General features: G+C 40.6%; 1 protein-coding gene across 3 annotated transcripts; it reads right to left on the bottom strand.

Annotated features, from left to right (window-relative positions):
- Positions 1 to 7,242: 7,242 nt before the first annotated feature.
- Positions 7,243 to 63,954, bottom strand: EMCN (endomucin). Of its 3 annotated transcripts, none has more exons than XM_069855585.1 (12): positions 63,716 to 63,942; positions 45,818 to 45,877; positions 43,233 to 43,334; positions 42,723 to 42,836; positions 35,591 to 35,713; positions 29,252 to 29,284; positions 26,249 to 26,326; positions 24,907 to 25,002; positions 23,150 to 23,174; positions 22,089 to 22,150; positions 10,207 to 10,269; positions 7,243 to 8,958 (listed from the first exon to the last, which is right to left on the bottom strand). In XM_069855585.1, the coding sequence occupies exons 1-11, from the start codon at positions 63,774 to 63,776 to the stop codon at positions 10,211 to 10,213; spliced, it is 813 nt and encodes a 270-aa protein (XP_069711686.1). In that variant the 5' UTR covers positions 63,777 to 63,942; the 3' UTR covers positions 7,243 to 8,958; positions 10,207 to 10,210. The 3 variants fall into 3 exon arrangements, with proteins under 3 accessions (XP_069711686.1, XP_069711684.1, XP_069711687.1); XM_069855583.1 differs by lacking the exons at positions 7,243 to 8,958; positions 10,207 to 10,269 and adding exons at positions 16,044 to 16,190; positions 16,396 to 16,443 and having other exon boundaries at positions 63,716 to 63,954; XM_069855586.1 differs by lacking the exons at positions 7,243 to 8,958; positions 10,207 to 10,269 and adding exons at positions 16,172 to 16,190; positions 16,404 to 16,443 and having other exon boundaries at positions 63,716 to 63,953.
- Positions 63,955 to 110,330: the final 46,376 nt, after the last annotated feature.

Raw genomic sequence — 110,330 nt, 5'->3', positions numbered from 1 at the left:
CTTAATTTCAGTTTTACCTGAAGGACTTCAGGCCTTAAATGTGCTTTCTTGGGCATTGTGCCTGCAGAGCAAAGCAGGAGTAGGGCCTGTGTGAGCCTTGATGAGCTGCTGTCCTAGTCCCTGCTGCAGGTGCACGTGAGGCTTTGCAAAGTGATGCACTTTCACTCTCATTTTTCCCTATTGGTAACATAGGAATAATGTTACTCATTTCCAATTAGAAAACACAGACTCTAAGTATTAATGAGCTCCTTTTGAAAAGGATCTCTGAAAGCCTAGGAATGATTTAATTCATAATAGTTATGGTTTCTTCTTCCCTGAACACCATCCTCAAATACCTGGAACACTTGCTCCAGTAATTACGTTTATAAACTTTTCCTCGTTTTGCTTTGTCAGATACGCTGTTTATACTCTACACTAACTCCTGCTTCTTCCAACACACATGGCCAAAATAACTACATGTCAGACCCAGCTGGAAAATAAAAAAACACATATGTGCCTAATGACTGAGGCTCTGCTAAAGTTAGTGCATTGCCTTTGCATTGCAATGGAAGCCTAATGATTGTGTTCCTAAAACTGGCACAGTAAAACCAGCTGGTTAGGTGCCCTCATTTAATAACAATAATAATAATAGCAGCCTCCAAAAGCTGCAGTTTTTCAGACAAGGTTTTTACAAGTGCTAGAAAACAAAGATCCTTCTCTCCCCTTTCCAAATCACACCTGTGTCCTTGCAACAGTATCTGTCCTTCGGTCCCTCCCTCAGAGGGGCAGAATTTTATTCTGCCAGAGGATGCATGGGTACATAAATACACACCTGCTTGCCCCAAGGATACTGCAACCCCACTGACTTCTTTGGTATCAGGATTTCTCCTCCTTATATTTTGGGTTTAATTTACAACCTCTGCAGGGATGGAAAACTGAGTGTTTGGACAAAACTTCACTCTGCCTGACTCAGTCCTGCTGTGTTAAGATGGCCAGCAGTGAGAAAAGGTGTCCAGAGGAAGGCAGGGCTGTGTTTCCAAGCCTACACATGGCACGGGGTGACTTCTGTGAAAATTCCTGCATGCTCCAAGCTCTGTATGGCATGCCAAGGGCAAAACCCGCAGGCAGCCTCTGCCATCATTGATATTTAGGCATGAGAAAATTGTTTCTTTGAACCTTTGAAAGCCCAGAGCAAAGAGACAGCATATTTGCACTATTTGTCCATTAAAAGCCATCCCTTACCTTTGCTCCCAAGACATTGCTTGAAGCAGCAGACTGAAACCTTCCCTGTGGGGCTTACTCTGGCCTCTGCTGCTCCTTCCATGTCTCTCCACCTGAGGGATAGAATCCCACCACCTTCACTGTGTCGTGCTCCTGCACATGCTGCTTCTTCAGGCCAGTAAAGTTGCAAAGAACTGCTAAAATGGTTTTAAAAAGAAGTTTAAAAAATGATGAGATTTGAGAAAGTATTTAAAAGAGGCAAGTATCTTTCCAGATTGTGTTTCATGGGTTGTGAAGCTAGGCGCAGCAAGCAGAAATTTGGGCTCTAAATTTTAACCTTGAGTTCAAAACGGAGCCCTTAACTGTATCGTTTTAGGTACAGAGTTCAATGGTCACTGTGTGAAGAGGGTTAGGCAGTGGCTATCACAAATAGGTCTTCTCCATGTGCAGATGATGGCATGGTTGTATGAAGGCAACTGATACATCCTGGAGAGATGTGGGTGCACTTCTCCCTTGTAACACCAGGATTTTTTGGGAGAGAGCAAAAGCAGACCACCCAAGAGAGGAACAAAAAGCAGCATCTCTCAAGAGAAAAAACGTGGCTACAGGAAAAAAAACAGCTTTACCTGCTGTAGTTACTTGGTGAGACACACCATTACTCTGTGCCAGCAACCAGGGACTGAGATACCCTTGAATACTGCCCAAACCCTCAGCAGACTCCTGCTTCCAGTGCTCAGCCTTCTTGCTCCTAAGCCAGCAGCCAAGCCTGGGCAACTGCTGGGGGCAGAAGAACTCTGTGCATTCAGGTGTTTAGAGGGGTGGAAGATGTCCCAAAGTCACCATTTTCTGCAAACAGCAGCACTTGCTGTTGTAGAGGAGAGTGTAAAGTAGCCCCAGCAATAAGAAACCTACCCAGGAGGGAGGGTGGGCAGTGCACGGGGCCAGGTTCCCCTGGTGATCACACAGGAACAGCACCTGGAGGCAGTAGTTAGTAGATAATTAGTAGTTAGTAGGTAATAGGGACACATGTGCCTCAGGGCCAGTACCCCGTGAGGTGTCTCTCCTGGCCCCTTGGCTAAGCACAGTATGGCACAAGGGCATAAAAGCTTGCCATGGCTTATAAACCACCCAGCTTAATCAGCACAAAAGCATAGTCTGGTCCACACAGAAGTCCCATTTTATCTCTTTCTCCCTGAGGTCCAAGTAAGGATCTCGTGCAGAACATTAGTCAGGGGTTAAATCACTGTAGTTCAATAGGATTAAGTCAATACTGTCCATGTCTGCAATGAACGCTCATGAATTTGGGGATGCAAGGGAGGGACCTGGGAAGGGCATGGGAAACAAGCCTGGCGGGTCTGGGGCAGATACGCTGCCCTGTTCAGCCATGCAGGGTTTGTAGCTGGGAGGTACTTTTCCTCCTGATGCCACCTCTGTGCCTCTCTGCCCCGAGCAGGGCCTTTGGCAAAGCAGAAGTGAGTATTTAGGGGTTTCTGTCACTCACCTTTGCAATTTGACCTACAAGTCCAAGCAGCCCTGATGCTCAGAACTCTGTGCAGAGCAGCTGCAGGCACCTGCAGTCACGTCCTCTCTGCCCTTTTCTTTAGGTGCCTGCTGCACTGTGGTAAGCCATTAGATTGCAGGTGAAAAGTCTCCCTCCAATCCCATTTTGGATAGCAGCAGCTCTTTTCTGACCTCCCGCTACTGTATTCTTTGGAAAATTATCCATGGTGTTCATGAAAACAAGATTAAAAGTAACTGAGTGTGATCAAACTGGCTGGTGTAGGGCACCTGTGGACGTATCCTGACCCACAGCAAATGGCACTTATTGTAACCTGCGGGCTGATGGTCAGACATGTTTTTGTGTCTTCTGTGGGTTTTTCTTGGGGTGGATGTGAGCAGCAGAGTTCAGCTGTGCAGGTTTTGTTTGACATGCTCTTCCTCACCCTTCCTCCTTCTCTTTGCCAGCTAAATACAGACAAGGTGCTCATACACATAAAAGCTGTCAAAAGAATAACTTACAAGTACAGGAGCTAGAAAAGATTTGAAGTGTAAAGCTGGCAGCCCCAAAAGAGCTCCAGAGACTATCCAATCCATCTGGTGCTCCTGGGTACAGAGTAAACAGGCTTTTGACTAGTTCATAACCGTGGCACACACGAAAAGCTCAATTATTGCTTCTTAGAAAAAACAAATTATCTCCTGGAGTTGGAGACTGACAGCCACACAGTCTCTGCAGCGTTATGCATGGCTGAATTTTTGCCAGCTTATTCTCTGCTGTTCTGTAGTGCCTGTAATTGCATTGCATTTTAATTGTTTAGCATCGTCAGAACCTCAGCCCCGGGGGCAGCGGAGGTGGTGAGAGCTCAACACATCAAATTACTGCCCAAAGAGCAAGCAGACAAAAAGCAGAGCGGGAAGGGAGGGAGGGAGACAAATGAGCCGTGTTCATTAGACGTACAGCAACCCTGGCTAGGGAAGTGTCCTACTGATGTAAGAAGAAAGCTGAAGGTTGTTAATAATAATAAAGAGCACAATAACACAGTTGCTTTTCTATCAGAAAGCACCATATCTGGATAAAATTAATGCACTGTGGAAGGCAGAGATTAAAATGATGAAAACGTCCCTTGTTTGAATAGCTCTGCCTTCCCTCCCAGTTTTATGTAGTGGGCTTCTTTGTGGGGGTGAGCTCTGTAGTTGCACTGTTTAGTGCTGTTCGCTTGAGTGCTATGATGTGGCCCCAAAAGCAACAGAAACTCTGCTACAGAAATGCTGCCATGTGAAGCAGTGAGGTGCACTTTCCCACAAGCAGACTTGTCTTTTGCCCTTGGCCAGCCAGAGGACCCGACTGGCGCTCCTTTCTGTTCCCCAAAAGGTGCTGCAGGTTCAAATCCCCAAGGCAGGTTTTAAAGGAAGGGGCTGTTTGCATTTTGTCCCGTGGCAATGGGAACAACAGCAGTGTTGGGGCAAAGGCACAAACCAAGGGAGTGGGATATATGCAACACAGTTCCCCATGCTTGCACAACTTGGGTAGAAAGTGCATCTATTTTTTTTTAATCCTCTGGAAATTCTGTCCATGGGGACCAAAAGGGGCTGGATCACTTGCTGTTGGGGCAAGAAATTAATTTTTCCGCCTGTGACTGTCCTAACATGCATCAGAGCCCATGCTGGGGCTGTCCTGTTGAGGCATTGCAGTAGCTTTAACCTCAAATAATGGACTAAACTCTTTGCAGCACCTGGAGCTGCTTAGTACTCTTAAGTTACAGGAGATTCTTACAGGGAATTGGTACAGCACAACGTGGCAGCCACAACATGACAGCCACAGGATGAAGGCTTACTTGTAGCTGCTTGAAGAACAGCCCTGGAGCTGCCCACCCTAGCAGGACCTGATGGGTATTGCTTGCAGGCCACTAGCAGCCTGCTCCTGGGTCTTTCTCCTAGCTACCTGCAAAGTCATGGGCTGAGAAGATCATAGAATGATAGAATGATATGGGTTGGAAGGGACCTTTAAAGGTCTAACCCTCAAAATGAAGGCAAATAGATAGACACATCAACAGGCATAGCAAGAACTTCCAGCAATGAAGATGCTGGTGGTAGCAGAGAAGTTTCTGACTTTGGCTCAGGTGCAGCCCAGAGGGGAAGCCTCTGCTGTGGATCCTCATGGAGGTGCATGTGCAGGGTGGACATGAGGGAGCTGAGAAGACAGTTCAGCTGTCTATGCTGGATATTTGGAGGATATTGGCATTTAATGTCAGGTGCATTCACTGGGGTTAATTAAAGCCTGCATTACAGCGACTGCCCTTGGCCATAAACTGAAAAGCTGCTTCAATTGGGAATCAATAGAATAATCTTTAAGCTCATTTATTTTATTAGATACAGAGTGCTAATTTGAAGAAACTAAGGAGTCATCATTACTGGCACCAGAGAAGTCCAGAGATGTATGTTTAAAGCTTCCTGAGGAGAATGCTTTACCCTTAGGCACAGTGTGCTAGAAGTGCTTGGCACGCTGGAGTGCAGCAGTGGGGCTGGTGAATGCTCTGGTGGGCAAGCGTGGGGCAGCGCTCCAGCACTGCAGAAATCCAACAGCAACTCCATAGCCAGCTCACTGTGCTGCTTGCTTGCCCAAAATCTGAAGAGCAGGCTGCGAACAGCAGCGCTACCACCACGAGGCACAGCAGAAAAGCCAGATCCTGGGGTCAGCAGAGGGCTGCTAGCAACCAAGGTGTCCCCTCTTGCCTGGGGTGTTGGGGGCCTGAATGATTCCTGCGATCCAATAAGCAAAGTAATGAACGAAAGACTAACTGATTCATGAGCAGCTAACATGAGGCCCCTAGCCAAATATGCTAAAATAAGTATTTAAGTATTTAGAAGGCTAATAAGCTGCTTGCAGGACTTTTAAAAGCACCTAATGCCTACCTGTTCATCCCTCCTTTTTAGAAATAACTATTTTCATTTTCTATGCTGTTTTTGCATTTCTGTACCTTTTCTCTGTAAATAATGATCAAAGTACTTTTATTTTTGGTATTTTTTCTCTTAAGTGAGTCAAATAAGTTGCTTGATACAGCATCTTGGTGTAGAAAGCCAACAGTTAATACACTGTACCACACCTTTTGTTTGTTTTCTTTAGTGTCCACCTCTCCTGTTTGGGACTTGATCGAAAATCCCAATGTGCTGCAATCGATCACTCCCAAAATATTGCAAGTCTTTTAACTGAACAGAGTTAGGAATTTGGAAGGGGCTCAGGGAAACTTTTCAATCCTTGAAGACAGTGATTCGCCTTCCCAAATTGAGCCTGGGTTGAACAGCACTGAAAACACCTTTCTCCTGGCAAACCTGAGCCCTGAGGCTTTACTGACAGTGACTAACAATGACCCAAACAAAGCTGCTGCCAGCTAGTTTTGTTCTTTAGTCTTGGATTGTAACATGTAGATCAGAATCATACACTTGACCTAAAAAATTGTTTAACTAGTAGCTTGTAAGCTGAACTAATTTGAAAGTGGATCCAGTTCAATCACATTCACATGACGTGCTTATGCCTTACTGAAGTGGATGTCATTCACTTCTGTAAAAAATTATGACACAGAAACTGAAGAACAGTCAGTTTAGGTGGGATTGTCCACAAAAGAGTTAGTCAAACTTTAGTGGAAAGTGATTTAAAGATGGAGATCCACCTTCCTAGGCATCCTCATAGAGACAAACCTCACACGTGTTTTTTTCCCCTCTCCATGGTAGTGACTAGAAAAACTCGAGTGGATCGTTTAGACACCTATTAAACTAGAGCTGTTGAGCCAGACAACTGGAATTGATTTTTCACCTGTTTTTCATCTTCCTGAGCCACTGTGCGTAACTTCTCTTCTTTAATAACTGAGTTCCCTCTGCAGTCAGTTCATCACCTCCAATTAAAGCCAATTCCAGCATCTCCTGCTTTGCAGAAAAAGCCTCAAATATTCTTCCAAACCCTTTCTATGCTTCGCAGATATCCTTCAAGCAAATCTGTCTTCTGTCCTTCATATAAATATCAGTTCCCTCCTTATCCTTCAGAAGGATGAAAATTCAAACTTTCCCTTCACCACAAGCTCTCGTTGCCTCAGGGGTTGAGCATTACAGGTTCTTAATTTCTGCTCTCCATTAAACCCTCCTCTTTTTCTTCACACACACTCACACAAGCCAGTTACTTCAAAATATGCTTTCCAGCCTTCTGATAAGAACTTGGTTGTCTGCCATGCCCCTTGTCACGAAAAGTCCAAATATCTTTCCATGTTTTGGTGGTTTTCACTTTTCCACTACTGAGATTTGCAACGAGCCCTGCTTTCTCCTCATCGACTTTTGCAATGAGGAGGACTTTTTTGTACTCCACTTGCCACCCCTAGCATGCCTCCTGCAAGGTCTCATGCTCCCTCTGTCACCGCCATGCCCAGAATATCTAATGTCTACTCTGGAGGCTCACTCTAAGAGTTCAACTCACTCTGTGCTACACAAATGCGAAGTAATGAATAATAGTTGTTGGGTAATGAATTGCATTTCTGCAAAGAGAAAAGTACAAGATGCTTAATAAGAAGAATAACTTTTAATAGGCAGTTAAATTTTTCTCTTGACACACTATAGTAGTTTCTGAAAAAAAATTGTGCAAACATGTATATATATTTCACAATCTTTCTGCTTTTTTTCTACTGTCCTTTCAGTATGATGCAACATGCTACAAAACACTTCTTTTTTTTTTAAATCAACATGAAAACCACAATGATTGCTTTTTTCATTGGAAACTTCTGCAAACAGGAAACTGAATAGTTGCAGATGTCAACTAGCACATGTTGGACGGCCTGACCAAAGTAGGCATCCAGGACTCCTCTACTCCTGAGCAACCCAAGTGATCCAGGAATACCTGAAAGAACTAGATAAGTTCAGCTATATCATAGAGAACACTTGTTGGTTCCCCATCTTTTACAGTGCTTCATCAAAAGTTTCTCTTGGCGCTGCTAAGACAGAGGATTATTATATGCATGAAAGTGGAAATCAGAGCAATGGTCAAGCACAGGGAAATGAACACTTTCAGCTTTGTGTATAAACATGAATAAAAAATCTGATCAATCTCTTACCATACTGCTAGGTAAGTTTTATTCTTTCATAGGTGGAAATTAAAGAGAGAAGTTCCTCAAAAGCATTGTATCAATAGGCATCAAAACTTAGATCATCATCCTGGCTCTTGGTCCTGCACTTATACCACCAGTTGTCTTCTTTCCATTCACCAATAAAACAACGGAGGTTCTTGGCATGCTACCACAGCCAATGCATTGAGACTGAGCAGATGCTCACAGGAATATAATTTTCAAACCTTTATAGTTGTAGTAAAGTAGGATACATGCAGGTAGAAGCACTACTTGATATTTTTGAATTGCCAGCTCGGTACAAATTAAGAGAGTCTGTAATTAGCACTTGAAACACTCTTTAAACTTCCAGAGTTATTCAATGACCCACCGGAATCCCATGCATTACTCAGAAAAGAGGGAAGAAGGTTCATCTGTAAAACTGCTTATCTCGCTGGTCCCAACTGTGCACCCCAGGCTGTATAGGAGATGCCTTTCTAGCACATGTAATGCAATTAGCAAGGAACAGGTGAAAATAAACTATGTTGCCTGCTACATTACAAGGACTAAATCCAGTAATTTACAGAACTTCAAAGAGCCTCAGTGCAAGGTATACTCCCCCTTTCACAGGAAAAAAACACAATTCAGCATTTCACCCAGGCACCCCATCCTGTAAACATTTATGATAAGAAAAGTTTGTGCTACAGTGAAGAGTCTCATGGAAATCACTGAATTGATTCTCATAGTGGCAATTTGCCCAGTACTGTTTCAAGGGTCAGACCCTGTTTGTATTTTGCTACATAGAATTAAAAGAACTCTATCTACCATAAGTTCAACTAAGTATGCTAACATATTCCTCCTGTATGTGCAGAGAACATTTTTAGTAAGTACTACGCAAACATCACCTGATTTTACATTATCTTCCACCGTCTTGAAAGTTTTCCTGCTTTTACTATATGTGAACATAATAAATACATATGATATAAGAGTTATTAAGCCATCACAAAATTATGTGTCATTCCAGAAGGGACAGGATATACTTGAGATTTAGAAGTCAAGAGCTGGTCATTAATGCAAGTGTCCTGCCTGGTAAAAGGCTTCAGCTGCTCCACATTTCCTTTGAAATTGCAACTTTGGTGGGATATTCCCATGTATTGTGATAAAACAGGATGCTTCACATCTGAAACGACAACAGTATCTCAAGATTATTATTCCAGGTAAGGTTGTTCAGAAATATAAGAGTTAGATTAAATGGATGACACATGGGACAGACAACAAGGAGTGAGTCCATTGTAGAGGACATTGTCCTGCATCTACACAAATGGAACCACATCTGGGTTTTCAGCAACGTAGGCAAAATTGCATTCTGCTGCTCTAATTCACGAAACAGTGAAGGTTATTTTGTCCTTACTGTTGGCATCAGGAAAGCTCAGTTTGTACATCCTGGGGGAAATAAAAATAAGCCAAAACCATCAAAGATGTTTTGTAAAAGGGTCTTTCCACAGTTCTGATCCACCAGATCCCTCCCAGTGGGAGGGGGTGGGAACCATTCTAGAGGGGCATCATCCTGCAGTAGTGATGGAAGGCTGGGCTTCCTCTGGGTGCATCATAGCTGCTTGTGTCTGGTCCCTCCCACATATGCTGTTCCTTAGGCCGTCCTTCTCCTCTACTTTCCTGCACTACCATGGTCACACCTTCCTGTAGCCTACCCCTTTCCCACAGCTGCTTCCTTCTCCCATCATCAGCAAAGGATCCTATTTCCCCATAAACAATGGAAGCAACTCCATGGGAAGTGGAGGTTGTGATGCCTGAGAAAGCTTCGTAAATGAAGGAATATGCAGCACCCATGTCACAAACAGTGGGTTTCAAAGGTGCTCTGACAGTCTCTGCCCTTGCACACATAAAAATACTGTCCAACATTTGCCAGTTTTGCATGTTAGCCACTAAGGATTTCAAGCCATTATAAAAGACCTCGATGTAAGTTCTTGCCTTTGTGTGACATAGAATGGTTTTTCATGGATACCAAATTCCATTTTTATCAGTAGCCTTTTGGATATCAAATTCCATTTTATCAGTAATTGCCTTTAAAAATCTCTTACTTTTCACAGAAACAAAAAGAAAATTCACCTAGGGATTTACAGTCAGGAAATGCTGAACAGTTAAAACCAAATACTACACCTGCAAAGTTCTGCCTCTGTGAGGTGGCAGCTTCTTCAGTTCCTCAGTTTGCCTGGGATGGTGTGCTGCAGCTGAGCTTTGTTTAAGCCATTACTCCTTGAGGCTGCTGCCAACCAAAATCATTGCTTTTTTTGTTTTGCGTTTTTAACCTTTTTGTTTAGTTAAATGTCACAATACTGAAAATAACAAGTATTACCCAAACTAAAAACCAATAATGTTATAGGGCATAAGACAAAAGCAATAAACTTACATATTTATTGCTGAGGTGTGAAGAGCTGCCGAGTTTTATTCTTTCCCTGAGATGAGTGCTCTCCTAAGAAACAGAAAATATATTTGCATCGGTTAAACATGCAAAGACAAAAGGACAAATGAGTCTAGCGGGAACACATCACTGACTACCATACAAGCTAGCCAGTCTCCTTGTCAGACTTAACCAGTAAAAACTGTCCACACAATGGATTTTTACTACCCTCTCAGTGTTTCATTGCTTATTTCCCCTATGGTTTGCTCTCATATGGTGGGTTACTACCACAAAGTATTTCTAAGGGAGTTCTCAAGGGGCTAGAAAAGGCTTAAGACTTTAATTAATTTTAAACTATGATTAGAACATTATTAAAAAAAAGATACAACTATAAAATTAATTTTTGCTGATACCACTGACAGGAACTCAGTTCCTCCAAAGTAAGAAAACGAGCATTTAACCACTTCAGTTAGGGATTATAGACAGTTCTCACTCATCCTTCCCTGGAAAAGCAGAGCTGCTGCCAGCTGTTATAGGCAGACAAATAAGCCTCCAGATCAGAACCATAGAATGGTTTGGCTGGGAAAGACCTGATAACTGAGTCCAGCTGTACCTGTCCACTAGTAAATGATATCCCTGAGAAACTCATCTACCCATCTTTTAAATACCTGCCAGGGATGATACCTCAACCAACTCCCTGGGCAGCCTGTCCCAGTGCCTGACAACCCTTTTGGTGAAGATTTTTTTCCTGATATCTTATCTGAACTGCCCCTGGTGCAACTTGAGCATATGGAACTGTTGGAATGGGTCCAGAGGAGGGCTACAAAGATGATCAGAGGCCTGGAGCACCTCTCATATAAGGACAGGCTGAGACAGTTGGGGTTGTTCAGCCTGGAGAAGAGAAGGCTCTGAGGGACCTATAAGGTCCTTCCAGTACCTGAAGGGGGCCTACAAGAAAGATGGGATAGGACTGTTTACAAAGGCTTGTAATGATAGGATGAAGGGGGACGGCATTAAATTGGAGAGGGGCAGATTTAGACTAGACACAAGGAGGAATTTCTTCACAATAAGAGTGGTGAGGAACTGGAATAGGTTGCTCAGGGAAGTTGTGGCTGCCCCATCCCTGGAGGCGTCCAAGACCAGGTTGGATGGGACCTTGGGCAGCTGATCTAGTGGGAGGTGTCCCTTCCCATGGCAGGGGGGTTGGAAGTGAGTGATCTTTAAGGTCCTTTCCAACCAGAACTATTCTATGATTCCATGATTCTATAATCTACAGGCTGGCATTGAAAATTGTGATACAAATTAGGATTATAACAAATTCACTGATTAGGCATATAAATAATTAGCAGTCAAAATAAGTAGTTGCACTCTTGAAGAAAACAGAAAAGACTCATCAATCGTTTTCAGACAGCTTTTCTTGGCAGAAAAAAGGGATCTTAAATTTAGTGCAGCCTTTTGGAGATAAGTAGAAAACTTGGGATGTAATGGGGTTCAATGACAAACACTAGAAATTGCTCAACAATAATGTTCTGGAATGCTGTTAGCTCTCTAAGTATTCAATTTTGCATAAAATGTTTTAAAACATTATAAAGTGTTGATAAATTAGAGCTTCAGAAGTTCTAATGATGTTAAATTTCATCTAAAAAGGCCTCCAGCAATTATTTCAATAATTCATAATATAATTTTTTAGAGAAATGGAAAGCACACAATTCTGGTAAAAAAAAAAGAAACATTTCAATGATATTTATACATTTTTAGTAGATGAAAAGTTTTTGTTAGATAAAAATCTTTTGAAAACCTAAACTAAATTGAACCAGTTCAAATATCATATAGTTTTGTTCTAACAAAGCAATGAGATTTTTCAAGAACTCTCATTTCTTTTTATATTTCTTTTAATGTATTTATTCCTTTATTATTCCTTCCTTGCTCAATACACAGAAACAGAAGATTTAATAGGGTGTGAAAGGGAGAAATTGGCAAGATTGTTTGAAAAAAGGTGTAGGAGAAATTAATAGCAACATATATTACCACAGAGAAGATAATATTCAGTAGTTGTAATAAGTATCAATACTTTGTTATCAGTTCCATTCTCAGCTTGCTGCTCTGCCTACACTAGAAATTAGTGAGACTTACATGGAAGACTAATAATTTGCGCCACAGGAAAATAACACATCTAATGACAAGCTCCAGAGCCACCGTAGCTCCTTGGATAACATCTCATTGATGGCAGCAGGTTTTAGATCAGAATATGAAATCGGGGAGGCAGTGCTGGCTGCAGGTAGCAGGCTGCTTGAGCGGAACCTGCCAGCAGCAGCGGTCAGCACCGAAGTGGTGAATTTGCCTTATTGCAGACTCTGAGAACACAGCACACAGACACTCACATGCCCTTGCGGACTTCCTGGTGCTATGCACATAATCCCTGGAAATAGTTAACTTCTATAAACTATTGCTGGGGTCAATGTCCCTCTATATGATCAGTGATTGTCTGATGAGAGTTCGATGCAGGCAGGGATGTTCTGCATTGCTTTGCCACTGTGCTCCCAGGAGGGCAGGAACATGCAAGAATTCTGAAACAAAACTGAGATGTCTCTACTCTATGACTGCAAAAAAATCCAAAGATATTTGCATTACAGGGACTATAATTGTTAGCGCCAACTAATAGTTCAGTGATGAAAAGAGAGTGTTTATGTACTGGAGAAGAAGTGGTCACCCAGATGCTCTCTGTTCAAGAGCAACAAGGATAACGCATAGTTTTAGATACATGGCTGCAGTATGCCTTAAGACTGCACAGAGAGGTGTCTAGAATGATTTTGGAATCTAATGGCTTAAGAGCTTGATGTTGTTCTAAATATCCAGCTGCAACACAAAAAGCAGGTTAACTGCAAGTGGGAAAACATTTTTATTGATCTCAAAGTAGCCTTAACTGTCAGAAACAAATTCCAAGACTGCAAAAAACCAAACTTGTCTCCAAATCATCACCCACTAAAACCAATGGACTAGACCTTGCTTACCACAAGGGAAATGAAAAACAAAGACTTGTGTTTAGTATTTTGTTAGAACAGGTGATTATAATCATCTGAAGAAATTATTTCACACCGAGCTGTTTAGACAATGAAGAAAATATGCAGTGTGCAATGCTAAACTAGTCTAGATAGATGGATGATCTGCACGCTTTGAAGGCTGTCCTCGAGAGAGAAAGGGTGTAGTTACGCAAAATATACCAACAAGAGTAAAATTGCAGGACAACATTATCAGTGAAAAACTGGCTTTTGTTGATTCTAGATTATGCATTTAGTGGAGCGTGACACACTTAACCCCTACTGCTGCACACTAGGAGATGGAAGATATCAAGAGAGACTCGAGCCATCATCTCCTAACAATATAGTTAAACAGCACTTTGCACAAAGGCATCGGTTAATCCAATTTTATAGGTGCTACGGCAATAATCCTCTGAGAATGGGTTGAAAATTCATTGCATGTTTGTCTACTTTGGTAAGCAAATGAATAAACTGCAAAAAGTGGGAGATGAAGGGAACTGGAAGAAAGTATTTGGTGCAGTTAAAAAGGCTCTGTCAACTGCAGAGCTGCAGCTGCGTGACCCCCTTTACCTGTAGTCCTCCCTTGTGACACCTCTCCTGCTGGAGGAGGAGCTGTGGGCTCATATAGATTGGCAGAGGGCAGTGAGAAGCCAATTTCATATATATCACGCACTTCTACAGAAACTGAAAGAAATGATGCACAATTTTGAGAAAGAAGCCTTAGGCAGAATATTTGGAAAATGAAATCAGATTGATACTGACACGGAAGTTTTAGCTGACAAGCAAACCCGTCCATTAAACCTTTTATTCTTCCTCTCATCCTCTAATGTTGTGCCTGTTTGTTGAGTTTTGTCTGAAACTGGATTGTAAACACAAAGACATAGGCACCATGAAGTCTCTAAGTATTACTGTCATATAATACAGACAGATTGGTAGTTAAACTGTCTAACTTATTACCACAGGAGACTGCGGATGCCACAGCAGATCCATGGAAGTAAAAGCCACCGCTGCAGCAAAGATATAACCTCTGGTTCAGGATATCTCCAAGCCACAGACTGCAGGAATTTTATAGTGGAGGGTGGATTAATATACTCTTTCCCTATTTGTTATCCTTGTCTTCACACCTCATGCCAGCCACGATCAGTAACAAGATTTGGGGCTACATAGATCCAGGTGCAGCTGGCTCAGATCACAATTTCTTAGTTTCAGTATTAATATAAGGTACTCTAGCAACTACTGTAATACAGGACTCGTCTTCCATACGCACAGCCTCCCATGTGGCACCCCTCAAACACTTCCGCTGAAGTTGCAATTGCCAATTCATCCAAGTAAATTAGCAGGTTAGGAATACACATTGCATACATCCTCCTCTAACACGTGGCCATGAATAAAAATGATGAGGACAAGGAAGAAGTAATAGGAAAAAGTTTGTATTCATTCTTTTCTCTCAACATATTTGTTTTAAGTGCACGGGAAGCAGACTGAGTAGACAAATACTGAGGACTCTCCAAAGTTAAATGTTTAAGCAGGAAAGAAATAGTAGTTCAATGAAAACACAGGGTTTTCTTCCTAATGAAAATTTCACTTCTGCAGTATCTGATTTGATTTTTCACTCTCACAAATGTACTCGTTTCTATTAGTGTAGCATTCTGATGCCAGTATATGTGAATAAGAAATGAGCACATAATCAACTGAAATTACAGATTGTATGAAATCAGTTTTGGAACTCTGAAACTAAAATTTCTTTGTCTCACCTTTGTGGAAGGTTATTACATTAATCTCACTGTAATTTCTTTCTCCTCTCCATTTGATTCAGAATTGGAATATATTATTCAGAATACATATACACTGCAGAACACGATGATATAAAAGAGAGTTAGCAGGTCATATCAGTATGTGTACAGGAAGTTTTTGACCTGAGCAAAGTGCTCTTTGACATTATTGGGAAAGCTGGAAGAAAAAGGATATAAGTCTTTGACATTAAAAAAGGGTTGTACTGCATCTCAAAATACATTGTACATAAGAAAAAACCAGTTGCACTGTTATTGCAGTATCTGCTGCTGAGAAATTACTTATAAATGGCAAACTGGTTTGGAGCAAAGAATTAAAGCAAGTTTTTCACAAAATATGATTAAATAAATCTATTTTTTAAAAAGTACAAAACTACCTCTGCAGACATAGGAATCTAAGTGCCTAGTTTACTGTGCTGAACTGAAAGAAGGAGGCATGCATTACAGGTGTTGGAGAACAGCACTGAGTGGGACCCAGTGCTTGGACGGACTGGCTGGGTTTGGTGTGGGACAACGTGTCCAGCAGCGCTCCCCTGCCACCCACTTCACCCACGCCCCTGCAAACCACTCCTCGCCACCGTCAGCAGGACAGAAGGGTCTGTACAATTCACCATGGCAGAGAGTGCGTATGGAAGCCTTCAGGTGAAGGGTAGGAAGGCAATCCCTTCTGAATGGCCAGCAAAAGGGTGGGAGGTGGGTCCCCCAACAGAGGAACATCTCAGAAAGCTACAGGTTGTAAAGTTAACAAATGCTTCAAAGGTGAAAATGTCATCTGACTCTCAGCAGTCTCGGACTGTAAGAGAGCTTTAAAAACTCTTGCAAATACGCACAGCTTACAAACTGAATTAGAAATACAAAGGGAAGCATTCACTCTTTAAGGCGTTTGACTACACATTTGCCCAAAAGTCTCAGCCACAAATGCGTGCATTCAGATCCTTGTGGTGTGAGTAAACACAAGCAGAATTCAGCCATGAGGTGCAAAAAGCTGAAAAAGTTTATTCTTCAATTTCTATGAAGAAAGAAAACACAACTTCAGGCCATTATACAATACAAGGTTAGAAATAATAGAGTATCAGAAAAAGAGAAGGAAAGGGAAGCAGGTACTTGTTTCATCTCTTTGTTGTGAGTTGGCTCTTTTCTATGAAGCACCTTCTAGGTTTTCTACCTGCAGGGAAAAAATAAGACAGTAAAAGTACAGCTCATGATAACAAAAAATAAACAATCAATATCATATCCTCACATTAGTAGGAATACCCATTCTTACTGCTCCTAAACATGCAGCATGCCAGCAGACTGCTCTCTGCTGACCTGCATTGCTCGTCTTTCATGTGAGAGGAGGAGGGAATGGACTTTTCAGTGATGTGCCTCACCTACAGACCTGGCATCTTCATCTGCTCCTAGAGGCATCCACCTGGCTCCTAGGCAAAATGAAAAAGAGATGAAACTACCAACATGTGTTGAAAAACCCATGTCCTGCTATGGAACCATGCCCTCTGGCAAGGGTAACTTTCCCTAGATTGGGCCCCTAGTGAAGTGAAATAAAAGATTTCTTACCTCCTTACGTGCCATGCTCCATGCTCAGATGTGTTCAGTGTAATAGAAGCTGAGGAGGAAAGGTTGTCTACTCCAGTAGGTTTGTCCTATTCTATCACAGGCATGATAATTAAACAGTTTCGACATTTGGAGATTCTTGGAAAGCAGTGATGAGGACATCATTGTTCAACCACACCATTTCAGAAGACCACAGGATTTTCCAAGTCCAAATCCTAGCACTACAGTGGACTGTCTCGTCAGGTGCTGAACTTGGTGTTTATTCCAATGACCAAGGCAAGATTTGTTGCTGAATAAGAACAAGAGTTTGGTGTTCTTTTTGTTCTGTTTCTTTTGGTGCTTGGTCTCTATGAATAGTCATCAGCCTCTGACATCAAAGGCTAGGAATCCTCAAAGCCTTTATGGAGAAGGCTTTGGAAATTTAGGAAGTCCAGAGAAACGCTGCAGGTACAAACAGCAGGTCATCTCAGAAGTGACTGAAGTTATGGGATACAATTAATCTATGCCATGAAATCCCACATATCTTCAAGGTAGGCAGCTCATCCTGTGCAAGGGGTGCACCCAAGAAATGTTATGATAATCTACAGGCAGGAAGTACATCCCATTGAAGAGGGTAAAAGCTCTAAGGTTGTGATTACTATTAATCAACAACAGCTTTCGGAAGAGATGCGAAGCACATGGGGAATGCTGATTTTTCTACATCCTCTAGTTCATACTATTTTGTACTGTACTGCCATCTGAGAGGACCACTACGTATTGACTTATCCCTTTCTCCAATGTGATTACAAAAAGTTAAGAGGGTTTCACATGTGACAGCTCAGGTGTCTCCTCAAATATCCATGTTTGCCTGGTATGTTTCCCCAGCTTTGTTTAGGAACAACACTTGAATTTTACTTCCTGTCCACAGTTGGTGTCTTGGAAAGCCCTATACGGACACGTACCATGGACCTTTCCCCAGCCATCTTCCATTCCAGGTACCTTACCAAAATCTTAGCCACATCAAGGTTTGGCATATTTAACATTCTTCCAGCAAATACAACACAGGACTGACAATACCTGTAGAAGCGAAGTAAGTAATATCCTACCCTATTATCTCAAAAGGGCATGCACTGGTTAGAAAACACACCTTCATGAATCAGCTTATCCTTATATGCCAGAATTATATCTAAGAACTCTGAAATATGATGTCACCTGCCACATTCTTATGAGACTTGATATTGAATACTGAAGAGGTGCCCTGCTACTAAAAAGGCCCTTCATACATTTTACCTCCTCTAGAATGGGTACTCCAGACACAGGCCATAAAAGAAAATTGTCAAGTCATTACTCATGTATCAACACTTCAGTCATGCATCATTCATCTGCATGAAGTCAGTCACTCCAATATCTGTTCTTCAACCTTTCTTTTACTGATGAATTTGCATCCCACAAAATTCAGTGAATTATGCAAGAATCCTTACTACAAAAGGTATGCAGGTTTTCAAGATGGGCAATCATCAACATCATCAACATGGATGGTAGTGATCTCTTAGTCACCAAGTAAAAACCCCCATCTTATATTCTTAGGAGACGTATCTACACTAACAAGACAAACATGCAGTTCTGTGGCCTATAGTGAATCCCAAGCAAGAAATATCTTTGAGGGTAGATTTTCTAGAGCTCTGTATTGTGGAACACTATTTATTATCCCAAGGAAAAGCCATCCTAAATTTGCCCATATTGTCAACATGGAATGGCTTTACCAAATCCTCTATTTGCATATCAGTGTAAAACTTTTGAGACTATTCACTACTGTGACCGTTTTTTATGCAATTTGAGTTTTTACATAAGAAGCACACAGAGGCACTTATCTTGCACCAGATGTTGCAGTTCACTGGCAAATGTGCATGAAAAATTCAAAGTGTTTAGCACAGTATGTTTGATTTTTTTTACTTTACATCAGTTTTCAACCCGCAGCGCCTTAGAGCTCATAAGCAATCAGTAACTCCACTTTTCTAAGAGTTTTAAAAATTACACTTTTCTAAGAGTTTTAAAAATCTCAGCCTTACCTAGTGTTCCTGATGCAATTGCTCAATTAAAAACCATTACTTTAGTCCAAGGCTTCACTGAAGACTGTTCTTTTCCTGTATACTTTTACAGTAATTGTAGATATTTGAAATAATATCCTTGATTAATTCAATTATGCTTCTGAAAAAGGAGCCCTTCTTTTTTTATTTTAATTTATAATCAGAACCTAATTTTAGAAGTCCTAAAATGGGATCTTTCAATAGTCAATGGACCTCCATAGGTCAGCTCATTCCACCTCAAGACATACATCTGAGAAAGACGGGATAAATAGCCCTCTGGATACACATATCTCTTTCAACTGACTAGCTAGCTTGTGTTTTAGATAGATAAAATAAGACAACATTAAACTCAACATAACATTTGATCAAGATATATCATGCACAACACTGACACAGGGTTTTTCTAGGTTGCCTGCTTGAGCAGTTTGTAGATCATAGCCTTACTTGGTTTGCATATATATTTTTTACACATTCTTGAAACAATTATACAATCTCAAAATCTTGTTTGGAATAGTAAAAGTAAAAATTGAAAGAAACCCATAAAGTGTACTTAGAATAAATGTCAAAGTAAAACTCTGTTGTATGTATGCTTGACCTTTGAGAGCTGAGCAGCCAATTAATACAGAGAGGATGATGTAAAGTACAGTAACGTAAAGTAATGTAACGTAAAGTAACATAATGTAAAGTAACGTAAAGCAACATAAAGTAAAATAAAGCAAAGCAAAGCAAAGCAAAGTAAAGTAAAGCAAAGCAAAGCAAAGCAAAGTCTGCTCTTAAGAACCTTCCAGTTTTAGTCAAGACTTTTTATGGTTTTGTTGGTACAACTGGAGGCACCTATAACACACACTTTCTAAACCACTGGACAATGAATTCACCTTTTAAGTGACCTGGATTTTGTGTGTATAAAAAGGAAACTGAAATACACAGGTAAAAAAGTTTTGCACAGTGCAATTATTTTTGGTAGTTGTAAGAGGAACTACAAATCAGACATTTCTCAAGTTTCTATGTGTACCATAAGGAACACTTGTCTTTATGTCTGAGCTTCTAATGAAGTAAGAAAATCTCATTCAAATGGGCAGGCATCCTAACATATTCAAAAAATACTTGTATGACTGACAAATATTTTTGTAACAAAGCAGGCCCTTCTTTCAGAGTGCTTTTATTTTAACAAGTAAAATAGACCTAAAAACCTGGGGGAAAACAGGACTTCAATTTCTATGAAAGCATGTTTAATTCTGAAACATATAAACTTGTAAGAATTCAAGAGAAAATGGTAGATAGTTTAAATATGAATTGTATTAATGAGAGGAGGGCAAGAATCTTGTCTTCTAAGTGGTTATGACTCATACCTTCCAATTATAACATGCATACATCATACTTCAGTAAAAAAGAATATCAAGCATCATCTGTATGGAAGAAATTGAGATACTTGGTGAACCAGTTGCTGATTAACAGACATTAGACCTCATGTTGTGGAAAAAAATTCAACCAAAAAAATAATCCGGTGATCCTGAGTCTTTTCTCATTTACCCTGCCGTAAAACACAAATAATTCTGCTGTTGCTAATGAAGTTACTTTATTGTTGAAACTATTATGAAGGCAGAATCAATCAAAAAAAAGTCTGTGAATTCCAGTTACTGACTTCATTCAGCTTTCAGAAGAAAATAGTATGATTTCAAATGTAATTATAGACACAACTCCATACTCCCTAAAATAAAGCTAAAAGTCCATTCCCAAAGACACTTAAAAAAAAAAAAAAGAATCCCAAAGCTCTGACGTACTTAAGTGCCAAAGCGTAGTTTGCATTTGCTCAACAGCAGTGAGACAGAATGATGCAACCTGCAATGGAGCATGTTTCTCCTCCTCCTGTGACCTGCCAGCACGCTGCCCTGTGCCTGCAAGGTTGCAAGGGCTGCCAGAACTGCCCTCCCTGTGTGTCCTTTGGATTGCACAAAAGCTCCTGGGAATTGGAGAGAAGGCTGGGAAGTGCACACTGTGCCTAACCAGGAGCTAAAAGATAGTTCAGATCAAGTGCTGTGTTCAGATGACTTCTCAAGAATGTATAGGAAAGAGGAGAACAGCTACAGGGCGACCTCTAAAATGTTGCAAAGGTAAGAACTACGTGGCTGAGGAAGCAAACTGCAACGGGTGAATGGGAGGAGATTCACCGTGAGTAGCTCTACCATGAGAGGTTTCAGTTTTTCTTTGTTTATTCTTTCTGTTGAATAGCTGGGAATCAGATTAGTCAGAATTTTGTTCTGCCTCAGTCTTACTTTGAGCTCCTCTGTTTCTTGCAGAACCTGTAACTGCACCCATCTCTTAGCTGATATTGAAGAGATTTTGCTTCCTTTTGTGCTTATTATCTATAACCTTTGTTCCTTTAGGTTTTATTGAAAACATATTTTTTCAAGAAACTGGATCAGTGAATCACAGGAGAGAGGAATTTGCAGTGAGTAAGATTTTGATTGCAAAAGGTGGTTAGGTGCAGTGTTGACTGAACACTGCCAACATCATCTCCAGCAGAGCCCCTTTTACATACAGCACTGACTCCCAAACATTTTGAACCCTGGGACATTATCAGTCCTCAAACTTCCTTGTATAGCCAGATATAGCTGATAAATACCATGATCACAGTAACTCTTGAACATGCCTAGAATCATAGAATCATAGAATAACCAGGTTGGAAGAGACCGACTGGATCATCGAGTCCAACCATTCCTATCAAACACTAAACCATGCCCCTCAGCACCTCATCCACCTGTGCCCTAAACATCTCCAGGGAAGGTGACTCAACCACCTCCCTGGGCAGCCTGTTCCAGTGCCCAACAACCCTTTCTGTGAAGAATTTTTTCCTAATGTCCAGCCTGAACCTCCCCTGGCAGAGCTTGAGGCCATTTCCTCTAGTCCTGTCCCCTGTCACTTGGGAGAAGAGGCCAGCTCTCTCCTCTCCACAACCTCCTTTCCTTTCAGGTAGTTGTAGAGAGCAATGAGGTCTCCCCTCAGCCTCCTCTTCTCCAGGCTAAACAACCCCAGTCCTCTCAGCCGTTCCTCGTAAGGCCTGTTCTCCAGCCCCCTCACCAGCTTCGTTGCTCTTCTCTGGACTCACTCCAGAGCCTCAACATCCTTCTTGTGGTGAGAGGCCCAGAACTGAACACAGTAACAGCCTAGTACAGCCTAGCTGTAGATCTTTTACATCAGTCATGTTAAAAAATTATTTTCCCTAAAACAGTCAGACTTCTGACTTCTAGATACTGAAGCCACACAGAGTACCGCAGCACTGCAGTTCTAACATGGTCCCAGTCTGGGGGTTTGCACTGTAGAGGAATTTTTTGCAGCGACTATGACCTAACAGTAATGGAAGATGGTTTTACTGTTGGGAATGATATCCCCAAACTGCTCCTCTCAGGGCTCAGAGAGACAGACATACACACAGAGGAAACACTCACCATTCTCGGGAGAAGTTGTCTTCACAGAAAGAAGTTTGACACCTTCTTTATCTGATTGGGCCCTGTTGAAGTCAGAAAACATTTAAGTAGACAGTCACCACACAGCTCAGTATGCATGTCTGTCAGACAAACAAAAGTCTTAAGATCATCATTCAATTTACACCGGCAGGCTTCAAATGGGCATTTCATGGGATCATGCATAAGTCTTGATGATGGGAAAGACCATATACCAGTATTTGTGAAAATATCTTTCCCTTAAAATATGTAATATATCAACTTGCATGGCTTGAAGTTCAATCTAGTGCTCCACAGAAGTAAATTGTGGGAAAAGAGTAAATTTTTCTGTGAATTCAAGGCTTTTAGCCACGTTGAATTGTAAGAAGGACCACTTCAGATGTCCAAGGAGTCAAGGCTAGCAAGTAAATCAGCAGCCCAAATGTTGCTTTTGGGCATGTCAAAAAACAGATGCCACAGCTAGACTCAGTGACCTCTAGTACATATCTTCTAATGGATCTTCCTTGGTTTCACTCTCCTGAAATTCCTTATGCCAATACTCTTTTAACTAAGCCTCTGCAAATGGACAAGTGGAGAGAAGATGTGACAAAGTAAAATGAAATAATAGAAGGCACAAGGAAAAGAAAAATAATCTCGAACAGAAAACATTCAAAAAAGAAGAAACATGAACACAAGAAAGTGGGTGGGAAAGGTGTGTATGTGGGGAGTGTGACATAGACACAATCCGTGAGGCAAAAAAGGAAAATAAAAAGAAAAATGACAGGGCCAATTTGCCCTGTGGCACTACATAAGTTATTTATCCTTTTCAAAAGGATTGCCGGCAAAACAGTTGAGAGCCATGCTGGAAGAGCTGCCTGTCATGCATACAGGTGTACAGTAACTGTAAGTGCAGCACTTTCAACAGGATATTTCTCTTTGGGGCTGCAATCACTTATTATTTTTAAACAGAGAAAGATCAAAGAAAATCTCATGCAGAATCTGCTGCATTCACAAGCACCCCATAGCAGATAGAACTCAAAGCAGTGAAAAGACAGGATTCAACCTACTGTTCAGTGCCGTTCTCCTGTCTCTCTGGAAGAAGGAACAAAGTTAACATCATTTTGACTGCTGAACTCAATTAATTAAACATTTAGACATACCTATTGAAGTTACTAGCAGCAGACATACTTGCAACTTTGCAGTGTTGCATTATGTACATTAACACAAGCAACCAGAGTGAATGGTAATCGGTACTTTTCTATTTTGTCTTCCTAAAAGATAACCACATCATCTATGGAAGTGAACTGATATTGCTCAGATTAATACTTCTGGCATCTAGGGTGAAATGATATGTGACTTGCACAAGAGCACAACAGAAGTGCATTTTTCCATGCAGTTCCCAAACCCACAGGTAGCTGGCACAGAGGAGGTAAGCATGGAACAGTTCTCAAGTTTAACTGAGCTAAAAGATGCAGGGTGAGGAGAATGAGAGAACAAGCTGCCAGACTCTACATTCTAGGGGGGTTTAACCTGCCATGACATCTGAGAACAGTATGTCACCTTTGCCTGTGAGGAATGGGTTTCTCCTCAAAATAAATCATATACCGAGCATATTTTGCACATATTTTATTCTTATGTGCAGATATGGGCAGATAGACTGAGTTGAGGGTTATATCAGAGGCATGAAGTGAATTCTAGCCCTGTGTCACTGGGCACAGGGCTCTCTGTCTGTGGGGGAAACACACTGGATAGAGCTGAACAAATCCTGCAGGAAGCATTGCAGGTATTGATCTACTTTAGCTTCCCAGTGAAATTGCTGTTACTGTGCCTGTTGGCATTTATGCATGGGGGAAGCTGATGTGCAAGTGTTCTTCACCTCATATCTGTACCTTTTGACACCAAATACTCAGTAATTTCCCAAGCAAGGAACACATCTTGCTCTGTTTACCTGGTTCTGCTTTTCCATGTCATTGGCTAAATTGGTTGTGACACACAGTTTGCCTAGGTCTACAGCTTCAACACACTGTTTTGATTTTATATTTCCAAGGCCTAGCGATTCCACAGCTGAAGCTCTACACGGGTCTCCTAACTCATGCCAGCTCACAGGAAAAGACAAACACAGTCTGGATTCAGATCTGAGTTTTCACTTAATGGAGAATTACACTTACCGGTGGCCCACTCAAGCAAACGTTTGAAACATGTGGCAAATGCAATTTAGTGCAATTAAACCCTCCAATTATTTTAAGTGTTTCATGGACAGCAGCAAAACAGATATTGGCTTTAGCCGATCTGTCAAAATTACTGTTTCTGAAACTACTGTTTGCTGAGGGATTTTGTGCCCATATGCAAACCTTACTTTTATATGTATGTGTGTATCTTGTGTGTATGCATTTATCGGGTATTTCCTAAAAGAAAACATTGATATTTCTTTGCCTGCATCTAGAAAAGACATAAAATAAATACAGCTACATTGTTAAACATTTCCAAATGTAGTTTTCACTGTCTTTTCCTCCCTAATTAATTGATTGTGTTAGTGCAACTGCTCGTTAGCTTTTTGTAGCTACAAAAGCATGAACAAAAAGCTTATGGAATTACATATTCTTCAAAAAACAGAGATGTTTTTGCTCCCTATGTTCTTCCTACTGATTTTGAAAATGAAGTGTCACTTTCCCACTTTAGGCAAAATACTTTGAAACACAAGAAGCTTTCCTGTCAGACTACTGCAATATCTATGGTTAAGGTATTCTGAAAAGACCCCAGAGATCTTTTAATAATAGAAAGCATATTGATCTTTCTCCCCCAACAAAGAAAGTAAACCAAATACCTGGAGTTTTCTTCTGGCACATTCTGTACAATGCCACTAGTGAGAAGACACAAAGGGTAATGACTATCAGGGTGATGACAATTGGCAAGATAACACCTGCAAAAGAGAGAGAACATGGTGTCAGTTTGGGGGTCATTGTTAATGGCTGTCAAAAATTTTGTGAAATAGCCATGTTTCAGGAATAGATTTTTGATACATACATTCTCTTTCTTCTTTTTTTTTTTGAAAATAAGACTCATCTGAAATTCAGTAACTGAAGTGGTTATTTCTCTTTTAACATTGTACACACAGAAAGACACTGAGGACTTACATAATCCAGTAACATTCCCCACAGCACTTACAACTAGCGATAGAAAATGCAAGATCTCCTTTTTAAATGAGGACATTTCTTTCCTTTTATTATTTCCCACCATCTGCCATTTCCTGACAGGTGTTTCCCAGCCAAGAAGCTAAAAGGAAAGAATTATGTAACGAAGAGAAACTTTCCTGGGGAAATATATAAGCCCAGTTTCTCCCCATTTCTCTTTTTTCTGGTAGCACTGGCCACATTCAAATTTAGCAGGTGCTCCCTTGCCTGCTGCCCTGCGCCCTGTGTCGGGGGAGGATGCAGCTGCATTCCCACAGTCTTTCTCAGCATCAGCTGTCATGCCTGCCCAATGTTTAGAAATAGCACCTTTGATGACTCTATGCAATTAATATTTAATATTCATATAGATACGCGTGTGCATCTATGGAACTAGAGGGAGAACCCAGAGACAAGTTTACGGTGGAAAAACATCAAACATATACTGCTAAGCCTGTACTTTGGGTAGGAAATAGCAGATCTGCGGCAACACTCTTACCCTAGAGATGCATAATATTAAAATAAAAGATTAAATAACACGCATCATGCAAATATCAAGTACTTGAAATGTTTACAGAAGACTCCCTCCTCGTCCTTATCTCCCACGACACTATGAACAATATATCTGTATAATACATTCATAACAATATATTCATATTATATGTACACATAATGGTATATCAACAACATTTCCTTATGTTTTCTTGTGTCTTCTCCCACAGGGGATGACTCAGTTCACATATTTTTTCTGTTTTATCACTTTGACTTCAGACCTTGTGCTGCTCTCCAGTGAGAGTGGTGTCAACTTGTTAAATTCTTATTTCTCTTTGAGAGGAGTTCTATATCAGGGAGTTAAATTGAGTTGGTAATAGGGTCTATGTCTGGTAAGGCTAGAAATAAACCTGCCAGTTTCATTTCTCTGCGACTCCAATCACTCATCAAAAGCCACACTCATTCACTGAAAACTCAAAGGTTGGACAATAAAGCAGGAACACTCACTAGAATAGTGGATGACATTCTCTGGTGCTTCATTGTTTCCAGAACTGTTTCCAGAACTGTTTCCAGCACTGCCAGAAGCTAGATTTGCAGAAGAAATAATGTCTTTCAGGTTAACATGCAACTGCTAGAACTCCCCAGATAATTCCTCCCTGAAGAATTACCCTCCCCAAGCAACTTCTGTGCCCCCAGTTCTGGAGTCATTTCACGTTCCATAGCTCTAGTTCTTCTTAATAATACCTGGATAACTTGGCAAGAGGGGTGGAAGAGGTTATCTAGAAAGACCTAGAAGAAACACACACTTTGTGTGGGTGCAGTCTTTCCTATGATCATCTCCTTGTCCACTTACAGGTTATGACCTACAAACATTTTCACGTGTAGGAGGTTAAGGTACCTTTCAGCATTAGAAAGGATCTCTTAACAAGCAAAAGAGTGAAAACTAGGCCTGCCTCCAAAAGAAGAAGGACCAAAATTTTTCACTGCTAATTAAGAAAAACGCTAATAGTAGGTGAAGGAATCTGAAGAGGTGCAATATTAGTAGCTAGTGATTTTCCTGATAGTTGAGTGCTACAGAGATGTGCATGCTCTCTCTGCCACATCTGAGACCGGCAATGACTGTTGGGAGCCTCTGGGCATTTTTTAGGGCAAGGTTATAAAGGAATGCGTTTCTACTTTCAGGTGCTAATCTGAATTTGAGTCAGGTATCGACAACACAAGATACCTATTACCTGGTTGCATATAGTCTGTGGAAAACCAATCACTGAACTTCAAGATAGAAAAAAGGAACAGCAAACATCAATGCTTCCCTACTTAGATTACACAGCATCCAGAATTGTATTCCATATCAGGTGAAGGCATGAGTAGACACGTGCTTACTGCCACTGAAGAAGCCAACCAGCTGGACAAATGGATAGCTAGATGCCTAGCACTGAAATTGCACTGCAAGGCTGAAAATTTTCATTGCTCATTTAAATACCAGAAATGTCTCTTAAACAAAGTCTTCTGGGGAAGGTGGTCTGTTAAGCAGGTTTTCATAGTAGAGGGTATAACTCTGTGTTTAAGTAGCAAGAACATGATAGCAGCCACTGATGCTCCGATCCATTGCTCAGGTACCCATTCACACATCATACGCTCACTGGGGTGCACAGAGGAGGGCTCAACTTGATGGGCAGAGACTACAAAATTAGCTGGGTCATTAAAACCAATTTCCCAGGGCCATTTTGAGGGCTAAAACACAATCTTGTTCTGCCAAGTCTCTGAATGACAGGCCCATCTTTTTTACAGATGGATTTTTTACACTTTGTATAGACAGTACATGCAATTCTAGTTTGCTGAATTAGAGTAAGAAACAAGGTTTGTTTGTCTCAATCCTGTTGGAGTTTCTTGCTGTGTTGATTTTAAGAACTCAGGCCCACTATGTTTTGGTGATTGCATTTTTTCCATTATTATCCCTCTGTCGATATTCGTATTCTTGCAACATACTGGTCTGTTCAGATATGTAAGAGTAAAGCAGGCAGCAGGCAGGGGCCAGCTTCTCCACAGGTTTGCTGCATATGCCAGTACACTGGATTTTCCAAACAACTAGGAGCCACATGGCCCTACTTAAAAATTTATGTAGATTGACTGGTAGCGCAAAAGGAGAGACTCTAGAGACCTGAGTTTTCACTTTTGTTCTGCTGTTGTGTAGCTGTGTGAATCTTGGGCAGACAGTCTAGCTTACCTGTTTTCTTCTCTTATATCCTCCCCCCTGCTCTTTTTTTATGTCCCCCTGAGAATATGTCTGGACAGAGACAAAAATGTCCTGAGGGAAAATGATCACTCGCTCACTGTGTGATGCCTAAACAATACAGCCACAGGTGAAACCTTCTAATGATATACTGTAAGAAACAAACACTGTCAGAGACCCTTATCTCTGAAAAATCACTGTTTCTTTAAAGCAGAAGTTCTCTCTCCATGGTGCCTGTCTGCTGAGGGGTGATAATGTAAGGATGGAAACTGTGAGCCATCATCAAGTGACTGAAATAGTTCTTATGAATTTGTAATTCCATGTGATTTCTTTAGACTTCCCAGGGAAATACTACTGCCCTTTTCACTACCTTACCTGATATAACGCATGATATACAGGGCAAGCAGCAGTTATCACACCAATGACTTATCCTAGATACTGACTGAAAATGCCAACAAAAACAAATTACACTGGAAAACATGAATGTGTATCCCTGTGTCTCTTCAGGAGAGAAAAATTAGTAATGCAGGAAAGACAAATCCATAGGTTAGCATTTTAAATACTTGAGACCATCAATGAGAAATACAGTAGCTTAAAAGAAACACTGCTGAATGAACAAAATGGATTAAGGAATTAAAACCTTTGACTTAGTTATGCACTTAAGTTTCTCACACACCAGCACATCATGTCTACATTCTCTGGGTCTGGAAAGTGAATAGGGAAGCTATTTTCCAGTTATGGAACAATCTGGGGTTGGAATAACAACCGTAGTAATACATCCATCATGGCAATGGGAGGGACAAACTTTTGCTGGCAGCAGCAGCAAGAACTGATAGGGTCAGTACTGAAAAGACTGTTTCCTGATAAGCCCAGAAAAAAAGAAAATAGGACAATACAGGTTCACTAACACAGGAAACTCTTGCTTTACTCTGGGACCTGCTGCTCCTAATCATAGGGCAAGGAATGAGAGCTACTGACAGGAACAAGGTCCTTGGTAAACACGCTATTTATATCACTTTCCCATTGCATCACAAAATACGCCAGGCCTGATTTTTTTGTGCTCCCACCCTGGGTTTTTTTTCAGTATCTGCTAGTCTAACATGGCATTCAATCGAAATCACAGGAAAGTTACTCATTGCTACAAGTCAAGAATCACTCCTCTGCTTCTCTGTACTACACTTTAAGTTCATTCTTCCCCCAAAGTCTCCTTGTTCCCTAAACATTTTGCCCCACTCCCACCCCATGCCAGCTCTTTTCATCAGTGTGCATGGAGCTCTTACTTGTCAATTCTGTGGTTGGGCTCACGTGAAGACCTGCAATAAAAGAGAAGGAATGGTTTTGTAAGCAGCTGTTTTAAGGTTAGATATCCAGAGTCTTCACATTCTTCACATCACACAAACTGTCAGACTCCAGCAATGTGCTCAGTAACCCCACAGGAAATGCTGAGCCAGAACTGGCAGGATGACGCTATTCCCAAGCCCAGAAAGTCTGAGCTGTGAAATTCTGCAGACATCCCTTATAGATGAGAGCAGAATCCAAAGTGTAGCCTATGCTGGGTTATTATTCTGCTTAAGAGGAGAAAATCCTGAATTAATTGATACATTCCTAAAAAAATTCCTCCTGCCAAAACCAAATAAGTGCCTGGAAGTGAATAGCTGTAATTTAACTGACAAATAAGTGTTTTAATAAAAGAATCTAAAGTGCTAAATTGAGACATGTCTTCAAGTCTTAATCTTCATTAATTTTCTCGGTGCCTTTGACCAGCAGGCTGACAAACAGCAGGAGCAAGAAGCATTGGTAATGAAGAAATGGACCTTGCAGAGTGCTGTGAACAATGCTTACTGACCTGCAACTGTCAGCTTCACCTACCTACAAGTTTTTGGTGCAGAACACTATTTTTTGTCAGCTTTTTGTTAGTATGCTGCTGCTTCTGTTTGTCTAGACTGTAGCATGCTTAGAAATTAAGGCAGCTGTGAATACTTCACACTTGAAGACTAGCCACAGAAACCACCAGTTCCACTGTGATTTTTATTACATTGCATTAAATCTCTCCCATGATCACTCTAAAGCAAAACGGAGCTGGACACCTAACTTGCCTGTATCTTTGAGAATATCCACCTGTGTAAAGTGGCAGTAAAAAATTTCTCTGTTTGTACAAGAAAGACTGTCTTTTGCCAAGAGTGAGTGACTGGCACTCTGCCTGTCTGGTGAGGCCTCTCACACTGGATTATTGGAACTACCATGGAAAAATTGCTAGTTTTTTTGAGGTATAAATTACAGCATTTGCTTGCCTTCCTTTAAGCTGGAGGGTACCATAAAAGTCCCCTGTTGTGTGTCTTCACGGTTTACTGCTGCCACAGCATCTGCGGGGAACGTGGTGTACCTGACCCTGGGCCAAGAGTTCTATGGGGGGATGTCACCCACCAGCACATCTTCCATGTCTGAGCTGTGCCAGGCTGGGATGCCGCAGAGGGAGTGGCACGAAGGCAGCCGTAACTCTGGGCAGGAATTGAGCCTCTCCCCCGAGTGCCTGAGGTTGCATCATTCCTTCTCTGACTGGGGTCCCCAGGGAGTATAAATCCACTCTTACACCCCTGCTGCACTTTCTGTGCTGCGGACTGATGCTTTGCACAAAGACAGCTCCTACCACCAAGATTTAACACAAGTGAAGCACATTATTTACTGCTGTGAATGTACTCTTTGAAAACCAGAATGGCTGCCCTTGGATTTCCTCCTCTCTACACCTGATTGAAAACACGGATCACTTGAGCTACTGGGGTGCAAATAACCACTTTTGCTAATGGTATATGTGACAGAAATTTAGCTGCATTTTAATCACAAACATGCATGAAAAGCATGTTCCGGTTGAAAAGTGCTTAAAAGTCAGCAGTAAGAGCTCTCCTTGAACATACTAAATATTAATAATGCTAAGTACTCTGAAGGTACATGATTCTCTTACTCGGGCTTCCTAGGATCCACAGGAGACTTTTTTTCCTAAGCTTTTTATCATCTCATCAATCCATCTGCAAAAAGCAGTGTCACCTTGCTCACAGAGCATCTCTGTGATGATTCATTAGGCACTGTTTATAGCATGCTTGGGCAACATTAACAACAAGGGCCAAGGAAAAGCTTTTGGGAAGTCAATAACTCGCCTGTCAAAGGGTATTTGGAATGACACACAGTACAGAACATAGCAGAACACATATTTGGCACAAGGAAACATCATAAAATCATATGATTTCTTGTTACCCAAATAATACCTTTCCTTCAGCCCATAAGGAATGGGATTCCATGGAAAAAATATCATGTGATCACACAGCAATGGTTGAAGAAGCAAACAGTAAAGCCCCGTGTGTGCGTAACCTTAGAGAAAGGCAGAAAACCTTGTCAAGTCTTACCAATAGGGCACTTATCTAAGAAGCTTCAAGCCTTGTATCTGAAGCCTGTGGAGAGTTGAGCATTCCTTAGAAGACTCCCCAAGATTATAACAAAATTATACATTTTCCCTTAACTTCATTGTTGCAAAAGAAGTGAACCACCTTGGCTCAGCTAGAGCAAATGAATAAATTGAAGAAACATGTCAAGCCCAAGCCTGATGTCCAAGTTTACCCCAATACAAATAAGTTTGTCAAAGCTGTATGCAGATGACATTAGGCTCCGTGAACAAGAACCAAAACCCACACTACTGTCCCAGCCAGACTTCAACACTTTAATAAACCCAGACAGCAGAGTTGATCCCAGGTAGGAAATATGACAGCAGTACCTTGCCCTTCCTTCAAGGACTATAGGAGCCTCCTGAGCCTTTGTTATTTTTCAAAAACTGCACACAACTACACACAATAAAACTACAAGCATCTTTCTCAAAGATATCACACGCAGACTCTGCTAGAGCATAAAAAAATTAAATAGGAAAAATCTTGTGCCTTTCTCTCTCTCCCCCACTCTCCAGCATGCAAGTAAGTCTCACGCTCCGTTCAGAGATTGCTCAGCCCTACCACACAAACAAAGCTGTGCTTATCACAGCGGTTCAGCAGGCACTTTCAGTTTGCATTTTCTAAATAACCATCCAGTGCCCTTTTTGGTGGTGGGCTCATACATTGCTGTTCTACAAAACGAGAAGGACAGAAGGAAAGGCAGCATTTTCCTTGCTAACATAGTTACTGTAGCTGTTCTAGCTGCTCTGCATAAATAACGTGGGAATATTTCCAGATTCATCATGAAAAGTGAGGTGTACAACACTGGCTGTGCTGAGTACTTATTATGCCATAAGGAGGACAAGGATAAAAAAATTGGCACATGATGGTGATTTGATTTGAAAATACCTGCCCGAGTCAGTTCAGTCCTAGTTAGAAACTTGACAGATGGAGAAGAGACCAATAACTAACCTCTCCCCACTCTGTTCTTCAACAACCACTACCTAAGCAGCCTGGACACCCTGCAGTTAGCTGCTTCTGGTTTTGGAGGGTAGCCACATTAAACTGTGTTCACTGGCAAAACAAATGAATAAATTTGGCTGATTACACAGAGGGGATACCACAGTATGAATCAAAGCAAAATTAAGAACTTTAAAAAACCCTCCTTGCCCTGAGCATGCTATGGATTTGTAATTGTGCTACCTGAGGTTTTGCTGTATTTTCCATTTCCCAGGCACTTCAAGTTTTACGTCTCTCTCTTAGTGAGGAAGCTGAAGACATAGTGGGTAATTTTTACCTAATATCACTATCCAAAGTTACTACACAGTTTGCGTACAGAAAGAGTCAAATCCTCTTTGTCTTACTCATAAGGATTTTTGTAAGGGAGATGCCTCCCATGAATCAAGTGAGTAGGAATTATAATTGGAGGAGTGCAATGAAGATATCAATAGATGCAGCAGATTGATTCATCTGACAGTTTATTATAATAGATCATTTGATCTTACCACCCTGCTGGGTGAACTTGAGCTTGTATTGCTCCATTATTTTTTTTGTTGTTTAGGTCACAGAATAAAAAGCTACAGTACCTGCAGATTCTCAGATGAATTTAGGCTCTGACTGATCCATTAAATCTCAAATTTTTCATTAATTAAACAAAAGGAGAAAATTAAATATTAGCAAGCAATCCTCTGTGGAGGCAGAGAATGAGTAGGAGGTACATTATACATGACAGCTGAAGTTAAAGTAAAAGAAATGTATGTGTCAGTGGCACGCATGCAGGTTGACCTCTTTGTTAAAAACAGTCCCTATTGCCTTCTCTAGCCTGAGTGAGAACTCTGCAGCCCCTTCTTTGTGGCTGGTGGTTTCAGTTTTCTTTAATACAGCAGTACTGTTCTCTGATGTTTCTCGAAGTTCTTTCCTAGACTCCCCCACTCATTTCAGTCACTTTCCAGCTCTCTGTGGCACTCCTCCCACACCCTGATCTTTTGATAGGACTGATGAGAAATTTCGCTTAAAAATGTGATTTTTTCTTTCTCTGCAACAAGAAGGGAATTTTTTACCAAAATGGCATTTTTTTTTTAAATGGAAAATGGTCTCAAAACTAAATATATTCTTTCGCATTGAGGTTAGTCAGCTGAATTATTTTGGTTGAGCATACCAAATAGAGACATTCAGTTTCAGGTAAACTTCATATTCATTTGTCTTCCCTTGAGCTCCCACGCAGAACCTGTGGCTTGGGAGCTTGCAAAGTCTGCTGTCCCCTATGGGCTGCAGCACCAACCTGGTTACACATACCAGTGTCTGCTCTGGGGAACAAAAAGTATCCAGCTCCTATAGAAGCCAACGAATGGGAAATTGCAAAGAGACAGGTAGACATAGTCTAATGGTAGTGAAAGGGTCGGTTCTTTAGGGTGCTGAGACTAGAAGAACCAGGGTTCTTGTAGTCTCAGCACAGAATGAAACAACTGGCTTGTCACTTGCATTACTTTAAAAGTTATTAGGATGCAGTACACGGCTTCCCTTGGCCCTGAGCAATAGCACATGGGAGAAGAAATTTCAATAGAAACCAAAACGCTTTTTCTTAAAGTCTTTAATGTATACAGAGAATAAGGGAGCAAAGATGGTCTAAACGTGCACCCATTTGAGATAAGCTACCTAACTTGTGGGAATCCTGATGTGGGAGGAAGTGATTTTGAAATGGTGGTTTTATGGGACCTCAGAGTACTGGCAATGCCAAGCATGTAGACTGACTCCTCCTGGACACAGGGCCTTTTCCTTCTCACGCAGGCAATTATAGCCCTGGCATCTTGGGTAGTACTGTAGCTCAAGAAGATTTATTGGTTCTACGGTGAAGTGAGCTGAATAAGATTGACTTTTGAGAACAGACCCAAGAAACATTGGAAAACTTTCTGGGCAAATTTTGAATGTAAAGCGTAACTGTACAGTGCAATAGGTAATTCAATACATGGGACCCTTAGCCAGATATGTATTACAATTCAATTTTAACCTGCAGAGTGTACCTGTGTAAGAGAACCTTTAATTAAAAAACATTGTAATTTATTACTTTATTGCAGTGTACCAGTGGTAAGGTTCCCATACCACACATGTCTGCCAAGAACCACAAAGCCTAACAGAATAATCAAGTAACTACAGCTCACAATGTATACATTATGGGGCATAGGCTTATTGAAATTATTGCAAAAAATCCTCTCTATATCAGTGGCCTTGGAATAAAACTTAAAATATCCCAACTTCCTTAAAATGCTTATTATTATATCTTTCCTTGCATGCTTCTAAGAATTTCAATGTGTGCCGAGCATATAATATTACTCTGCTTTCATATCCAATCCTATCCTGTATGAGGAAAAATCACAGTACATGCATGTCCTTATCTCCAACAAACACAATCCAGAGGCTGTAAAAAAGTCTTGTATCCCCTGGGGAATGTCGAATGTTAATAATAATTGGGATATGCGAATAAAATCAGTGTCCTTATTGGATTTGCATGCATGTAGCTGAAAGCAAGTATTGAGTGAAGTGAAGGCTTGAGACACCTTAAGAAAACCTGAATAAGTGGGTCTTCAAACTCTAGGAAAGTTAAGTCAGTTAGAAGCATGATAAAAACCACACTCATGACCTGGCATCTAGGTTTACCACACTCATGACCTGGCATCTAGGTTCACCACAATGTTGCTTAGGGGATAAATACACCGAAACACACCAAAACACTAGACTGGAGTTGGGAAGGATCGATATATTTTTGACCTTGCATGTGACCATGTTGTACTTCAAACAATGTCATTTTATTGATGAATGCATTAACACACCCTCCAGTTTTATTAACAATTGTAAAAATTATAGCTATTTTCTCCTTTGCTTTGCAGCCAGAGGATTTATCTTGATGATTTCCTCTGGCAGTCAATGTTACGCAATGACCACATACAGTATATATAAAGATTGTCATTATCTTTAGTAATTTATATTCTCCTGTAACGACATTGAATATCCCAACTGAATGTTTTGAAGTTCACTCATCACTCACTGCAACTTCATAGCTAGATGACACAGACACAACATACCTTGCATGAATAAGGAGGTGGCCCTCATTCCAGGAAAATGCACAAAAAATGAAGAAGAGATTTGAAACTGTTTGCATCTTTTTAACTGTTTGTATACGAAAATAGAGTGTAAGTTTTCAAGACTTACCTGAAGTTCTGGGAGCAGAAGTAGTTTTTTGTAGAGAGATTGTAGAAGAAAAAGATGATCCTTTAGTAGATGAAGCATCCAAACTCTGATTTTGTGCCAATTGTGTTGCATTTGCTTGTGTAGCTGGAAAGAAGGCAGATGTTCAGGTAAGACACACCTGAATAAGCATTGTTTTAGATCCTGGACCATACCTCAGACAAATGTTCCTGCCATCATAGAAGAGATTTAAGATCAGAAAACACTATAGCTTCTGGTAACTGCTTGTCAAGCGACGAATCATCCCTATGGAGTTGTTACTACTGGCATAGTCAAGCCATCTTTAAAACACATCGTAGCATCAGAAACAGCCTCACATCTGTGCCAGAAGACAGCCTAGAGCTGATACTTGGGAGCCCAGAATAACTAGACAGTCTTGCACCAAGAAAAGCATGAGCAGAAGAAAGAAGCTCGCTTACTGCCCTTTATTTTTAATCTTAATTTAAAAAAAAAAAGGCAAGAAAAGCAAGTTTCATCCGCAACTGTCACATACTGTGTAAAAAGTTTTGGGATTGTAACTAAGTGCAGAGTTAATTGTTTCATTCTGTGTTGTTAAGGGCTAGGAAAAATAATATACCCCTAAAAATTAATGTATGAAAGATTAAATTGTCTTATTTCTGCTCTAATAGAGTCAATAGAGAGTCAAGGCCATCTGTGTCACGAGAGTTGCATCCAAAGGTGAGTCCAAGATGATGGTGCAAGGCACCGCCTGAACCCATGGAACTGAAGGTCACTAAATGACAAGAAGAAGAATTTAAGATCCTCCAGCACAGCTGATAATTCCTATGTCTACTCTCAAATCTCAGCATAACAGGCAAGACAGTATCTACTGAATAAAACATAGGGGGTGCCCAAGAGTAACCTTATACTTCCTTTCTGATATAAATCAGAGATGCGACTGAGCTGTAAACTGTTTCCAGTGCCTCTTATGAATTTCAAACACTGAAACTAAGACATGTTTTAGTCATGCAAGGGCAATACCATGTACACACAAAGATATGAATCTTGAAGAATGCTTCATCACATGCTTTATTCAGAAACTCTGATTACCAGTTTGCCCCCTCAAAGAGGGCTTTTCTCAGGAAAAACAAATCCCAGCACCCAAAGCTCCCTATTCTTCCACCTTTAACTCGGCACTTCCCTTCCTCTCTTGTTTATTAAGTGCGATACCTTAGAGAGGCAAGCTTCAGAAATCAATGAGCTACGAAAAACTGAGCTGAAGCCACACTGAAGTCAGGGGATTCATACAACTTTGGTGACTGAGAGGAGCTGGACAGCCAAGGACGGTGTCTTTGAAGGTCAAGGCATGGAAGGAAGCTGTACTGAAAATTATACAAAAGAACCTTAATTGCTTAAACTTTTCACTGGGATGAGAAGTGCATGAGAAGTGATGAGAAGTGCAATTTCACTGTTGTCTCCCTCTGGAGACCTCAGTATTGTACCCTGTTCCAGTGCCCTTCACCTTTTGGTGAAGATATTTTTCCTGATGTCTAATCTGAACCGCCCCTGGTGCCACTTGTGGCCATTTCTTTTCATTTTATTGCCTGTCATTTGGGAGAGAAGACCAACACCCGCCTCACTACAACCTCCTTCCAGCTAGTTGTAGACAGTGATAAGGTCTCCCCTCAGCCTCCTTTTCTCTAGGCTAAAAAACCTCCATTCCCTCAGCTGCTCTTCTTAAAACTTGTTCCCCATTCCCCTCACCAGCTTCATTGCTCTTCTCTGGACACACTCCAGGATCTCAATGTCTTTCTTGTAGTGAGGGGCCCAAAACTGAACACAGTATTCGAGGTACAGCCTCATCAGGGCTGACTACAGGGGCACAATCATTTCCCTGGTCCTGCTGGCCACGCTGTTTCTGATACAAGCCAAGATGCCTTTGGCCTTCTTGGCCACCTGGGCACACTGCTGGCTCATGTTCAGTCGGCTGTCAACCAACATCCTCTCCCTTTAAGATGCATGGGATTTTAACATTAACAGCCACCACCTTGTGGCTCCCTTATCATAAGTCAGTAAAAGCTTTATGGGAGACTGTAAAGTAAGGGAGAGTAACAGTGAGCCTTCATCTGCAGGGACATTTGAATACAAACGTGCCTTGTGAGTACTGCAAAACAGTCAGGTGTGTGGGAGACATGAGAAGGGAGGCAGCCAGTTGCCTCGTAACCCTATAGAGAGCTGTTTTCCCATGGGGATCACACATTCCGGGTGCCCTATCAGTCCTGGCAGCCGCCCAGCCCTGGGTGCTTCTCTTGTGTTTGGGAGTTGTGAGAACACGTTGTTGGGAACACGGGCTGTGCGCTGGATATGCCTTGGTGGGGGATCAGGAGAGGAGGAATTACAGTGGTTGCATTTAATTTTTTTTTTTAATTCAGCCTGGGTAAGATTCTCCCAGCGACTCAATAGCACCAGCTATGACTCATACCTTTACCTTCACAGCTTGGCATTAACCTTGTTGCATTTATTTCAGCAGACTGTAGAAGAGCCTCCCCACTCCTGGTGTCTAGGGGTAAAGTAGGCATGCTACGGTGCAAAACTCTGTGTGCCAGTTTTCACCACTCCCAAGATGAAAAATGGAACATGGTTGTGAAGGTTCCTTTAATTCCACTGTACTTCTGCAAGATTAAATCCTAGCAACCGAATTCTCTGCTAATTTGTGGCTTTGAAGTGGCTTTTAAGCAGCATCCAAGCCTTATGCCTAATACACAGCATAGGCTTTCCTATCAACACACTTAGCTGATCAAAAAGCTTCTGTGCCAAAAGCCTGTGGGAACAGAAGCATCCATATCCAGCAACTGCTCGCATACACAATGGCAGCACTGACAGCACAGTACGTCTGCTAGGAATCTGCCTTTTTGGTAAATCCCATAACTCATATCTATGCAAGGTTTAATTTGATCTCAACAGGAGGAGATAGCACAAGTCCTTACCGCAGTGCCTGTGCCCTGCGCGGGAACAGGCGGGGGACTCTGCGCAGGCACACGGTGACTCAGTTCTGCCATCCCCACTGACACATTGCTGCAGTAATTCATCACGCTCCGGCTCAGCCAGCTACAGTTTAGATTTCTGCCTGCCTGCCAGGGGGAGGCCTGGGCTCACAGAAAAGCAGCACAGCAGAGAAGGGCTGCTGCTGCTGCTGCAAAAGCACTCACATCATTCACTAATGGGTTTGTTGTCAACAGCTGATTACGAATAAAAATGGTAAAGCAGTAAAGACTGTAAAATAGCTGTCCGAATGGGGATGATTGCTGCAGTGGCAGAACTCCCTGATGGTGATGCAGCTCTCCCTGCTGATTTTTTGATAGGATAAATGACAGTGTGTTAACATGGATTTGTCAAAGGGATAATCAACAACAGGGAACCTGAAGCCACTCTGCAAAGCTGCTGTCTGAGGCTCAGGTATTTCCTTACTCATTGTGCTCTGAAAACCCTTCACTTTAACCAGCTGAAATTTGACACATATCCTCACTTGATCTTAGCATGATTTTCTACTTAACCTATGTATAAGCAGTACTTTAAATTTTATTTACAGCAGGCTGTTACCTAACTAACTTGACATCATAAGATGCTTCAAGTAAGTGGCAGGTAGTCTGTGTATATGCACTGCAAAGAATGCAGACATCTGTATAGGTGTTAAAATCTTACTCAACCAGTCAATGAATCAAGGAAACACCTTTGCAGGGCAGAAGGAACCGCACCCAAACCATGTGAAAACACCAGCATGAAGGCTTTGTTAGATGCAAGACTAAACCTTCTCCCTTGAGCTCACTCCTTTAGCATAAACACACATCTAACTGTTACCCCGATAATCAACAGCCTAAGAAAACATTTGCATTAATGATTGTATTTCATTACAGCTTTGAAAAATTCTAGTATAGTAAAACCAATTCAACTTCATGTCCATTCAGAGGAATAGGGAGGTAACCAAACAGATTCCATTCAGAGGAATAGGGAGGTAACCAAACAGATCTCGGCTTTAATATTTACACCCATAGCTGATTGCAACTGCTGTCTGCCCACTTTACATTTTCTGGTAAGCAAAAACCCACAAATACTTAAAAATACATGTTTTAAAACATCTCTCCACCTAACATGTCTCAGCAGCCAAATATACTCAGTGTTTACCTACAGCACGCAGTAACAACCTGAGGACAACTGAGCAATACATAAACCTTTTTCTGGTAGTTTTACTGAAGTGCAATTTCTTTCTTCATTACCAGTAGTTTGTTAAAAATAAATAAATAAATAATCTCCTCCACTCTTTCCTTTTCTCACTTTTTAATATTTAGTATCTCATTGCACCATGATGTATCATCATCCAGAAAACTCACATGAGATACATTGGAAACACAACAGCCAAACCCCCACTTCTACTTGTAATTTAATACCTTGACCACTGACCTTATACAAGATGCTTGCTCCATATCCAAGGGAGGAAGAACAGAACCTTTTGTTGCATTTCATTTCATATTCTCTTTAATAACTCCAGATGACCCAGGATATGAAATCCTCATTGCAGATGCAACTTGCTACAGTGTGGCACCATATAAACTCTTGTTTGAGGGCCTGGAGTGCACAAGTGAGGCCACCTTCTGACTGAACATGAACTATTGGATTTGACCCCTGATATTAATAAATAAGAAGGCTAAGGAGACAAGTGTAGTTGCTGGCTTCCAGTGTAATAAACAGGGCAGGAGGGCAAAGAGGGAGAGATTGTAGTTATGGCCTGCAGAGGAAAAGAATACTGAAGACTTTAAAAAAAAAAAAAAGACAAAGTTGTCTGCATGATTTCCCAGCGTATAGAGCACTGGGGGCTTTTGCTGAATCTATAATACAAGGTGACAGCAGCCACAGAAATTGCAGTGGAGACGGGAAGCCCTGTCAAGTCTCTGCTGTATGAATGTGATTATTCGCTGAAGCTTTTAGTAGGGGTTGAAGCAGATAAAGCAATAGCCACCATCACAAACCAGCAGAGGCACCTGCTTTTCATTAAAAATCAGATGTAGTAAAGGTAAATATTGAAGTGTCAAAAAGGCACTGCCAATTTCTGCCCCAGACCCATCTGGCCAGCCCAAAAAGGGAGAGAAGGGAGCACTAGTAAAGCGTTGAGAGGACGCAGTGAAGCCAGCGTGTGAGGTGGAACTGGAGAGATGGCTGTAGCTAGCAGGGGGGGCTGTGGGTTTTCTGCAAGGGCTGGCCACATGTCTGCACAGCCCCTGTGAAACACCCTGTCCCAAAGCCACTACCTCGTGCCCTATCCCACTCCTGTGTGCTGAAGTCAGGGCCACAGTTTTCTTGAAAGGTAAACCAGAATTTTGACTTAAAACATGCTAAAACTAGTTTTCACATACACAGTTTTCCCAAATATTACTTAGCACTGAGAAAATACAAAGTCTCTTAATACAGGGCAGTTACCAATGTCTTATTTCATTTTCTTTTTTATGAAGTGGAGCGAGAGGCAGGTAAGCCCTATTTTTAGGTTAATTTATCAATCATTTTTATCACCAGTTTAGGAGGGTATCTTAAATGAGGAGTTTTAAAAAAAAATTACAACTCAAACAGGTAGAGACTGAACTCTAGCTGGTGGGAAGAGAACACAAAAGGAATAGCAAGGAAATGCATTGGTGAAAACTTCATATCCAGGCCCATTATACCTCCAGCACCATCATACCCTGAGCACTGATTTTTCAGGATATCAGTGCAGAGCTGTGTCCAAAGCTAAGCTTCACTGGCAGGCATGCCTTTCCTTGTTAGCTTTCCTTCCACTGCCAAGAGCTTTACCTGTCACCAAGGTTTAGTTCCAGGTGGCTGTGCCGCTCCAGTACCCACAAGCCAGAAACCTCCGCCAACGCGAAAGGACTAGGAATTGCAACCATAACAGGATGCATCATGCTGTGGGCTTTTGACAGGCCCACAGGGTCACAAATGCAAGTTAAAAAAGTTTCTTTGTACTCTTCAGTATCACTTCAGCAGCTTGTGCATCGGCCAGACTGTATTCTGTGACTCACTGAGACTGACATTTAAAGGCCAAGCCAAAAACCAAAAGACTTCAGGCTGACAGTCAGAGTGCTCCCTACACCAAAAACAGCAGAAAAGCTGCATCAGTAAGATGTAACCACTAAATGACAGGGTGACTGCTCTCCAGGAAGCTTAGCAGGCTCAGGTTCATGAGGTTTGTCTTTAAAAGAGAATTTGCACAAAGAAACATGCAGACCATTTCATAGGAGTCTCTTTTTAGTCAAGGCAACCAAGGAAAGAGAATTCAAGTTCTAATCACTTGTCACAGTTCTATATACTTTAAATATCAATTCTGAGAACATTGGTGCACCACTGACTGCTGAGTTAAACACCCAGATTATTTTAAAATATAAACAATGGAGTATTTCAAGGCTCTGGTTCAGCAAAAGACTTGAACAAATATTTACAGTGTGGCTCAGAGACAAAAAATAGAAGACAATTTCATCTGAAGTTTACTGAGCTCCTTTTGAATGTTTAAATTTAATCCAACTACTTGCTGGATACATGGGAATTTTTGTTTTAATCGATTTTATTTTTCTGCAATCCAAATCTGATGCATTGGACCAACACATAGGTTATTCTGAAGACTTATGGGGAATAAAAGTATTTCCTAAGATTAATGCAAGGTAATTAGTACTACCTCTCTGCTTTCAGTACTGTGACTCATAATATAGAGCATAATCAACGGCAGCAATGCAACATATAGAAAAATAAAAAAAAACCCAAGGATTCTGTTGTGACACCACTCTGCTCACATAGATTAATTTATTTTTGATGAAATACTTACTAAAAAAAAAAAGCAAAACACAAAAGAAAATAAAAAAATTAAAACCCTTCCAAACGCATCTCTCCTGGTTACAGTGAGATTAAAATCCTGTGCAATGGCTTCAGATTACCTCCACAAGGGCAAGATTCATTAAAGATACATATTATAATTTGTAGGATAAATAGCTCTGCTTCTCAAAGCCTCCAAATCCATAAGCCAAACTACTCTTTTTGACCTCCTTTTGTTGCTCCACACTGCTTTACATAAATGTAGCATACAATGAATCAGAAGGGGGTCAATGAAATTATCACTTACTGTTTGTTGTGTTGTCACTTTTATCTTCTGCTGTAGTGGTCACTTTTACTGGTGGTGGTGTTGTTGTATCTTGTGGTATTTGCTGGGTATCATTAGGTGTGGAAAGTGTGCGGTCTAATAAAGAAATGACATTCAAATTATATCCTCAATTCTGCATATACACACACACACAAACCACACCTTTTGCCCTGCTTGCAGCCTAGTTTTAAATTATCAAAAGAATATTTCATTTAAATTGAAAATCCACATGGACAGGGCTCCTTTCACTGTAGAGAAGCGAATCTCTGTACCCTAGGTGGGTCATATCACTGCTGCGATAATGCAGTTACAAGGCCTGCCTTGGAGCTGCTTTAAGCATGACCAGGAAGAAGCTCCTGTGCACACCTACAAGGTTTCACCAGAGTTTACTATCTGTAAAACAAATTCCCAAGCCAAGAAGCACTGCTGCTTAATTTCCTGAACATCCACTGGAACAGTATCAACAATTAGCTGAAAGAAATTATCACTTACTGCTTGTGATGGATTCCTCTGTAGCTCTGCTTGCGGTCCATGTCAGCACTGATGCTTGCAATGTTGTTGGTTGTGAAGTTAACACATTCACAACTTCCATTCCTGCAAGAAAGGCATTCACATCTTTATTGATTTATTTTGTCATGCATAAAACCCCTAGTTGCTTTCTCTCACAAAAGCAATGAATTTCTTCTTAAAGTCTGTCTCTTGCAGAGCTTACTTACATGCACATTTTTAAAGAGAATTCAAAGTGCATATCTGCAAGTTGCCCACTGCAAGTTAGAAGCTGTACCTTCCAACCATCCCCTGAGGAAGAGTCATACGCTCTTTGGGAGTTATACAGAGGTGCTTGGTGTGACTTCCAAACTGCTGACCAGCACTTTGTCACATACCTGTTTAACAGGAGGTGGGATGTAAACTCTCCAGAAAGATGCAGAAGTGACACATGCGAACACAGCTTATATATTAAGGAACCAAAGGGGAAGAGACTCTACCAGTCTGTGTTCAGTTTTTATCTCTCCTCCCTGCTGTCCATCTCAAGCCCTGGCTGAGTCTTCTTCTCTAGCTAGTTTTCCCAGACCCTGTTCCTCTGCACCCGTTTTTCTGGGGAAAAAAGAGCAGCTGGCAGGGCTTCCTTTGAAGTGTGCAGCAAAGTTTAGGACATCGTGGATGAGATGTATAGTATTCTTTTGTAAGCGATATTCTCCAGGGTGAACATGGTACCCTTTGCAAGGTAACTCCCGGTAGTTCTCTTCTCCAGAGGGGTGAGATTTGGAAGCTGGGGGCGGGGAAGGACTCCCTCAGGCAGCAGGGATCAGTTACAGCTGCTGCTGGTATGGAAGAATGGGGAGTAGAGTTGTGCAAAAATCACTAAGGCAATAACAAGCTTTAAACCAGTGTGACTTGCTCTTACGGATGGCACAGGGCAGGTCTTATGTGTCCCTGGTACATACTTCAGGGAATGGACTAGCCAAATTGCTGCCAAAGCATCTGGGCTAAAAAAATTTTGTAACTAATAATTTTAAGAACCTAGCTTTCATTTCTGTAATCTAGTACAAACAGAGAGTTAGAGAGGCTCATTTTAAACCCTGACAACAAACCAACATGCGTCCCACTACCTCTTCTAGCACTTTTCATGGATGGAATACATAAAAGGATAGGAACAAATGATGATATGGCATGTCATTTTCTCTCACATGACTTGAGTATTTCAAAATACAATGTTCACATCAGAACTTTTAAAACATAACTTATACTCTTCCTCTGTTCTCAGTTTTCTAGCTGTTCACATAGAATAACAGTGCCTGAGAGAATGGATCTCCTTAGGAGCTTACTCACACTCACAAAGTGCTTTAATCTCATTGTGTGTTTCTGATATTTTTCTCATAGACAGAAATAACAATATTGCTTTTTCTTCTGTGCCAAAAAGCTGCAATAGAAATTTTAGTGAAACATTTGAAGAATTCATACATTATGAGGTTTTGGGCCTCAATGTTCCGTGTCTTTGAAACAGACACGAGCATCAGGGTTTTTGAAACGTAAAAGAATTGCAACACAATTTAAAAAAGGACTAATTCTGCTGCTGTAATAAACATAACATATGCGTACTTCACCTGGCTGGTTCTTATTTATCACCATTACTAGCACTTCTAGTGTATACATTATCATTATTCCAGTGCTTTCAGCTCCAAAATTAGTATCTCTAGTTATCGAAAAATAGAATCCCGTGTCCAAGTTTTCTTTTCTCATGTGCATCCCTTACTTAATGCAGAATTCTTCAATACTCAGACTAATAAAAGAGTTGATATTTAGCTAAGATTAATGAAATATGGTCAATATTGATTTTTCTTAACTGCAAAGCTTCATAATAAAGAGAACTGAATGTGCCAGTTGAAGATGTAAATCAGAATCGAAGACTTTTACCATCTGAAGCAGTTATTTATTGGTTAAGTCTTCATAGTTTTAGGACTTAAAGTTTGATCTAGTTAAAACAATCACAAAGGAGAGAGAGAGAAAATGTATCTTTTGAAACTGAGGGCACTGGTGCCACTCCCTTACTCCCAAATGTGAATCTTGACAGGAATAGTTTCAAGTAGTCATCAGTAACGTTTTTGCAAATGACAACTTTATGCAAATGTATTCTTTCCTATTAACTGAGGCCCAAAATTTACATATATTGTGTAATTCTGTATTATCAAATTCACGTCCTCTTTCGTCACTCCACAGCAAACCAGCTACTCCCTGCTGCCATATCCTTTTATCTAAGCTATTTCCCAAGTTATTCTCAATCTTAAAACTTCTTGAACTATGAGTCTTAGCTAATCTGTTAATATCTGATCACACTTGTACAGCTCCCCAAGAGCACAGGAACTCACAGAGTTTTAGCCTTTCTTGCCTGAAACAAAACATGCAGCCTGCTCAAATTAACTCTCTTCTTGCTAATTTCCCTAAATCCTTTCTTCTCAAAACAGAATCATCTTACACGAAATAATTCACCTGATTTTTCCCGGCAGTTGGAAAAGCTGAAAGCTAAAAAGGCAATGGCAGCTTCAGAATACCAGATAACAGTGAATCTGAACTCTTACCAGATTTTGATGCTGGTGTAGGAGTGTTTGTACTGATGGTACTGGCTGGAATACCATCTTCTGAAATAAACACATAAAGTATCATATTACTTCAGCTCCTTTCCAGATCTATTTAGCACTACATAGGTATATGAAGCAGGGATCAGCAAGGACTTTCATGGAAAATCAAGTTCAGAATACTATTAGCAGAAGCAATCAAATCATATAACTCTGCTGGCAAACTCCTCAGGGTGTATCTTAAATTTCTTAGCTTTGCCCTCACTGCTGTAGTGGGGAACATCTACTATGCCACCCTCCCCCTTCCTCCCCCCATTGCCCCTTCTTGGACTGCAGTTTGTTTTCCAATAGGCATTAGTGTCTCCAAGACTAGTTTGGAGGGGTGGGAGGAAAGAGCAATTAAAAGGTTTTTGCTAGCTCCTCCTGCCCTTGAGTACAACTGCAACTGCTTTGGATCTTCAGGGTGGAGGATTATCAAAAATAACTGGCTGCAGGAGTAAGCAGCCTGCCTTGAAGGAACAAATTTTTCCTAGGTAGTACAAGCATTTCAGAAGGGGTTTCCAGCATTGTCCTGATCCCTATGTGTAAGAGGAAGAGGAGGAGAGAAGAATTCACAAAACACAGGCGGGGAAGCACCTGGTTGAGTGATGACTGACTTTCCCCATTGCCCTCAAGGTAGCAATCCAGCTGTTGATAGTTTGCTGCAGTGAATGATGCCAGTCTAAAAATCCTAGATGATTCTATGAAGTTAGTAAGTGAAAATTTCCAATATTACAAAACAAACAAACTGTCCAATAAAACCCCCACCAAACCAAAAGCAAAATAATTTCTGTATCTTCAGGCTGTGCTGAAAAGTTGTAATAGCATAACTCAACTAGAGTTTTGGCTTCAAATAAGATTTTCAGTCTTATTGCTGAGATGTTCATATTTTTCTACTAAAAGAGGAGACAATAGGGTGAAAAAACTACATTGAGTCAGAAACAGTGGCATTTCTCAACTAATTTACACCACTGGGAGACAAAGATGCATACATTTGGGAGGAAGAGATAAGCCCTATGACTGAATGGGAGAACAAAATTGCACAGATTAACCCCCCCAGTACCTTCAGTTTTGGAGCGTGACATCCTGTCATGCTACATTAGCGTGCTGCAATACAGACATTGCAAAACTGAGTCAGGACAACATGTCACTATTCTTGTGTGACTCCATTCACAGTAATATCTGCTGGCATTCTCTCTTTTTTTGGCTACAGGGCAGAACAGTCAGCTCTGTTCCCTTTGCTCAGTGTGCTGTGCTCCGATTAACATTTCACGAGCACCACCCGAGGCCTGACAGAGTCACAAAGCTAACCTGAAAGAAAAATAATGCATAATACAATTGTGAGAGCTCTGCAGGCACATATTACGGTCTAGTCAGATAAGCCCTTACAGCTCCTCTTCAAAAAGTGTAAGGTGTTATCAGCCCTCTTGGCACCTGTGTATTTCTAATGGGTCTCAGCTGGGATGTTGCCCCTTTCCTGTGAGCCCACTTTTCTTGGGTATCTTTTCTAGGTGTACTGCTGCCTTCATAATGCCTTGACACAGCATGTGCTGACCCAGTTTGATATGGACACATCCCATATCAATTTAAAACAGTTCCATATTGGCCTGCTGCAGCCCCAGCCCTACCCCCAGGACACAAATACAATCAGGCTATGCACAGCCTCTTGCACATTGCATTTAAAATACATTTTTTCCTACCATTTAGCTACCCAGTCAGAATTGTGCCTCATAACCCACTCTTAAAATACTTTGAAAACAAATTTTATCAAAAGAAACAAAAAAGCAGTCTTGTTTCCCTAAACAGTGAGCATTTTTACCATCTCTTCATTCTCATTATGAGCTGCTGATAAAGCTTCTGTTATTCCCCATGCCACAAGGCCACAGCACTAAAACAGAATGTTTTTTCAACAGTGCCTACATTTCATATGGTTTGTTATAACATCTCTCAGTAACTAGCATGTCTGTAAAAGCAGCTGCATGTATGAGAAGGCTCATTCCCTAATTCACTCTTCCCCTAATTCTTCTCTTAAATCAGCACAACTTTGTAGAAATCCCACTGTAATACTTAGATTACTGATCCTTTAATGATGTTATAAGCATATTGATAAGCCAAGATTTCCTCATAAGTAAAAAAATTTGTAATATAAGCCACAGTTTTGTTATGACTCACAGTCTGCTGATTTTATCATAGGCTAGAGATAAACCAAGGTAAATTTGATTAATAGAGTAGAATAAAGTAGAGTTTTGTGTATTAACTATTTTCTTAATATAGTGGATAATTAAGTATACTTCAAAAACAAGTTGAAAGCAACATGCAAAGATGCTTAAAACTCACCAGGATTTTGGGGCAACTGGTTGATTAAAAGAAGTGATAAAACTGGTAGTTTATTATCCTCTTATTTGCAATTTTAAAAAGTTGTGACTAAGAAGAATCCTATTGGGAATAAAAGCAAGAGATCAAAAATGATTGAGAAAAGAAGTTGGGCCCATTAGAGACTGTTGCTAGACAAAGACAGAGACAGAAAGATTCATTTTTTCTACTCATGTTAGGTTGGCTGCAGCCTCAGGTGACAGACAACGAAGTAAAGCTACAATTGCATGGGTTTTTGGCAATTTTTGATTCAGTGATCCCTTTGATACGAGAGCACCACGATGTACTCTCATGTGGGAACTGCAAAAATGTACTTAGCAATTGATTCTGCACACAACCTCCCACATTTGCCATGGTTTCTGGCAGTAAACATAGCCAAAAGATCTTAGGTGACCTGTGATGTAGTACCCTTGTTTCTGGAGAAAATGCGTGGAGCTAAAAGGTGCTCAGATATGACACTGGGCTAAATAATGAAATGATGGTGGTGTTGTTAAGATCCAAAAAGAAAAATACATGTCTGAAAGTAGATAACAAGGTGAGAAGAAATCAGAATTGGGAGAAAGATAGCAGGACAGAAATATGAGAGGAAGGGCAGAAAGGCCCAGAGACAGCAAGATGATAAAGGTGGCAGGGAAAAATAAGAAAGAAATCAGAAGAGCTTGAAAAACATTTGACACATGACTACAAGGGCAAAATGAAAAAAAGAGTGATATTTTTTTTTTTTTCTTTCAGGTCCACAGAATTTCCCTTTATTGTAATTTCTGGCTTGGATTTAAATGGTACATTTATTCTAAAATTAAAGCAACAGTACAATCATGTATTTGGTCCTCAGATGTCATTTTGAAATGAATGAACTTAAACACTGAGCTTACTTTCTGTTTTTAAAATTCAGGAGGAGTCTCTGAATTCAGCCAGGACTGACCAACAGCTGCAGTTGTCCTCCAACTGCAGCTTTTGATGCAGGCTTCAGTCTCTAAGGTCCAAGCTTGGAGCTCTTATCATTTCTTCCTTCTCTTTCTCTCATTATTTCTAACTTTACACTGGGAAGACTAAGATAAGCATGTTTTGACCTTGTGTTAATTAGGTGCCTTTTATAGCTATAATCAAGACAGAAAAAAAAGGCAGAAATGACTATGTGATGTTACATCAGCAGTTCTGTTTATAAACTATAGAATACCACAGAGTACAAACCACTAAGTTTAAAACATCATCTGAAACAGATACTATAATACTGAATGCCTAAAAGTCAAAATAAAAACATTTTAAAGATTATTAGATTGTTCAAAATACATATTGGTTCTAATCATTACATGTATTACTGACTATAAATGCTGTCTGGTTTGGTGTCGATATCTGATTTTCATAGAATCATACAATAACCAGGTTGGAAGAGACCCACCGGATCATCGAGTCCAACCATTCCTATCAAACACTAAACCATGCCCCTTAGCACCTCGTCCACCCATGCCTTAAACACCTCCAGGGAAGGTGACTCAACCACCTCCCTGGGCAGCCTGTTCCAGTGCCCAGTGACCTTTTCTGTGAAAAATCTTTTCCTAATGTCCAGCCTAAACCTTCCCTGGCGCAGTTTGAGGCCATTTCCTCTTGTCCTGTCCCCTGTCACTTGGGAGAAAAGGCCAGCACCCTCCTCTCCACAACCTCCTTTCGGGTAGCTATAGAGAGCAATGAGGTCTCCCCTCAGCTTCCTCTTCTCCAGCCTAAACAACCCCAGCTCTCTCAGCTGCTCCTCATAAGACTTGTTCTCCAGCCCCTTCCCCAGCTTCGTTGCTCTGCTCTGGACATTCAAATGGATGGAGACAGGATGGACACATGCTTCTTGTGGTGAGGGGCCCAGAACTGAACACAGTATTCAAGGAGCGGCCTCACCAGTGCAGAATACAGAGGGAGAATAACCTCCCTGGACCTGCTGGTCTTTGTATGGAAAAGTCACTATCATTACAGAAATAGTAATTAAAATGGCCTGTTTGACATATTTTTCACTTGACCTTGCACTGGGTAGATAGGATCATATGTTCATATTTAAATCCCTCCACTCAGATAAGCCACGACTGAAGTAATCATTGGTCCAGCTTCAGAAGGCTGTTGAGAAGGGTAAGGATGCCTGGTGCTGAGTAGGGTTAATGGAGAACCATAAAAAATCAAGAGTCTAGAAAAAAATATGACCTTTCAGGAAGGACTGCAAAAATTGGATTTGTTTAGCCCAGAGTGGGAAATATTAATGGAAGGCGTGATAACAGCACTCAAGTAGGTTAGTGGCTGCAAAAAAGACGGAGGAATAAACTTCTTATTACATCCATTGAGGATAAAACTAGAGGCAATGGACAAGGGAAATTTGGACTAGAAACTTTGCAGGTTTCTCGGTGCCTGTGTCAAGCTGATGGTGTAACAGTCAGAAGCTAGCATTTCAAACATTTCCTGATGAGGGTATATGATATTCCCACTCAAAGCCAGACCAATACACAAAAGGCTGTTGCTGAGAGAAAAGAGGTGTCCTGAGGAAACCTGTAAATGTTAATTCCCTTCTTCAAGGCTATACAGCACAATCTACAGGTAATATTGTTATATTACATTTGTTTCTTGTATACCACATTATGTTTGTTTGAGTGACTACAATTGCCTTTGAAGTGATACCCAAGTCATGAAGAAGTCAAAGTTAGTTTCTTGCTTTCTGTCTTTCCACAGCATCAGAAATAAATAGTGAACTTTTCCCAGGAAGCAAGTGATAATTCTGCCAGCACCCACGACCATGATAGAGCCTCCTGTAACAGCTGCTCCAGCAGTATCTGTGGGAAGACTGTAGACTTCACCTGATGTTTTGTCCTTTCTGGAAGAAGTTATAGCTGTCCTTGTGAGAAAAGGTTGTACTGATATTCTTACAGCTCCCAATAAATAGCTGCTACCTGACAAGAGACATAACCTGTTTACTCTTGCCTTGTAGCAACATTGTCTATTATGTTTATTTTTTCATTTTAATTTACTGCTGCTTCATCTCTTCATTCTCTAATCTGATCTTCTGCCAAGCTCAGTGTAGTTCTTGCACTTCTCTTGTTTCTACTTCTATTCCTCCCTCACCTATCTATCCTGGTTCATGACCTTCTACCATAAACCTTGAGATACATTTCTTTCTTCTTTTGTAATGCATTTTTGTGCAAAAGATCCCACATTCTCCAAAGGAAAATAAAATGTGTTTTTTATAGATGAGTAGTTCATCTCCCATCAACCAGTCATTGCACAAATACTACTCGGATGTGCGGAGAGAAAAAAAGTTTTGGACACTGCTCAAACTCTACTCAAGCCCACTAAACAGAACTCAAGTGCACCTGAATACATTTCTTTATGGAACAAACTTAAGATTTAATTCCTGATGTAGAAACAGGCCTGCAATGTTAAGGTTTAGCTTAGGAACTTCTGGTCTTCCCTTCTTGTAATGTTTTCAGAGGCCTTGGGTGCACTTGCAGCTGAGAAGGAGAAGGCAGAGTGATACAAGCAGTATTTGGGAAACCTGGGCTCAGCTTCCAGCCCAGCTTCAGGGCAATATTCTGCCAAGATGCACAAAGTAGCTGGCACTGATGTTTATGGCTAGTTTGTAATGTTATAGTGCTGGCCAGTTCTCCAAGGATCTACCTGAGTACCAGCATGCCTGTGGCATCCATGCTGCAGCATTGAGCTACTATAAATTGTGTGTGAGCTTGCTGGTTTACAGCTCTCCTGGTTATATCACCACAAATATGATAAAAGGCTGTGACAGTGGAGTGGAGATTACTCAATCCTCCCTGAATGTCTACGTAGAACAATGCAATTTAATTTGTTTAGATGGAGCTTCTGGAACTTAATCTGCCTCATTCAGATCAGCTTGGGTATTTCTATGCATTCTGCCACATAGACACTCCCCGTGTCCCATTTTCCATTTAATAAAAGAGGAATAATAGTATGTTCCTATTTTCTAGAGGGCTACAAACTGCAATACACATCGGCACCATACTCTAGCATTAATGGAGTTACACAAGAAACAGAGAGATTTTCAGGTCATGATCTCAACTGCATCTGCAGTGTTTATCATTTGGATCTTCCATAAAAATTAATAAGGGTGAAAGCTATAATGTTTTTATTTGTAGCTGATCTCAGATTTCTAAACATTTTGCTTTGTCTGAAGCATGTGTTCAGTGCAGAATCAACCTTCTGAAAATACTGCAGAAAGCTGTAATGTAGGACAGAGCAAGGAATGGGATTAATTTTAGATAACTCCTGTTATTTCAGTCTTCCCTCTGCATTTCTGCATCTTAGTTTATTTCCACTATAAAAAGTTCCCCCCCTCCCCCCCAATTGCACACATAAGAGCTGCCTAATAGCAAGAGAAAAGCATTGCTGGGAAATCAGCAGATTCAAGACAGGCATGTTTCTAAGAGCAGAGAGGTTTATCTACATAATTTTGATAAATCTGAAGAGCAATTTCATCTGGAATATATTGTTACAACTGAAATTGTGACATGAAACTTCCCGAAAATAAATAAATAAAAAAAAACAGTGCTGAATTGTGGTTGTAGGCTAGTTGTTGGTTGGCTGAAAATGACTAACCCATACTATGCAAATTATTTAGAAAGCCAGCAAGCACTGCAAGTAATCTTAGAGGAAATGTAGATGCTTCCAGATCACAAAAACTTCTGTTTGGGATGTACTATTAGAAGAGGCTTAAATGCAATTTTAACAGTATTGTCTGAAACTATCAATTCATTTCTTCCTATTCAAAACCCCTAAGATCACAAATACAAAATCTATAAATTAAACATTCCAGAATTTTAAAAAACCCACATAATAAAACATTAAACCCTGTGAATATTGTGTTCTAAAAGAATTAATTTGATAGAAGCAACGCTCTGTTTGGTACATTTAATCCTTCAGGACTCATGCTTTAAATCTTTCCTCTGTAGTCATATCAGCTAGAATTTAAGTGGGAATCAAGGTTCTGATGTAATCCAGTGAATAGCTGGGGCTGATAAGAGTATGTAGTAAAAGATGTTAAATTAAACAAGTCATTTTCAAACTTCATGAATTTGGAACAAACTCAAAAAGCCACACAGCCTTCACACCTTCACATTTTTCAGTATACTTAAGCAATACACAAGGCATGGCTAACCTTGAACATACATTCAGATGTGTTTGTAATAGTGTCTTCACACAACTATTTGCACTGTGCCAGTGCTCAGTGAAAGGAAAACCGTGACCCTAAAAATAGGGACAATATTGTGCAATATTGTCACAAGTCAGAATTATGAAGGCATGTTTCCAGCCTGGTCTCACGATGTTTTTGCACTTCTGCAGATGTTCTTAATGCAGATTCCTCTAATATAAGCCATTTTCCTCCTCAGAAGTTTCTCAGTTGTAAACATCTCACAACAGCAACTGGAAGGATTACATGGAGTCTGAATAATGTTATACTGGTTATGTTTGAGGTGAACGTCTGTGAAATGAAGTCAGATACTTCAAGCAATGCTAAGAACCATAAGGCAGGGAGAGAGGCCACGTTCTTTACTGCCTGATGCCAGCCACCTCGAAGCCTGTGACTCCCACTACCTAGGGAGGTGGGAAACCACCTCCCATTTGCCAAGCTGTTACCTTCCTTTCAGTCATGCCTCTCTTGAGCAGCAACCCAAAAATATACTATACAAATCATACACATTGAGAGCTTACATTTAGCGTCAACTTTCTACTTCTCCACTGTAAACCCTAGTCCTGGTTGGCAGGCTGGTGTTGCAGGACAGGGACAACCTGCTATAAAAGAGCTGGAAGAAGCGTAGGCAGGAGCATGGGTGAAGACACCAAGGGAAAAAGGAGAAGCTCCTGGGCCAGAAGGGCGTAGCACCCTCCCTGCAGAAAGCAAAAGCACGTGAAAACAGGAAAGAGAGGAAGACATTAGGGAAGGGAGACCATAAATGCAAAGCCCCGTAGCTGGAAAAGGAGACAGGGCTGCTCCTGGGAACAGAGAACAGCAACCAGGGCAATGTGGGACTTGGGCTCTGCAAAGGAAACACAAACTGGGTGGGCTGGAGCCGCCTGGCAGCAAGAGGTGAAGAGAGGAAGGAAAGGGAGGGAGCTGCTGCAATTTCTCCAGCAGGGAACAGGGAGAAGGCAGGAAATGCAGCTTTGGTGCCAGCACTGCCCCACTGCTCCTCCTGCTCGCCCAAGCACGTGTCTAGCATGACCCAACGCCAAGCACTGGCAGAGAGCTAGTGGGAATTACTAATTCCCCAAGCAAACAGCCCTGTTTCCACAAAACCTGCTCAAAGCACTCAGAAAACAGCTCCTGTAAAAGGAGCCACCACACAGAGAAATACCGAAAAAACCAGCTTCCAAGGACCAGCCTCAGCTAATGCAGGTTGCCCCTCAACAAAAACAGTAATGAGAAGGGCTGAATATTTCCCCCCATGTTTCACTGAATGTCAGAAACAGCCGAAACATAGCATGCTTTGCCTCTCTGCATGCGTGGACATAGAAATCTGGATACTTACCAGCCAGTTCCATGGTTTCTTTTATTGACTCAGAAAAAAACCCCCGCAAACTCCCTATCAAGGGCTTTTAATCACAAGCATTCCCAGTGCACTTTCTGCTCCTGTGGTGGATATCCTTATTACCATGTACTACAGAGGGATGAGCACATTGTGTGCACTCCATAAAATAATAAATATGCTCAGCATGCTCATCAGCACTCCAGACTGCCTTGGACAAAGGCTCCAAGCTCTGTGCTTCTCTTTATTTAAACCTGTTAAACCTATTTAATAGGTTTTAATTAAACCCTTTAAAGCTATTTAAACCACCAGATTGTCACCCTTTGATGGTGATATATTTTCCTGTCCATGTGTAAGATAAAGGTAGGAGTTACTAAGAGTTATTTTATAGTATGAAAAACAAACCACCCCCCCCTTGTGTTAGTCATGCTAAATCAATTTGAAAATGTCTTTTATGGGTGCAGTTTTATATAGAAAGAGCTTTTTACATATTGTGCACTGCTGAGTAGAACAAGAAAAAGAAAGAAAGGAGAACCCCTTCCTGTGCAACAGGAAAGAACAGGAGCATTGGTGTAAGTCACCTCCACCCAGAAAGAAGAGAGAAAACGACATCCTTCTCTGGGTAATGCTTACAATGCTTTTTCCTTACTATGCTATTTGTGAGCCTATTTTTGTTTCCCTGGAAAGAGTGTGTTAGGGTAGGGCAGATATAGCACAGCCAGAGGGGAAGCTAAGCCCAGGTCAATCAGTAGCTCCGCTTTACAGCTTGCTGGAGCAGTAAGTAAAATCATAGTTTTGCTCTATATTTGTGATCCAAATGCGTCTCCAGCAACATGACTAATTGTATAATTCAGGAAAGGGTCACAGCAGTGTCTGCTATGATGTACGTATTTTTAGCACATCCGGGATCAACCTAGACACCCATTTCAGCCACACCCATCCATGCCACCCTGTTCCTGACAAAGCTCTGGAAGCCTCTGGAGCATCAAAACCCCATTCCTGTTGGAAAACTTCTGTGGAAATACTGTAAACTGCTTCTAAAATTCTTGTAAATCCATGAGAGTTGCTCTTCATCTTTTCAAAACTGCATAGAACAAAAGTTAAATGGTACAGAATATTCCAAAGAGAAAGACCAAAATGGGTTTTGCAAGCCTGAAGTGGAGATTTCTGTAGCTCACACATGTAGCTGATGAAGACCTATTTGTCTGTGGGTGTCTTGACAAGCTGACTGAATACTCATGTTATTTTGAATTTCTACAAATCTGACACCACTGCTAAGCTCAGATGTGAAACTGAAATGCTTTTCTCATGTTCTTTATGTTCCAAAGTATTCCTATTAAAGAAATGAAATTGTTATTAGGAGAGTCTGTGATTAAGCAGAGGGTCAGCAGTGAGGACCTACACTATTGAAGAGCAGTGGGAACTGCTGCAATAGCCAGGTAGGCAATCGTGCTGATAACCAGCTTCCCACTGAAGCAGAAAGTGAACAATATTCAAGATGCTTAGGCCTGTCAAATCCCCAGGTCCTAGTCAGTGCACTGGGAAGTCGTGCTGAGCTGAGAGCTGATCATCTAATGTTGGTGAACAGCTATGGACATCACCTGTATTTTTCTTAGCAATTAGTGTAATTTTATCTCTCATGACAATTACAACTATTGTGAATCGGTCGTTCCATTCCTAATCAAAGCCTCCTGCTCTTCTTCGCTCCCGGCTGTTTCTTCCATAAATGACCAATGAACATCTTCAATTTTGCATCTGAAAACACTATTTTCTGCCAGTTCTTGGGAATGCAAGGTGCAAGCAATTAGGGAGGAAGCAGCCATTGCACTACACAAAAGTGTCACTAAGCCAGTAAGATAAATCATGCACTCGTTCACCTAAATTCAACAGCATTAAGATGTGCAAATGGCATGCAAAGGGAAATAATGGATTCCTCTGAAGCCATTTGAACTAGACAGGATAAAATGTGCAGAGAAACAAAGAACATTTCTGCACTGGAAGGGTTTTGACTCTAATACTTGTGCTGTGTTCTTCCCTTTCTGACATTGGCATATCTTGGGCATTGGGTTATTTGGTATAGAAGATCTCTAATGAGTTCTTCCTCTTGTTACATATTGGAAACTACTCCAGCAGTTTGTTGCAAGTGAAGCCCAACAGTTTGGTAAATATATTTGCCACCTTCTGAAGCACAGCAAGTAAATGTATTCACTACTCCTATAAGAAAAATATCTTCCTAAATAGAACCTAAAAGTGCTCTAATATAATTTCCAAGACCTATGTATTTTGTGGCAAAGTGGAGTTGAATTCTGTAGGATGTCCAGAAAGTGCCATAACTTAAAGAATTTAGTAGTTTATGGAAAGAGATTTTGACAGAAATAACTAACTACAACTCTGCAGAAATAACTAACTAGAATTGAATTGCATGCTGGCCCCAAACTTTTCTTTTGACACACCACAGACCATCTGCCTTTATGATCATCTGTAGGAGTCAAGGGGAAATGAGGTTTGGAGAATTTGGTAGGAGTTTCAGAGAGTCTGTAATTCCTGGGGGGAAAAAAATGCCCAGATTTTGGCTTTTGCACTCCTTGAATGGTAGTGCAAGCATTACCCATGTCTCATGTCCAAAGTCACCCCTCTATATCGGACATGACATGGGGCATTTGGGGGTGAAAACATTTTAAATTCTCACTTCTTGTCAGAGCAATCCTCAGCTTTTTTTCCATTTCACCTAACAATGTTTGCTGATATTTTTTCTTCCACAGCCTTAGAATGAGTTCACAAACACTGATTTTACATCATCTATATTGCTGTGATATATAACCCATGCTGAGATGAAGAGGGGTAATTAATCTGCCAAAGTAAGATGATTTCAGAGTGTCCTCACACTAGAATAGATAGCACTACACGCATTAGCATTTACTAGGTTATCAACACTGTATTTCCAATAGGAGTCTAGACTTAATGTTAAGCATGCAAAGAAGTAGGAAAACTAGTAAAAAATGAAGGAATATATGGGACTGTGATCACTTCAAATAATTATCATGCAATGAAAACACAACTCAACAAGCAAGTAAGGTATTTTACAGAGGAAAATAATATTAATCTTTTTCCAGGAAGGTTAGTATATCTCCTGGCACTTTTTTCCTCAGAGTAACTAAAATCTAAAGCTTTTGCCATCCTGATTAGTTGTTGCCTCAATAGCTAAACCTGTCAAGCCCAAATATGATACCAATCTCCTGCTAAAGATTATGAAAGAACAAATCTGCATGAAGCATAAACATCTTGTTGATATAATCAAGAATTTAATTTATTTAACTCTAAAGTTTGGATTACACTGACTCCTCAAACCAAGTACCACACTGAGAAATCATGGCATTAAGACAAACAAGATGTGCTTTTTTGAAGGATTGCATATCTTGTGGAAATCTTCAAACAGCAAGGCTGGTGTAATATTCCCATCCTGACAAAATGCATAATTTCATTAGAGTGATAAGACAAGGCAGAAAGATTATCACAGATAAATATGATGCAAAACTATGGTGCCACTTGCTCTGTGGCTTCAGCAACCTGAGATGCATTGCTATCTACAACATACAGCCAAGACCCAGAAGCATGTTATTGCTACTGGAAAAAAAAGAGATTAAAAATTGCTAAAAAAATACCCTGTTGATAAATAGGCTAGGATTTTCACCTGTACCAAAGTCAGGCAAGTATCTACTTTCCACATAAAAGCAGTCAGAAAATCCTCGATCTGTTATTTGTTTCAGATGCAACCTTGGGAGCATTAGCTAGTTAGCCTGGCCTGAAAAGGTCTGTTGTCAAGCCTGGCTGCTGAGAAAAAAAAAACCAAAAAAAACTTGGAATTAATTTGGACCCCTCTGGACCAGCCTCTAGTACACGTGAGGGTGGCATTAGGGAGCTTCCTAACCTGTTTCTACCTCTCCTGCATGGTGGCAATACCCTAACATATCACATCTTCTGAATTTTGTTCCCTTAGAGGCATTATATCGGCAAGTGATCATTGCAGCACAGCTTTCTTACATGTGGAGGTAGTTCAGAAGGCACAGAATAGAGATAGCATCATGTTAAATTGTCTCAAACCCCTTTTTCTGTTGCAAGTAGGTCTGTTTCATAGAGCACGCTTCTCTTAGGGCATCCAAAGATCCACTTTCACAAGATGAATGCCAAGGTATCGCTACCTGATAGCTCAGGTGCTGGGACAATCACAGTGGCTTGCATGGCAGGACATTGTCCGACTCAGGGTTTTGATTCTTCTGTTTAAATCTGGGACACCTATTTTTAAACTGCTTGCTGAAACCAAAACTAAATATTTGTCTTATAGGGGAGCCAGGTCTTTAATTCTTGACTTGTATTTCAAAATAACAGCTGCTACACACACAAATCCAACATTGTGCCTCTTTTTACAGAATTGCAAAATAAAAATATTAAAGTGTCTTCCTTGAGCTGTCTTAGCAAAAAAAACCTAAACAAACAACAGTCCCCCTCCGCCCCACTTCATGAGGAACACAAGTAATAAGAATGTCTTTCCCATGTGATTTTACTGAGAGGCCTTACTCATCTTTAGACTGTGAATTTATCCCAGCTATCAAATAGTAGCAGTTAAAAATACCTCCTTCCCTTAGGTTAAGAGTTTCTTAAAGATTATTTTTAATTTGTGTTTTTGCAGACTTTTCACACAGGACTCAGATGTATAAACAATTGGTTACCAAATTCAAAGTCCTTTGCTAGTTAGAAAAAAAAAACCAAAAAACCAACCCAAAACATAAGACTCAGCAGATTTTTATTCCTGATTTATAAAGGATAAAGATTAATAAGAACTCTAGGTTTTTATCCAGATAGAAGAAACAGCTAAACAGAAGAGAAATCATTCTGGTGATTTTTCAGAAGAGACAACATTTCATAGGGCATGTTATGTGGCATTATGTATTCTCAGGTTTGGAGCCAAATGCTGCAGGCAACTTGCCCTTCAAATTCAGTTTCAATTTATTTTGGCTGCAAATCATAATTTTGTTATCAAGCAGGTATCAAGCCATCTGCTTCTATCCTCAGTAAATGTAATAAAATGGCATTTGGGTTTGGGGACAGAAGAAGCAGTTTTCTTTTGCCCAGTAGTGAATACACCTTCAAAATCCATTAGGCAAAATTGGCCTAATATGAGAAAGCTCTAATGAATGAAAGGAATGTGGCAGTGGAGGGCTTGGGGAAGAATGAAAAAACTCTGCACAGGAACAAAAAGTCAATTAAAGGCTACAGTAAGTCCAGCACTACCATTTGATTTTTGTGAAAGCTAGTATTGCAAACTGCTAGGAACAGCGGAAACACCCAAACCACATTTTTTTTTCCCCACAATAGGCAAACTTTCAAGACACTCAAATACTGGGTTCAAGCAAGCAAAAGGTATGAAAAAGCCCTTGTCTATCTAAAGCCTATTCATATTTCTTAAATTTTCAGAGATGAGACAACAGCCCAGCTGTGATGGTCTGTGCCTTGCTGGTCTCTCCCAGAGAACAGCCATGAATAATAACCCAGAATGAGGGGAGACCATGCTCAAAAGCTTTACCTGCTCAAAACAATATAGCTAGTATTTAATTTTAAAAATGATTTTTTTAAGAGGCTTGAAGGCTTGTGAGCTGAGAGCATGGAAGATGGAAAAGGCTATCCATTTCATCTAGTTAACATCAGCAAGAGCAGAGTTCAGGCAGCTGCAGATGTATGCAATCACTGCAGGAGCCCTAGTTTAGTGGAACTTTTCTCTAGCTATCCGCTTGGGAGCCAGGATTAATCTGATGTGTTTTATGGCTGGGATGATGTCCCAGGCACCACAGGGAAGGGGTTTGGGAAGCATGTAACTTAGGGTTGATCCACAGTGTAATGGAACAGCTCCAGATTGCTTCAATGGCCTTTGGAAGAGGCTCTCGGTGCCACGGTTTGCTCCTACCTTTCCAAATTAAAAAGCATCAGTGTTTTTTCTGTAGTGCCATCAATTTTGACAAGAGCACTCTTGGAGAAAGGTACTGCTAGCTGTCAATAGGGGTCACTAATCAGACATTAATAAACCCAGTCATTGTACATGTACAACACAAGACGGTATGTTCTAGCTCCTACATTTGGGTGCATAACCCAAACACATCTAGGCTGATGCTAAGAGGAGCGCAACTCCACTCTCTTCTGTTGTCATTTCTGGAAAGAAACCTGGGTGCCTGAATGAGAAAGAAACTAATGTGCTACAAGCACTTTTTAAAGGGCATCTGCTGTGCCTGTAGCCTTAGCTATGATGTATTACAAGGCCAAGGCACAGGAAGACATAACCTCTAAGCACTTCTGTTAAAAGCACATGCCAGTTCCTCTCCCCTCGTATTTTCAGAAGAATAAACTTACCTTCACACATTCTTAAAAGCAATTACATCTTAATGCAGACTCAAAAGCATTTATAATTGATTACTATCCTTTGGCAATGTATTCTTTGACCCATGCCAGTGCTGTCTGTTGTTTGAAGCTGGAATTGCTATGAACCAATTCAGAAAGCATTTCTATTTGAGGTACGTTTCAGAACAGGTGAGAATAAAGGGCAATATGCAAGGAGGACTGAACACCTTGAGATAAGCATGGAGGAATTCCTGCTTTGAGCATGTCATTTAGCTTTCCAAGGGTCAAGAAAAGCCTTGAAAAGAGGGAAAAGCTGTCAGGAGGCTATTGGTCTCCACATCTGTACATAATTGAGCCTCTAGTAATTTGCTGACAGAGTAGATCCCACCAAAACTTTAGAGACTTCTAAGGGTGCAAGATCCCAAGACGAATTATTGAATGATGAAGAAAGTACCACCAGTATCCAAGCTGAAGACAAGGGATGAAAGTTGGAAGCCCTGCAGAAGACTTGGCACATTCTTTATTAAAAACAATAGAAACATCCTTGTCCACTTCTTCATGGTTCACAAAAGGTACAAAGACAAGCAGCCTGGGTGTATTGTCTGAACAGGCTGCAAGCCCATACGTTACTTATCTTGGTAAGCTTTGAAGACAAACTACCCCAAAATCTGGAAGAGAGAGTATTAAGACACTATGGGGTAATGTGACCTTCTCTAAATTTTACTAAGTACAATTCTAAAATACTAAAAGTGTTTTTAAGCAACTGTAGGAATGTCTTGCTGCTGTCTCAAATGCTCAGAAAAAGAGAGACTGAGCATGAGGGAGACTGGTGTCAACACCCTTAACATCTATTCCTCTCTTTAGATTATACTATCCTACTATTACAGCCCAGATGTCCAGGACAGTTCAGAGATAACAAACAGTGGAAATCCAAAGACTTTGGTCAAGCATCGTATAACACACAATAAACTTGCCTCTGTCTTGACAGGCTGATGCATACAGTAGCCTGAAGGAAGCTTCATCAGATTATATGCTTTCTCTTTCCAAAGTAGATAAAGACATACTCCATATTCCTCCACACATATTCTTTGTTTTCTAATGTGACTTTATCAACACCACTGTGTCTACTTCACAATAAAGCATTTAAAAAAAACCAAAACAACAAACAACAGACTTCTACACATCTACAATTTTCCAGAGCAAATATATCCTATTTGAAATTTGCTTATTCACTGTCATCAGTTCTGCCACATTCCTATCACGCAGAGGAGGGAAAATCCTTTTTAAAGAAAGGATTGTATAGAATTGACAGAATTCCTCCCACCTTTGCATGTTGCTTTCTGATAAGCTTTATGGATTGTTGCATTCAATATGCTTCTTTTGATCCAACTCCACTTTGCTTTTCAGAAGTTGTGAAATTAAAGGTTTAACAATGACAGGAAGGCTATTTTTATTAGAAGTAGCAGACAGAGAATAAATAGTACCTCAACACAGACTTTTCGGGTTTGTATTTACTTAACGTAGCTTTAAAAGCACTTCTTTCTGTAGCACAATCTTATTTTTATTCTCCCATATTGATTTTTTTTTTCTAACAGCAGTAAACCCAAGCAACAGCATAAGTTACACCACAAAAGACATTTCTAGATTGTAACACACAATCTGAGCAAAACTTAATTAACTTTTTTTAGATCAGTTAATCTAGTATTATCAAATTTTAAACTTCCGATTCATAAAATTGCTTACGGGCAATATATAGGTATTTGTGGAAGCTTTGGTTATAAGTATTCACACCAGTGGGCCAACAAATGAAAGTACAGGTAAAAAGAAGATTTGACTTCAAAAATATCTTTGACAAAGTCTATGACAGACTCTGGCCCTTTTTACAGTTTCTCTCACCCTTGCAGGTTTTACTAGTTAATTTCACTTTAAAAGCATGATCTTTCAAGCTGAAGAATAATGAGAACAGCAGTTCAGTGACCATATGAACACCTCAAAGTTTGATTAAATCGGTGCATTGAGAATAGGTTTTAAAAGATATTGCACTCAATAACTAATATTGTCCTTAGGCTTGTATCCCTCATTATTTGACTCTCAGTAAATTCTGTACGCCCCTATATCTTTGGGGGTAAAACTTACATAATTTCTGAGAGGTGGCCAAACTTATTGCTGGCATAGTACAGGGAAGTCCATCAGGATAGAACTGATTTGCAAGAGCAGCATTTGCTAAAACTAACAGACATTCCAATTCCTCCCTTAAAACTATCTCTACAAAAGATGCCTTATTTTAAAGCAGAAAAACAGAACAGAAAACCTTTGTAAATACACCTCTGCTTCTAACTTCTCTCAGATTGATGAGCTTCATGACACCTAGAAAGAGAGCTGTCACAATAATACAACGGCAGGAAAGTTTTTCACAGAGCACACATAACTCAAATACTAGTTAGAACCTTCTCCTCCAACACACAGTCTTTCTGAAGGAGAAAAAAAAAAAAGGTATCCAGCTGCTGACAGCAAAGCTGTTGCTCACAAAACACCCCACAGATGTGATAAGTCTATCCAAAAAAGCCAAAGAACTTACCTCCCACAGTACAAATACAGCACAGAGCTAACAAAAAGAAGGCAGTCCCCAGGAGCTTCATGCTTAGTGGTGGTGCTGTCAGCTCTCCCTGACACAGCTGGGCAGGGACTGCTCTCTCCCTCTGAGGCAGGCCTTAATTACTCCATGGAAAAAGGTGTGTGGAGACTGTGCCTAGTCACTGCCCATTCCTGCTTATTTTGGGGACTTTGATAAAGAACAGGAGGAAAAACAACATACTCCCTCTGGGAGTTCAGTACGGAGGAGATTTATTGTTTCAGTCCTTACAGGAACTCCTTTTCTTTGGCAGTGAACCATGTTTTTGTTAATACATTATTTTGTTCTTCTTCGGCCACGAGGTCAGGAAGGTTTTTGAACAGAAGCAAGTCTTTCTTTAGAATACGTTATACATCACCAACTTTCATACCGTAGCTAGGGATACTTTTAAAGGAGCATTTACGAGCAGCAGAGAAGCCCAGGTAGTGGGAGATAACAGCCAGGAGTGGAGGAGCAAAACAAGCAACGGGAGCCCTTACCTGCCTCTTTGTGTTATGTAAGGTGGCTTTGGGGAAAAATCACAGCTGCCTCACATTAAAGGCAGAGAGAATATGTCCCTGAGACAGCTGCCATTCTGCAGCTGAGAGGATGTGGGGGACCACCAGCACAGGGTGAGCAACTAACTCCAGTAGGTACCCTGGCAAGGAGATGTGGGGTTTTTTTTCTTTTCAATGAAAATTAGGATTTTTTTTCTTTTTCTTTCTTAATTTGAAAAGTTGCAATTAGCCTTGACTGTGTCTGCTCCATTAGTGATGGAAATGTTTGTTGTTTTTTTTTCTTCTGTGTAGGTACTTGCTGTGCCATGGGATGGGAAATAGAGTTCCCAGCATGAGCATCTTACTTGGCCTGTCTAATATGCTAGTGCAGAATCGCTCGCTTCTCGGGACCACCTGATCTGGGAAACTTTGGTATCTCTCCTTCTTACAGCCATTTCTCCAACTTCTGTGGAGGGCTCCCAAGCAAAGCTCTAGAATTAAAGGCTATGAAAACATAACCTTGTAATATTCTTGTGCGCTGCATCTTAATGATTCGAGGCAGCTGAGAGCAATTGATCACAAAACTTCAACAACAAGAATGTGGTGTAGTATGTTTGCTCATCTCCCTCTCTGCCAACTCAAAAATTTGGCAGAAAATTTGACCTTGCAAACAGCATAACTCATTAAACAGTCAACCCTACTTATTGCAGTAATTACAGTTTTCATTTTTTTTTCCTCATGGCTGTTTCTTGCTATAGGGGCAAGTTTTGGAATCGCTTCACATACAGGAACTCCCAGGAGCTAAGCTTCCAACAACTGTACTGTTGTATTCGTGGGATGTGGAAAATGGTAGCAGCTCAAGATAGAGCGTGAAATAACTTCTGTTTTGTTGAAGAAATTGCATTATTACATCTTAAGGCTATGACACATCCTCTGCCAGTTGTAGGTGAGAGAATATGGTGCTCAATAGAAGTCTTTTGGTATTTAATGAATTTCTGGCCCTTCATTTGGACAAACTTAGGTGTTCACATCCGTGAGAGATACAAACATGTAAGTTCTCCTTAGCAAGACGGTTTTCACTATCATTGGAAAGGATCACACAGTAACACAAACTTGACTCAGAGTAAAGGTGGGCCACACAATGACACTTTTGTCAAATTGGTCGAAGCATATGGCAGGGAGTTAGTGCCAGTGCTCTGGTTTTGTGTTGGTTTTGTGTTAGTTTTGTGCCAACGCAGGACCTAAAGTTAGAACAGGCAAGAAAAGCAGTAACTAGTGCAGCAGAAAGCCTTCAAGGAAAAAGATAAATATGAACACAGAGAGTGAATTCATCCCAAGTGAGTGTTATTTCTAATGTGATAAGGGACACTCTAACCTTTTATTTACTTTTATTTACCAAAGTACTACCTGAAATGTTAATTCTAAAAAGGATACAGAAAGGAATGCTATTTTATTGACTGAAATGAAACCTCTGCAAAATCTAAGAGGCCTGAGGACAGGAACTCTTCCTTGGGTTTTGACATGCAGAAATGCCCAAGAGAGTATTGAGTCAGTTCAATGGTGTTTATCTGAGTAGCAGCATCCCAAGGAGTCTTCGGTGCACTGCTGCTGTTGATAAAGATGAAGACCGCAGTGGTTACCTACAACTCATGGAAGGCAGAGAGGGTGTGAAGTGTTGCAGCCCTACAGTAGCTACCCATATGGCAGGTACAAGTGTGGAAAAGTCTCCCCAACTTCATGCAACGGAAGGAAAGAGAAAGGACAAAGTGTCTTTTCCTTACACCACGTCATGCAACGTGACTTGTACCTTGGAGAGTCTTAAGGCAACCTACTGCCTCCCTGAAGCTTCAAGAGAACTGTGCTCCTCTGAGATACTAACGACAACATCAAAGGCAGCTACCTTTTGCTAGATCAAACTTGGTATAGGTAGCAGCGACGTGCACATTAAGGAATAAAAGGAATAGAAGGGGAGCAGCTCAAATAACTCACTGAAAGAGAAACTCTGACCAAAGCCGTGTTGTAGCTTCTGGCTTGGAATATCAGAGCTGCAGGAGATTCTCACAACTCTTGTCAATGAAAACATTCTTTTTTTTGTTAAAAAGAAATCATTTAAGGATTTAAAAACTTCCAGTGATCCTTGTGGCAAAGGATTATTCCTATATGTATTCACTGAATAGATATCTTCTCTTTTTCTCCCCACTGGCAAATAAGTTTTGCTTTATTGAATAAACGTTTTTCTTCCTTTCCACAAACCAAGAAATTTAGCTTCACTGCCAATGTGTGCTTTGTTTTATAAAGAGAAATTTGGTCATCAGTACTACTGCCAACTGTAGCACTGCTGCCAGTGCTGGAATATCTGGAGTTTCACTTTGAGCCCCAGAACAAGTGACTGTGACGATCTCAGTTTCCATATTTCTTCAAGTAAGATTTTAGCCCTCCTTGTTGCAGAGAAAAACTTGAAACATGACCAAAGAGCACTCAAGAGACTGAGAGGACTCTATTTTAAAGTACCATTATTTTGTAGTCCAATAATGGTTGAGGTAGCCTGAGTTATATATTTATTTTTGCCAGTGTGGTATTTCATTATTAAAGGGAAACCATTTACTGCCACAGTGGATTTGCAGTTACAGATTTATTGGTCTCAGGCTGTATTTATATATTCTCTCTTCGTTCACATTGCTTGGAGCAAAACATTGCCTTTTTATGCACAGTTCTCCTATGAAGTTCAAATAATCCCCTTCAGGTTTAAAGAATGTAAAAATTTTACATATCGTTCAATATTCTTGAAGCACCACTGAATAAAATGGGGAATAATATGGACAGCCACGCTGCCTTGCTGTGGGCTACTGGCAAGTTCCAATGTGGGTACAAAGAGTGAATTTGTCAAAGTCTTTACAGAAGCAAAAATAAAATATACAAAACATAGGTGGTCTTTGATGATTTACTAAAGTGAAGGAAGAAACACACTGACTAAATTTGCTCGCCTTTCCCATTGATGCTTGCTATCCCTTCCAATGATGGTTATTTTGGCTCTTACAGCAGAATAACAGAAAAAGAGCAAGATAATCACAAACTCCTATTGTTTTGCTACAACTATATTTCAGCAAATATATCTAAAATGATATTTTATCAGATATTGCCTGTGACTTACCTGTACATTTGCTTATGCTCCCATAAGCAGAATAAATTTACATTGAAAAATGCAGTTGTAATGGTATAGAAGTACATTATTTAGTTACGCTTTCTGTTCTCTTATAAAATTATTTTTAAAAGTACTTTTTTTGGTCTATTACATAGACTAAAATTTTAATATAAAGTAGAACTCCAAAGAACTTGAATACAGCAGTATGAAACCATGATATTTTGATGCTAATGTGTAGAAGCTACTCTGAAAATTCATGCCGGGGGACATTTTAAAATGTAGATATTTTGTTCTGAATTTTTTATGGAAGCATTGGAACACCTCGGGGAATAGAAATCACAGTGCCCAAATACCTCTGCACACAATAACATTAAAAATATGAAAGATCAGGTTTGCAAGTATATTTAAGTGCCTAAAAAACCCCAAGATAACCACCTTTTCTTTATAGTACAGAAATGTTTAAATCTCATTGATTTTATTCAGACCCAGCTGCTAATGTGAAAAATTTCACTAAATCTCTAAGTGCCTAGATACCTTTATGTAGGTACTAAAGAGCAAAATGCATTTAGTCTGTATTCAGTACTCTTTTTATGAAAGATTTGTTTAAGGCCAGATCTAATAGCATTACTGCAACTTTAGCCATCGGGCTTGAGGATTGTTTATTTGCAATACCAACAGACTCTGTAAGGACATCCGTTACCGCAAAGCATGTTTTTCCTACTCTTTCATATCTGAGACTCTACTGATGGACTACAGAGAGTGAAAATAGGTCCGAAGGAACTGGCTCCATGTTTATTCCCTTGCAATCAACACAAGTCAGGACCATATTTGTAGAAATGTCATTGCCACTCTGCTAGAGGGCCAGATTTCAAAGGATGTTGTATGTTTGAGGTATTTCGTAGATACAGGTCACTGTCAAAAAGGTGTAGCAGATTTACAATCCTGAGCTACCTCTGTCCATGTCTCTCTTACCCTATGGTCCCATTGCTGCTGCTAGCAAAACACAAGATAGAAAGAGGGCTCTGCACTTGCACGTTTGGTGTTCCTGTTTCCCAAATTGTACTTCCATCCTGAGCCAGTTTATTTCACCTTCTTAGTCGTCTTGGGTATCAATAAAGACAGACTTAATTTTGTGCTTGGTCCTTATTTTCCAATCCAGTAATACTAAATCCTAATGGAAAGACACAAATTTACCCTGTTCCCAAGGACCCAGTTCACGGGCTTCAGGCATTTCTCAGATCTGAGTTATATACTTGAAAAGCTGTACTTGGCTGTTTTTGTGACTAGTCCCTCTGTGCTCAGCCCTTGACTTTGTGGGCTCCTTGCTTGGAGTTGCAATGTGCTACTTAACAGCTGAGGTCCTTCTGACACCATTCTAGGTCCATTCTCTCTCTATTGGTGATTTACTGATGTATAGATATTTTAATCTTGCTGATCAGAGATAAGGTTGAGCATAACTACAGTAGAAGAGAGAAGAAAGCTATGGAGGGAAAGGTATTACTGTTCCTAGTCATATTTCATGCTTACATACAGGGAGTCAAGAGAGCTGGAAGAGAGAGACCATGAATAGTCATTCCAGGGATATAAAATAATGTGGCCTTGCAAACTTAGAGCAAGAAACTTCATGTCATGTAAAGATTCACAAAGAATGTGTTTATAGGCTTTGCATCCTGTCCTGAGGTAATGAAATGGGAAACAGTGAGTCAGTCTCAGTTTCTCCTGTTATTTGTGAACGTGTGGAATAATTACACGATTGGCTCAGAGAAAACAAAACAGAAGTATGTGTTTGAACCATGCTTTAATTTTCCAAAAGGCTGAATAAATCCAGCCACTATCTATCCAGACATATATCTCATCTTTGTTGTGGTAAACTGCGATGAGCTCATTCTTCTTGGGCCTGTTAAAAAAAAAAAAGACAGCAGTATGAGACAGAAGTGGACCTCAGTACTGAAAAGCAAGATGTACTTTGTGTTCCAACTGCAGCTGTCAGTTTTCTTGGGCAAGATTTTGTTGGGCAACAAGCTTCTGCTGAGCTGAATTTCTGTGGCTTCTCTTTTCTATTTGTTTTCCTTTGTGCAAGCAGCGGAAAAATGTATTAGGTTCCTCACCAGTCCCACAAGGGGATATTCTGTGCAGTGGTCTGTCTAAGCTATAGTTTTTAACAGTGTCAGCTTTTGTTTTCAGACCACTAGTTCCAGAAAAGAACATCTTAGAACACTATAAAATATCTGTTATAAAGAAGCTATTGTACTTAAAATACAAGTATCATAGCTTTCTCAGCAGCTAACACTATGGATATTCTAATATCACAACATCTTTTATAAAACTCTGTTTTCACTCATAAAAGGAGTGAAAAAAAAAAACCCAAACATGTCCAGTTTCCTCATTGCCCAGTTCTGTTTCTGTCGGTCAGCATTCTGAGATTTGGGGGCTTGGACTACTTCTTAGAGGACCCTGGGAGCTTCTGAGCTTCAAGACATGGGGCTGGAAAAAGGGAGAGTTACAGGAGATTTGGTAGCCACACAGAACTTGATGTCAGGCAGCTAGACAGCAGGCAGCAGCTGCTGGGCCAGCACACTCATTTCCTGCATCTCTTACTCCATCGAGAAAGTAAAGAGTCGATTCATAATGAACAGTTTCTTCTAGAACTTGTAACCAGAAGCCAGAATTCACATACTATGAACTTGAGAATAAGTTATGCCCCAAGATAATGTCTAGGAGACATTTTGTTCCATAGATCTTCTCTCAAACTTGAGATCATTCCTCTCTGCTTGGTATTTTTTCTCATACCTTTTTTTTCCGCCCCCCCATAGTTATCTACTGTCTCCTCCAAACCAACTTTCAGCATTGCTAGGCTTGAACTCCTTGTGGCTTAACCTTCTTATCCAGGATAGCTATTACTGCTGAACCTCAGTGTCTGGCCTTCCAAGCCTTCATTCCTTTGGTGTATTTCAGATTTCCTGTTGTTGCTATCAGAATGAGTCCTGCTGGCAAGCGCTTTTTGACACACGCAAGATACAATGCATGTCCGGCCTGATAAGGAAACAATGTCACCCAGAAAAGTGGGTAAAATCCCTGTGACAAAATATACCCCCAGCATTTCGGCTTCCTAACAGACAGCATATCTGCACCTTCACAGATATCATAAACATTTTCTTATTCTTTGCATTTCTATTTTCCAATTTATTCAGCAATACAGGAGGGACTAAATGCTTTCCACTGCACATAACAGTTAGGCAGTAAGTAGCCAACTGAAAATAAAAGCATCATGGGCACCTCCCAAAAGCAAGTATTCTAGATCATCTACAGATAGCTGGAAAACGTACACAAATTTTCACATATACATGCTTTCAGTAATTTATTATATTGCCAGTTTGTCATCACGAATGCACCAATTCACATTCATCTCTGCTTGCACTCAACCTAAATTTTTGTTCCAGACAGCTGGGATAACACTAAAACTTTTTAAAGAAAAAAAACCACTACCAACAGCTAAAAATTGACTACCAGCATTCTGCGCTGCCACATCCTCTACTTAGTAATGCTCAATAGCAATGGGAAATGCTAATTCTTGTAGTAAGAAAGAGCTGTTAATAAACTACTACATATTACGCAAATCACCTTTTAAAAATAACTTTATGGTATGCACTGTCATATATTTGGAATCCTGTAGCTATGCTCAGGAACACTAGCACCATGGGTATTTGGAGCAACAACATCACATCTCAACTTAACATCAAAAAAATGCTGATTTGGAGTAAAGACCTATGCAAATAAGTTCGAAGTACCATTAAAAGATGGCTAATCAAAGAATAGCTTTAATATTTTCTTCTCTCCTACAGGACCACATACAACCTACACATTACGCTCCAGCAAAGTAAGATGAAGTATTTTCCTTTACAGTCGGATCAAGTTAGGAAACTGTTAATCTCCATGGCTCAGCTGAACAGCAAAAGCCCTGTGAGCTCCTGCAAATCACCTGGAGTTATAGTCTGAAGTTCAGCACTTCAAACATGGAAGTTAATACTTTGCTTTCATTTTTGTTCAGTGCTGGGAATAGCAGGTGGATATCAATTGCTTCTACAGACTAGTTATTTTTGATTCTCGAGGGATGATAAAAAGAAGGGAAGAACAATGGTATAACTGGAACAATGCAGTCCCCACAACTACAGTTCCAGTCCAAGTTCCCTAATCACATTCATGAAGGAAGTAAACATTCAATAAAACTATGGCCTATTGTTTTTATTTGACTTTCTACTGTTAGAGTAGTTTGGCTGAAGACGGAGAGTATTGCCATCACTGAGAACATATAAAAGCAGATTAAATATATTAGAGATCACACACCATGGTTTGTGGCAGAGATCTGGCTCCTGTTTCTGTAGGACCCTTGCTATCCTGAGAGTATGTGAGATAACGATACCTTTTCCAGACTGAAATTCTCAAGTTATTAATCCACTGGCTATCTAACTTTTGTAATCATCCACAGATATGGAGGCCTATTTTCAGGCTGTGTGTGTGGACCACAGGTGGGAAGACTGGGTTAGTTCATTACAGCGATAAGATGTATTGTAAAGTCTGTCAGGAACTAGCTGAGGTGGCAATTCCTCATACACAGACTATCAAATCCATGTGTCAGCAAAAGATGGGTAGAAATAGCCCAAACCTGTGAAGTGGCATGTTGTATTATCACATTTACTGGAGCCGATGCAATTAGAACACAAAACTGTTCCTTTACAGGCGAGACTGTAGGAGTATTACTGTACTGACAGAAAGTTCACTTTGGCAGCATACCTTGATCCACATTAGGAGATATGTAAAATACAGGCAACTGTTCAAATACTCGTTGAGGAAACCTAGGATTTTATTTAATTTAATTGGCATAACCCTTTTCTGTCATCTTGAGTTTTACACAAAGAGAGTGTTTCAACATATCTTAAGAGCTGCTGGATATCACTATGTAACATGATGCTAGAATCTGCTGTACAACTAAGATCAGTACTTGAAAGAAAAAAAGCACACAAATATTTCAGGAAGTAATATCTAGACATTAATACTGCTGCAGCAGGAAACCAATGAGCAAGGGGCAAGAGAAGCAATACCTCACTGCCAACCCACAGCCAGCCACTCCTCTATATTCTCTTTACTTTTGATGGAGTAGTTTCTAATAATCTCCTCTTGCTTTAGGTGGCAGGGGTGTGTTCCTGCACTTCAATCCCTTAGTGGCAATTGGTTAGAAAGACTTCCATTTCCCTGGGATCTTGTTTTTTGGCTGGGAGGCCCTGCCTGGGGTGAGTCACTGAGCCACCCACTGCAAAACAACAGGAAAACAACAGCCGCAAAATCTTTCAAGAATAACAATGACCGGGAGGTGTCTTCATCCAGGCTAGATTGCTGGTTACTGACAACATTTGCAACTGCATTGAAGATATGCTTCTTTCAGGCCATATTTTTGTTTTATTCCCCCTTCTAAAATGGATTTTTTTCACAAAACCTTTCAAACAGTAGAGCTGATGGAACACCATATATCAAGCTGGCTGTTTAGTGAGGTTTTTTACTTCTTGTTGAAAGATTTATTTGGTAAAGAATTTTTTTAACATTTGATCATCTTCAGAGCTGGTGATCTATATCCTTTCACTACATGTTTTAGAGAGTAAATAGCACTATGTACTGAGGAATTTAACTGGAAATAATGTTTTCTGGTTTTCAGCCAGACAAGATTGGCTTTCAAGCCAGGGCAGATCTGCTCTCTAGCCAAAGTTACAGGGCAGATTCTTCAAACCCTTCCAGACTGGTCTAACTCTGTTCCCAGTAAAGTAAATAAAAAAATAATTGAAAAAAAACACAACCACCAAAAACCAAATCAACCTTTCACCAATTTCATTGAGCACTATTAGGGCTGATTACTTTGGAAAATACTGCTTGCACCTAGGCTGCGCCTATTTTAGTGACAGGTTAGCAAATCTGTTCTTTGAGTGCATAATGATAAATACTATTAAATTCAGCTGGACATCTTAACATACAAACTTATATATGCAAGTCCTTACAGAATGGAGAAAGAACTGTGGCATGTGACTACAAGTCCTGTATTCCTATTTTTTGCAAATCTCCTGCGTCCTGCTCCCACCTCATAGCACACTCCCATACTTATTAGTACGTTGGCCTCGCTCAGAGCAGGAACTACATGGGCCAGGGATTATCTTTACTTTGGATTGAGCCCAATTTATGGGGCAGAACAGAACATGCAAGTTAGAAACAACACCAACAATGGGAAGTTTCTATCACTGAACCATTGTCCCGTGACATTCACCGTGTATGAAAATGAGTGAGCATTAGCAGTATTAAGTAGCAAGGCATAGAACAAGAAGTACACAACACATTTACTTTAAAAGGTAAGGCAGATGTGACCTACATGTCAATGAAAGCACACAATATTGCCCTTCTGCAATTCAGCTGCTCTTTATATGGGAATGAGCTGTCACTTAAAACCACACATGACCTTGCTTATGTGACTGGCAAGTATCTGAGTGCCTAACTGTTAAGAGTTATGGAAAAGCAACCCATTGCATATAGACTTCTCAGAGTAATTAACAGAGCACTTACACTAACATGGCCAATTCTCTCTGGTTTGTGCACTTCTCATAACACTATGGGACTAAAGACTTGGCCAAACGCTTCTTTTTTTGTCTTGCTTTCAGTTTTGAGAGACCTTTAACATTTTGTTTCCTGGTTCTCAAGAGTTTTGACATGCCTTCCATTTCCCTGCAACAAGCATTGCTTCTGTTTGTTTTCTCCTTGCCTCTGTTGCATCTTCATACACTATCAAAACTCACTTCTCTCCTTTACCTGTACAGATAACAAGTAACAGTCTTCCTTGTTTATAAAACAGGCAATGCAATATATACTCAGCTGGAGTGGGTTCTGACCATATGACTACCTGGCAAACCTACACAATGAAGATCTGACTAGCCAAATTATTCTCTTGGAGATCATAAAAACAGGAGAAGTAATTGGCCATGAGAGACAAATTAAGACAGTGCTTACACGTCTACATCTGGCTGAAATTCCTTCTCAAATTACTATGGAAAACTACTTCAGATGTGGAAAATCTGGCATTATTTTACTGCTAAACTCCTCCTTCAGTTTAATACAGTTATTACCTCTCGGCCAATGCTTTTTCTTGGTCAGTAAAAGCAGGGAGAGCAGCTGGCAGCCTTCAGCCAATATGTCTGAACTCCTGTATTGTTTGATGACGGGCTGTGGGATGGGTGAGGGCACGTGTTTTGCAAGCACTATGTATTAACACAAGACATGACGTTTGGAAATACTTGGGTTTGCATTTGGAAAAAACTTCACAAAAATAAAAATACGTAAATCAGGAATGGACTAAAACACAGCGTCAGCATGCTTCAAAAATGGGTGTCTAATGTTAGGCTCCTAAATCCTTTTTAGCCACCAAGATTAGAGGCTTGATCTTTGCCACTGGTAATCACCCAACAGGTTCTGGGAAAGTAGCTTATTTAGGCACCTCATTGTGGAGTTTCAGAGCCTAATTTAGTCCCTCAAGTCTGAAGTCTTGGCCATGCATTCTCAACCAAGGACAATTAAGAGTGCCAGGATTTTCAGTTACTATTAGACTTTTACTTCCATGTTAAACACCAAATCAGAAAGGTTCTAATTTTCTAGTTTCATTTTAGATGCAAACCCAAATTTCACCATTGCTATAGTTATTCTGTAGGTGGAAAAAGGAAGGATGGCAGTGCCTGTGGCAGGGCCCCAAGCATCAAAACAACCTGAAAGCCACAGTTTTGCTTCCTTTCTTCCCTCCAGCTGCTTTTGAAGTTGTCTCAGGTCTTGCTGCATTTCCTCCCCAGTTGCTTCCTTCCTTTCCTCTTGTTATCTATGCAAAAGCCACTCATAGTCTATCTGTCTGCCTAGCCTACAGCAAGGTTCTATGGGCACTCACAGAGCTTTCAGCCCATGCAGTGGCACCATTGCCACCTCCTGCAAGACAAAGGACCCCTGATGCCCCAGGGATCTCCAGCAGCCAGAACTACCCACCTTTTTCTGCTGAAGAAGTGGATTTATTTCTGCTATGTAACTTGTAACAGGATGCCTTACAGGGAATTGGAAGATAAAAATAAAAACAAGCTAGTTTAATTGGCTATTTCTGTTTTCCTTGTCAAGACCCTCTGGAACACAGAAAGCATAACGCCAGGGTATAGTTACACTTGAAACCAAAACCTAGGCTAAATGCTAAGCAGAAGACAAAGACAAAGCCAAACCAGAAGCCCAAATTGAAACCAAATGTGTAACTCTATTCCTAGAAAGTCCTCTTTTTCAAATAAAAATGTAACTATGCTATTTTCTCAAGACTTGCCTATACACAAAAGCTGTCAACATTTTACTAACTCCTTTTAGAAGCTGATCTTTATTTTAATTATGATAGCGTTTTTGTGTCCTTTTAAGGTTATTCTCAGATCACCTTACACTGATTTGTCTTAATTCATTCCTTACAGACCAGAGCAGCTTTTGTCTCTGGAGTCCTCAGAGTGAACATACTATATATTTTTTTTCTGTCCAGACTATTTTAATGACTACATTTGAATAATTTTGTGAAGAATAAGAATCTTTCTGAGTTCCCTGAATTCCTTAATTAAATTTAGTGTAAGACTTGTATTTCTAAATGAACTCATGTAAGTTACTCTCCGCAGGATTGCAATGTGGACTTCAGGATGATAGTGTTGACTGGTCACAGAAAGGTAGGGAATTTATCCAAATGGACACTAAAAACAGTATGAGGAAGAAGCTTTCTTGACACTGTAGCCACTCTATTTAGTGAGTAGGGAAAGGTGGCAAATGTTTTTGCTGACAGGTCTTAGAAAGATTACAAAAAAAAAAATAAAAATTAAAAGACAACTGACGTGAGCTTAAACACTTAAATATCACTTAGATAAAAGCAGGAAACATTTTCACAAGAAACTCCCACTTTTTAGAAAGGCTTCAGTTTTATTTCCTAGAACTGCTGTCCCTCTGAAATCCACTACAGCAGAACTAGCAGGGGAGAAAATAGATGGATAACAATGTGAGACAACATAGATTAAGTGAACAAATGCAGTGCACTGCTGAAGCTTACCCATACACAGTTATTCCAGAGATTTTAGTGCACACTTGTGCCCAAGTACAAAGTTAAGAAACTTTGCAGATCAATTTTCAAGGGCTTCACCTTGGAAGATCCAATTTGAGCACTGCCATGGATGCAAGCCTCAGATTAAGAATTCAGGGATGGCCACATCCTGACTTTGGTTTCACCATCCTCATTGATAAAATATAGTTAGTAAACTGGTAAGTACTAACTAGCAGAAGATAACTGCAGCAGCTGAAATTTGAAACGAGCTAGATGTTCTTTGCTAACATGGTTTATTTGGTGGACATTAAAGAGCAGTTTAACATTGCAGCAAAGGAAGCTATATGAGCAAACAAGATTACAATTGTGAAAACACCCCACCTATGATTTGCTTAAAGCAGAGCCCCACAGTAATTACTAGGGCCTTATGTGTGTTTTCAGTTCTTTCACTAGTCAGAGGCTTAATGAAACCTCTCAAAATAAAGCAGGAAGGGCTGTGCACTGATTCTTGGTGATTCACCGGTTTCCTTCCTTCCATCTCCAGCTAGAGCTTTACAGAACAAGTCTGCATGGCAGTGTGTACAGCACTGCAGGCAAGTAACACAAGATAGACCCACCAGTCCGTTACCTACCTTCCACACAAGAGCAGTAGCAACACCAGCACTGTCCTCCACAAACAGCCCCAGAGCCCTTTGGCAAACCATAGTTGTTCTCTGAGGAATAATTCTCATTTTAAGTGGCACTCTTCATTCCCGTCCAATGAACCATGTAGCAGACGAGCATGCCACCACCTTGTGGTTGCCAGCCTTGTCTTGCTTTCATGGCCTGACAGACCTCTCTGGTTTCTGTGCCTGGGAAAAAGTGATCAATTACCAGCTCAGACTACCAACTACAAAATCAAGTTGTTAAACAAAAAAACGTAAGTTTTAAATACATCTGAAGGTGATCTCTGAGCTGTCACACAGGTTTTCTCCAAGGCATCTCTTAGCTGCACTAGTTCAGATAAACTCAGTAAATCCCTCCTACGAAGCCCTGGCTTCCATATTCCAGTTAGATCAGAAGTACCTGCTAGGGTGTCACTATGTGAACATTCATCTTCCAAGCAGCTCTTGAGTCCCAATTTCTCCTTTGTTAAAAAAAAAAGGTGTTTAAATAAATCAGTCTAGAGGGAACTCAAATGTGTTCGTGGTGTAGATGAGATTGTGAGGTCTGCAAAGGTATAAATGAAACAACATTCCAAACAGTCCTGGAAAGGTCCTGCCATAAGCTGATTCCTCCAAGTGTATCCCAATGACTGGTTAAAAAAAAATATCAGGCAAGGTTCACAACATATTTAATGACCATGAAACATGTCATGATCCGCATGTCTCAGCTGAAGTTTTGCCTGATAATTCATCTGTATGCCTGGAATTGACCTGTGTTTTAACCTGTGTTTTTGTAAGTCCTTGATTATTTATGGGCTTTCATTTACTTTGATAGAAAAGATCAAGAATTATTCAAGATGTCTGGAATAATTTTTTCAAGCTTCTTAGGCACTAACCTCTAACTACCTATGTGTTTTTAATACTGGTAAGAGTAATAACAGTAATTAGATGTGTCACTGCAGTCAGCCATAGAAAAATTAGAGAGATGGGGACCTTCTTGAAAAGTTTTGTCTGAAGCAATTAACACTGGGGAAGGACTCCCTCTGGACTACGGGTTGTAAGTGAGCTTTGGTGTAGATTATGGTCCTTTATACAGCACTTCCCTGACCTATCACTGGGGAAATCCACTTCACTTGAGAAGGAACAAGGATAAATCCTTGCTGAAAATGCCACCCTTGGTCTTCTTTTTATCTTCAAACAACCCATGTAAGCTCAGTAAGACTATTTCGAAATAAAGTTTTAACATATAAATACTAAAAGCCACTCCAGTTTCACTGCACTGCATTTTCAACTCATTTTTCCTTCTGTATCTTGGCTTTTCTCTTGCAGCAGTTTTTACACAATAAATAAAAAAAAAGGCTAAATATTATTTCTGTGTTACAAAATGAGTGGCATAATTCTTCACTATCTGAACTCGACTGGAATTCTCTCGGTAATGTAAAAAGGGACGAAACTTGGCCTCTAACTGCTATAGCACTTGCCCTGTTAAGAGCCATGGCACAACAGCAGCTGAGTTTAATGGAATCTAGAGCTGCCCTCAGGTTCCTAAGTCCTTTATGTGCATTGCAAGAATGATCCAACTGCCCTGTTATTTTTTCCTTCTTTTGAACATGATCCCATCACCTGTTCTGGTCCAGACTTTTCCATGTATCCAGAGTTCTGTATACTCAATTTCAGAGACCTATCACTCAGTTTGCAGTGGCATAATGCCACCCTATCTAGGAAAAGGACATGGTTCAGCTCTCAGCAAAATTAGTCAAATCATTTCCATTGGGAACCCAGCAATGTGAACCAAACAACAATCCGTAACTGTGAGCCTTCCTCCATTGCCTCTCAGCTCTTTAGCCTTTAATTCCTGCAGCCTCTCAGGAATTCTTTCTGCTTTTTCTTCCAAAGCTTTCAAGACAGAACTGATAAAATGATTTTTTTTCCCCTGCATTTTTTCAAGGTTCTTTAGAAAGAGTAACCAAACAGTGAATGAAAAAAAAAGATATTAGCATAATGTTCTGTAAACAGAGGTCACAGAATTATTGTTGTGAATAAGATAGGAACTGTTAAGCCAGTAGCCTCTGGATTCTGTGGATTACAGATCACATCTAATTGTCAAGCATTATTCCCACATACTTTCCTCCAAATCTATAGGTGCACAAGATTTTATTTTTAAACTTTTTTTTTTGTGCCTGTGAAAGTGAAGGGAAGTTATAGCCCTGGCCTGAACAGGAGGCCATAAGGAAGAATCATATCCCTACGGGTTTTACACAGCTGTTGCAGGACATTGAAGATCCTGCTAAGATTTACAACTGTCTTCTTGTCCATCAGAGGTCCAGCAGATCGGTAGGGATTAGGACAGCACCCCTGGAGCTGTTAAAGGGGACACATGGACCTGACTGCACTCTGTAACTCTATGTGTCTTTGTATTTCACAGGTCCTTGCTCCTGAGGAGGAGTGCCTTGCTCTGTTCTTATTTCAGACTGACATAACTTGAATTAAATTACTTAGAAAAACTTCTGTTTGCTCTAGTCCCATCACTTGGGTATTTTGTTGAGAGGAGAAAATTAGCTACTTGTTCTTCTACACAAAGTGAGGAGCTCCTCACTTATTTAAGCTGGCTGCTTGCTGTCATTAACCCAAAAACTCATTGCAAGTAGCAGCAGAAACAGCATCCTACACTTTTCCCTACAGGTGAAAGTCCCGAGTCACACTTCAATTCTCACTCATTTCCAAATCCCACTGACTTCCCTCACTTCAAGCAGCTCAGGATGTGATATCATGCGTGTAGTGGATGTGCATCAATGTGTTAATGTGTATGTTAATATCTTATAAAGCAAACTAATGTTTCAGTACAAAATACTGTCATTTTTCAGTTTCAAAGGCAATTTTTTTAGTTAAAATGCTGATTAAGTTTCATTCTTCCCTTTTTCTTTTCTTGTTGCAACTCTTCCATTCTGAAATCAGAGATGCCAAGCTTTGTCCTGAAGGACTTTTCCTAGCTGAATTGTGTCCCCAATACTAATAGTATTAGTATCATACAAGCTGGATAATTGGCAATCCCAAAAGAAGTGAGAGGATCGGCTGCCTATATATTACTAGCTCAGGGCTATGTTGTGGCCAGCACTAATTGATTTACTTTCTTTCCAGTCATACAAGTATAAATCGTATTTAATGATTCTCTCAAGTAATTACTAGGATAGCAAGTATCTATAGTATGCATCCTGCCACTGTGAGTAATACCTTTGATATTCTTTCTTCCTAGAACAGACAGAAAAATATCGCTCTCCATCCTGTCATTAAGCACAGACCGGAAATTTAAATATGCTAAACGAAAGCTCAGATTACAATGGTGCATGATGTATAATAAAAGGGACTGCATATACATGAGTTCCATTAAAAAACCTCAGACACTATTAAAATGTAATGACCAAAAAGCAGCCTCACTGGCTCTCACTGCACTCAACTATACTTAGGAAGGCATACAATGCAATGATAGCTACCCTCACGAAGCTTTGCATAGAAAGTTTGTCATAGCTGAATTGTGGAGTTCTAGGACTTTTAAAGCTGGTTAATTGGACCTTTAAAATGTATTAAATGTCTATTGAAATGCAGGCCATAACAGCCCCTGAAGGAGAAGGGCTTTAATAGCTTTATGTATTTATGTATATAAGTGTATATATGAATTAAATGCATTATAGAAAAATTCCTATATAAACATGTTAAGTAAGCATAGGATGAAAAACACTTTTCAGAAACATAAATGAACATGTAAGAACAAGGGCAACAGGGGTCAGTGCAAGATGTACAAGTACAGCAGACTCTTCCAAAGTCTTCTGCACAAAGAATTTATGAAATGAAATATCAAAGCCTTTTGTTCAAAAAACATTCTGCAACATCCCCAAGTAGGATATAAACAACATAGCAGCCACAATGAAATGCTCCATCTCCTTAAATAAACAAATGATATTTGTTAACAATTGTAATAAACTAATAGAAACTGAAATAACACCTTTTAGACTGGTTGAGCTGCGCTGGGAGCATGTTACAGTAGGAAAAGCAAGCAAAGCTGACACTAACCCAGTTTCCTCTTCTCAGAGATGGCTGGTAGTAGCTAGAGTTATTCTGACATTACTGTGCACTATGTTGAATGCCATCTGCCCTCCAGGGTCAGACTGACAGAAACCACATGGATATAAGAAATCCTCCTTCTCTTTACCAGATGCTAACATACAACTCTTTTGCTGTTGCAGCCAGTATCAGGTCTGTTTGGATCAATGAACCAAACGGATCCCAAAGCATCCACGTGGGTGTAATCATTACTCTGTGTATAATCAGTATGTTTCTCTATACTTTCCTCCCTCTGTATTTAAATATAAGTGTTTATGGCAATTGAGGCAGGTGGACCAAAGCCTGAATAAATCTAGAAAATGTCTTCTCAGTTTAGATACATGTCCAGCAAAGCTGTTATTTCGATAAATACAGAAGTGTATTACCATCCACAAGCTTTCCCTTTTCTTCTTTCTCATTGTCTACTCAGCAAACCTAGTTGGAGTTTCTCCTGAGTGCTAAGTCATTTAAAGATTTCTTTGTTTCAGATCGTGTTCAATTTAAGAGATGTTATATTAAATCATAGAATAATAGAATGGTTTGGGTTGGAAGGAACCTTCAAGATCATCTATATCCACCCCCCCTGCCTTGGGCAGGGACACCTCCCACCAGACTAGGCTGCCCAAGGCCCCATCCAACCTGGCCTTGAACATCTCCAGGGATGGGGCAGCCACAGCTTCCCTAGACAATCTGTGTCAGTGCCTCACCATGCTCGTTGTGAAGAATTTCTTCCTAACATCTAGTCTAAATCTTCCCCCTTTAAAGCCATTCCCCCTCATCCTACCACTACATGCCCTTAAATAAAGTTCCTCCCCACCTTTCCTGCAGCCCCTTCAGGTACTGGAAGGTCACTATAAGGTCTCCTCAGAGCCTTCTCTTCTTCAGGCTGAACAGCCCCAGCTCTCTCAACTTGTCCTTATATGGGAGGTGCTCCAGCTCTCTAATCATCTTTGCAGCCCTCCTCTGGACCCATTCCAACAGTTCCATGTCTTTCTAATGCTGGGGATTCCAGAACTGGACACAATACTCCAGGTGAGATCTCAGGAGAGCAGAGTAAAGGGGGAGAATCACCTTCCTCAACCTGCTGGCCACGCTTCTTTTGATGCAGCCCAGGATACAGTTGGGCTTCTGAGCTGCGAGCGCACATTAAGCTTCTCAATCAGCACTACCAAGTCGTTTTCCATGGGGCTGCTCTCAATCACATCATTCCCCATCCTGTACTGAAACCATAGATAGCCCTGACCCAGGTGTAGGACCTTGCACTTGGCCTTGTTGAACCTCATGAGGTTCTCACAGGCCCATTTCCTCAGCCTGTCCAGGTCCTTCTGGATGACATCTCGTCCTGGTGTGCCAACTGCACCACTCAGTTTGGTGTCATATGCAAACTTGCTTAGGGTGCATGCAATCTCACTGTCTATATCATTCATGGAAATATTCAACAGCACTGGTCCCAAATATAAATTAACTTTATATTAATAATTTACTACATTGCCTACACATACTCAGACATACATACATAAAAACTGCAAGCCATTTCATCACAGTTCATTGGGAGGAAAGCCAAGAAGACAGCCGTTGCTACTGTGTAAGGCAATGCGTGGACTGTAAACCCTGTTCCCATGAATCAGCACCTTCCGTAAAAATTCAAACAACATCACAAGAAATATGACAATTGGGATTTTCAGATGGTCAGCCCTGGCCTGACTCAAATTGGTGGAATCAGAGTTAGGATAATGCCAAAAATTGTCTCTCATTCAGGTCAATCACTCTGAGATAATTGTTAAACTGCATCACACTTCCAAATGAGGAATGAAGTCCCAGGTAGGGGTTCCTGATTCAGAGGGGTAGACACTTTGCCATTTACTTCACAGAGAGTCCGATAAAGCCCAAAGTCAAATGAGGAGAAAAGTGACCTTGTGTACTTTTGAAACTCCCTTTTGCTTTCGGACATCAGGGTACGGAGGTTTGGATGGGTGAATAGGTGGACCATAAACAATGATCTCTGCTTCCATATTTACTTAGGAATGCTATACTTGGCAACGCATGTTTCCAGTAGCGGAAAGCTCACATCCTGATGTCAATATAATATTTGGCAGCTAACACATACTCCCCCAAAAAACCATGGCACAGTTTGAACACAGTGTGCAAGGGTCTACGGTGTTCAGACACACTGGCTAAGCTGTTATTTTCTGACAAATCTGACACCAAAATGTGCAATAGAAAAGAGAGAAGGCTTAGGCACACAACCCAAGCAGATTGTGGGCTGTTGTTCTGAAAACACTGACAGCAACTTTTGGAATATTTTCTTTGCATACAAATGAATTGCAATAATCCCTGAATGAAAGCAGGCTTTTGGTTATTTTTTTGAAATAAATATTTTCGTTGTATAACATTTCCCAGTAGATTAACAAGCAAATGAAGTACAAGCCTATGCCTACATTATCTAAACCTCTAGGATCCCAGGAACCAATGTCTTGCAAAGCATCACATGCGCACAGCATCGTTAAGAAATGTCAAGGCCATATTTCAGTCTATTCCCTTCATATACAAAAGAGAAGAAGGATCTTAGTCACAAAAACATCCCCCTTTGCCCAAAAAGTATGCAGTTTCCTTGGGAAAAATAATGAATTCTAATTTGTTTTTGAAGGAAGCAATCTTTTTCCTTGACATATCTGATAAAAACTACAGCCCACGATTATCTAATCTGAAGGTCATGTCACACTTGGATGACTAACCTATCTACACAGTGGATGGAAACTCTGCTGCCACCACCCATTATGACAACTGCCGGCAAAATAAAAGCAATGCTGCTGCCTGCCTGGTACATGCCAAATTGTCTAGATGGTCAAAATAATTCGTAAGAACAAATAAACAAAACCCCATATTATACGGATATGCCAGTAAACTATCAGAAAGGAAAGAAACAGAGGTCAAGAAGAAAAGGAGTTTCGGTGATAACCATATTTTGCAACTGCAGGAATTTAGCTGTGTTCTTTTAGGAAAGCAAGAGGGGAGGGTGGTGTAGCCAACATGCCATGTTGTGAGCAGATGCCTTAGTGAAGCGTGGTCTTCTGTGGGCTTGAGTCACTCCCCTCTTTCCCTTTCTACCTCCCAGGATCTTCTCCCACCATTGCAAGGCTTTCATTTCCCCTACCCCAGTTCCTCTCCACATGCCCCCACCATGCCTGACCCCTCTTACCAGCACTACCTTCTGCCTTGGCACCCTTCCTCAGCCCCTCTCTAAACCACACGTGCTGACCAGGCAACGGAGAAGACAAAGCACACGGTTAGCAGTGCCCACTTCCCTCGTGAGAGACACAACCTGGAGCAGAGAGCTCTGTCCTTTCTCCAGACACCAGTTTCCATTTAACTCTTCAGGGCTTCTTGTCTTTGAGACCTTTGTTCTTGCTGCCAGGTATGGGTGAAGTTACTCCACAAACCCAGGAGCTGCTGGTGGAAGAGCCCCTGAGTGCAAACCCAGCCTGGGGTTTGCTAACAAGCTCTGTCTGAGCCTGGCCACTGCCTTCAGGCTCTCCTTATGAAACCAACCCACTAAATAACTAATTATCAAATTAGCCTTTTTCAAGAAACACCAATGATGTTGCAGCATACATTAACAGTGGTGGAAGATGTGAATAACCAGGCAAGCCACCAGTGCAGCTCAGGTCCAGCCAAAGCTGGCTCCTTCTACTCCTGTGCCACCTGGGAAGGGAATGGGAGGGAAGTTTGGAGCGCTGCTGCCTTAGGGCTATAATGCAATGTCTATTGAATTGTAGGGTTTTACTTGTCAAGAAAAAAAAACCAGTTAGTTCCTCACACCAGCTCACAGAGAAAAAGTGCTGCCAGAGGGAAGATCCCTGCTACTTCCCCAGCCCACACCAGATGGCACCAACAATTAGTGAAGATGGCAGCCGTGCTTTCTCTGCTTGGGGTAGGCAGGAGGTACTGGCTGCTAAACTGAATGGTGAGGCCTTTCTGCTGAAGTGAATACATCATTAAAAAAAAAAAAATTAAAAGTCTATATACTTTGACAGTACTTAAAAAACTTCAGTTTTCATGCTACATGCTGTGTTCTCCCTTGAAATGTGAAGGGAGCCCAAACCAGCCGCATGCTGTGGCTGCCAGACTCTGATTTCAGGCTTCATTTTCTCTTAATCTATTGCTTAGATTGATTAGCTCCCTCTTGCTTAATGAATGGTTCCTACGTTATTAATTTGCTGCGAAAGGAAGGGGAAGACCTGATTCACTCAAATGTTTTCAGAGCAAACCTAAGCAGTGTAACTGTTAATTAAATCACCAGAACTAATTAAACTATTTGGAAAAATTGAAGAAATTGAAAGCAAGTGAGAAAAAGAAGACTTCTCCCTTTCCCTTGCTTTACCGATGTGTTCACCTGAAATTGTAGATATGTGTTCCTCCTCTGAGATTTGCAGGTTTAAACACAGTATTCCCCTAGGTCTTTTGTCTTTGCTCTTGCAAACCTGACAAGGGAAGGGCAAATGGGAAAGAAAAACTTCTCATAGTTAATGTTTATGGAAACAGCAAGTGTTTGCCACACAGCTGCAGCAGCATGGGTTTTGTGTAGCCCTATGTCCAACACTGGACTTGGAAGTGCGGTAGAAAGCCCAACTGCTTAGATTTAGCTGCTGAAATTGGCTGGGCCAGGGCTAAAACATGACAGTATTACAGCAAAGACTGTGTGGAAAGTAAAGAGAGGAACAAAGGTAGAAAATTAATGTAAAAAAAATTAATCCTCCCTTAGGTCCTTCAGCCAGGCTGCTCTTGGAGCCAAGGAACCTGAACCAGGGCCCCCAAGTAAGGTTCCGGGGAGGGAAAGAGAGGAGATGCTTCCCTCTCAGTGAGGATCCAAGTGGCTTCATCTCAGCTGAAAGCTGCTGGTGTTCCCCAGGCCACTTTGTTGATCAAACCTTGTGTACTTGATATCAAAGAGCAGTGGTTTACATTTAAATGGTGTCTTTAAACACAAAGGGCTAGCATGTCTTTACAGTCTTTGTATCTAAGTTACATCACCTCCTGCTGAAATTCAGATATGTTTGATATGCAACATAGCCACAGTCTAATTAAAAGCACTGCAGCTAGATTGCTTTGCATGCCACACTTGTTTCCAAATATGATTTTACCCTCTATATTTTTATGAGTAAAACAGTGGCTGCATGAGAGACTAACCACATCATCAAGACACAACTGTGAGACAGAAAGAAAGATTATAATTCTAGTAACAATAATAATGAGAAATACAGTCTAATAGTAATAAATATTATGGTCTTTGCACATTTGTGATTAATTGTAATGTCCCTTTTGGATTGAGACCATTACAGTGTTACCACACTCACGTCCCATTAAGAATTAAAGACACTCTGCTAAGGAGGACCACATTTTGCCTTTTCTGAAAGGAGTGAGAGGTGATCTTGCATAGAACCAGTTGGAACAGGAACAACTGCCAAAAGTTTACTGTAGTCAGTGCAGAAATTTCTCCATTGCTAATGGTAATGGATTGTCAGGTATAGGACAACATGCAAGTGGATTTGACAAAGGAAGTGATTTAAATATAATGTTACAGAATAAAATATTGTTGGAAATATTTTTGGTCTAGGAAAAGCAGGGAAAAACCCTAGAAAAACACCAAGGCAGCTGCTGCAGAACTAGTAAATTGTTCCTAGCCCTATTCATATGTCACTCGTTAGTAACAAGTTAAATGATGCTTTCCAAGGACTCAGCTACAGCTAAGGAGATACACCAAGTAGAAGAAGAAAGGTATAGCCCAATAATGTGTTTGATCTCCCTTAAAGATTTGCTTGCAAAGGAAAAGCATGTAATGGGCATTAATGACTGAATTAATGGGAATATTTTGTTATTAATATATTACATATATTAGGTTTATTAGTATATAACTGAAAGGGGGAAAATCCACTGGCAACTTGATTGCTTAATGCAAGTGAGATAACATTTAGAATGCTAGAAATTTTTAGAGTGCAATGCAACAAGAATACAATCACTTGCAGCTGATAATGCTAATGCTAACCTTAGTAACGACCAGTAAGTCTCAAAATTAATGATAAAAGAGAAGGAATATTTGCTCCCAGCTAATTCTCAGTTCATACCTTTGATATGTTTAATTGGTCTTAGATAAGTTGTCTTTTGAACATGGAAGTATGTAACAAATGGTTATAGTTGGACTCGATGATCACCAGGGTCTTTTCCAACCTGGTGATTCTATGATTCTATGAAAACTTTTTGAATATTTTTCCTTGCTTCCCAGTGTAATTTTGGAACTACATTTGACATCCTATTCCATCTGCTTGAAATACATATTCCCACAACCTGGTTAACTTTGCATGCTTCTCTTGGAAGATCTTTATTATGGTACTGCTACTAGAAACTACTTTTTACATTTATAAATACTATGCAATTGCCAGTTGCAGTTTCTAAGTAATTGAGACTAAAGAAGAGGGAACAACAAAGGAAATTTTTTAGTGACTGAACATAGCTAGTTTTTTTTTTCAAAATGTGCTTTAAGAATTTTATAGTGTGGTTTTGAAATATAATACAGGTTAATTTTATACATGCTGAAGTTCATCTAATAGATTGACTGAGATAATCACTGTGAAGAATTAATGACTAATAGGTTCCTCATAAATAAACTCTTTGAAAAAAATCACATTGTAGCAAAGCAGAAAAACTAAAAAAAAATTTTTTAATGCAATTAACTCTTACTGTGATTAATGAAAACAAAAGTTACCTTTAATATACATATTTTTTCCCCACAATCTTTATAGGACATTATAATGCTTTTTAAGAGCTCAGTATTGTTTGTATGAAGACTACAATACAGTGTGTATGTGCTCTTACTCGATTTAGGAAATCGTCTGATATTCTGTGGTTTACAAATAATTATAAAATACAGTTTCTGTTTCTGGAGTTTTCCCATCTTATACAATTTAAGGAATCTTTTGCTTACATCAACATACTCGAATAGATCACAGAAATCTTCTAAATACTGGTTCTTACAGAGCAGAGTGGAAAACTGAAGCCAGCTCCAACCATTTCTGTAGAGAGCACTATAAACTAGTTTTAGTGAACTGAGGTATCTAAAACCTATTTGAATTAATAAAACTCATGGGTGAGCCAAGAAAGGACAGAAATAGAAGAGAAGGAGGCAAGACTGTAGCCCACGGCATGCTTAGTAAACTAAGACATCAGAAGAGCTGTGTTAGGAATATAGGAAAAAATAAAACAGACTAAACTCATTCTGTTGTGAGCTTTGAGATGCTCAGTGGAAGAACCCACTGTTATCACAGACAATCCATTCTTCATGAAGTCAGAAGCCACTCAAGGAAGATGAGTACTATATATCTAATTTGATATGGATAGGAAAAGAATTGTGGTTATCCTTATAAGGGCAGTATCACAGAAGAAATAGGATTTTGCATATAGCTAGGATTTTCAGAGCTTCTATGAAAAGGCTTTTTCCACTTTACCTTGCCAATGAGCTAAATAAATGTGTGCACAATGGCAGTTTCTATCCTACAGGGACAGAGACTGGAAAATATGTTTGTTCAAAAAACACTCAGTGGAACAAAAAGTGTATTTAACTCACAGTTAAGAAGCCACAGAGTTCAGCCACATTTGACCAACTTACCGCCTGCTGATTCAAGCTGGCCGAAGACAATTTGTTGAAGTTCAATGAATGACAAATGACAAGAATGCGGAGTCACTGTTGTATGAGAGCATCTTTCAGATTAACTCTTTGGCAAGCAAAAATTTTCCATCTTGACTGTACCCTGGTCACCAACATTTCCACAATACTTTGTAGCAATCACACCTCATGGCCTAAGTTCCATTTTAGTTAATAGAGACTCAAGTGCTTTGAAAGTCCTCGTTTAGCTTTGGCTGACAACCAAAAGTCATGGAGAGCAGGGGCCTGGAGCACTGCCCTTCACAACACTGGGAACTCACTGAAGCGGAGCAATGGTGTGGGTACAGCAGCTGCAAGTTGCTGGTATACAACAGGTTGTAGAAAATGGGAGCTTTACAACCACCTCCCTATCGAAGTTTCCAGAGGCCAGTGAGTCTTGCAAAGAGAATTACCCTTGTGCTCAGGCTAAAGCTGGAAAGAACTGAAGAAAACTTCACACTGATTTTTAACTACCCATATGAATCATCTTGGATAGGACCTACACCGTGTTGGATAAAGAAAGTAAGCACTTGGCATAAATGTAAAAGAAGAAGGAAAAGCTCTTTCTTTGCTGTTTTTCCTTTCTATTATGTTGATGTCGTTCCTTCACTGTCTCCTGGTAGTCACTGCTCCTGTGCCACAGTCCTCTTTCAATAGAGCTCCTGGTTTTCACGGTCTGTCTTCAGATTTTACCCAGTACATTTCCCTTCTTCCTAAAGTCTCCTTTGTCACCTTCGCACTTTCTTTTCCTTCCTTGGCTCTCCTCCTTTTCCCATCAAACAGACTGTTTCCCAAAGCTCCCACTCCAGGTTACCCAGTTCAATGTATTAGCTGTGTTGCTTTGTTTGCATTGTGTCCTCCCATCACAGGTGGCCTTCAGTCCAGAGAAGAGAACACTACTTAGCAGAGTCCAGAGTTTTATTTCATCTAAGATGGAGGTTGCCTGAGTTCTGTTAGTCTCCCTCTAGTTGTACCTCTGTGTATACCACTTTCAAGACTTGGTGGAGGGGTTTGTGGTGAAGGGATCCACACCCTTCAGGCTGCAAGCTGCCTCAGGACACATTTGGCAGGAGCAAATCCTTAAGCAATGCAGTCATGAGAGCCAAAGACTCTGCCGAATACAAGTTTGCTATGTTTGTGCTTTAAGGGCTTATTGTTACTATTTTTTATTTTGGCCAAATGTGCTTAGTTTGCCATATGTTCAGCAAACAGCACTGTGACCAACTGCTACCACCATGCCAAATTTCAAAAGCAAAGAGATTGTAGTGATCTTTTAAGCCCTTTGCTTGACTTTGATCTGGGAAAAAATACATCACTTTATTTTCACACATATTTTGTAAGTGCTGGTCTACGTCATCCCAGCATGAGGGGTCTCATCCTAAATGGTTAATGTCTGGCTAAACTGCAAGCATTTAAACCCAGGAAATTACAGCAGAAAAACGGATAACTGCAGTAACTGTGGGAGCTACAAGGCCCTTCCGAGTTGTCCCCTCTCCCCCGCCCATCAAAACAAGTAGAGATAACATCTGAATGCATTCGTGTCTAGTTAAAACCCTGTGCAAGCTTATAGAGAAATTAAATGCAGATTTCTGGCTTCTGGCAAGTTGTATTTGTGATTGCCAGTGCCACAAAATTTGACACAGAAATCCAGGACTGTGGTGGAAAGAGTGCTTCTCAAAGGCAGTCACATCAACATCACAAAACCAGCATTTCCCTCTCCCCCCACAAAATGGGAAATATCCGTGATGGATGGCAACTGAGTGACTCCAGGTCTGGCATGTCACCTCCTTCCCTACTTGCATTTTTCTGCCCAGCTGGTGGACTCGTGTTCACTGTGCCCCGAGAGGCAGAAATTGAGAGTGCATCCTGGGAGGGGGCAGATCAAGGAGTGGCATGATAAATTATGATTTCTGCCGTAATTCCCTTCCACACCACTCATATGTGAATGGAGGAGGAGGGGACCATGTCACTGGTCTGCACAGACTGCCTCACCGGGGTGAGCTGTTTCACGCCCAAGATGAAAACAGCCCAACATTTGCACAGCTGTGGAGAAAGGGACACGGTAGCTTTAACATAAAAAAGTTCATAGTGTTTGTTACTTCTGCAATGATACATGCAGGGCAATGAAGGGGACTGTGTTTCTCCCTGACTCCTTTCCTCCCGTGCAACGTAGGAGGCAACCACATTTTCAGCCTTTACATCTTTCTGAACAGTGAGTTTTTTCTTACATGTGTTTAGAGCAAGAGACCCTTATGGTGGCATGGGAACTGCTTGGATGGCAGTGGATGAGTGAACATAATCACCACACCAGAGCTAAACTACTTATAAGGAAGGAGTTTTATTTTATGGGACCTAAGCAATGTTGGCTTTCTCTATTCAAATTCATTTGTTCTGTGTTCATTATGTCACCAAAAGAAGGGAAGAAAACTTGTCATCCTGTAGAAATTTAATCTTTCCATCAGAATTCTTGAAGTTTCTCTTTATTAGATTTTCATTCAAATTCCTTTTCGGTTTTTTTTTAAGTGTACATGTGCCTAGGGCTGTAAAGCAAGAGGCTTATCTGTTTTTCCATTGCATTCAGCTGCTTCTATGTCAATTCTCAACGTGTCCAGAGTCATGTATATGTTCCCTGCTTTAAAATAAGCAAAGGAATCCATGTTTCCCAGAAGAGTCATGAAAAAAAGGAAACCACTATAATAAGTCACGTTTCTTCCTGAAAGGCAGAAGTAGCAGAGAAGGGAAGAGGGAAAAACGCTAATGTAGGATGTGTTCATCCTATTAGCCTAGCAACAAAACACTGGAAGGCAACAGCGCTTTCTGCATTAAACACACTGAAAGTCCTCGTGTAAAGAAAACAAAACAAAAATGCATTTGTGATGGGGAAATTTCACCTTAACTTGATGTATGTAATTTTGCCAGTGCCACTTCTAGGGAAATAAATTCTGCAATATCCATTTTATGTGAGGCTCTATTTACCATAACAAGATAGATTTGTTCTGGAAAATTTTTTGTCAATATATCCTTTGTTAGGCAGTACCTTCATCTCCTAGCAACAGTGTGGGGAAATCCATCAGAGACATGGAATTTAACCACAAAATAGGATAGCTCACTGTAGCTTTTACACTTTGGGAAATCTTCACTGATATGCAAGAAAAAAATACTTTCTACGGTGTCTGTGTCCACTGGCAGACTAATAAATCAAACTAGAAGGTGAAAACTGAATAAAACCTCTCCCCTCTCATAAGAATCAAATTGACCAAGGCACATGAAATACTGAAATAACTGCTCTACCACTGTTGCTCCTGAGAATGCTCTTTCACATCCTTACACATTGCCTACACCTTGTGGGAAACAGGATGCATGCATGCCACATTTAAAATGTTTAAATGTCATCACAAACCAGTTTTTCCAGCATCAGAGATTTGCAGTGTCATATTTCAAAAGATGCGACAGGAATAATAAACCTCTTGTTGCAAGGCAGAGTCACTGAGCAAGACAGGGACACAGAAGATGGCAACACTGCTCAGATGCCTGTGCTTTTCAAGGCATGTCCTAACCTCTGTTTTTATTTTATTTTTCTCTTCCCTGAGAGAACCTGTGCTCTATTTTAAGGAAGTTAAGGGTGAGATAAAATCCTTCCAAAAGTCTCTAAGGGATCTTGAGCTTTGCAACATCCCTCTGATCTGCATACCATTCTGCTGGCTGTTTTTCAAGGTTGAATTTGTCCCTCAGGCTGGTCTCAGCTTCCCAGGAGGTTGCTTGCCTGGGGTGAAGCTGTCATTGCTGCAGCTCAGCCTCTGCAAGCGCAGAAAAGGGAGGGATGGCTCTGCAGCCTTGTGGTCTGTCTGTGGCGTAAGGAAATGGGAATTCCCTGTATGTCCCCTCGTGACCACATCTGGAGTCGTACAGCTGACAAAGACTGGCTGTACCTTGGATCGCCCCGCAAGGGTACAAACCCCTCAGCTTCATCAGCTGCATATCTCCAGGAACAACATCCTCCGTGCAAACAGTGGTGAGCGATTCACCCCAGTGTTCTCTATGGGATAGCACTGTTTGAACCAGTCCCTCACCCACAACAGGTTCTTACGGACACAATTGCACAATTCAAAGCAGAGTAAAGATCCCTGAAGTCTTTGTGGGTTCATACCCACACCCCATGAGAAACCTTCTTTAAAAATTGTACAGTTTAATCTCCCACACTAGCATAAAATCAATTTGTTATTTGCTACTCAGAGAAGAGGAATATTTCTGTGTCCCTTTACCTCATGTTTACAGAGGGGGCACAACAACAGGTGAAATTGCCTAATTTAGTAAAATGCCCCTCATGACTGGAAATCTTCCAATATACATTGGGGAGGGTTTTCATAACAAAAGAAGAGACGGCCCAGAGATACAGTCAAGCACTGCGGAGGGACGAAGGTAGTGTTATGTTGTTCTCACAGACCCTTATTATTTCAGCTGGGGAGAGAGGAGCTGGGTGAGGTGGGCACTTCTGTGCCACTGAGCCAGCCTGAGCATGGGGCTGTTCCTAGGAGGCTGTTAACAGCATCATCAAATCAAAAAGAGTTTCTTTTTAATTGTGCCTTACAGACCCGCGAGGGCTGTAGGGGAGTGTTAATTTGCAACAAAGGAAATAAATAATTCCCAATACAAAACCAGCCATTTGGATCTTTGTGAACTCTGAAAAGGCAGTTGAGTAGACAGGTGGAGGAGAAAGCCAGTCTTTGGCAAAATTCTGCACTTCCAGGAGAAAACCAGCACCCAATTATTAGGTATAGAGCAATCTGAGCAGTGACTCAAACTCACTTCTGCCCATCCCTGCAATGAAAATGCTTTTGCTGCAAGGAAATGCCAAGACCCTCTGTGTGCACTGCTTGACCATCAAGCATTTGCAGAGGACATGGGAACCATCCCAAGTAAACCCCCTGCTTTAAAAAGGCATTTAAATGGATGTTTTGCTTGTCATCTACCCTTCAATGAAATTAGCTTTCTTATTTGGGCATAATGATTTCAGTCACTGTGAATTTATTTCCACCTAAGCTGTGTTTGCTCTTGAACTTTTTGCTATTGACTCGCACACATGTTCAGTATATAGAGCAAACACTTTGGTGTGAAACAACATCATACACAATGAGTCATCGGTGCTCTGGTCCACAGCCATCCCACGGAGAGCTTGTGCTGTCAGTCACTGTCATACGCAAACATAGCTACAAACACTCAAGACAGTTAGCTTGTATAACACCTTATGGAGAATCTGCCTTAAGCAAACAGGCACCATGTTAATGTATCTTCAGAAGAGCTAGAATAAAACAATAGATTTTTTGGTAAGAAATCAGGTTTTGAACAAGTTCTGTCTAAACTGATGCATCTGAGGGAGATGATTTTAAAAATAATTATGAATTAACCTTTGACTTGCAGCTGAACCTATCCTGGTTTCTATGGCAATGCACAGCTATCATCAAGAATTAGCTTCTAGTGTGCAGAAAAAAATGCATTTACTCATCCTGGGGAACTGCACTAAATAAATTAACAGGGCTATCTCCAGACATCCTGATGCCACTGTATTATTGACTGATAAACCTTAAATCCCTTCCTCATGTATATAAATTCATGCCAGAACTAACACCAGTCAAAAATGCAGCCCAATATTTGAGAACTAAGGCATTTTCAAAATTTGGGTGTTACCATTTTGTCAAATATTTGATGAGTAGCAACCGCAGACTAGCACAACAATGTCAAACAAGATGAACATGTGCCTTTATAGAAAATAAATAGCAAAGGCCTGTATTCTCCTTTAAATGATTTGGAGATCGAAGTAACACATGCCCTCAGCACTAGGGCATGCATCAGTCAGTGTCAGCAAATACTTTGCTTGGCTCAACACTGCAAAATTTGGCATCTCTTATTCCCTGAATAAGCAGCTTGCCACTGGCATGATTCCGCATGAAAAATAAGCACAAGAATTATTACCACTAATTATATCAATGATATACATCATTTTATATTAAAATGTTTCTAATACCTGATTGCAGAGTGAAGATAATACAGTAGGTAGCTCATTGCCACAAAATCCACTTAAAAGTCTTGCACTGCGGGATCATCCTGTGATGAAAGAGGAATCCAAAATGCACCAATACAGAAGTACAGGCCTACAGTTTGGTGCCTCTTCCTCCTGATGGATGCCTCCCACAGAAGTGTCAGAGGTTTGTTGGTTGAAGTCTAGTTTAGAAAAATGACACAAAAACTCTGATAATTTTGCCTACCTGAGATGGATGTGACTTTTGAAAGTTCCCTGATATTTTTACAGTTACACTTCAGAAGATGCTGTGATTAAATAAGGTTAGAAATATTCAAAGGAGCGCATAACCCTCTTTAAAAATGTGATTGCCCACACAGATACAGACTGGTGTCCAATTATGCCATCCCCCAGGAAAGTGGGAGTCACAGTCAGAGCTGCTGCTTCTTCTCTTGCTGTAGGTCGTGAGCGAGGTCGTATGAGGGATTTGCTACCCCAAGCCCTGCTGAGCAAGGCTGTGAGCTCTGTTGGATGCCCTAGAAAAAGCACTCATCCTTTGCTTCTCAGTTCCCTGCCCCCAAACCAGTTATTTTTCCCTACAGACACACTATCAGAGGACTTAGGAAGCCAGAAGCAACATTCAGCCCTGAATCATAAGCCCAAAATGCGGTTGTATACTACCCTAGTTATACTAACCGAGGCTGTAGGCTGTCAATTTTAACCTGTCATTGATTTTTTTTTTCCTATCAGCACATACTCTGGCTCTGGGGATAAAATCTGAAATATTTCAAAGTGCAGATGGCCCAGCTTCTGCTCAGAAACATGGCTTTTCATTCCTGTGCAGCCAGAAACAAAAGCTTCTCATCTCTTCAGAGAACAGGCATTGCTTCATGACTTTTACAGTTTTTCGACTCAGTAACCAGTTCCTCCCTGGAGGACGTTTATGTCAGGAAAGACAGAGGGGAAATTGTTTAAAACTTCACACTTAAGTCCATATTGACATACAAAGCCCATCTGCAGAACCTTGTGCTGTCTCACAGGGGAGAGAACTGCTGCCTCCCCTGCAAATGAATTCAAGTGTGTTGAAGATTAGCTTAGAACAAAAGAGAAATCCAAAATCATTGCCAGCGAGACTTTATTCACAGGCCTCTCTGCAAAGGAGGCAACCTCAACTTCTGCCCATGCAGGTCTGAATAAACAGAGTAGATCCAATTACCCACAACCAGAATCTGAATTGATGCAATTTCTTTTTGTCCAGCCAATGTGCCCTGCTGTTGCTCAAAGATTGTAAATTCAGTTTCCCAATACTGACAACAAGGGTGTACTAAGGAAATTCATCCTGTGATTGATCAGAGTTGTGTAAGGATCCACAATCAGTGCAGTGAAGCTCATTTCCCTCAATAATATACGCACACACACACATATACGTATAGAGTATGCATTTTGCAATCTGAATGGGAAATGTGAGAGTTTTGCTCTCCTCTTTCCCTACCCCACCCATTTTTGGTCTGGAAACAGAGAATTCAAATTCCACTCAGTCCTGTCACAGCAATTTCCAAACCATCTGCTATCTAATAAAACAATCCGTCTAGACAAACTCCAAGCCAGGCAACAAATCTGAGAAGTCATCTTAAGTATTAACAACCTGCCACTGCTAACATATCAAGCTTCACTGGTAAATGGACTCACATTTACAGTCTCAGGCCCAGGAACTGGAAATGGAAATATTTTTTTTCCTGTCATTATGTAGAGAAAAGCTGCTTAAAAGACAGGACAGAATCTAGTGAGCCCAGCCTGGGCTCTCTTTACTCTCATGCAGTCGATACCTTTGAAGGGACCTGTCTGCTTGCACTGAGCTCCCAAAGTGGGCTCAGTGTTAAAGTTAGGTAGCTGGAGTCCCATCAGCCTTACCTAATCCCATATGATGGAAAGCCCAGTGTATTCAGGATTTGATGGTAAGCTGCTTTTGATTTGCTGCCTCTGAGACAGTGGAAAAGGATCCAAGGTTTACTGAACTCAGACTCACTTGGGAGAAATGGATGAAAAACATTGTCTGTCTCCAATGACATAAAAAATGAGCTTTGTGTTGTGTGAGCTGAGAGCTTTTCCTTCCCCTTCCTCTTGTTTTGTTTTTTGTTTTTTTTTTTTCCTTAAGTGAGTTGATTTGAAAAGAAAGCTGTCAATTCTCCTGATTAAAGAGCTCTTAAATACCCAGAAACACTGATAAAACAGGGCTCCAGTTTCTGGGCATTCCACTGTGCAATTCAGAGCCAAAGTTATAGAGCAGCAGTCTTTCCAGGGAAGGTTAAAAGGGCCAAGAAATAAGTTTAGCTCCAACTGTTTCAGGGAAGACGTTTTGAAGCTCCTTTTTTGTTAGCAAACAAAGTTATGGAAGTATGAAGGCTGTTAAAAGGCTTTTCTGAATCTCACTTTATTCTGTTGAGAAATATTCAGTTATGGAATTAAAAAAGCAAACAAAAAATAAGCAAAATGTGTGAGTTACTTGTCTGGAAGCTCTTTTCCCCCAGTCTTTATCAGTTCAGTCTACTGGAGCTACATACAAAAAGAAAGTACTTCTGGCATGGTCTGACCCAGCACCTCCTTTAGAGCTTCCATCACTATGGAGCTGAACAGTCACAGAAATTAAGTCAATGGGAATTAGGCATCTATTTTCAGGGAAAGCTTCTGCCTAGCCTACAAAGTGCCAGTCTACGTCAGGATGCCATATTACATCTGATCAGTGTTTGTCGATTCAAAGTTTTGCTCAAGCATGCAAGGCAAAATTCCCTCTCTCATGACAGCTGTGAAGGCAGAGGGGAGGGTTAGCGAAAGTGAGAGAAGCAGATCAAATCTCTTTTGGGCACATTTAAGCTGAGTAGTGGCCAAGACCCAAGATAAGCTGAGAAAGTGCCTTGTTGTTTAGGCGAGCTACCTGTCCAAAAAAAAATGTCCTGGTCCCCTGTAGCTGTTTCTTTTCTCCACAAGAAGGGAAAGAGGGAGGTGTTGGATTGGGTCTGGTGCCCTCGGATATGGTAGCAGGGTATGCCTGAGGCACACTTAGAAACAGTTGAGTCTTTGGCTGAAATATAGCCAAAACACTGACAAAAACCAGTTATTCAAGGTGCAGACCATGCCACTGTAATGCTTGCAGTTTGTTTCGTTGTGTGATAGAGCAGCCTCAAGTGCTGGCTAAATTCTGAAGCTGTGAACTCTGATCACAAGCACTGTTTGAGGCTTCTGAGATATGACTGGTGAGGTCAGAGCATTGACTTTGCCACTCTGGGAAAACTGTGATCTTTGTTTTTAGTGCTGAGCTGACTTTGAGTCGCAGCTGTTCCCCAGTGAAACTGTGCTTGATTTTGAGAAAAATGATGGTAAACTGGTAGAGACAAATCTGGAATAGAGAAGAATATTTGGACAGTGGAGTGGATTACTTAGTTTTACCCAAATGGGATGAGAACATGTAATGGTAAGAGAAAGCAGCCAGGGTTTCAAGGAGGAGTCAGCCAGCTGTAGCCACTAGCATCATCTCTGCTGCAGTAGGCATGGATGTGGTATGATGATGGATTCAGACATCAGAGATTTTGAGGTTTGCTTTCAGAATACAACATCACTGCTCTTTAAATCAAGTTCAGGTGAAGGAAAGTCAGTAGGACATGGGAAAATGTAGTTAAATCTTGCTAGTTTTGTTAACTCAATGAAACAATTGAGTGTTCAGAAAAGGATTCTGCAGTAGCTGGATGGCAAATTACAGGACAGCCATGCCACCAGTAGCAGCATGGACAAGACCCCTTAAAAACCTATTTAAATTCTAAGAACTCTAATGATATTGATTAGGATTTACACTCAATTTAGTGATTTTGTTGTAGTGAAGTAGAAGTAAGCTGTTAATCAAAACTGCAGTAAGTGTTATAAACACATCCAGTTTTGATTGAACCGTTACCAATGTAAATATGTCATTATAATAAAATTAAAGTAGTCACAATAACTGTGGTATGAAATTCTAGCCAGATCTCAGTGACATTAAGACAATACATAAAAGTGCATGAAGTATTGATCTTATATGACAAACAGGCTCCTTAATAAAGGAAAAAAGACTTACACCTTGAAGAACTGAAGATTAAAAAATATTAATAAGAAACCTGAAGTGCTGATTCTGTACCTGCTTGAAATATCACAAGACATTAGAAAAGTTCATTTATAAATTAGTATTTTTTTCATATGAGAATGCAGGGTAGCATATCTGCTATTGGTGCACAGAACTAGACATAACTGTATCAAGGCAGTGATACATTTATATCTGAACCAAAATATGTTTTTTCTTTCATTTTCACTTAACATCATAAATCAAGTGTTTATGTCTCTCCATTTTTCCATTTGTAAGATGGACCTAATATTGATGTGATGTTTAAAAGGACTGTTCTGAGAAGAGAGTCATGAAGATAAGGGGGAATTCAGCTACTAAAGCATTGATTACCATCTTAATTATGTATTTCTTCTCATTGCATCTGATAGGATGTGAACACTTGCTGTTTATTTTCCATCTGTGAAAGCTATGCCAGTCTAAATTCAGATCTCTACTTTAAAGACATCTCTGAGAAAAACGCATTCAGCAAGTGAGAGGTGAGGAGACCCTTACCTACTTGTAAATACCAGCAAATGCTGCTCCAGGTTTCACAATGCTGAGTATGACCCACCTGCAATTCACTCAGTCACAGCAAGACAATAACTGCGCTCAGAGGAAGCCATCAAAGACTTCCAAAAGAAACCTGCTCTGAGATGAAAGAGAAAATTATTATGGTAATCAAATTTGCTAAGAGAAAAGGAAAGCTATTTCTCTTTGGGAAAATTTCCAGTGTTGAAGAAAGGGGGAGAAGGCGGGGAGGGAACGTGATAAGGTCTCACACGTTCAATTGATTGTTCACATCTAACAAAAATAGCCCTAGCCTGTTCCCATTGTCCTGCAGCTGCTGGCTTCATCACGCTCATTGTGTACTTCCTTGTGGCCTAGCAGCGCGGTTGCCCGGTTTCCTCTCCTTCATTTCCTAACAAGATCTGTGATGAACTGTAGGAAAAGCCAGCAGCACTCCAAAACAACACCTTTCAAGTTTTGCTGGGGCCATCTGAAAACCCAGGGTAGTATCTCATAGCAGAGCAAGGCAATTTTAGGGAAGCATCAGTGCACGTATCTGGGTCCTGTCCTGAATCAGTATCCTGTTGCTTGGATTTTATTATTTTTAATTCGTGGGCAGATTTGCATTTATGTGTCCTTCAAGCTCGCTCATTAGGCGAACAGGAGAAGCTTCCTGCACTCAAGGCTAAAAGATCTTAATCTTGGGAAAAGAATGCATACAAATATGTGAACATTGTATTTAAAAGGTCTTCATCTCCTCTATGTATATAACAAGTGTTAACTCTCCAAGGAATCATTCCTCTATAAGTAAGCAGGTTTGGGACAAAACCCAAGGTCCTGGAGCCTTTTAAGCTGAAATGTCAAACTGACCTGGTGTGGCAGGATTGGTCATATGACAAACTTGCCCAGCCCTTGTGGAAATAGAATTCAAATTATCATTCCCAAGAGTGGTATCTTGTGCATACAGAAGTTAAACGTCATAGCATCACAACTGAACAAGGTAAGATGGTTGAAAAAATTCATATGAATATTTTAGAGTCCATTAAATAAAACTCTTGTTAGCTGAATTTCTCTATCTTTCAGTCCATCCCCAGGAAACTACACAACACTTTTCTATAGTGAATTTACAAAGACTGGTATTTTGCATCTATGCCCTTCTTCCAGTATGGATTCAAGAGGCAAGCTCCTCACTCCCCATGATGCTTCTTTTTCTTTAAGAAATGTTTTCTTCATCAAGGAGTGCCACTTATGCAGAAATAATTTCAGATGTTTCAAATAAAACCAGCTGAGAGAAAGATTTGCTCTTTTAATTCATGTTTTGTTGTTACTCTTTACTCTTTGTCAATACCTTACCTGTTCCATTGCATAAAATCAGCTTAAACAAAATCCTGTACAGAATTAACTTCTGGTGAGAGATGCTGGATAAGAAAACCCAGATAGCTATGGACCAGTCTCAAGGCTGTTGTGAAGACCTCTGCCCTGATATTTGAGTAAAAAGTGTAGGTGTAGGTGAGCCTTGCACACAGATGAAGGGAAAAAGCTGTTCAGGAATAATCAGCAGCCCGGAAGAGCACCTGTGAAAGCATGCTCAGTAAAAAAGTAGTTTTCCAACCCCACTCCTCCCTCAGCAGTCAGTCTGCTTCCTGGATGAGGGACTTGCTAGCCCTGGAAATGCAGCCAAACAGATAAGCTACACTTTGGTTCACCTTATTTGCTGCCAGATCTTCAGTCTCAAGAACACTTAGTGCTCAACAACTCCTAATCCAAATGTCAGCCTACTCTTCTGTCCTTTGCTCAAATAGTTTGCATCATTTGGAGTAAAGAAAATCTTTGCAGGCATTCTCAGAGCTTCTTATGTCCCTTGCTGCAGTTCCTGCTCCTAGTCTTTACTGCAGACGCTTGACCCTCGAAACATCTATTTGGACTTTTAAACAGGGATTTAATGACACATCAAGCCTTTAATTAAAATTGAGAGGGTGAATAAGTTCTTTTTGGTTTTAAATAACAAAAAGGAGGAGAGATAATATAAAGTAATGACCAGTCCATTAATTATCCATGACTTCAGACAATACCTCACACAAAGCTTGTTTAACTTCAGGCAACACCTCATCCAAAGCTTATTTGAGTACCTGGAACCCACAAACTCATCAGAATCTTAAAAATAGCTGATAGTCTCTATTCAGAGTCTCTTTTTACTGTAGCTTGACCTAAATTTTCAGATAGTCATAAAAAAACTGGTTTGACAGGAGAGAACATAAACCAAGCTTATTTTGAATGCTTCTATTAATGTCCTGGCATGTATTTCAGCAACTGTTATAATATTTTCATTCGATATCATAGCAATGTAATCATTCTCCCTGTATCAAGTCCCCTGAATTTGTTAATTCCAAAGTAAAGCTGAAATTAGAAAAAAATGCATTAGTTATCTAACAACATAGAAAGCCAAATAATAGTTATATCTACCTCATAAGCTATATGATTCATTCAATCATGCAATACTTAATTCAGTTGAATTAAGAATAATAGAGATCAATTCATATTGATTAAGTGGGAGAAAAATTGGTTACATTAGATAAATGGCAGGTCAGTTCCTACTGCATAAAAAGTGAACTGTGCTGATTATTTAGACAAGATATTTTGTTTTGAGTTTGTCCAAGCGTAGTTAAAGAAGGAAGCAAATTTGTTCAACAGGCAACCTGTTGATCTTGGGAGACGCGGATCTAAGAGCAAAGATCAGGTATGCAAATTAATAAGGTTCACGGTTAAGTCCTGATGTGCATGGAGAGATATTAGCCAGAGAAGTAACCCAGGATGACCTCCTCCTAATCACTTCTTTCCTGGATACTCCTTCGGCTAAATCATGCATTTGTTGTCCCTAAAAGTCTCTAAACCCTTGCAGGTATTTTTCATTACTATAGCAACTGTTTTGAGAGGAGCTGGTGATACAATTAGAGACAACTGCCACTAGACAAAGTAAATCAATCATTGTTTTATTAGTTTTATTGGTTCCTTCATACTCACACACAGAGCTAAAACAGGAAACCAGAGAGTCTGCTTTCTCCCTGGCCTGAGGCTTTTTGCACCTTGAGTTGGATAGGCTTTACATAACGAAAGGGATTGGGCTTTATAACCCACAAATGCTGTCACATCAGCTGTCTAAAATATTGCATCCACCAACAGACCACAATTTTTCTAGTTTTCCTGCTATATCTTACTCCTCAGGCATGCCAGGGTAAGCCTAATATAAGTTTGTGCTTGAGATGCTCTGCTAACTCCGTGTGAGCTAAACCGAGCAGTAGAAGCAGCTCTTGTGCAGGAACGGTCCACATCTGAGCACATGCTCAGCTGCCACATTTCGGAACCTCCTGCTTCTGCCGCCATCAGGCTTACGAAATGAAATTAGGAAGCTCTGTACTGAGTTTTGAGGAAGACATCCCTTTTTTCATGCTGTTACGGCTTGGCAATTACAAAGATCAAGAATGTGGCTTTAAAATTTCTTAGACCAACATGCCACCAGTATCTTGAAAATGCCTTCAAGCAAGAGTTACCACAAGCACCCTTCACATTTTCCATGACAAAACTGTAGCGCTCTCTGCTCTCTGAAAGTCCAAGAGAAAAAAGCCCTGCCCTCAGAAGAGGTGGACAGCTGCTGGCCCTTCTCACAGCCCTGAGAGAGGACCTTGGAAACAAGAGCCATTCCAGATCTTTAAAAAATCACGCAAAAGCCTGTTTTTCCCAAGGACAGTGTTACTGTAATATTTTGCACTAGAACCAAAACTCAGGCAGGCTGACATCTGATCATTTGCTTCTTTCTTTTATTCAGTTTTTCGTCTTTCCTTGCTCACATGCAGGAGTGTTTAAAAACAATTTTGCAGTTGTTAAATAGGTTACCCCTTGATGCCTTACAGAGTGCCAACATTCCATGGAACTAAGTCTGAGAAACACCTTGAATATGATTCCCTACTCTGATGGCTACTGATCCACCCCAAGATACAAAGCACTTACCCTGTCCCAGGTGTCTGGGTGTCTCTTTCAGGGACTTAGACAAGCACTGCCGTGCCTGAAGGCATTTAGCCTATGTATTTGCTCTAGCTCTACATCCATAATAAAAAAGTTTTCAGCCCCAAAATCATACTCACATGAACTTCCTTGGGCATATTTTGGAATGATTAAGTCTCTCCTGATAACAGTGTGATGTTGCCCCCATGGCAGGCAGGGTGAAGCTAGATGATCTTTAAGGTCCCTTCCAACCCAAACTATTCTATGATTCTATGATCTGAAATACTACAAATGCATTACAGAATCATGCTACTGATGCTCTCCTTGCTAGCAGCCTCTCACCTTTTCACATTCTATAATAACCCATAAAAAGCCTGTGCTGCTTCTTGGGACTGAATTGAGAATTTTGGCTAGAGGGAGGCTGTCTCCCAGGCTTCTGCAGGCTGCTAAATAAAGCCAAACCAGACATGCAGACCTTTGTGAAGACTCACACAGCTGGAGTCATGCTTCATAGCAACTAAGAGGTTTTACCAACCGGCGTTCCATTCTGGTCTGTTGCAGATCCCTGCGATTACCAGTGCCACCTCCTGGTACCTAAACATACTGAGATCTATCCATGCAGTAATTGTAGGATGAAGAAACAAAATATCCCAATCCCCACTTCCTGCTCTATTTTTGTTGTTCTCTTCAGCTTTTTATAAGCAGATATTTATTTTACAGATCATCAAAAGTTAACAATTCTTGTAGCTTTAATTTCATTAAAGGGCAGGGAGCTGTCAAAGGCAGGAGGTTACTGTGGATTTTCCGTTCTAGGATATCCATAACAAAGCTAAACGCAAACCAGATATATTCTCATCAAAGCAGCTGAAGCTGAACAAGAGAAAGCTTTGGTGTTTAAAGTTTTATTTAGAAATGTCTACATTCACTGCAGGACTGAGGAAATTCTTGCAACATTTGTGAACCTTAGATACAAAACCTGAGATTTTGACTGAAGATTTGAAACTGGGGTTTTCCATGTCCCCACAGCTCAGGTATACAATTTGCACTGATTTACCCAGGCAAATAAAAGAGAGATGCAAGGCTACATGTTAGGACACAGCGGCTGGCAGGAGGCAGAAAAGGACTCTGCTCAGGGCTCTGCTAATATTCTTTCCCAGGGTGACCAAAGGTGTGATCTTTCTCCCAGTAGCAAGTCAGATGTTGTCCTCAGGCATTATCTGCTTCAGTATCCTTATCACTTTCAAGCAAAACCTCTGAAACAGTTATTCCTGAGAGACCCCGTGGGCTCTGCTCATCCCCTGGGCTTGGTCACACTTTTGCCAGACTATTTACAGAAACCAACTCCCAAAAATGCAGATGGAGGGAGGGGAAACTGACATAAAACCACAAAAGCAAGTGATCTTGGAAGCTGAAGCATAGTATCTTATTTTTTTTTCAGCAATACCTTCTTATCCATCTTGTGCAGAGCCTCACAGTAAGAGAAATCACAGCTTTGGACTTGAAGAAGCAGCAGTCCTCTCCCTGTGCCCCCATATTAAGCAATTTTTCGATAGTGCTAGGGTACCAAAAGGGCCTAAAAGGTAGTAGAACAGGCAGCCTCTTGCTCCAGGAGAGGGCAGTTAAAACACGGTTCAGTTTGACCAGGAAAGGGCAAATGCACTGTTACCTGCTAAATGATGCACAGGCTCGTGTGGATTCAACAAGAGTTTCACATGTTGCAATCTTCATAAACTGATCTGTGTCACTATTTCCTAGGGAAAAAAATGCAACCACTTGTTCCCTCTCTGTCCACAGAGAGGGAAAAAAAAAGTCATTAGGAGGCAGTGTTCACTTGCACTTAGGTTAATAGGTCTCATTTGTTCTGCCAGGGTGGAAGGAGGCAGAACCAATGCAAGAACTTGTAATTCTCCTTTATAATTAAGATAATTTGATGTGCTGGCCCTCAATCATATTTTTGGATGCTGCAGTGTCCATGACACATCTTAGAGAGACCACAGCTGTGATTAAACATTTTTGATAACCCATAAATATAACATTAGTTTCCTTGGTTAGGTTTCTGATAACATCATTCATTTCAGATCATTCAATTAGTGCAGACAAAGGGTCTCTTTCCAGGAGACATAATGTCATTGTCTCTGGAAAGGAACGTACTTCCCAATGACTGTTTATCACTCTGTAATTACAGTGCTGTAGCAGCCATGCTCTGCATTACAAGGAGTCCTTTTTGTGTCCAAGGATGTAGCAGTTCTTTGTTTTAGTTTATTTTTCTCTTAAATACCTCCTGCTATTTAAGCAATAATTCCCTATATATCAATTGTTAGCAGCAGTTAATGACTGGTTGGTTAATTAATAGCTGAAAGCAAAGCTGAGGGTGTTCACCCCTCTAACAATCCGGCAGGCATTAACTGTGGGATTACTGCTAACACACCCTATAATCAATGTCTTCTCGCAGGGACGGGGTTGTCTATGTATCATTTAGGAAGGGACTGGCTGGGTTGCAACTGGTGGTGGCATTAGGAAAAATAGGCACCGACTTGTGGGTTGAGTGAGCCACATGCCCCTACGCGGGCAGTGGGTTAACAGTGTTGGTTCAAACACAGCTTAGCAATAGGGTTCTGGGGAGCGGCTTGTGCAGCCTTCTCTTATAGCAGTGCAGCTTTGGCCACAGCCTGATATAACTTGGGAGAGATGGCGTGTGGGAGCACATACCAGGGGCTACAGGTGAAGTCTGCACAGCCCGTGCTTTCCTTGCAACAAAGAGCGTGCTCACACACGGAACAGACTGCCCTGGTGCCATGAAGCCCTGGGTGTGATGACTGCAGCACAGACAGGTCTGTCCCTGCACTCCCCAGCTGTCCCTGCTGAAGCAATTCTGGCTCAGAGTCCTGCAGATCCCTCAGACTCATGTGGGGGTTAGCAGTATCCCAACTACTGAAATCGGGAGCTGCACCCTTTCCAGCAACATGACACAAAAACCTTGGGGGTCTGCCTATGTCTGGATCTGGTTATTCAGAGTACTTAGTGGTGTCTCTCTGCTGGAGAGCTGCATTAAGATGTTCTTAATGCAACAGTCTGCTCTGCTGCTCTCTCCAAGGGTCAGATTCTCAGATAATCTCTTTTCACAATATTCTCAATTAATACTTATATAAGCCTGTTTTGTCTCTTACCTTCCACAAAACAAGGTTTGGAGTGATGCTGCCATGGAGAAAGAGGAAGAATCTAAAGCAGGCAGTAATTGATGTTCATAAAGAGAGTATGTGTAATGGACCAGCTGGCTTATTATGAACTGAAATACTGCAGTATCTTCAATACAGAGGATGGTGACAGAGAATAAATGTTGACATTTTCATGGTGAGCAATGCAAGACCATCAAATCAAACAATTTCTGGCATAGAGTCAAAGCAGTGTTAAAATGAAACTTGAGTGACAAGAACATTTTTGCATTTTTTTTCTCTGAATAGAAATATGCGGCTGGAGGAAAACTCATGGCATGAGTTCCATGCACTGACACAGAGCCAGAGGTTCCCAACAGGCACCATCTGACTTGTCTTATGGAAAACTAATAAAAAAAAACAGCAAGGAGCATCCCCGCATGACTGTGCCAGCTCTTCTCACCCTGACATTAAGTGGTAAATCAAGATAGTTTCTGCTTGTTGTCTTCTCCACAACCAAAGAATGATTGCTCATTGTCTCATTCACAGCCACCACCTCTACACTGGATGTCTGCTGTCATGTTATTCTTCCAGCCTTCTTTTTCATGAAGGGAACAAACCCAATTCACTCAGCATCCCTTCACAGTTTGTGCTTCCCGGCCTTGGATTTTCTCCACTTTCTCTTCATCTGCAGGAAAAGGTGGCACCCACAATTGGATCCTCCAACCTTTTATAAACATGCTGCTGCCTGGTTATTCCCCCAAACCACCACCACCTGCCCCCAAATAAAATCTCTGTATCTGTCCTTCACAGGCACAGCACTTTGGACCATTCTGATGGAATTTCATTTAAATACTTTGGAGTCATTTCTCCAGGCTGTGAAGATCATTTCCAGTTCAGAACCTGGCCTCCTAGGACTTGCAGCATCTCCTAATTGTGTCATCCACGGGTTGGGTTTGTTCGCTTGTTGTTCAGTTGTCAATAAAAACTATTTAAGAGACCTAGATATAAGACAAACTGCTGAATGACCTACTTGAAGTATCCTTCCTGAAAGTGATCCAGCAGCAGCTGTTGCTGCAGAGCTATTTGTCAACAGTCTATGCACCTAACCAATTGTAATTATATCTATACCACATTTCTTAGCCTGTCATATATGTCAAAAGGCATTACTAAAAATCAAGCACTGTTGCATTTGCTGCTTCCTCTTTATTCGCTAGACATGTTATGGTGACAAAGAAGGATATTCCATTGATTTGACATCAACCACTCTTGACAAGTCTATGTTCTTCGATTTAATTATTTTTCTTTTCTTTTTCATCACCATATCAGCTGGCTACTGGCAAATTGATTGCTTAATGATTTGTTCCTGAATCTTTTAAGGACCTTAGTTAGATTGACAGGTCTATAATTCCCTGGGTCCTCCTTTTCTCTCTTTAAAATATAATACATTGTGTTTGCCCTTCTCTTGTCTTCAGGGACCTCCTCTCTCCTCTGTGAGTTCTTAAAGATAATCACTAATGGCTCAGCAATTGCTTCAGACAGTGCCTTAAGTACTCTGGGGTGAATTCCATCAGGCCCTGCTGACTGGAGTACATCCATCTTATCTAAATATTCTTTAATCTATTCCCCTCCCCTTCCAGTCCGTACTTCTGCCTCCTTGCAAAAGTTAAGTTTAAACACCTGGTTGTGTCCCTCGGTGACTGATGCACGCCATAATTCAAAACAATTAAATGTTCTTCAATATATCCTATAATATGTACCAAGGTTTATATTTCTGATCTCCACATTATAATTCTAAAAAAATAAGCTCATCAGCCCCTGCTCCCTAGCTGCTAAATTGAGACACCACTCTTTAGGATAGACTCATGGCTGAGCATGGAGCAGAAAGAGGAAACGTGACTAAAACACTGTGTTTTTTTAATTCAGAACTTTAACATTCACTGACAGACCTGTGCTGATCACAAGAAAGGTTTCCGTTTCTCCCCAAGCTGCTACTAAAGTATGACTAGTATCTTCATCTCTGAGGGAGCACCTGCAGCAGTGTCCATGAGCCAAGCACTGCCCGTAATGAACAGCTATACTACTTTGAATTTGGAAAGCTGCTAGGGCTGTCACGTAGATGTTCTCTAAATTACAACGTACTAAATCCATTGGGTGGTGAGGCACTGGAACAGGTTGTCCAGAGAAGTTGTGGATGCCCCATCCCTGGAGGCATTCAAGTTGGATGAGGTTTTGAAAAAATTGATTTATTGGAAAGTGTCCCTGCCCATGGCAGGGTGGGTGGAACTAGATGATCTTTAAGATCCCTTCCAGTACAAACCATTCTATAAGTCATGTGTTGTGGGGTTTTTGGTTTGAGTTTTTGTTTTTGTTTCTTTTCTGTTTAAATAAAACCTCTAGATCTGCCAAAAGTCACAGTGAGTTTTCCAAGAAAGTACTATGTGGAGTTCCACCTCCATGGATGCCTGATGCTCTAGTATCCAGTGGGAAGATAACTCAAGTTTCCACCTGTGATAGCTGTACAGAACAATCTTAACTGCTGTCTTTAAGTCTTTTTTTTTTGCCCACCCTTCTCCTCAGGAGTTCACGATCATCACAGGGCTGAGTGAGAGTGCTTGCTTATCGAGGCTTTCTGTAAAGCAGAGTGTTTGTATAGTCAACACTCTCACATTTTTCATAATCAGTTGGAGCGTTTTCTGCAAGAATAAAAGATATTTTGTAACAGCAATTACTTCTTAGAGGTCTGTAGGTTTAAGCCTCATTCCATTCCTAACAAGTCAAAATGACTGCCATAAAATCAGCTTCTAAATGAGGAGGACTTGAGTCAAGTGAGATTGACATTAAGCTACCAAGAAGCAGGAGAAAGCTGGAGAACCAGTGAAGATACTCTGCTGTCCTCCCTATCTCCTCCAGATACCCAGGTCTTGCTATGCACACTTTCTGCTTGACCCTGCTAAGCCTGGATGACCAGGCAGCATAGTTTGTGGCTTGAAACACTGCTCACAGTGACCCTGATATTTTGACTCATCTGCAAGCATCCTCCTTACCTGATAACAGATATGAAGAATATGTTAAGGTATGAGTTAGGATAGGATGCAGGGATTGCTCACTTCCTTGTGTTCTCTGTGTCTAGAGGAAATTTGTCCTCAAGCCCTTCTACTTCTCAGTTTCATATGTGTGCTTAAGGCTTTAAACTCAAGGTGCAGCTATGCCAAAGTCTGAAATTAATTTTATCACTATCAGCAGTTGCTGCAGGTTTTCTAAACGAGGCAGCCCAAAAAAATCTATGATAAAGTTTGTAGTGGCTCAGAATAAGCATCCTTGTTTGAAGGAATCTGTCTCTGGAAGCACACATATAGAGGTAAAAGAAAAATTTCCTCCAAAAGGCTTTTCCTCTACAGAAAGAATAATGTTGACATTTGAAAAAAGAACTGGCTTTAGAATTTTCTAACTAATTTTTTCATCAAAAAAGTACAATGAGCCAAACCTGACCATTTTTGAAGCAACATATTGGTTTTGCTGAAACTCTCACTAACAAAACTGCTGAGGTCTAGAACAGAAATTAAATGAAATTAAAGAAG

The sequence above is a fragment of the Phaenicophaeus curvirostris genome, chromosome 4, assembly GCF_032191515.1.
Source record: "Phaenicophaeus curvirostris isolate KB17595 chromosome 4, BPBGC_Pcur_1.0, whole genome shotgun sequence".
Lineage (NCBI taxonomy): Eukaryota > Metazoa > Chordata > Aves > Cuculiformes > Cuculidae > Phaenicophaeus > Phaenicophaeus curvirostris.
The sequence above is the reverse complement of the archived record's forward strand: the minus strand, read 5'-3'. Positions and strand labels throughout refer to the sequence as shown.

Excerpts from the sequence above, each read along its gene's own strand:
- EMCN (XM_069855583.1), bottom strand. The coding sequence starts at position 63,776 with ATGAAGCTCCTGGGGACTGCCTTCTTTTTGTTAGCTCTGTGCTGTATT. Across the intron at positions 23,175-24,906 it reads GTGCCAGAAGAAAACTCCAG|AGAGACAGGAGAACGGCACT; the intron begins GTATTTGGTTTA and ends TCCTTCTTCCAG. Across the intron at positions 16,191-16,395 it reads TGAAGATGCCAGGTCTGTAG|GTAGAAAACCTAGAAGGTGC; the intron begins GTGAGGCACATC and ends TTTTCCCTGCAG.